General features: G+C 37.6%; 7 protein-coding genes across 12 annotated transcripts; 5 read left to right on the top strand and 2 right to left on the bottom strand.

The window, feature by feature from the left end:
- Positions 1-20910: 20910 nt before the first annotated feature.
- Positions 20911-35674, bottom strand: LOC108678050 (synaptic vesicle 2-related protein). Its single transcript, XM_018166384.2, has 13 exons — positions 35567-35674; positions 32928-33202; positions 32577-32629; positions 31753-31897; positions 31086-31269; positions 30157-30220; positions 28278-28403; positions 27456-27543; positions 26665-26785; positions 25429-25613; positions 24479-24590; positions 24048-24132; positions 20911-23353 (listed from the first exon to the last, which is right to left on the bottom strand). The coding sequence occupies exons 2-13, from the start codon at positions 33160-33162 to the stop codon at positions 23147-23149; spliced, it is 1605 nt and encodes a 534-aa protein (XP_018021873.1). The 5' UTR covers positions 33163-33202; positions 35567-35674; the 3' UTR covers positions 20911-23146.
- An 819-nt stretch (positions 35675-36493) lies between these two features.
- Positions 36494-56355, bottom strand: LOC108678040 (S-adenosylmethionine decarboxylase proenzyme-like). Its single transcript, XM_018166374.2, has 7 exons — positions 56268-56355; positions 45437-45563; positions 41195-41297; positions 40214-40440; positions 39615-39713; positions 38954-39109; positions 36494-38611 (listed from the first exon to the last, which is right to left on the bottom strand). The coding sequence occupies exons 1-7, from the start codon at positions 56333-56335 to the stop codon at positions 38474-38476; spliced, it is 918 nt and encodes a 305-aa protein (XP_018021863.2). The 5' UTR covers positions 56336-56355; the 3' UTR covers positions 36494-38473.
- Positions 56356-60949: 4594 nt separating this feature from the next.
- LOC108678048 (RAC-alpha serine/threonine-protein kinase) lies at positions 60950-76487 on the top strand. Its single transcript, XM_047882636.1, has 11 exons — positions 60950-61154; positions 62686-62893; positions 63282-63394; positions 63723-63933; positions 67505-67702; positions 68110-68301; positions 68525-68653; positions 69162-69299; positions 69782-69946; positions 70445-70588; positions 71237-76487. Exons 1-11 carry the CDS (start codon positions 61144-61146, stop codon positions 71306-71308), a joined length of 1581 nt encoding a protein of 526 aa, XP_047738592.1. The 5' UTR covers positions 60950-61143; the 3' UTR covers positions 71309-76487.
- A 1899-nt stretch (positions 76488-78386) lies between these two features.
- LOC108678052 (trafficking protein particle complex subunit 4) lies at positions 78387-92032 on the top strand. 2 transcript variants are annotated; one of them, XM_018166386.2, is made up of 5 exons: positions 78387-78423; positions 88843-89048; positions 89767-89924; positions 90442-90562; positions 91193-92032. In XM_018166386.2, exons 2-5 carry the CDS (start codon positions 88874-88876, stop codon positions 91393-91395), a joined length of 657 nt encoding a protein of 218 aa, XP_018021875.1. In that variant the 5' UTR covers positions 78387-78423; positions 88843-88873; the 3' UTR covers positions 91396-92032. The 2 variants fall into 2 exon arrangements, with proteins under 2 accessions (XP_018021875.1, XP_047738587.1); XM_047882631.1 differs by lacking the exon at positions 78387-78423 and having other exon boundaries at positions 88805-89048.
- Positions 78430-79800, top strand: LOC108678051. The gene is made up of 2 exons (XM_018166385.2): positions 78430-79237; positions 79546-79800. The coding sequence occupies exons 1-2, from the start codon at positions 78657-78659 to the stop codon at positions 79739-79741; spliced, it is 777 nt and encodes a 258-aa protein (XP_018021874.1). The 5' UTR covers positions 78430-78656; the 3' UTR covers positions 79742-79800.
- LOC108678053 (ADP-ribosylation factor-like protein 6-interacting protein 4) lies at positions 79989-84936 on the top strand. Of its 2 annotated transcripts, none has more exons than XM_018166389.2 (4): positions 79989-80105; positions 81621-81747; positions 82640-82829; positions 84387-84936. In XM_018166389.2, the coding sequence occupies exons 1-3, from the start codon at positions 80036-80038 to the stop codon at positions 82800-82802; spliced, it is 360 nt and encodes a 119-aa protein (XP_018021878.1). In that variant the 5' UTR covers positions 79989-80035; the 3' UTR covers positions 82803-82829; positions 84387-84936. The 2 variants fall into 2 exon arrangements, with proteins under 2 accessions (XP_018021878.1, XP_018021877.1); XM_018166388.2 differs by lacking the exon at positions 79989-80105 and adding an exon at positions 80989-81091.
- Positions 92033-96319: 4287 nt separating the features above from the next.
- On the top strand, positions 96320-117854 carry LOC108678044 (annulin). Of its 4 annotated transcripts, XM_047882633.1 has the most exons (18): positions 96320-96754; positions 100666-100680; positions 102580-102673; positions 104304-104413; positions 105511-105629; positions 106260-106386; positions 107884-108113; positions 108656-108931; positions 109467-109608; positions 110047-110212; positions 110728-110807; positions 111075-111219; positions 112084-112226; positions 112880-113040; positions 113557-113693; positions 114224-114353; positions 117095-117201; positions 117294-117854. In XM_047882633.1, exons 1-17 carry the CDS (start codon positions 96535-96537, stop codon positions 117173-117175), a joined length of 2376 nt encoding a protein of 791 aa, XP_047738589.1. In that variant the 5' UTR covers positions 96320-96534; the 3' UTR covers positions 117176-117201; positions 117294-117854. The 4 variants fall into 4 exon arrangements, with proteins under 4 accessions (XP_047738589.1, XP_047738590.1, XP_047738588.1 ...); XM_047882634.1 differs by having other exon boundaries at positions 104307-104413; positions 117095-117854; XM_047882632.1 differs by having other exon boundaries at positions 117095-117854.
- Positions 117855-125607: the final 7753 nt, after the last annotated feature.

The raw sequence follows: 125607 nt of genomic DNA, 5'->3' as shown, positions 1-125607 counted from the left end.
AGCCGCTTCTCAAAGCGGTCTCTTCGGCCATCACTGAATTGCTAGTAAAAAATTGTGACGAATTGAGAAGTCATGCAGCGGACGGGAATTTCGTGGTCCCCCTTTAATCAAACGCATCTTTTATCTTCATTTCATGTCCGTTAGCGAAGGATTGTACCGGCCAATTGAATAGGCCAAGTAAAAATAATGAATTCCGTGGGAATTACTGCATTTTTATTGAGATGATGAACAACTCGCGTGAATGTGAATAGTAACTATGAACAGCTTCCACTTCCCACAGTATTGTCGTTCTATAAAGACGCCCGTCAAACAGTCCATCAAGCTTTTATTTCAAACATTCTATCAACCGACAGCAACTTTCTTTCAATTACTGCAAAAGTGTAATGCAGTCCATCAAGCTATTCATCAGAAACGACCACCATGTGGACATAAAAACGTCCATTATGTTGTCCATCAAGACATCAATCAAGTTGTCCATCAAGACATCCATCAAGTTGTCTATCAAGACATCCATCAAGTCACCCATTAAGTTGTCCATCAAGACATCCATCAAGTTGTCCATCACGATGTCCATCAAGACATCCATCAAGTTGTCCATCAAGACGTCCATCAAGCCGTGATAATGCAGGAGCGCGTGATATGCGCGGTATGCAACATGCAGTGCGCATGCAAGGCCACGCGCATGACAGCATCATGCGTGCATGTCGAAGCATGATAATGCAGGAGCGCGTGATATGCGCGGTATGCAACATGCAGTGCGCATGCAAGGCCACGCGCATGACAGCATCATGCGTGCATGTCGAAGCATGACCATGCGTGACGTAACGGCCACGTCTAGCTGGTCTAACGCCTTTTGTAAGCATTATAATTTTTTCATATTTACAAGCCGTTTTTAATGGCGATGATGAAATTAAGTAAATATGTGTACATTTGTAGCAAATAGAGTTGAGCCATGAGACTGAAGTGATGCAGCAAGCGGTAACAAGATCAGATATTAATAATAAATTGATGGCATGATGAATCGCTTTGTATTTTGATGAATTAAATCTGTATTCGATGGGATAATCCTAATTGAATATCTTCGTTTCTAAAGTTACTATCATTAGCAGCCAAATGATACTAAATACCAATTCCTAACTGCACTAGTTATTTAAATAGTAATTAGAATAAAAAGTAATTGGAAAGCAATTAACGTAAACTGAATATAGATTTACTATAATCAGTTTAGGTCCATGATAAAAATTGGCGAGCCTGCTTTTCCGTTCATAAAGATTATAATAATTAACTGAAATAGCTAATGATAATTATGGTCTTCTCAAAGATTATTAATAATAATTAATAGCTAATTATCAACGTTACGGCAGTGAGACTAGAGATGATTTGGTATCATCGACATTCAAATTAATTTTTTTAAGTAATATTAGTGTGATTAATATCATTGGACATACAATGGTATAATTGTGAGGATAATTTTAATATTATTAGTTATATTAAAATGATGATACCATAAATATTAGTATGATGATTGCACATCAAACCCAATCACCACTATATTCATCATTACAACCGCACTCATGCACTGCCACTACCTTCATCACCACCACATAACACCAACATACATCATCACAACTCCGTTTCACCCAGACCTTATCTTCACCATAACACCCACAACCCTAACAGAATTTAGAGTTGTGCGCGGTCCTGCATTACGTATATGGGGCCGCCTAGGACTCGGGGAGCGAGCTAGTAAATCAGCTTCTCGGTCTATGTCCGCTTCGGCTAAGGGTTCGAAGGGCAGCCTCTGGGCAGCTTGCTAGCTCGGTATGACTCGGCTCGGCCAACCCTTGTCATACTCTCAGGCGGCTATAAAGCCGGATATGAGATTCTGACCAGAAACTGATATCGATCGGGTGGCCAAGCAGACCCAGAATAACTTTGCGCCGAGTGTAGTGATAATTTTGGCCGAAGCCATGGCAGTCCCCGAATTTTGTTAGGGAACCTTCACCATAACTACACTTTATCGCACCCACATCACTTCGAGCCTAATCCTTGTCACCACACTCACCATCTCAAGGAAGCGTTCAGCGGTTATCACTATTCCGTCTGAGCGCGTCGTCACGCACAGCCTGCCGCTTTCATGTCCTTTGATTGCAGCCTTAAAAACCGCTTTAAACAGCTTCAATAACAACTGTAATAACAGCTACAAAAACAGCCGTGATAACAGCAATAAACAGCTTCAATAACAGCTGTAATAACATCCGTAATAACAGCTATAATAACAACTCTAAAACAGCTATAATAACAGCCGTAATAACAGGCATTGTTTCGTCTAGCAGTTCACAATAACAAGTTTATTTCTGTGCCCCCGGAGCATGCGAGCGTCTGGCAGAACACTTATTAAGTCTAAATAAAGAACAAATTAAAGCAGTCTTGCGGCTGGCCTGCTATAATACGACTTTATTTTTCTAAGGGTAATTACTGGCAATCATGCACCCAGAAGTATGAGTTGATCATATTGCCCAAATTGTGATACACTTTCTTGCCTATAACTTGCGGAGTGCGGGCTTTGACTGATACGACCCTTTGCCTGGCCAAACTGGGTCATAATCACCCACACAGGGGCAAAAAGTGCATTGATACTTGGAAAAATCTCCCTTATTTCTCTGCGTGCTTCGGCTGCCGTCACAGGCTTAGTGTGAAGATATGACGTTCTTGAACGTGAGTGAGACCATCGCGAATTGCATTTATTTATAATATTATATATAGATTATATATTAAATATATTGTGAACATAATATGAATAAAAAATATATTATATTATAAAAATTAATTGTTAATCAGGGTAAGACATCAGTTGAGTAACATTTAATGATGAATCTACAGCGCTGAAAGTTATTCGACTATCACTGGATTCTGGATGAACGACGCTGTACGTCTTATAGGACGTAATGTTATTAAAGTATCAGACTCTCAAGATTAGAGCCACGCCAGCGTCCAGGGTTGCTCGTATCATCTCACTATGGTGGCCGCAATGCAGCTAATCTAAATACGTACACGTAGGAATAGCATAGTAGCGTGTGACCAATTGAATCTAAATACACGTAGGAATAGCATGGTAGCGTGTGACTAATTGAATCTAAATACACGTAGGAATAGCATGGTAGCATGTGACCAATTGAATCTGAATACACGTAGGAATAGCATGGTAGCGTGTGACTAATTGAATCTAAATACACGTAGGAATAGCATGGTAGCATGTGACCAATTGAATCTGAATACACGTAGGAATAGCATGGTAGCGTGTGACCAATTGAATCTCTCGGTCCCAAAGACTGGGAATCTTAAACTACTAGCATTATCTTGAAAGAGCTGCTCTACCTTAAACTATTTATTCTGTCTCCAACTATACTATGTTTATCTTAGAACGCACGTGTGAAGTACGTGTGGGATACGAAGCGCTTCAAATTAACGTCCTAATTAAGGACCGTTAAACAGATCCACTTACTGAACAGGATATTTTTAGCGGCAGTCTCCAGGTCACGGTCAGCATGACACCCTATCACCCTACGTTATGGTGAGGTATGACATGATGTTATGTCATGGTCAGGCATGACATGACGTTATGCCATGGTGTGGCATGACATGATGCTGTGTTATGGCGAGGCATGACATAACGTTATGTCATATTGTGGCATGACATGACATTATGCCATGGTGTGGCATGACATGACGTTATGCCATGGTGTGGCATGACATGACATTATGCCATGGTTTGGCATGACATGATGCTATGCCATGGTGTGGCATGACATAACGTTATGCCATGGTGTGGCACACCATCATGCCATGAATGCCACATGGAAGGTTCGCCATAATTTCCACAGGGCACAAGAAAGCGACGTATAGTGAGGTCGAATGACCGAGACGTGAGAGGTCACAAGTTAAATGTCACAAACTGGAGTAACGCAAGCAGCGTTACGAGTTGTAACGACCGACCGAAGCGATTCACTCTCGACCTAAGGCGAGGCTGGGTCGAGGCACAGAAATGTTATTTCCAAGACATCGAATTAAAATTTCTACCTAGCTCCTTTGTTGACGGGGCAGTTACTTATAAGAACTCTGACCGTTGTTCCCAATGCACTGCAATAAGTTTTGAGTTAAAGTAATTTAACGGCAATTATCTTCATCGAATCAGTAGCCGAAATGACGATATATTTGATATTACATAAGGATGGGTAACGTTAAATATCAAGATTAACAATAACAGACCTCAAGATGTTAATTGTAATCAGTAGCGAATGCTAAATGAAATCTCATATCGATCAGCAACGAAACATTTTCGAGCATCAAGTCAGACTATTATTCAGAAGAAAGAATACAACTTTGCATTGTTCATTTATAGATGGCCAGCAGAAAATAGCAGCGTCAGTTCTGACGCGTTTAGTTGTTGACAGTGAACTGTGCTGCTGAGATCACGAGTTTTAATAGTGAAAGCTGGTAACACTTCATGGCCAGAGATACATGATACTAATGTGTGACACTCATGGGTGGGCAGTGTGGTGCATGACACTCATGTGTGTAAATGACACTGATGGGTGTGAATGACACTGATGGGTGTGAATGACACTGATGGGTGTGAATGACACTCACGTGCGGCGCTGATAAGTGGAAGGCACTAATGCGTGATCTAATTAACATTATCTTCAATTATCATTGAAGATAATGTGCCCAATGAGACGAGAGAATCATTAACGTGCCCAATGAGTTGAGAGAATCATTATTAATGAGAATCATTAACGTGCCCAATGAGACTATTTCGCAACGATATACACTTACGCTACAAGTTTCAAATTCGCATCCAGCTCTGTTTTACTGGCTTAATTGCCCCCTATAATCACCCTGCAACCTAACCCTAATCACCACGCAACCTAACCCTAATGACAATGCAACCTAACTCTTTTTACTTTCCTCCTATTTAGTTGTTTATGATTCATTAATCACCCTGTAACCTAACCCTTATTACTCTCCTCCTGTTTAGTTGTTTATGATTAATTAATCACCCTGCAACCTAACAAGCATTTCTCACGTCGCCTGCGCTGAATGGCCACGCTCGTCTGCGGTTAACGCCGCCCGCCTGCAAAAGGACGCCTTTCCCGACGTCTCCTCCTTTTGTGCCCCGGACAAAGCAAGAGATATTGGCTGACGACCTGACCCGCCGACACGACTTACTGTGTCGGGTGATGGCGGCGCAGTTCATCCTCAGGTGTATCGTATCGCGAACCCTGCGCGATAAAAGATCCTAGGACGAATACTGTAATCTGCGATAAAAGATCCTAGGGCGAATACTGTAGTCTGCGATAAAAGATCCTAGGACGAATACTGTAATCTGCGATAAAAGATCCTAGGGCGAATACTGTAGTCTGCGATAAAAGATCCTAGGGCGAATACTGTAGTCTGCGATAAAAGATCCTATAGGGAGAACCGAGCGCGATAAACGATCTAAAGATCGTCTGCAGCGATTAACGATCCTAGGGTGACCCGTACGCGATAAAAGATTCTATAGGCAAACCCTGCGCGAAAAATAATCTTAGGAGAAACCGTACGCAATAAAAGATCCTATAGGATGAACCGTACGCGATAAAAGATCCTATAGGAAACCCTTGCAAGATAAATGATCTAAGGACGAAAACTTCAGTATAAAAAAAATCTTAACACGAACCGCATGCGATAACAGATTATACTGCAAGATCTGCCAGATGAAAGAACTTATTGAAAATATTGCGAGATGAAAGGATCATATTAAACTCCCTTAAATCCCCGATAGAATTTTACTTTCAATTTCAACTGATTACATCGGTTAACGCATCGTCATCTAGAACGTGATACGAGAGTGTGGATTTTTCAAGTATAAATTAACTGGTTTAATTGGATTACAAATGCATAGATTTATCTTTCAGGGTGAAATTTTCTACAACATTCTAAATTAGATTACAAGTAAAAATTAAATTACGTAAAACACACTATGTAATATATTTTTCATTTAATTGTTAATTTAATTTTTGAACTTTTAGTTTATGTAGAAATATCGTCTCCAAAGGCACGCTCTGCTGAAGAAATACATATAACGGTACAGGTCACGTAATTGACGTCAATCAACCGGAAAAAGATAGCTTTTTCAAAAAGCTTTTTCAAAAGCTAACTGGTTTTCCGAATAAACTTTGACCGTTCTTCAGCCAGGAAAAATTACTCAACATCCAGATATATTAGGTATTAAGCATTAAGGCATCTTCTCAGTTGAAAAAAATTCCATAAATACAAGTGACCAACATACATTTAATCAATGCAACAAACATACATCACGAACACAGACATCACAAGCACAATAAATACAAATATGTGTAGCAATACAAATATTTTTAAAGTAACAGGCACCGCCTAGAAGTTGATGAATGAAAAGACTCATACCATATGAATTCTGGTTAGGATCTTAACTGAATATAATTTCGGACTGTGATATCGTCAGATTCAAATCAAGTCGCCTGTTTTATTGTCGGTCTCCTTCGCCTCATCACAGCATCATCCTCGATCGCCTCATCACAGCAACATCCTCGATCGTCTCATCACAGCGACATCCTCGTCTCATCACATGGACATCCTCGTCTCATCACAGCGACATCCTCGTCTCATCACAGCGACATCCTCGTCTCATCACAGCACCACTTCAGAGATGAAATTTACAGTAGCAACGTCATCAAGACGCCCAAGACACATGGTTATATGATTAAAATAATAAACAAACAATATACGCATTCGCAGCAAAACTTCCAGTGGGTCTCAAATCTTTCGAGGAGTTAGAGGGCCTGGCTTCACGTATGCGTTTTGGGGTTAGGTTCGAAACGTCAGTGACTGTGAAGATCGGCTCATGGATTCTACTGTAGATTGGTTCATGGAGATTGGCACCTGGATTCTAGATTGGCCTATGGAGATTGGCTCATGGAGATTGGCGCATGGATTATCGATATAAGTTTCGTTTTTCCAGCGTATCCATAAGAAATTACATGTGATGTGTGGTTATGAAGCAGGAATACAGATCGTTTGCAGATTCACAACCACGTTAAGAGGATGAAGCTCACCGCAACTGGATGAAAATATCTGCTACTATTCTGAAAAATTGAGATATTATCCTTTAGAAAATATTTGTGAGATTCAGCAAGTTACACAATACTCAATGCATGGGTTGCACCTCGATTGTACATGTAAGTTTTTTGTGCATAGCAACTCATTCGGAATTAGAACTTTTTTTGTGTATTTCAACTCCTGAAAGATTGACGAATTCCAACTTTTAATAAATTTCAGCAAATTCAAAATGTAAGTTTCCTGATAAATTTCGCCTGGTTTGTAAGTTTCAAAACAGTTGCATGTTCCAGCTTGTAAGCGGTTTGCGACCAATTTCCAAATTAAAGTTCGTAAAAAGAATTTCTGAACCGTTGATAATTTAAACTTGCTCCCTAACTTACAAGTCTGTTTGCTCGTGAATCTTCACTATTGTCACCATCCAGATGTTCATCTCAAGACACGTAGAGAAAATCAGAACTTTCTATTGCTCTCTTCAAGAAACGTGCTTTCTTGAACGATAGATTTCATTCCCATGAACTGCCGTCGAAGCGGCAAACAATTATATTTATGAAACTAAAATTTCATTGAAAGATTCCGGAACAGTTTGGAAAATAGTTTTTAAATTATACTTTAAAAGTTTTGTAGGTAAAAAGAGATGTTCAATTTATACAAATTTGATTGACAATATAAAAAGATATGCTAATTATTGCGCAGCTATTCTGAGCATTTAAGTTGATCAAGGCTGAAAACGGGCATTAAAATAAAAAGCTCACCACCGATGCAATAATATAAATAATTGATACGCAGTACACATCAACGTATTACTCAAGCCCTCCTGTGTGCTCTTGAGAATAGCAATGGAATTGGATGCCATTCACCCTCAGTAGCAACGACTGACTCAATCATGTCACCATCAGTCGGTACAGTCGACTGACTAATCATGTCACCATCAGTCGGTACAGTCAATTGACTCAATCATGTCAACATCACAATCATGTCACCAACAGTCGGTACAGTCGATTGACTCAATCATGTCAACATCACAATCATGTCACCATCAGTCGGTACAGTCGATAGACTCAATCATGTCACCATCAGTCGGTACAATCGACTGACTCAATCATGTCACCATCAGTCGGCACAGTCAATTGACTCAATCATGTCAACATCACAATCATGTCACCAACAGTCGGTACAGTCGATTGACTCAATCATGCCAACATCACAATAATGTCATCATCAGTCGGCACAGTTGTTAAATGTTGAACGCCGAAAAAGATTTGAAATTTGAAAATAGTTTTTGGATTGGATTTTCGTCGTATAACGTCACTTTATTCAGAATGATTGTGTTTCATAATAGAAGTTAGCATTTCGATTAAATAAAAACCGCCGTATCGAACACCCACCATTATATAAATGTAGTATATAATCTTCCAACTTGTATAACAGTAAACTTGTGTAAATTTTAATCTTTCAGTACCACCGGGTGAGTCAATTATAATTTAAATCTACTGCGTATGGAATTTATCGCTAAAACTACAGGACTAGCAACCCAATGCACTACCACAATCACAGAACCAGAAAAACCAAATACGACTACCGTACCAGATTAGAGCCAGCAATCATAGTACGTGTTCTTTTTTAATAGACAGCTATGCGAGTCAGAGAGTGAGGCTAATTTTTTTAATGGAGATACACACGAGTAACGCGCATACTACATTTTTTAAATAGAGAACAAAACGAGTATAATATGTAGATAGTTTTTCCTTTAAATAGAGAGCCATGGGAGTACAGCTTATGACAATTTATGTTTATTTTGATATCCATGCGAGTACTGCGTGTAGCTAGCTTTAAAAGAAAAAAAAACAGAGATCCATGCGGGCACTCACCGCACTCAAGCGTCAGAAAGCGTCTGCGTAGCACCACCCGAGGGCACGACTAAGTTCGCCAACCGCCAAAAAAAGACGCTCCAACAAGTAGTTCGGCGCTTCAGACTCGTACTCCAGTCGGTTGTGAAATTGATCTTTTCTGTCACTGATATGCACTCCTAATCTACTTCTGAAAACCAATAAGGAAACCTTTAAAGCAAGGAAAATTTTATACAAATTAAATTCAAATCTTGAACCTAATTATATTTCATCCAGAATAAATTGGAGTACTAGAAATTTGCAACTACGTAAACCTAATCATCACAAAGACAGAACGTTGGCCAAAGTGCGCCTTTTCTATGTTTACGTTCCCATTTATACTCGTGACCTAGGCAACAGAACCACAAGAACTGTTCGCGTGAAGTTACTTATAACGTACGAGGGGTGGGAGGAGTTCACAGTACAATACTGGAGAATTTCAAAGATACAACCTCACCCAACGACTGCTGCTTAACTACTGACTTGAATGTGGCGCGCCACCCGGACGACCTTCGGGTACTGCTGCTCCTAACGACTGATGAGTTCACTCGTAACCTTAGAAGCTTCTTTGTTCAAGATATTTTACCAATTATTTTATTTCAATTCTATATCCAATACTTATTTTAGATGTCTTTATAATAGTATTCGAAATATTTTTGCTCATTTGCTTGTCCGCCTTGACCCCCACACAGTTAATAAAGTAAATAATATGCGTTTAAAAATTACTTTTCAAAGACAACACTTCTAAAGAGGCCAGTGTCTCTGGTGTTTCCACGTGTGCAATGAATTTCTTATTTATTTTCAAATATTTGAAAAAAATATATTTTTTTCAATCTTTGGAATACATAATTTTTTGTAATTATTTATTTTGTCAATTGATTCATGCATTTTCTCCGACTTAGTGCAGGTGTGCTGTGTTAAATTTTAGATAGATTGTATAGGTAGCAGTGTGTTAATTCGATTATAAGATTTGTAGTAGACAAACAAGAAGTGAAGTTGAAGAGAAGTGTTGTAAAATGAGTAAGATACAAAACAAATTTACGTTTTGCTACTATGAACAGCGTAAACCGTAAAGGATTACCCGGCGTTGGTCTGAATATGCAAGCCTTGAAATGTGAGAATTCCGCTATACCTACCTTGAAATCCGATATTTGTCATCCAGAATCCCTCCAAATCCGTTTTTCTTTAACCCAGTAAAGAAATATTAATACTAAAGTAAGGTAAGTAGTAGAAAATTGCCGTTTCATTACAATTTTAACAGCAGTAAATGGTGATAAATGAAAGAGACTCACTCGTGCTCTCGTATTCGAGGTCCGTGCTCTCGTATTCGAGGTCCGTGTTCTCGTATTCGAGGTCCGTGTTCTCGTATTCGAGGGAAGCGTAATTTCTTATTTGAGAATTAAGTAAACAGCACCGAATTACAGTTCAGTATTTAATCCAGCTTCTCTTCTCCAAGTTTCAATTCAACCTCACTATCATTATCAGTTCTCAAGAAGAATACAATGTCAGGTCCAGGTAATATGGCGATACGATAAGTGTCCTGCATACTAACAGCCCCTTTATATTCGAACACGACCTGGAACACGACTTTGCTTCGAACAAACAAATACATTAAAGAAAAATTTTTTAAAATAAACACCATATGAATTACTACGATCATGACATAGTTTAGCCGATGATGTTGAATAACGTGACTGATGTCCGAGATAATAATAATAATAATAATAATAATATTAAAATATAAATAATAATAGCGTTTCACCACTATATATCAATAGCGTTTCACCAATCTTGGTACTCTGAACTTTAACCACTGAGCCGCCCTGCCCTGGACTAATTACATCGAATGGACTAATTACATTGAATGTTCTGGGGTGTGCGAAATTACGATTGGCAATTTTGGACGAATAAATTCTTACCTAACCTCCTGAGCTCTAAATTATAAAACATACTTAAAATAGAATAGAATTGGAGTGTCTGCACTGATGAAATGGGCCCATGGCCTGTTGCCGATTCATGTACTTTTCGTGACCCAATTCCACAAGGGATCCGGCCTTTTGAACCCGATCTTTCCATAACTGACGATTGATTGAAAGTAACAGCTGCTGGACTTATTGCCTGGTCCGTAAGATGCTAGGCATTTTAAGACTGAACATATGCTCCTGCATTGCTTCGTCTGGACTTATTGCCTGGTCCGTAATTTGCTAGGCATTTTAAGACTGAACATATGCTCCTGCATAGCTTCGTCTAGTCCAGTGGTTCCCAAACTTTTTCAGGCTGGCGCCCCCTTTGGCTCATTAGTGAATTTCTAGCGCCCCTCACAGACATACGCCTCTTTCCTGAATTTTATTACGATGCAATTTTAAAAGATAAAGGTTAAACACAAATGTGTATTTCACAAATAGAACCCCATTTAGTGAACCAATATGTTTTTCAGCTGTTTTAACTGTTTCCGCACTAGAAACCTAAGACGTCGCGGGCGAATTTACGGCCGGACTCGTGGCCGGTCTCACGACCAATCTCCAAATTCAATTATCAAGTAATATCTCCAAAACCAATGCACGCAGCTCAATAAAACTTGGAAGACGTATTCATCAGAACCTAACGGTGATGTTTAGCTCGTAAATTTTTTTGAATTTCACCTTCATTTGTGAGTTACGCGTATGTTGCGAAATAGGCCGAAATTCGCAGTGATCAAAGAATTTCTTCCAAACTATTGAACAAATTTGAACGAAATTTTGGATATACATTCCTAACTATCAAACGGTGATTTTGTAGCTTATAATTTTTTTTTCGATTTTACCTTTGTTTGCGAGTTTTTTTTTCATTTTACCGTCATTCTTGATTACTTGATACTCTAAGAACTTTATGAGAGTTTGCATTTTTAGAAAAGTTCATAACAGATTGGTAAATTTTTCAATTCATGCATAATGTGTAGCTTCATGCTTAATAGTCATTTCAGATTCAGTTTATCAAAAATATTATTTTCAATGAAAAAAAATACGTGGAGTGCTCCAAAACTTTATAAGTAATATTTTTCAGTCCGTCCTCAAATTACACCGACATATTTTTTCTACTTTCAAATTGAATTCAGGGGGAAACTAATGTGAGAGGCATCAGACGAGACACCTGTTGAGTGTTGAGTGAAACTAGCCTCATTGGCAATTAAGCCAACGCTAATCCATGTCACATCATTTTGAAGCATTCGAATGAGGTATTCTTTAGTTCTCTTTCTCCTAAATAAGAGGTAAATATTTTATCATGCTTTCAGAGCAGTCATACTTTTTGCATACATAAGCAGTCACTTAACTATTAGGAGAAGAACAGAGAATGAAACTATGAATATTTTTATTTTATTTCCCATGACAATTTTAGTCTAATTTTTGTAACAATTTTAGTGAAATTGAAGTCACACTTCAAGTGAAATTTCAATCATAATCTCTTGATTGACATATATATTTTTTTTAATTTTCAATAAAATGCTGGTGGCGGTACAATAGAATCAGCGTCGCAACGGGCCGAGAGTGATTTCATTAGGTTAGGGCAACTCCCGGAGAGATTTCCCTCCTAATCTCTGGCCAAGGTGACCCAGATGCTAAGAAGTTCAGAAATCATATGTTGTAAGCATAGTCAATTTATAATGCAGTCCCCTTCTAGAGCATTAACTGAACAGTACAATATTGACCTTCAAATCGGTATTTAAGAGAACCTAAACGAAAACAGATTTCTGGCACTGTGATAATTTCAGTTTCTCGAATAATGCGACGCAAGCTCTCGGCTTCAGAAACTGACTCTGGAAGTCAAAATCTGTTAAGAATTGTTTGCAGGAAAATCATCCTAAGAAATACTTAAGCAACTTTGTAGACCTTTGCTCTCAACGGTCTTCAGAAGATGCGATGAAGAAAAATAACAGTATGGCAGCTTCCGCGTACAACGCTCGTACAGAGCTTTTGCTAGCTGGAAGTTCTCCACGGCAGACACAGCTTGCGAGGTCCGTGTATATGTGCTCTCATGAAACTCAATGTTCTTCGCAACGTTACTCGATTTCTTTCCAGGTCAGCTTTTATGCTCGATTCTCCCATACCGAAGACAGGATTGAGTAACTTGAGGTTTGTTGCAATGAAGATTGGCGCTGGGTCAAAGCTAGTTTCAAGATTTCACAGAGCGATGGGCATCTTCCAAGAACATTGTTGTAGGTATTAACCTCTCAAAAGTCTTTGGACAAGCCTAAATCGAACTTGATCTCTTCGTGGTTCGAAATGATTTCTAGTCGCAGCAAAGAGATGCATTCACACCTCCATTCTGGCGTCAAAAAATCACTCCCAATCACATCGCAAGAATTGCATAGTTTGCTCCTCCACCGATAGTTCGGCGCTGGCTCCATCCAAGGCGTTTGAAATTACATGGCAGCCTTTAGCACCTTTGCTGCTATATCCTTGCTCCAAGGAGGAGAAGTCCAGGCTTAAAAGGCCGTTAAATCTCGGTCTCGACTCCACGGTGCAGAGTAGAGCCAAGATCACGACCAGCAAGACGGCGAAGTAGGAGCGAAGAGCGGACATTTTTGCTATGGTTTTGGGAGCTACGGTGAGAATCTGTAAAAGAGAAGTCGGTTGGTTATTCAGCAACTTACTCTGATTGAAACCTATAACTTCGTGTCATATGAGTGTAAAGGATTCTGAGATAGTGGTGGATCATAATCAAATGACGTTATCTTATCGGCTCCACACATGTATTTAGTAGAAATAAAACACAAGATAATTAGTATTCTTTTACATGCACACAATAGGCGCAATTGTCATCGTATGCACAAAGTTGCAATGTAAAGCATAATTCGAGCTTTTAAAAAGCAGTTCGTCCTTCGGAAATAAAGATATCCGCATTGCGTTAGTCTCCATTTCATTTAAATGGCATATAATTGACCTTTCTTAAGCTTCATCTCATGTAAAATAAAATAATGAGTAATAAAATTGAGAGATTAAAAACTGAAACTGTGTTGTATTACAGACGCAAATAAAAATTGACAGTTATTAAAAAAAGAAATAGCATTCATGTTAAGGAGACAACTAATCAACAAACAGGGTTAGAATGAGATGAATGTAAATTTTAGGTATTCAATCATAAACAACATTTTAACTTCGTTGAAAACAAGTTCATTTTAAACACGCTTTATTATATATATATACTGTATTAAGTGCATGTTAATAGTAACTGAGAGAGTAATAGAGTGGCATAACCCACCAGAACAGATCGCAAGCTGGGAAGTTGTACGTCTTGTACAGCACGAGAGCAACTAATGGTGACGTCTGCTAAGCCGGGCCTTTATATATACGCGCGGCATGTCATGTGGATACGGAACTGATGCGCGAGTACTGGAGCTGTACAGAGTGTACACGCGGAAGTCAGTGCCTCTAAATACACGTAACTGGATGGTCGTTACAAATGTCTGCACTGAATATTTATGGCTCTTGCGATCGTGGACTCGTCTACAAAATATGGGCATTGAATATCCATAAATAGATTACGCAAGGCTTAACTGATTCGCTCTTTGGTTTATATCTCCAAATGATGCTTCTAGCGTTAAACAACGCGAAAATTTTTACTTAAATCTTTCAATCCTTTGGATGATTTGATTTTGGATAAGACTTTGATTTACACGGAACAAAGAGATGAGTTCAATATGCGTAGGCCATAAAGATTTTAAACTTTATTTGAGTTACACACGAGAAAATTCAAGAGTATATTCAATATTGACGCCAAAAAATTCGTTCCCGTGTGTTAAACTGAGATAAAATTTCAAAGCAAAACGAGATGAGCCAACGGATTTTTTCTCCTTCAATAATGACCTGCCTTATACTTTGGGAGGCTAAAGGAATCTATTAAACTGTTTGAAAACGAAATATTGTATGTTTATTCATTAAGGTAAAAAACTCTTCTATTGATTGGCCACTATATTGCTGAGTTTACAAATGAACAGCAGGAAGCGAAAGATTGCATTACTGTCGTCTTATAGGATCTGCGTTTGATAAGACGCAACGTGAACGCGTGGACAGCGTAGTGTGAACGCAACGACATCTGCAAACAGCGTACGCGCAGGTCAAGATTGCGGTCATGGTAGAAAGCTTAACCTTTCGAATATGATGCAATTTAAATGTTATTTTCTTGTAATTTAAGAAGAATTGTTACATTTAAGAGTAGCATAATGATGTACAACTACCATAATGTCCATAAAATTTTCGTATTCTTAAGCGACTAACGCGAGTATGTATTATTTAAGTCTTTTTCTGAAGAATTCTTATTAAATTTCAAAACAATAATAATTGTAATAAAATCTATATTGATAACTTTATTAAAAGTATAGTAGAAAAGTTTCGCTCGCCATTTACTAGCTATAACCTTTAACGGCGTACGCCTGCCTCACCGTTAACCGTTATGTTGCTTCAGATGTTTAATTTAAGACTTCGAGTAATCCATGACTTGAGTGCAAGGTTAAGATTAATAAGGTTAATTTAGATTGATATCTAAAATTACTAATAACAAGCATCAGGGATTGGATAAGAGAAAAGAAAATTGTCTCAAGTACGATCGACTTACGTAAAAGAAGAAAGCAAAATTCAATATTTTTCTAATTATTCTCTGTTATATGAACATTGAAATCTGAGGGGAAAATTAAAGATATGCATTAATTATTTTGAGATGCAATCACTCTTTATCAACTTTGAAATATAAAGTGAAAGCAAGACGGATGTAATTCACAGTAATATATTCATTATTTTGTCAGTTGCAAACGCTGAAAAAACGAAAAGTTCGCAAACCTGTCTCACCTGTGATGCTGGAGCCCCTCTTGTAATTTTTAATATAAAATTATTACCAACCTGGTGAACGTTAATTATTACGAAAAAATGTGTGCACACATTCAGCTTAATGTTAAGAGTTCAAGTATTTTAAAATTGAGATGAATTTTGTACTTCTAGATTTAGGCAAATTTTGAAACTTTTTCAAGTATTTCGAGGATGCGAAAACTTTCGAAAGTTTGCAAATATGCAAAAGTTTGTGGTTTTCAGGGCTGAAAACTATCCCGAAACTACCTGTGGGATTTTCCGGAAGCAATTCAACTTATAAACTATTCATATTTATGGGAGTGCAATGTCCGATAGCTGGAGAAACACTATCACAACTGCAATGTTTCTTAAAACTCCCTTCATTATATATACATCATGGCAGCTTCATAAACTACTGTTATTATCCAAGATAGAAAAACGGTAGTCGTTCATCAAAATCCTTGTGTAACGTCTGCCATAACAACGCTTGCGTAACAACGTTAACGAGGCTCCCTAACGTCGTAAAAGTTACGTCAGATGCCTAAACCGACGTAGGAAAAAAGGAGTGAGCTCTAAAATTAGGAGATGACGTCACACGAGAAGAATCGAGCTCAATATTTCTCCTGTTAATAGTTAGAATTAATCGAATTTGATGATCGTAGTAATTTTGTAGTTTTGGATTTGGAGTTTGCATTGCGATGGTAAATTAAATTTCGGCGACCGAACAGTTATTAATCGTTGCCTACTAATACGGTGCTCGCTCTTTTTTGGGGATTGCAATGATTAAGTGTGCCGCGACGTACACTATGACAATGAAGGATAGCGTCGCAAAAATATGCAAAGGACGCCATCACAAAAAAAAAATCTAAAAATGCGTCGGGATAAATCGATTAGAGTACACCGAACAATTATCACACATGCGTTCTCATCTCATATTTACTCTATTTTTATCTGTCGAATCTCACACCACTATCATCAAAATTCAACATAATTTTTGACAGTACCTAACAATGAACCATGACGTGTCGATTATATATATAAATCGTTCTTAATCTGAGCGTCTGTATCAGCTTGCAAAAATTCATATATGCATTTCCTAAATTCATTCGAAAAAAAAAAACAAAAATGCTCATCCTAAATTCATTCAAAAACTTTATACTGTGATTACGATTATTTCCTTTTCGATCTAAAAAAGTTGACACGAATTTTAATAAAGTAGTCACTCATATTTATTATTACTGATGTATATACGCTCAACAATCTAAGTCTGGAAATGCGGCAAGCTCGCCTTTTTCGGACACCAAAGTTTGAATGGGCGTCTCAAGGACAGCGCGGAAGGTTCGAGATCGAGAAATTCATCGAATCAACCGTGGCTAACGGAATGTTTTTACAGCTGTGTCTGTGTCTGGGCAGACGTTTACAGCTGTAAGAAACAGTACCTGGGCAGACGTTTGGTAATACAGTTAATATATATGCATACTTAAATCGGTCTGACCTTCACTGTAAATAGCGACTCTAGTACAAGGTAACGTTTGAGAGAGGTACAATTTTAGAAAATCTGTAAAAAATTGCAAAAAGTTAAACGTGCAGACTATATTTAAACAGATGTTGAGACATATACCTACATATATATGTCGACGGAATGTTTGAAACTGGGAGATTTATTGTTCGATATCCTTCAATAGGGTACGTTGCTGATAAAATACTTGGTCTATTTAACTGTATTATAAATATTTTATAATAAACTCTCTTAGTAAACAATATTTATTAATGACCAGAATAACAAAACCAAATCAGTATTGTCTCGATCTTTGCTTATAAATTTCAATAAAAATATTATAACGGAATTTACAATCATCCTATCTATTACGATTATTCAAGTATGCTATTTATTAAGTATTAAGTATTATTAAGTATATTAAGTATTATTCAATATTCAACTATGTTATGCTGCCCCAACTGTTAATGTCGCGAAACTTGGTGAAACTAACCTACGTACATGTACAACTTAAACGTGCATGTGGATGCATAAAACGTAAAACAGATATTCCTACGCGACACAAGAAGTGAATATTAATACTAGATCAATTCTAATTCATAAAGCGTTTTGGTGTACATGAAGAAATTGAAGTTGCGAGAAGACACAACTGTTCAGTCATGTTGTGTCGGCATTAACTTCTATTTTTTGTGGTGCCCGAGGGAGACGGAAGACAGCGTGGCACCAGTCAAGGTTCCTTCTGCCATCTAATTAATCTTTTACGCGAAAAATTACTGAATATTGCTAGGATAATTATGTAACGGAACATATCGACGAACAAAAATATTAAAAATTAGTGGAGAAAAATAGGAACAAAGAAAAAGAACGCCCCACTTCAAGTAGAATTCTTCTGCAGAACGTGGTTAAGGTTTGATCTGTACTTGAGGCTTCTCAAGAACTTGTATATGCAATATCGTGTTAATTTCTCATAGAATATAATTAAAATCATGGGCAATTAACTCAGTTCACAATCAAGTCAAAATGTACAGGAAACAGAAGTTAGATGTCACACGCAATATATATTTATTAAGTACTTAAAATAATGTCAGCTTCCGGAATGCGTACTTTCGAGTTAAATAGAAGATTAATTGAGTTTTTTTCCTGTTATTTGGTTGAGTACCCGTGTTTGATTACACTTGTTTCTTAAAAAAAATATTTGCAAGAATAAATACATGGGCAACGATTTGTACTTAATCTGCACGTAAATAAGGTAATATATTGTGATATGACAATGGGTATAAAGGAGGTAGGGGAAGAAGAAGGGTTAAAGAGGAGTAGGGGGGGAGGAGGTAGGGAAGAAGTTGGTAAAGAGGAGGTAGGGGAAAGAAAAAGGAGGTAAAGAGGAAAAGTTGGAAGAAGAAGAGGGTAAAGAGAAGGTAGGGGGAAGAAGAAGGGAGCAAAGAGGAGGAGGGGGAAGAAGAAGAGGGTAAAAAGAGGAGGTAAGGGAAGAAGATTGAGCAAGGAAGAGTTAGGGAGAAGAAGGAGAGGGTTAAGAAGTCGTACGTGGAAGAAGAAGGGAGCAAAGAGGAAGAGGGGGAAGAATAAGAGGGTAAAGGGGAGTTAGGGGAAGAAGAAGGGGATAAAGAGGAGGTAGGGGAGAAGAAGGGGGTAAAGAGGAGGAGGGGGAAATTGATGTGGGCAAGAGAACTATGAGGCGCTTCCTGGTGTTGGACAGCTAGGGTATAAAGAGGAGGAGGGGGAAATTGATGTGGGCAAGAGAACTATGAGGCGCTTCCTGGTGTTGGACAGCGCCGTAAAAATAGAAGAATAGCGGCGATTGCAGCTTCTTGTTCCTAAGTTGTGACTAGAATGTATGGGCGATGTTGAGAAACATGTAATTTACGAGTCCTCAAGCGTTCAACCATTTCGAACTCCCACCAGACTGCATTATTTTATAACGCTACCGTCGTACCAAATAAGTGTGGGTACAGTTGTACCTATACAGACCGACAAGGATTACTGACAACCTCGATGAAAGAATATGAGTTTATCCAAGGGTTCAACCATGTTTATTGGTAACATAAGCCAAAGAACATGAATTTTTGGAAATGTTTGAACGTGGGATGAACCTACGCTGGCAATCAAAGGAAGTTTACATATGTTATGGGTGAAAAACGAGAATGTATGGAATAACGTTCAAGTTTCAATGAGTATTTTGGGACAACTACCATAATTGACTATACGTAAAAATCAATCAAAATGCTAAGCGACCATGCGAGCTACCATAAGGCGCCTTACCATGAGCGTGTCACCGCCCCGCACGGACTCAAAAATCACTAACCGTGTAAAAAAAATCCCCTCCTGTAAAAAATCAACCCCTCGTCTTATGTTGACAAATATAATGTGAATATCACTCGGTTGTTTAATGAAAATTATACCAATTAACTGGTGTTGCCGAATCATTTTTCGATAACCTATTCGGTTGAATTTGATTTCAAGTTTCTGATTCTATTACCAAGACGGTTGACTTAGATTAACATTTGTTCACCTAAATTACCAGTTTCTGTTTCGATTACCTAGACCGTTACCCCACACAAGCAGCAATTCATCGAGGATGCTTCGCAGTAGCGCAACTATTGGACCATATTTAGGTATCGATCAAATTGTCGTTTTAATTGCTTCAAGTTATTTTATTTATAATTACTTCAAGTTGCTACCTTTATAATTACTTCAAGTTACCATCTTTATACTTACTTCAAGTTGATATTTTTATACTTATTTCAAGTTACTATTTTTATAATTACTTCAGGTTGCTATCTCTAAAATTATTTCAAGTTACCATCGTTAATTACTTCGTTATTATCTTTATAATTACTTCAGAATAATTTTTATAATTAGTTCGTTATTATCTTTATAATTACTACGAGTTATTATCCATTTGTTGCTTTAAGTTTTTTTTCGGAGTAGCTCTGATAATCCAGACGTTTTTACCAATCGACCTCGACCCAGACCCATTAGTCAAAATAAGGGTCGAGTAACGTGAAATTTAAAGTCGATGTTTGCGACCTTAAAAATAAAATCAGAATTATTCTAAATCTTCACAGAAACATGCGCAAAGTGGAGGTTCGACTAAGCCGTCGAGACCGCTGGTGAGCTCGCCGAAAAACCGATTAGGTTTATGAGGGCCGACAAATCAAATTAAAAAAAAACAGCATTTATTTATTCTTATATAGATGGTAGAAATCATGGTTTACATTACAGGATAAAGATTGGGGACTTTGGGGTTATATGAATCCGACATTTCCTTTGAAGCTTGCAGAACAAACGAGCGACTTCCTTTTCCTAACTTGAACCGCAAAGCATTAACAAAACATAACCCAGAACCGGCCATTTGTGTCGTACTCCACTCTGTACCTCTCATCAAACGACGCCATTTCAGTAGCAGTGGAGACATGAGCGCGCGATTGAGTATAACACGTTTATTAAAATGAAACGTCTTTGGAGTTCTGTTCGAGTCTGCAGTTATCTTTTAAGCCGTCGAGACCGCTGGTGAGCTCGCCGAAATACCAATGGGGCCGATAAATACAAATTAAAAAGAACAGCATGTATTTATTCTAATGTAGATGGTAGAAATCATGTTTTACAGTACAGGATAATACAGGGTCCTGCTGAGAAACATGGATGAAGTGAGCGGCACGCCACGAAAGGTGGGCAGATTTTTGGATAAAGATTGAGGTTATATGAATCCGACATTTCCCTTAAAGCGAAGGTTGCAGAACAAACGCACGCCTTCCCTCTTCCTAATTTGAACAGCAAAGCATTAACAAAACAATACCCAGAACCTGCCATTTGTGTCGTACGGTGCCCCTCCAAAAGACGCCATTTCAGTAGCAATGGAGACGTGCGTCTGAGTATAACACGTTTATTGAAACAAAACGTCTTCGATTCTTGCTAATAGAAAACTCTGTTTTCTCGAACCCTGAGGTTCATTTACCAACTGGTAAATAACCTGTAACAGAACGGCCAAACCAAACCAAAGGTTGATTTACCGACTGGGTAAATAACCTGAAACAGAACGGCCTATTCTCTTGAACACCAAGGTTCATTTACCAACTGGGTAAATAACCTGTAACATAAAGGCCTGTTCTCTTGAACCCTAAGGTTCATTTATCAACTGGGTAAATAACCTTAAACAGAACGGCATGTTTTCGTGAACCCCGAGGTTCTCTCACGTTGCATGCCGCTCTCATTATCTTCAATCCCCAACCGAACCTTGTACAAGGTTACCAGCACAAACACAGAGTCAAATTCAGTTACGCTGTCACACATATCACATTTATAGTTCAAAAAGATTTAATAATCAATTTGGACATAGTTGATAAAAATTGTACCTGAAAACAGCCTCCATCAGTCATGACAAAAGCAATGAAATTTGTCGAGACCTAAAACGATTGTTGACTTCCACATCTGACTTCAATTACCTCCCACACCAAGAAATGTCGTCGATTTTAAATGTTTAAATCAATTTCATATAGGTACCTTTACATAATGAACACAATTATATTTATTCAACAAATAAAATATTGCAAGACTTAGTCAATTACATTAACTAAGCTCAAGATTAAATAGAATGTTCCCTTTTTTAACATAATAAAATAAATACTAAGTCTATTAGATACAAATGTAATACAAAGTATAAAACTTTCAATAGAGTAACAATTCTAAAAGAATTAGAAAAAAATACATAGCGGAATAAATAGTCTCCTCGTTGGTTGACCACTAAATTAAATATTCGTTCCCTACATTGTATTACAATTGCTGAATCAAATTCATTACCGCTATACAAACACAATAAAGTATAACTACGTTTAAAACTTTAACATAAAACACCAGCAGATATATGAAAAAAATAAAGCCAAGAATTAATTAACAAAGGACGGATAATAAATGGCTTAGGTAGGAAAATTTGTGCGATTATTTACATTAAATTAGAAGAAAAAAAAGCAATTTAATTCACTTACTCTCTAAACCATGCAAGTGTGCCCTAAATTTATGGACAGATCTATCAAGTTATCAGAATTATAATAAAAAAAGTGACCTGGAAATGCCTATAAAATTCAGAACCTAATTAACATCTTTTAAAATTCAATTAAAAAACGTGGTAAAATAGACCAAGAGAGCTGTGAATGCTTCATGACTTTTTCATCGAATAAAAGAACTGTCCTCTGAATGTTTACTTTACCGTTAAAATTTATATCAATAGCATCTGGAAAATATTATGCAATTGATTTACTGAAAGCCGTAATTCAGCTAACAGCCCTTTTCTATCTTTGGGAATTCTAGGCTTTCACGTCATAACCATTTCTAAGCGGAAATTCATTGAAAACTCGAATATATTCAGTCCTCTAACGAACTAAAGTTCCAACGTATTTATTCTACGAGCAATCAACTGGACAAAGAGGAAATTCTAGACCCAGGTTTACACAACTTTTATAGACTTTAATTTATTGTATATTTTCTTCACACCACCGTCATGTCATGGATCATTTCGCTATGAAGTCCATATTCACATTAAATTCCCCAGGACTCGATGTAAATATTTTTCGTCTCGGCTAGCCAAAAATCCAATAAAATTCCGATCAATTTCTTTATATTTCCCTTTACAACACACCTTTGCTACCTTGTTAAATTCTATTTTCCAATAAATCGGTTTCCATATCACTAACATCGTTACGGTATCTTAACTTTTTGGAAATTTTCGTGGATTTTGTTTTCCTTATCACTAACTTCGTTATCTTAAATTTGGGGAAAAAAATCGTTGATTTAGTTCAAGTCATGGCCCTGCCCTTGGTCTCGATGGGCAAGAAGAGAGCGGCGACGGCGGCGAGGATGGCGACAATAGCGTAGATGGCCGTGGCGAAGTGTACAGAGGACCTGAGTAGCACCTGCGCTACAAGGGGCGTGAGCATCGCCCCCAGACGCGCCAGACCTGAACACGTGCCCACCCCCACCGCACGCAGCGAGGTGGGGTACACCTGCAGTAGTAAGTTCAATTTTAATAAATCATTTAAAAATGTTAAATAATTTAAATAATATATAGGTAGGCATTGACAGCCGGTAGGGTACACCTGTGGTAGTAAGTTTAATTTTATCAAATTATTTAGAAATATTAAATAAGTTCAATAATATATAGGCATTGACAGCCCGTAGGGTAAAACTGTAGCAGTACGGTTAATTTTAATAAATTATTTAGAAATATAAATAATTTAAATAATATATAGACATTTACAGCCAGGTATAGCCAGCCGAGTACAAATATCTTTCCCGATTTCCAAACAAGATAAATTAATTTTGAAGGACAAAATACTCCTGAGATCGGTTTTAGGTTGAAATTAATTTCAAAAGCGGTGCACTGCAACTGCGTGGGGCTATGCTAACCGAGACTTTAGAAATTTAGATAAAGTTTAAAATGTGTTTCAGACCCTGTGAAAACTTCATTATTACCATTTTTGATGGTGCTCTTTTTTCCGTCGAATATTCAAGCTTTGTTTCCAATTACGTTCTATTTATATATTATTAATTATCTCCCATTTATGTATTATTACCTCCTATTTATATATTATTGATTACCTCCTATTCATGTACTATTAATTACCTCCCATTTATGTACTATTAATTACCTCCATTTATGTATTATTAATTACCTCCCACTTATGTACTATTAATTACCTCCGGAGTGTAGACGTACGCCGCCTGGAACACGCCGGATATGACGCCACGGGCGATGAACAGAATAAATGTCAGCCATCCGCGCCTGCTCGCAGCGTATAATTAGTCGTAGTAATTATTGCAAAGGGTGGGAACGAGGAAAGCTTGATTAGACGAGTATTTATTAATACATTTAATCGGTTAAATCAAGATGAAACGGTACAAATTCAGGCTAGCATAAAAAATTGTTACATACTAAGAAAAAGTTACTTTAATATATAGTTCAAATATTGGCTTAATACGACAATATATAAATAATGTTTTAACTCACAAATTTCCATTGAGGCATAATATGCAATGGTAAAGAATAGCAATAGTTAGAGACATAAAGAAAAAATTTTCATGCAATCACTTCATTCCAAAGCATGTAGAAGGAGACAAGTCAATCTCACCCCGAGGCGCAGAAGAAGAGAAATACGATGGCAGCCGTGAAGATGATGAACTCTAAAGCCATGGTCTTCTTGCGACCTAAACGCTCGATGATGAAAATGGTGAGCAGTATCCCTGGAGGAAAATAGTACAAAAAATATGGTGAGAAGTATTCATGCAAGACAGTAGTGAAAAAACAATCAGAAAGACACTAGAGGTAAGCTGATATACTTATCATCAAAAAGACACTAGAGATATTTTCGTTTGAGGAACGAAAACAATCTAATTAGAGCTCGGAGTTAACAAAGTTAAATGCCGCGAAGAAGTCTCCGTGGGCATGCAGCCCTCCGACTTGGTATCAGATCCAGTGAAGGCCCCACTGATCGGGCCAGCCCTGTTCCCCAAGGACACCGTCGATGCAGTCCACGAAAAGCCAGACGGTCATTTTTCCGGACAAATTCCGTGATTTAGTTTTTCTCAATTGCGTTGGCAGGCTAAAATTTATGATATGGGTACTTCCTAATTATATTTTAAATACTACAAAGAGGAAATGAATGGAATTTTTATAGCCGAACCTACAAAAAAACTAGTATATATTGAGTTATCGGCCTTTTTTGTTCTCGGATTTGACCGATTTTAGGCAACCTGTTTTTCATATCCCTATTTCTTATCCCCCAGTTTTTCCATCACTAGTACGTGCTCCAGAGATCATTATTTCTTTGGGGGTTGAAAAATTATGCTGTCTGGCGAGGGTTGAAAAATAGCTGAATGTTTGAAGATTCGAAAATTTCACGTTTCGCAACATAGCCCTGGCTGGAGCCACCCTGCTATGCTCGCTTTACATTAATAGCTTAATTAATATTACAAAAATTTGTAATTAATATTACAAATATTAAAAAAAATGTAATATTACCTTGAAATATTACATATTAATTAATGATCATTAATTCTTCACGCTTCATAAAGCACTGACCAGGGAACTCAGCCAAGGTAGTCCAGAGCAGGTCGGTGTAGTCGGCCTGCGTGAGAGGCCTGCAGGCGGCGGTGCAGGAGGACGCGTCGTCCAGGCCCTCATAGGAGCCACAAAGATCACCACTCGCCTCCAGCAGCTCCGTCGTCAGCAGCACCACGCCGTAGTAACAGAACGTGCACGAACACCTGTAGTATTGTAATGAAGTCTTACTTAACTGCATCAATGAACTCTTACTTAACTGTGATAGTAACATAGAGAAGTAACTCTGTACTAACTGTTTATTGTAACTGTTTAGTAACACAGAGCCAAAATCTCACAACCAATGCCGAAAGAAAGTGTACTCATATTGAGATAACCTCAAAATACGACAAGGTTAAACAACTTTAATCATACGAGATTGCAGTGAAACATGTCGATAAATCATCGTGATGAACAACAGAAGCTATGGCTGAAGATCAGAATTCATCAGCCCGTATACATTACAAAATTATATGGTATTTATTTTGGTTCTTAGTATATTTTTAAAATGTAAGGTGAAAAATGTGGACTAGTCTGATGAACTACACGTTACCCGCCAGTTGAGCCAGGAGTCAGCACACCTGATGCTTATTCTACCAGCACATATGCCATGTTTTACCCATCAGATTATACATGCTTCACTCAACAAATGGATGAACCATGGTGCACCAGCCAAATGAACCACTGCGACCTGCGCCAGATGAACCATTGTGCACACACCAAATTAACCATAATGCACCAGCCAAATGAACCACTGTATAAACGCCAGTGAACCATAATGCACAACCAAATGAACCATAATGCACCAGGCAAAAGAACCACGTTGCACGCACCAGATGAACCAGAGTAGCAGAGTGGTCCAGCGCAGAGGAGGTAGTAGCAAGTCTCTGACGCTGCCTCTATATGCCATGTTTTACCCATCAAATTATCCATGCTTCTGTTGCTTCAATCAACAAAATACTCAAATAACTGAACCATTGTACACCAGCCAAATGAACCACTGTGCACCCACCAAATGAACCATAATGCACCAGCCAAATGAACCATTTTGACCTCGCCAGATGAACCATTCTGGACGCACCAAATTAACCATGATGCACCAGCCAAATGAACCACTGAATAAACGCCAATGAACCATTGTGCACCCACCAGATGAACCATAATGCACCAGCCAAATGAACCATAATGCACCAGGCAAAAGAACCATTGTGCACGCACCAGATGAACCAGAGCAGCAGGGTGGTCCAGCGAAGAGGAGGTAGGAGCAAGTCTCTGACGCTGCCTCGGCTTATCTGCGCCATGTCGTCCACGATGAGACGTCCGAGCAACATCGGCTGTCCTGTATAACGAGGATTATTATTTATTAGTTATATTCCTATAATCTAGCATGTTAGTATATTTATTATATGAGGTGTAATTATTTCTTGGAAAGGACGTACATTCACCTCTCTAGACCATGAAATGTCATACTAACATCCTTAAGGTGAACAAAAAAACATGCTAGTATCCATCTTGCGAATAAAGGAATTTTTATCGTACAACATACAGGTACTAAAATTTCAATGGGTTTGAGCTGTTATTATTATTGTTATTCTCCCTCTCTTGCACGAGACCTAAGAGCAACCTTATCAACCACACACAGAACTGATGTATCTATACAACGGTAATATCTTTGTTATCATCAATAAATATTATGTCGGTATCTATATTAAATTTACAAATTTTCGTCTTGCCTACAAATTCTAACACTTTATGGCTGACGCTGACTTTTACGTTTGACATGCTATCATATGAATACAAAGAACAATTATATTTATTTGCACTAATCATATAATTATTAGCACTATTTGATTGCATCAAGTCTTTCACTGTAGAAGTCAACAACGATTAAGACAGTGACCATAATAAATCAAAGATAATTAAATTAATCATCTATAAATCCAAGATAATAACAATAATAAATCAATGATAATGGAAATAACTATTTATAAATTAAATATAAAACTTGCCATTTTGCGTGGCGATGCTCTGCAGCGTAGCTAAAGCTTTCTCTGAATTCCCGGACGATGCATCGTAGCGGGCGCTCTCAGGGAGCCACTGGGGCAACAGAGATAAACTTTCAGAATTCATGAAACAAATCATGGAAAATAAAAAATTCAACTCAGCATTTAAAGTTATTACACCATTTTGTTGCTAAGATAACTCATTCCATTAAAAAACTCATTAACACGATAACTCATTAAAAAGTTTCAAAAGCAAGCGGTGGCCCATCATCCCAAATTTTTTCTTTTTAATGCTGTTAGGCTTAATTTTTAATTTTAAATTGAAATAAATAAATTAGAATGATAAAATTAATAGCATGACAAAAAATAAAAAATTATAAATGATACATTCACTAACTTCGAAAGGAATTCTAAATTTTGAACAGAAATATAAGAATTTATGACACAATTTGCAGATTATAAATAAATAACAACATCCATTTGATACATTTTCTAGCTTTTAACAGAAATAGCTTTTAGGATAGAAATAGCAACATTAAAATAATACATTCCACCAACATTTTATACGAATAACATTGATAAATTGTCTACCCTAACATTTTCTATAAATAACATTGATAAATTGTCTACCCTAACAATTTCTATAAATAACATTGATAAATTTTCTACCCTAACATTTTATATAAATAACATTGATACATTTTCTACCCTAATATTTTCTATAAATAACATTGATAAATATTCTACCCTAATATTTCTATAAATAACATTGATAAATATTCTACCTTAATATTTTCTATAAATAACACGTATAAATATTGCACGCACATGCCATGCGAGCACGAAGAGCAGAGAGGGCAGGGCGCTGAGGGCGAGCAGACCAGGCCAGCCGAAGGAGGGCATCACGAGCATAGCCAGCCCCACCTCCATGCACGCGCCTAGTGCCCAGAAACACTGTCAGAAAGTTCACAATTATTAGACTAATATTATGGTAATAAACATTGCAGTATTATTAAACTAATATTAATGTAATAATAAACTGTTCAGAATCATTATACTAATATTTTACTAATTAATGAAGTTTTTTATCATGCAATGTGATTGAGAGACAATAACTCTAACATGCAAGCGCCTAGTGCCCAGAAACACAGTAATAAACACGTCAGAATTATTTTACTAATATTATTGTAATAAACAGTTCAAAATTATTATACTAATATTGTAACTAATTAATGAAGTTTTTATCAAGCAATGTAATTACCAGGCAATAATTCTAACAAAATTAACAAGTTATTAATGGAGCTATTGAATAATTATGCAATATTTATTACAGGATAAAAACACTATTTATCAATCAATGTAATTATCATACCATAACACCAACAAAATTAGCAAGTTATTTATTGACATATTCAATCAATATGCAATAATTATAACAAAATCAAAATGTTATTTATCAAGCAACCTAATTATCATACAATAACACTGAGAAAATTAGCAGGTTATTAATTGAGCAATTCAATTATTATACAGAAATGAAAGAAATGAGCAAATTATTTCTCAAGCAATTAGACTCTATATGGCAATTCAAAACATTATTACGTCTTGAGCCTTTATCCTGTTTTGAGTTGCATCACCAAGACCAAATTTTCTTAACTTATGCTAAAATAACAAATACACTATCAATCACAATATATACCTATCTCATTTTTTAATTATCAAAATCATGCACGCGCCTAGTGCCCAGAAAAACTGTGATAAAGTTCAGAATTATTATACTAATATTATTGTAAGAAACACGTCAGAATTATTATACTAATATTAATGTAATAAACACGTCAGAATTATTATACTAATATTAGTGTAATAAACACGTTAGAATTTTTATACTGAAATTATTGTAATAAACAATTCAGAACTATTATGCTAATATAATAATAACATATTAGAGACGTGTTTTTTATCCAGCGATGTAATTACCATACAATAATTCTAACAAAATTAGCAAGTTATTTAATGATGTGAATTTCATTTATTTAAATTTAAATGTTATTAAATAAATGTTAAATGTATGTGTAAATATTATATGTATTAAAAAAAATATTATTTATCAAGCATCGTAATTATTATACAATAATGCTAACAAAATTATCAGGTTATTTATTGATCAATTCAATTATTATACAGTAATGAAAGAAAATGAGCAAGTTGTTTCTCAGGCAATTCGGTTCTATATCATAATTCAAAACATTTTTACGTCTAGAGCCTTCATCCTGTTTTGAGTTGCGTCACCAAGACCAAATTTCGTTAATCTGTACTAAAATGACAAATATCCAATCAATCACAATATATATCTCATATTTTAATTATAAAAACTTCTCTTAAATGAAAAACATCGTGAAAAGAAGATTGATAAGACTGACTTACTAAGACATTATTCCATTAGGAGGAGCAAGGATCAGGGAACAATATCAAGTTTGTTCATTGAGGTCATTTATCTTCAGAAATTCATTCATATGATTTTGAGTTATTTGTAATCATAATGGAAATTTAGAGAAAAGCCATCACAAGTGGTTAGTCTCATTGAGTTGTACAACATAAAAAAATCACGTTATTACAGCAGTATACTTGATCATCAACAGAAGTAAACATTTCAACAAGAAATAGATGAATAATAAAATCATGCAATAAAATGCACGTTACTCACATCCAACAAGACGACACATTTTCCTCGTTGTTTTGCAGGCAAAAACTCAGCATATAGGGTAACACTGAGTGAACAAATAGGGTAAACTCAGCATATAGGGCAACACTGAGTGAACAAATAGGGTAAACTGAGTGAACAAATAGGGTAAACTCAGCATATAGGGTAACACAGTGAGCAAAGCACGCCACATCAATAGAAAGCAAAACGTATAAAAATAAATAACAAATCTCATGATCACTAAGTGTAGGTAGTAAGTATTAAATACAATCTGTTCAATGCATTTTTACTCTGTTTCAAAGGCAAATAAAGCGGCGTAGTAAATGTTTTCAGTTTTAAAGCTCAGTGAATAATGCAAGAGTAAAACAATATTAGTTCCATAATCAAGCATGTAAAGAGGCAACATTTGCTAAATATTCATAAATAAAAATTAAATTTGTATAAATAAAAAATTCCACAAAGTAACTGCACAGCAGGCAAAAAAAACAACCACAGAGCTGCAAGATCAAAGCAATAATGCACACAATAAGCAAAGAGAATCGAAACAAATAATACCTATGGGTCACTCACATGACAAGCCTTTATTCGTAAAGCCAGCTTAAAGTGTTTTTTACAACACTTCTCTTTTTTTAATATTGTACTTTCAGCAACAACAAAAAGCTCATTTTTGTTTTGGCCTTAAATCAAAATTTAATCTAAGATCATGCAATTTGACGGAAAAGATGCAGCATAATATACCTATAACTGGTTGCTTACTATTAAGTTATGAAGAATAATAAGCAATACAAGTGGTTGCTCACTATTGTTATATGAAGAATAATAATCAATACAAGTTTATGATCACAATTGTGGCATGAAGAACAATAAGCAATACATGTGGTTGCTCACGATTGTGGCATGAAGAACAATAAGCAATACATGTGGTTGCTCACGATTGTGGTATGCAGCCAATAGCAAATCCAACAAGGGCCCTAAGGAGGAGCAGCCATCCGAAGGTGGGAGCGAAGGCACAGATGAGGCCCCAGTACGCCAGCAGGACGCTGGCGAGGCCGAGGGAGCGACGTCTGCCATATTTGTCTGACAGTGTGCCCCAAAATGATGAACTCAACATCATGCCTGTAGACAAGGGTAATATGAATGCATAATAGAGCAATATTAAAATGGACTTGTCTTCTAAAACAAGGTGCTAAGTTTTTGATTGATTTCATGTCACTTAACCGTGAATTCAAACTCGTGTCTTTGTAAATAGGTTAAATGAATGATATAAAAAAGTAATTTAATTATTTACTTTTTGTCTACTAACAGCAACTTTACTTACCAGACATTTATATACAAATTGCGATGATAATAAGCTATGTATTCTTAAAAAAATGATAATTATGATGCCAATTAGTTTCTTATTTTGATTTGCACCAAAACTTTTGCAAGATTTCGGTGACAACCTACGTAGGTATAGATATACTTCACCCTTCTCAAGTTGCATAGAGTATCTGTACCTACAATAGTTACAATTATTACTTAATAAAATTATGCAGTGATAAATGGTTAAGGAAAGAGCAGTTATAGGTAACTGATAAAAGTTCTGGACTGAAAAGTGACCTAGAAAGACAGCTGTAGTGAAGCCAGCCTGCTGCCACTCGGAGAGATGCCATGTGCAGCGTAGGGATGGCCCGAGTATGGCAAGTATCATCATCTCCATGCTGTCTGCCATCCAACATAGCCCAGTGATGAGAGAGAGCTTCACCTGCATCATTTGAACTCAACTATTAGTAAATCATTTTATATTACTGAGCAGGTGTAGTTTTCTGATGCGAAACTGATTGAAAACCAGAAATGCATTTTATTAATAATTGTTTTCATTTTTTTATATCATTCAATTTCTCAAAAGAGATTTCTCCTTGACATGTGCAAATTTAATAAAAAAATATGGGTTTATTATTGAAGAGAAACTATAATTTTAATTTACTGACATTGCAAATGAAAAATAACACGAGTGAACAGAAGCTTAGTTAGCAGAGTGGTTCATTGGGAGAGAGGCTAAATTTTCTTTTATCATTTGAGTCAACAGATATGTACATGGTCTAACTGTACAGTTCTTTTCATTTTGTCAGAGAACAATTTTGACACTTGTATTCCCAATTAAAAATTAATTTTCAATTTCATCTTGCAGCTTAACTACATTGACAGATTTTCCAAAGATATTGCTAGCTAAAAGAAATACTTGTAAAAATACTTCTTACATATTAACAAATGACTACAAATAGGTACGTTTCCTTTCTCGTTTCCTTTCTCGTCACTTTCTGAATATAGGTAGATGCTTCATATAAAAAAATTCAATATTACCGATAAAAAGCAATAAAAAATTCAATTCTATTCCATTAGACCAAATAGAGATAGCCAAGGATACCGTACTATTCACTTACCTGGAACTTCCCAAAACCCAGAGCATTGACAGCTTGGTCCACAGTGAATGTGTCTGAAAAATTAAGAGATATTCAAACTAGTTAAATGATCTCAATATATGTACAAATATATGTACAATGATACATGCTTAAAATATACATGTAGAGATCACTGATTGACATTCACACTCTCCATCACTGGGGCAAAGCTCAAAAAGTATGTGAAAAAATCAAGTACTCCAGCAACCTTGAAATAAAAGATGCTTAAATTTAACAAAATTTTCTCCTATTATTTAGTGTATCACAAAGTGAATACTACTTAGTGATTCTAAGTAAATGTGTGTCAAAATGATGAAACTTATGATGACTCACCATCAGGAATTACCCCAGCCACAGCAGCTGACAGTTCAATTTGAAGGCCAGGGTCAAGTGAAGCTGGCATTGAGCCAAAGGAAACAGGAGGACTGCTGCTACTGCTGCCACCATCATTGCTACTGGAGTGTCTCAACTGCCTGCGGCTCTGAGCAGAAGTTGCACCGTATCTCACACCATTAGCTTCATTTCTGTGTTGGCTTAAACTTTGCTCTGTTGGATCTTTGCTTGCCATCGCAAAGAGGTCCAGGCGCTCAATGACAGTTACGCACAATCTGAAAAAATAAGAGTTGTGAGTAAATAAATTTATTCTACATTCCCTTCTACTGAAAGTAAATAGCTATAGCTGGCTTTGTAGCAGTGTGCAGAGATTATTTCCAGTATTTTCATAGAAAGCACAGAACCCTTTAATAATTGGTTTAATATTTGTATATAAGTACACTACTCATTCAAAATAATATATCTCATTACTTAAGGGTCCAGGAGAAATTTTATTAATTGAAGATTGAATTGAATTAATTGAAGATTGAATATTGAATTGAAGATTGTATTGAATAAACTATTAGAAATAAATGCAATATAAACCAGAAGATTAGGCAGTTTAGCACTGCAGTCTGGTCTTTAAAATTCAGAACAAATTCTAGCTGATATTATTATTAATGACCATCAAGTTGAAGTCCAGGGTAACATTTGGAAAGCTACTGTACAAATAGCCTCACAGATGTCACAGTCATAGGACAGGGAAAATCCTACCATTTCTGAAATATTATGGCTGCAATATTGTATCATTTTATTCTGTGTATATGAAATCTTGCAGCTCAAAAAGGGGTTAAAGTCAGGTATTTTGGTTTGACCAGAAATATTGTGGCTTGCCAATATGTCATTGACACTCGCTCCATGAAATTTGATATTCGCGCAATTGCACTTCAGTAGCTTCACTAGCTTGCCATGCTTATTCTACCAAAACATCCTGCACAGTGATGCTGTGATGGCACAGTGGCACCTAAAATGTTTAATTGATAATCTCGACCTTGTATTTGCCAACTTATAGTCTGATTTCAGTGATTTGGATTAGGTTGGATCTACTTTCTAAAATTTTAACTTTCCAAGCCAGGAATAGAGGTTTGAAAACCCTTCCTGCTATTTTCATAGCTGCATGATTCTGGCTAAATGAATAGGTATGTCCTGACTACAATCTAACTCTCAATTAAATTACTAAAGTGCATAATCAATCTACTGAATTCCAAATTCAGCAAAAAAATTCCATTTTAGAATGGAACATCAGAATTTTACTACAAACAAATAAAGTATGAATTTTCTTTTCTTGCTCTCAGGGTAAAATTCAGGATGACTGGATTTTATGGTTTGATGGAAGACCAAAGAATTTGTTCTATTGGCAATTTTATCATTAGTTTTTTCAAAATATCAAACACTGTTTTTGTTTGCACTCCTAATTTCATAAATCAAAAACCAGTATACTAATAGTTTTATTTAGTAAACAATATATAAAAAGTATCAATCATTCTTTATTAATTTCCAACAGAGTAATTAATTTGTAAATTAATTTATGAGGGAAAGTAATTTACAAAGACAGCAGATGCATTGGCCATTGGCCATTGAAGCAATGAAATTTGGATCAACAGTCATCAACTCAATTACAAAATCATCAAGAATTATAGCACCAAAATTTTTGGTATTATTGCAGATTAACTACATCCAAAAAAAGGGTGTTTTTTTTTCACTGGGTAGCGTGCATCGTCTCTCTTTGGATCTCAATATTTTCCCACTAGATGGCCAAGACCTAGTGTTTTGGCATTAGTTTGACGCGCAAATGTATGACGTCACCATTTCAACCATCAACAAACGCATGGAACTAAAACAAAGCTTAATATAAATTATAAAGGAAAAACTAAAGAGGTGACGGAATTACCCACGATGTCGGAATATACCGCGTTTACCCTACTGAGTACAAAATCATCAAGAATTACAGCACCAAAATTTTTTGGTTCTTCAATTCTTGATCTTTATATTTTAGTGATTTGGCAATTATTTTGAACCAAATTGCTTTATGCAGATGCACTGTCATGGACATTTTCATTTCATTAACATTTTTGAATGCTACCTAGGCCTATCATTCATTATCAAGTTGACGGGTTAGCGCCGCTTAGCGGGGTTACCTACCTACTTACATGACGCATTGAGTGATGAAAATTTGATTAACAATTAACATAGGCCTAGCTAAGTAGGTACCTAGGTACTACCTAGGTTACTGCTAGTGCTAGGTAGGTACAAAATCATGTTAATAGGACACTACTTACAAAGTTACAACATTATCATAGGCTGCAGGCACATCCACATGCAAACTAAATAGCTGTTTTAATTGCATTAGAAAAATGTGGTTCGGTTTTGTTTATAGAATAGATCGATTGTTTTTGAGCCTGGCCTCAGCCCTCAGTCGACTAGGTACCTAGCTAAACTGCATTGGAAACTTTACCATCTATCAAGGCTATCGCCTCGGCATTGGCGCGGGGCGCCTGGCGGTAAATAGTATTAGTCTATCTTCGTGACATAAACATAACATTATCATACCTAAACATTTAGAGCACTTCAGTTAATTTTTAAAAGTAAAAGATACGCACCAAATCAATAGGCACTATCAGTGGTCCAAACTCCGAAGGTCAAAGTTCAATGAAACCAAACGACGTGCCATCTGCCAGAAAAAATCAGAGCGCTGGAGTGCATGAAGCCTGGAAGGCTGGAATCAGTGGAAATTCTGCTTGTCAGATGTGATCCGTAATTTTAATCTATCTAAATATTGCATTTTCTAAATGCAAAAAACGATGAATTAATCAAAGAAAACAATAAAAGTGAGCAGCTACACTTTCGAGGAATGGAAGAAATTTATGCGTTATAATCAGAGTGGCCAAGAGGTTATCGTAGTTCAGCATATCAGTATTTGAGCTGTGAATTGCGGGTTCGAAACTACCGCAAGCTATTACAATTCTGCATTGTAAAGAAACGGTGACACGCCATATTTGACCTATTCAACACTATCATCGCTACACATCTATGTTATCAAATGAGAGAAGAAAATTAGATAAATGCGATTTATGTGCAACATTAAATCTATAAGTGCAATTACGACTAATATTTAAATCGTAAAATAAAATTTCGCAGCCATTTTCTTATGCCATAATTTCCTTCGCTTCTAACAGTCACACGGAACTTACTTCGAATAAATATTTCGTCTCGATTTGATTTACATTCCTGCAAGATCTCATTTCAATACAGGCATGAATTATAAACCCTGCGATCATGAAGACGATGGCGAGATAAATCCCTTTAAAATCCTTCAATCTCTGTCTCTTGACTAACAAGCAGCAGTACCACATCTTGATGCTCCAGATAACCCGATATTTCATCATTCTGTATAAACACATATATTATATATGACTTAATAAAGCACGGCGAAAAAACCTGTAGCAGAAATCCCCGCACAGCTAGCACGGTTACTTCAAGGGACCAACTGAATCTCCCAGATACACCGGGTTATTAAAACACCCAAATAATTGAAACTTGTTATTTAAAAGTCGAAACGATTCAAACATTTAGAAGAAATCAAAGCAATTGGAGTTTTTTGCTTATAGTCTATACCTAAAAAATACCAGAAGTAGAGCAGATTACAAATATTAAAAACACAATGACAATATACCAACATAATTGTAATTTAGCAGAAATTATAAGGATACTAAAAACGAATTCTTTTCAACAAGTTACACTTGAGAAAACTCATAACTTCAAATGGCGCCGATTGAAGTCGTTTTGACGGATCAGCAACGCGAGCAAAGAAGCCCGAAATACTCGCAGGTTTTGTTGCATGGGCGCTAGGTCACAGCAGCCGTTGGCAGTCGCCTTGGTTTTCTCTGCCCGATGACGTGTAGCTGGCAGCAGGAGACTTGCATCTCCTAAGACGACTTGAGTCGCTAGTCGTCACGACTTTGAGTTAAGTCAAGTCTCGTATACGAGACATGACCATGCCAGTTATGGTATAAAATTGTCAGCGCAAGTAACACTAAGCCTTATCAGCTAATTGCATCCAACCACCAACGGAAGGAAATATTCTTCCAGAAGGGGCGAGATGGGCGAATGAATGCAGGCAGCCTCGAGTCTTCAACATCTGTCATGAAAAGACACTCCTTATAGAAGCGAGGAGTAAAGTCATTTTCAAAAGTTGAGAAGAACACACTCAAGCTCCTGCGTTGTTTACGCTTATTCTTTAAAGAAATGTTCCGAGAAAAGTCCGTAATATAAACACAGGTTGAAGCCAGGGAGGTAACCATACTGAAACAAGCTGTCAAGCTCAAGTCACAAAAAGACAAGCCTAGAATGAGCAAGAAGCTCATCGCGAGAAGCTCCGAAAAACTTATTGCTTTGTGTTCTGCTTTCCTAAGAACGCCCAAAACTCTACGAGGACGATTCTCAAAACACGGAGTTGCATTTTTGGGACAAGACACATCAACGCACAAAGAATCATTGCTTAGATCTTCGACATGGCCTACACACACGCGATTAATTTGTGTAGGCAGCGGCAGACTCGACACACACTCTCCGAGTTCCTCACCCACTTCTGCTCCATCATCTTGCTGCTCTGCTAAGGGAACGATCAAATTTTCAACTTCGACATTCAAGTTTTTGGTGATGCTTTGAGCCTTGAAGGCATCAGAAACGTCTAGCATTTCTTCGTTAGATAGCTCATGGAAAAAGTGACGCTTCTTCCGTCTGAGTTTACCGCGCGGTTTCTTTTGCTTCTTCTTTACAATTACACGTTTTCTGCGACTAAATTTCTTCCTAGTCTTCCTCTCCACTCTCTCTTTCATGAGCATCTCGAGGAGATAACTCTGTTTAGGCCTCGTTGAGGCTTGCTTGAGCACCGAACATCGCGTGGAGTCCGTCGACGTTGTTTTTGGGTCACTATAAGTTGGAGCTGAAGGTTCTGTTTGAATAAGAGATTCGTTCAAATTTGAGCCATCAGCCTCCTGAGACTCGCTGGCAGCCGAAAGAGCCAGACATTTATTGGAACTCATGAGACAAACAGATTCATTAAAGTTTGAGAGACCCAGTTGTTCAATGAAGTTTGATAGAACCAATGGTTCAATGAAGTCTGCGAGACCCAGTGATTTTTTGGAGATGGAGATCAACTGGAAGTCTTGCTGATCAGCAGGTGTCGGAGAAAGAATGTCGAGAGACTCGCACGCGATAGTTTGGCTCAGCTCGTACTGAGATATACAATCCAAAAGATGAGCAGAAGGAAGACGAAATTTTCTCAAACAAAAACTAATTTCTACGCAATCACTATCTGCAGGAATTTCCTCAATTTCTTGAGAATCTTCCATTGTAGGCGGAAGTTTCACAAGAATTCGAGTTCCTTTCAGGCAAAAACCGCGACCCTTGAAGATGAATTTAGCGACTAAACACGATAATGGCATTGGGCAGAGCAGCAAAATGATGGCGAGAGAGAGGGTCGGGTCTGCCGCGGGAACGAGTCCCTAACTGGGAGTCCTGTTGTAGAGCGCGTAGGTTAGGTCGTAGCCTGGCAGCTGACACACTTGTACATCTGACACATCGTAGTTGTGGCACAGGGGAACTTGGCACTTATCCTCTTCTCCCAGGCGGGTGCCAGTCTCCTGAAAAATTATGAATTTAGTGTTTCAACAAGCTAACATTAGTTTACATGGTTGAAAATCTTCATTGAGATAATGAGACATAACCATGGCGAATACACAAGATGATCGGACAAGTGATATGTACTGAGAATATTTGTTTTTAATACGTGCGTAAAAGTTCCTTTAAAAACCATTAAACTAATCACAAAACATCGAAGGGGTTTGCTTCCAGCACTAGCAAATATTATTTAGTGATAGAATTATTAGAAACTATATACTCGAGACATTTAGTATCCTGATTTCATATATTGATAGTAATTACATAACAGAAATATTCTGTCACATTTGAGGTAATTAACATACACTATTGCTGAAGAAGGTGACGACGAACTGCTTGGGGCCGAAGGTCTTGATCACGCGCAGGATGAGGTCCTTGTAGGACTTCTGTGGGATGTTTGTCTCGAAGGATACGTACGAGAACGCCGGCTCAGGCGTGATGTGGATGGTCATATATCCTCCCTGTACACAAAGATAGTTCTCATTAATCTTGTAGCTCTAAGATAGTTCTCATTAATCTATTTATTCTGGAAATAGTTCTCATTAATCTTTAATTCTTTATATTCATGACGCGGATCACTTAGAAGTAAATGAATACATGTAGCATCATACAATGGCATAGCAATGCGATACAAGTATGCCGATTATTATAAGATTCTAGTAGGGGAACTGCTGTAGAAAGAACCATATCTATTTGATGAAGTAATTTATCCTTCATCCAGGTTAAATAATCTAGATGAGAAGATGTTAAGAGATCAGTCCTAATAGGTGAACCGCACTCGGACGATGCAACTAGTGAAGAGTTGCAGGAAAAATCAGATATTTTCAGAATTTGCGAGAGGAAAAATTCAAAAATTTGCGCCAAAAGACAGGAGGATTGCTGAGGACGGTAAAGAAGCCAAAAGACGGGAGGATTTAAGCTGAGGACGGTAAAGAAGCTACAGAAGAAGGAGGGTAAACAACTGACAGGCACAGAGCGCATGACGCCGTTCATGGAGTAGCCGCAGGGCTCGAAGAGGTAGTCGTCGATCACGACCCCAGGGACCAGCTTGTCGATGCCAGACCGCTGCAAAAACGAGATAATGAAAACATTAACAGAAACACGAGTCAAATTGGTCTATCTAAGTACACAAAAAATTTCGACGAACTATCTCAAATTGGCCCAAGTACACAAAATTGTCAACGAGCTATCTTTATTTTAATTGTTTCCTTATCAAAACATATCCTTATGCACAAATTATGTGTCAACATGTAGAAAAAAGTGATTTCCTCTACCAATCAAAGATCCCAAATTGAACACAATTTTTCTTTTCAAATAAAATGGTTCAATAAATGGAAGGACATATATAATAAATGATGGATAAATAAACAAAAATGTTTGTATATTTTCCTCTAGCTTTCAAATATACCCGAATGAAGAGACCTTTTCTCTGAAAATAATATAATACAATATGAGGAAAAACCAAACACAAGCGCTGTCCCAGTACCCACGACCATCTGTAAATTTTTCCTAAATTGTAAAATTTTGTGCAACAATAAAACTCATTATATTCAGCGTCAGCGTACCCTGGTAGCCTCAGCAGCAGAGCCACAGTTCACTTGGAAGAAGTGTGCCATTTTATCCTTATCCAGATCCGTCATGAGGACCTCGAGTGTCTGGTCAGACTCCATGTGTTTCTTGGCGCGGTCGTTACGAAGGGCGAGGGGAGCGGCGGTGCCGTCAGAGAGGGAGGCTGTGTACAGGTACCAGCAGTCTGCTCTGTTCAGGCTGCCCATGCAGTATGCTCGCCCGTCTGCAAGTTTGTCTTCATTAAACCTAAATCTATAGCAAAAATGGAACATATCTTCTACCATTTCAAAAATAAGATGAATTTTCAGCATTGTGTCGTAACAGTACACCCCCTAATCAGGTTGTCCAGTACCCATGCAGTATGCTCAGCAATCGGGGAATTTTTCTTCAAGAAAGTTAAATTATTGCAGAAATAAAATATATATTTTGTCAGTGCAAAAATATATTTGCTATTTTATTTGTGCAGAAATTAAACAAATATTTTATTACTGCAGAAATAAAACGGATATTTCAGCGAATATATTATTTTGTAGCAGTTTACTCTGGTCAGGCATCCCTTGCAGTATCCACGGCCATCTGTAAATTTTTCTTTAAGTACTGTAAAATTTTGTGAAACTATAAAATTGATATATTTTGTGTCACGTACCCGCCGCATGTTTAACATTATTCAAAACATAGTGACGAAGCATGATATTTATATTTTTATGCGTGCATTTGGCAAAACAATATTCTCATCAGAGTAGCGTTCATTACGGGAAAATAAGTCATAAATGCATTTTAACGCATAATATACTTGATTTTCTCACGGTGCAAGACGCTAACAATCTGAGTGACATGATAGGCCATATCTCCCGCTAAAGAAAGCTACAGAACAATAGCATGCATAACAAAATCAACAAACGGATATGAGCTCGGAATAAATTCAATGAATACATTGTATATTCAGAAGGGGAAACTAAATGTATTCAAACACTAACTGGAGAAGAGAGCGTCTAAGATGGCGGCCTCCTCCTTGAAGCTGCGATGAGGAGACACTTGAAGTTCTGGCCGCTTGAAGTTCTTGCGTGAGTAGTACAGGTCCTGTGATATGGGTAAGTATTAGTAGGAGTAGTATTGTGACGAGAACAAGTATTAGTTCGAGTAGTATTGTGGCGAGGACAAAGTATTAGTTTGACTAGTATTGTGAAGAGGACAAAGTATTAGTTCGAGTAGTATTGTGGCGAGGACAAAGTATTAGTTTGACTAGTATTGTGAAGAGGACAAAGTATTAGTTCGAGTAGTATTGTGACGAGGACAGAGTATTAGTTCGAGTAGTATTGTGACGAGGACAAAGTATTAGTTCGAGTAGTATTGTGGCGAGGACAAAGTATTAGTTCGAGTAGTATTGTGACGAGGACAAAGTATTTTTCGAGTTTGCAAATCCTGCTACAGTTTCTGTTGTGCCTATGATGTTATTTTGCCCGATTGAATAAGACTCGTCAATTTGTAATGTAATCGCTTTTTATCTGATTTTGACAGCCGAGGGTCAAATTTATTAGGAAGTTTTGCTTTGGGTCGCTATATATAGACGCGCAGTTCTTGAACGCTCCATGCACGATAGCGTGTTTGGTGCCTCATTTGTTATTTGTAGCGTTGTAGACATTCGCTAACTTCGTTCAGCACTTTTCCAAAGTCAATAGATGTCCGATAAACTTTCGTGACGATCGGTTGTCTTCGTTTAGCATAAGTAACGTGTGTGCACAATCAGAATTCAATAAATATTTGAACTAGACGACTGTCCTTAGCTATGCCGATGTTTAGTCGATAAATGTTGTTATCAAATGTAGGTGTGGGCGATTCAGAAGAACAAAGGCAGAGAAAATCGAATAGAATATTTCTTGGATTGGTGAAGGTGGCAAGGCCTTATGAGAAAAATAGGCTTAGTCTCTATCTGTCAACTTTTTACAGTTAAAATACTGGTAAACAGAAAATAAACGTGCCACAAGAATGTCCCAGAGCTGTCAGAGGGTTCAATGTAGAAATAGAATAGTTCTTTTTTAAACATACATTTTGAAAACTAAAATGAATAAAAGTGCGTTAATATGAATCGGAGATATAATAAATTGAAAAGTCGGGGCCATTTTTTTGGACACTTTACAGTGACATCCAGTGTAGCCGTGAGACCAGGAGAAGGGAAACCTGAAGAATATAAAAGAAGTTGCTTCTATATTCCAGAGGTAATATTTTCTTTAGGAACATATGTATGGTTTTATAATATCGTCCTTTGGTTTTCTGATAGATGGAAGCATTATTCAACTTACGATATTGTTTTTCTTAGTGGATTGCTACTTGGGGATTTCTAGCATTTATTTACCTCAAGATTCTAAGCGCAACGATTTCCGTGTTACGAAACCCAGATACCAGTAATATTTTTTATATTTTCTGACAATACTTCTTGTCATTCCATAGACAAGGAGACCCGAATGAACAGAAGAAAGTAATAAATTGCTCATTATAGCTAAGTCCAAGGTTTGTTTACAAAAAAACTTTGATTATTGGGAGCTATTATCTAGGCTATCTCACTATAAATGTTGAAACTTTCCTACATAATAACCAACTCCGCATCAAACTAACATATTTTAATTTAATTTCAGTTTTTACAGTGAATGTCTATCACAAAAATTTATCCTACATACATGTATTAAACCCTCTGACAGGTCAGGGACATTTTTGTGGGAAAATATGTTTACTAGGGATCCATGCAGAAGTATAGAAACCTTAGAAATAAGTACTAAGCATGATTATTCGCATGAGGCCTTGACACATACAAAAATTAAAAGAAAACTATTCTAGTTAATTTTTTTCGCCTTTGTTGTGTAAATCACCAATCTGTACTCCTGATAAAAAATATTTATTGAGTAAACAATAGCGTAGCCTTGGGCCACTGTTTCCAATATTTACCGAATTCTGCAAATGCAGACTCGAAAATCGCTTGTTATTATAAATACGCGGACCAAATCTGCACACACGCCGACATCTTTGCCATTGTTCAAAACGAGAAACGCATGACGGAACTGCAAGAGGTTCTAGAATATGATTTCATGAATTTTATATATGAATTCTGATGGACTCGCACGTTACCTTATTAGATAAACTATTGTAAATTGAGGGTAATTCGTTCATCACAAAAGTTATCCGGCAAAATACTATCGTTGGAAAGGTGCTTATAGCGAATGACCACAGCACCACAAAACGACCACCATGACCCAGAGATATGAGTGACACTTTGTCAAGCAGATAAGTACTTCGTGTCCTTTTCTGGGTCATCTTAACCCATTGAATGTCTTAACAATGGGGGACATCATTTATCAAACATAATTTTCAAAACCAAGTAAAGTGTACTAAGTGATATAAAATGGCATCAAATAAGCTATTCACAAATAAAATTACTTGTTCTGTATGTATCGTATGAGTTTCGCAAAAGCCTATTGAAATCAGATACTGTTTTTGAAGGACCCTGTATAAGCATGATTATTCGCAAAAGCCTTTGACACAAACGCCAACAAAAAAACGATTCTGGTTGATCCTTTTTCCTTTATTCGCTTTTATTGTGTGAATCACCATTCTGTACTCCCGATAAAAATATTTATTGACTAAACACTAGCGTTGCCATGGGCCACTGTGATTCAATATTGGCCGAATTCTGCAAATGCAAACTCGAAAACCGCTTGTCATTATAAATACGCGGACCAAAACTGCAAATACATCGACGACATCTTTGCCGTAGTTCAAAACGAGAAACGCATGACCTAAACAGCAACGAGTTTCTAGAATAGGATTAATTCTTGAATTTCATATATGAATTCTTATGGAATCGCACGATACCTTACTAAATAAACTATTGTAAATTGAGGGTATATAATTCGTTCATCACTAAAGTTAACCGGCAAAATACTGACGTAGGAGTGGTGCTTAGCGAATGTCCACAGCACCAAAAAACGAGCACCGTGACCCAGAGATATGAGTGATACTTTGTTAAGTAGGAAAACACTCTGTGTCATTTGACCCAGAGATATGACCAAGCAGAGATATGAGTGACCCAGAGATATGAGTGACACTTTGTCAAGCAGATAAGTACTTCGTGTCATTGTCTGGGTCATCTTAACCCAGTTTCGCCGGTGCTGGCAAGACCTCATTACAAAAAAGCTAATGCAGAGGCTAGCAAGGTTGCTATATGATCTAGGGGTTTGTAAAGACTCCTTTCATAGGTTGCAAGCAACTCAAACGTGCTAATTATAATCAGCACGATCGATTAGTGAGGCAGCACGATCGATTAGTGAAGTAGATGATTAGTAAGGCAGCTGATTCGTAACGCAGCTCTATGTCAATACGCGCTTCTGATAGAAAAATAGAAAAGCTTCTATTTTTCTTCGTGTCCAAAATGCGAACAAGCTATTAACCCACATATTTTTCTTCGTGTCCAGAATGCGAACAAGCTATGAACCCACATATTTTTCTTCGTGTCCAGAATGCGAACAAGCTATTAACTCACAATCATAAAAATCAAAGTCAGAAAAATGAGAAAAATATTCACAATCAATTTTAGATTTATATAAGGTCTTAGATCTTTACCTGCATTTGTGTGATCTTTTAATATTGAAATCAATGCATCGATACATATACCGTAGCTATTAAATTTTTACTAACGGTTATAAACAAGTTTAGGATTATTATCTAAATCAATACATCGATACATATATCTAATAAATTTCTACTAACGGTTTTAAACAAGTTTAGGATTAAACTGCAAATTGGAGTCACATTTCGCAAGCAACTTGCACGACCATAATCAGGTCGAGCTTAAAAACCTGATTATAGCGTGTACGTGATTGGACATCTTGAAACAGGGCGAGTTTCAAATAACATCAAAGAATTATCTTTATCGTAGGTATTTTCGCTACCACATTTCAAGTTCTGCACAATTATTCAATATAAACAATTACGATGCACGAAGAAAATAATAAAGAAATATTCTACTGTATAATTTAGGAAGCATTGCGTTCGTCCGTCGCTTCCGTTAGACATCGTAAAATACCTGACGTCCTGCCTTACTTGCAGACGTCCTGCTTGTCCCGTGAACTGACCTGCACGACGTCCGTATAACTGACCTGCACGGCGTCCGTATAACTGACCTGCACGGCGTCCGTATAACTGACCTGCACGGCGTCCGTGTAACTGACCTGCACGGCGTCGTGTCCCGAGGACTGGAAGGCAAAGGACACGAGGAGAGGGAGGCAGGCGAGAGGTGTGGTCGTACCGCAAGTCTTCAGGATGAAGCGACGCGGCGACACGAACATGCTTGACTCGCTGCACAGATACCGTCGGTTATTTAATCAATTTAATGACTTTTAATTAATTTAATGACTTTTAATTAATTTAATGACTTTTAATCAATTTAATGATGTTTTATCAATTTAATGGCTTTTAATCAATTTAATGACTTTTAATCAATTCAATGACTTTATCCAAATATTATTGCATTTCTTGCCCTTGTGAGGGCCATCTAATAGTTTTGCCCAGCTAAAGGACGCATCAGCGCTAGGTGCAGGTAGTGTATCATTATTTGGACAATATGACCAATTCATTTTCTGAGTAAAAGGCAAACACTTCAATACACTTCAATTAAATATTGTCATGGCAATATTTAAATATATATTTACCTCGACTAGAATATTTACCTCGGCTAAATGCAATATTGCCTCCATGGCAATATTGCATTTAAATACATAGAAATGAATTTAGAAGCTAAGAAACGAGAAAAGAATTTTGCTGCGAAGCGAATTATGTACTTTATTAATTTATAATCTTTTACTTTATTCAATTCACTTGGCGTTTTTTATGCTCTTAAACTCAGGATGAACTTTTGAGTTTACCACAAATTATGGTAAGTACCCTGGTGGTATTACTGCATTTACGGACACCGAAATTTATGGAACGAGACTACATTAAAAATAAATTATTAATATAGTTTAACTTAAAATTAATATTTAAAATCATAAAAACCACACTTCACACAAAAAAATACATAGTAATATTATACAAACACCCGCTTGTATTTGTAGGCATTTTCATGACCTCATTTCAAGTTCCGCAGAGTTCTCCCAAAAGAAAGAATGCACCGCACATCGAAAATAATAAAGAAGAATCCCCGGTTATAATTTAGAAGTGCACCCATTCTAGCGGTCCCGAAACAATTTTTAAATTTTTAAACAATCTATCAGACTTTTAAAATATAAATCTTTATTTCTATGAGACTAAGTTACTCAAAAATGCAAAGGAAACTCTCTCCTAGCAAATGCTCCATAACTACGCGTTTTCGAAGCATTCAAGTTCTTGGTGAGCTTGCAATAGAAGCAGGCTAATGATATATTATCTATTTTTCATTTTTTATTGAAGAAAAGTGGTTACCCCGATAGCACGAGAAAAAGCTTCACATTGAAAAAAATTTTTATATACATATTCGACTTTTCATTTATTGTGGTAGGAAATTAATGCAGGAAAGTAATTCGACGGTGCCACATTAAAGAGTAAAATAGCAAAAATAAAAACGTTGTAAAGGTTGATAAGCTCCCTTACAGTCTTCGCATAGAACAATGGCAGAGCTTTATTGTTAACTTCAGAGAAATATATGGGTCATAGTGTCGAAATAGTGGCACACTTGAGGCGTGTTGCACTGATTACATCCTTTTTCCGGGCCAAACTGGGTCAAGATGACCCACATTAAAGCTAAAGTGTATCGCTATTTGGATAAAACTCGCTAATTTTGATGAGTGATATGAATTTAATTTGATGACAAATTGTGTGTAGCCTAAAGCCCTAAATTACAGTGCACTTTTGTCCTTATGTGGGTCATCCTTACTCAGGTTTGGTATGTCAGTGCGGAAAGTTTGTCACTTTTTTGTTATATGACCCATTAGTTTTTCTGTGTGTACCAAGACGTTGTGAAAACCTCTAAATCTTGTGGAAAATAAGATATATTTATGTGTTCAACCGTTCGCGTATGCTTATTAATTATGATTTATACAGCATCCGTAGCAACGATCCAGCCTCATGCGCCTACAGTGTAGCAACGAAGCAGATTGCCTATACTGAGAGATTGCGTACACTGAGAGATTGCGTACACTGAGAGATTGCGTACACTGAGAGATTGCCTACACTGAGAGATTGCCTACACTGAGAGATTGCGTACACTGAGAGATTGCCTACACTGAGAGATTGCGTACACTGAGAGATTGCGTACACTGAGAGATTGCGTACACTGAGAGATTGCGTACACTGAGAGATTGCGTACACTGAGAGATTGCGTACACTGAGAGATTGCCTACACTGATTGTGAAAGTGGCGGGCACAAGCAGTCGAACACACGACGCGTGTCAAGTCAACGACACGACGTGTATCAATTAAGTATCTACGACACGATAACAGACGTTTATATCGCCTAAGACACGATACACGACGTGTTTCACGTATACACAATTTCATGAACATTGGACACGGGGATTTATAACTATAGGATGGGGATTTACTACCATAGAATTTGGATTTATCACCATAGGATTTGAATTTATCACCATAGGATTTGAATTTATCACCATAGGATGGGGATTTGTTACCATAGGATGGAGATTTATCACCATAGGATGGGGATTTATCACCATAGGATGGGGATTAATCACCATAGGATGGGGATTTATCACCATAGGATGGGGATTTATTACCATATGATGGGGATTAATCACCATAGGACGGGAATTTATTACCATATAATGGGGATTAATCACCATAGGACGGGGATTTATCACCGTAGGATGGGGATTTTTCACCATAGCGCCGGGAAGACACGACGATCAATCAGAAGCTCACTATAGTCGCTTCAGGAAGACCAAGGTTGAAGGCTGCAGACAGAACTTGGCAGACATTGTCTAGCCCTTACGAGCGTCTCGTCAGTGTGAGCGTGGCTTGGGATAATGTGGCAAAAATCACACTCAGTGTGAGTGTGGCAAAAACTACACTCAGTGTGAGTGAGGCAAAAACTACACTCAGTGTGAGTGAGGCAAAAACTACACTCAGTGTGAGTGAGGCAAAAACTACACTCAGTGTGAGTGAGGCAAAAACTACACTCAGTGTGAGCGCGGCAAAAACTACACTCAGTGTGAGTGTGGCAAAAACTACACTCAGTGTGAGTGAGGCAAAAACTACACTCAGTGTGAGCGCGGCATGGGCGTGTGGCAAAAAACCACACTCAATGTGAGTGTGGCATAGCGTAGCATGTGAGTGTGGCATCGTTTCATGTAAATGTGGCAGAGCGAGAAAAACAATTGTTTTAATGGCAAGATATATCGGTCACATACTCACATTTCTTGCAATTCATTTTCTAGTTAAAAATCGCGTTTAGTGAATAGGTTGCATGTAAGGGATGCTGACTATATATAATGCAATAGGTATGCAGGCGGGATGAGAGTCTGTAGTATAGGAACTCGAGTCTGCAATAATCCTTCAGGGTTGTTCATCGCGATTTACTCTTAAAGAGTTAATGAATGACAAAAACCTTTTGAATGACGAAGACTCGTGAATGACGAAGACTCGTGAATGAAGCAGACTCGTGAATGACGGAGACTCGTGAGTGTCAAAGACTCGTGAATGACAAAGCCTCGTGAATGACGGCGCCTCATACACGGGATGATCGGTGCAATGCGGCACATGGCACAGCATCGATCTTGTTGGGTGAGGGGGGGGGGTTGGTGGTTGAGAGGGATGACGAAAGGGGAAGGTGGGGGGATAAGACGCTGGGTGGGGGATCTCACATATCCGTTACTCAATGGTCGTTCATTCACAATAGGAAACAATAAAAATTTTAAATGCACCGAACAGTTAATTATTTGGTATTTCCTAGAAAAATGTAATTTTTCAATGCAAGGTAATTACAGAAAAACCAGTCAAGTGCGGTTTTGGAAAATCTTTTCGTGCGATCGCAAGTGCAGCGCATGACTCGAAGGAAGACGTGACACGAGCACTCGGAAAAATGACCGGGTCGCATTGTCCCGATAATGACACGCTTTCTTACCTACAGTACAAGTAGCACCGTTACGACCTTTTGCAGAACCGAACTGGGTCAGGATGAAGCACGCAAGTGCAAAAAAGCCTCGCCATTAGGGCAATGACCCTATTATTTCTTTGAGTGCGTCATTCATACAAAAATGACTATAGATACAGGCGCAATGAATGAAAATGACTATAAATACAGGCGCAATGAATGAAAATGACTATGAATACAGGCGCAATGAATACAACACAGTGACTATGAGGGGATATTCCATCGTTGAAATTCAGCTAACCGCTTTATGGCATTTGCGGGATTTTCATTTAATTTTGTACAGTCTTACAGGACATATTTCAGCGCGAGTTCCGGTATGAGGAGACGCGAGCAGCTTAACTGTATTGCCGCATTTTCCAACAATCAAATTCCGACCATCAACGCAGACTCGTGAGGTACAATGCAATTCAAGTCACACAACGTCACGCAACAAGTAATACATAGAGTAATACATCAGTCACATATCAAGTCACGCAACAAGACACGCATGAAGTCAATCATCAGGTCACACAGCAAGTCACGCATCAAATCACACATCAAGTCACACNAGAGTCTCATGCAATGCAGAGTTCAAAACCTCTTCGTAAATTGCTATTCATTAAGTAACCACCTGAAGTGAAATCTACGATACCTTATGTAATTCAACACGACATTATTCAATTTTTTAGAAAATCATTTGGATATTATAGGAAAAGTACATTCATACTAATTCATTAGAGTTTATGCATATATGTTTCCTTGCCTGTGGGTTCACCAGAATATTGATAGGGAAGAGAATTCAATCAAATTTCCCATGAGAAAAAAGGCGATTGAAAGTGTAATTGCAGCTAAAGATACACATTGATAACGAGTAACAAGGCGAGTATAATTCACATACGAACGGGAAGTATACAGATTTAATATAAGTATACGTAGACCTTGAATATGAGCCGGGTTTTCATATAGGCTGCGGAGGCTAAATCTTGATGACTTCTACTTCTTCCCGTCCACTAAATATTCCAATTACCATTCATACTAAATTCACATCCTCAATTGTTTACATATCCATTAGATAGTAAGTAGAATTACACACAAATACAAAAGGGTCGCCAGTAGACTCAAATAATAGACCTACACCCACGTTAATACCACTCAACATGAGTGACCTCATTTTCCCTTGCGAAATGATGACATAGGAAAAATACACAGGGAAATGTTTTCTAAAGAAAGCTATTGCGATGCTCGTCGCATTTCTCGACCCCGTATATTTTAATGACAACCAATGCGGCTTTCACAACAAAACTCGTGGTGGTAACGACATCTTGCAAGATTGCACAAGCTTTTTGCAGAGCAGAGTTTGAAAATATACAACATGTAATTTTTTTGCAACATCTTGAAAGACTGCACAAGCCTGTTGCAAAGTACACTTTGAAAATATGAAATAACATGAAATTTTTAGTAACAAGGTCTTGGAACTTTGGAAGATTGCAGAAGCCTGTCGAAGAGCACAGTTTGAAAATATACAATAACATGTGATTTTAGCAACAATGTCTTGGAAGATTGCGCAAGCATGTTATAGTGCTTGTGCAATAACATGTGATTTATTAGCAACAATGCCAGATGATCAGGTGACGAGAAAGGTATTATTTATATATTTCATAAATAGAAAAGCCTATAGCCATTCTGATGTGATCAGAAATTACTTACTATATAAGGATGCATAACCTCTATGAAAAGCATCGCCAAACTCATGACGAACGTAATAGTTTCCAAGAATAAATAAATTAACCTCGGTGAATTGACGTGTAAAGAAGACACGATCAGCTCAAAAAAATTCTAAGTCGCGATGAAGAGCTCATAAATATTTTCGTAGGAGAACTTTCGTCTGGAATTTTCAGGTTAGAAGTGTGATAGCTTCGGAGAAGAAACACTAAGAGAAATGATTAAAATTTTGTCCAAAGAGTGATGCACTTTTTGCCCTTGTGTGAGTCATCGTGAACCAGTTTAGACCGGAAAAAAGAGCTTATCAGTGTCCGCTCTTCTACTTGCGCTGACGGTAAGAAAGTGTCACTATTTTGACAATATGACCCATTCCTTTTTCTGAGTGAACGACGAGCGTCAGAATTTAGGTGACGTAGGCCGCCTGCATTTCACAACGATGACACAAACGACGGAACCGGAAATGCGCCGCGCGTTTTACTGCGGACCAAGGAAGGTAGCCAGCTAGTAGTTGGAGAAAACGGCCAAAGCAGCTTACAAAAAATGACAAAAAAAAAAACAGACATAATTCAATGTTTATCGGGAACTTTGCAATTTGTTTTGCAACTATTCAATTTTAATCTTGAAATTGCACGAAAATCTTGAAAATTGCTTGAAATTTAAGGCCAACATGCGTTATAGCCAGCCAATTCAAATAGAAAAAGGCAGAAATCTGCGAATTTGGCCGAAAAAAGGCACACCTGGCAACCTTGGTCCGGACAGCGGAGCACCACGACCGACTAGGACGAGGCCACACCTATTCGTCTTTGCGTCGACGCCATTTCCGGGAAACGCGATGCAGAAAGTTTTCCAAGAAATCTAAACTGAAAGGATCTTGTACTTAAATGGAAACTATGATTATGGTCATATTTCCAAAACATTCGATGATGACAAATTTCCGAGAAATAGAAATTGAAGAGATCTATCGTATACTACTAAAATGGATGCTATGTTTCTGGTCATATTTCCAAGACATGCGATGTCCACAGATGTTCCGAGAAATCGGAATTTAGAAGATTTTAAATGGATATTGGCGCAATGGCAAGATTTCCTAAACATGAATGCGGCCAGCCGCGAGCGTTCCGAAAGAAATGAAGCCAATAGAAATCGAAATTAGTCAAGTAGGTATAGAAAATTACCGGGGTTATTTTTCAACGAACTTTTGTACTGACAACGAAGTTTATGTTGTGAATAAAATTAAGCCTGACGACCACCGTTCCTCCAACAAGTTTACACGTGGCTGTTATTTACGAGTTTGATGTAAGACTTAATAGCGTTCATGATTCAACAACTACCTATGGATTATAACTGGTCGGACATTTACATGATGGATATTTACCAGCAAACTTCCACCACACTAGTAGGATCTAAGTGCTAGGCATTATCGTGTTTTATATCGAGCCTCTGAAGGGCTCCCACAGAGTTTGCTAACGACAGCCATAGATTACATCTCGCCACCAATTCTTCTTGCTCAAGACTTGGACGCATGAAGAATATGGGTGTCAAAAAAAAATAATAACCTGTGTTCAGGACTTTATACTTCAGAATGTCGTCTCAAGAAAAATAAATACGAAATTGATGACTCATAACTCCGGCATGCACTATTATCAAAATTCAGGTCTCAGTGAAGCAAGAAGAGACATGTTCGTTCAGCATGCTGTTCGCATCGACCGCTCGCACAATCAATTTCCACACTGGTACGCTAAGATGATATACAGGCAACACTAGATGAGACTGGATTCTATGATACGGTGAGTATCATCCCATCGTAGGTGCAGTTGAACTGTTGAAGGTAGTTAGCTTTTTTAAAATAAAGTTAAATAAAAATGAAAATGCGTGCTTTATATATAAGTTTAGTCTTGAAATGCCTCGTATCATACGGAACAACTGAAATCTAGAAACGATTTTAAACCTACCGTCCGTTGAAAAGATTTGATCAAAAGGCCAGTCTAGTCAAGAAAAATACTAGAATCGGCGACAGGCCTATCTAGGCCTATTCTTCAATGCCGAAGATAATATACTATACTATACGTGCGGCTAAGTTTCAAACAATATTGCCACAACAGCTTGAGTGCGGCCAGCGGCTGGCGTGTTGAGTAACAAATCTGTCTGTAATGCGATTGGATCGATGGTTTGGCTTGAAACGTTATCAGGTATTGGCTCCCGGCTTACCACTTCGTGATTTTTTCGATAATCCGAACCGTGGATAATTAGGCGAAGCTTTTAGCACCTCGCATTGCCTTGCCGGTCAGTGTCACCCACGTACAGCACGCAAGTTGGTAACCACTGCACGCGTTAGGTGGTCGCACCATCACCAAAACCGTCGTGTCCTTGACACAGCTGAAGCTTACACAAGTACTTATTGTTCATCTTTGGAAAACTTTCCTACAGATTCCTGCGCCTTTGATTACTTATTCAAATTTATGCTAAAAGCCGCATGAAAAAGCTTCCGAATCAAGCAATGTCAGCAGAGCTTCTTTTATTTTTTTTTCGACAGCTTGTATACTATAGTGAATTTATAGTGTAATGGCAGTAGAATTTGATTGTTAAAAACAAACATAAAAATATGGGAAGAATGAAGAAAGTAATGATCACTCATTAATTGACAGAACTTTTAAAGTCTTAAACTTAAAAATTTAATTAAAGAACCTCATAAATTTTAATGCTCATAAATCACAATTAAACAATAGAGCCTAAAACTTGAGCATAAGAATCAAGTTAAAATATATTGAATAAAAACAATGAGATAAAAGTCTTATATAAAACAATATCAACCCCAAATTCTTTACATAGAAAATTTTTAATAAACTAAACCGACAATTTTTCAGAAAAAAATATCAGCCCAGAATTCGATACACTTGAGATTTATCACCAAGTGGAGGCAGGCGCCAGAGCCCAGACAGACGTTGCCTTCTGCCGGCTTCCTATTCCTCTGATTAGAGGCAGACAGGCGAATGGCAACATCCAACAAGATACAGAAATGAAATTGCCATGGCTCAGCCACGTGTTTGCTTGGTCCAATCGAGGCCGAAAAAATATTATTAGATGAATATAGATTAAACTCTTAAATCCATCAATGTAAATATCTCACAATCAGTCCATAAATCGTGTAGAGAGAATAAAAAGTAACATGATCCAAGAAAAAAACCGGTGTAGGCAGTCGCATCACACGAGCATGAGGCATGAGCTCAGGCCAGGGTAAGCCGGGAGCGGTGAAGTAAAATTGCTTCAACAAAAGAATTTAGCTTGTTAGTATATCTTACCTTGAAATTCTACGTAGATCACAATTCGAAGTTTTGCCATCTTTACGCACGAACCAAACCTCCAAAAGTTTTTCGACACCTTCAAAGAAATCATTTTCTGAATTGACCATCTCGGCTAAGCTCTTGGACATATCACTAAGATCACTTCTATAACCACCGTCAGCGACCGCCAGCGCTCAACTGAGTTCGAGACTTCGAGCCTTGAGGCCGGAACGAGACAGCAGGTGCTGCCGCAGCTGTCGCTGCAGCTGGTAATAGTTGCCAGACACATGTATGTAAACGTTCCTAACGTTCTATCTTTTCGAACATTTTATAACAATAATCTGTTTTGCCCTCTGGCTCCCCAATCCAATGTAGAAACTAAACAATGATTTTCATCTAGATTTGTGACATAGGGCAAAAAGAATTTTAATCAAAGTATCTATGTTCATAGATACAATTGAACGACATATTCACCTTTCTACTGACATAACCATGTTTCATTCTCTAACAGCTACTTTAAATAAAAATACGAGTTTCTTTCAAAGGCTTTAGATGACAGNAATATAGGAACTCGAGTCTGCAATAATTCAGCGGGGTCTTCTTCGTGATTTAATATAAGAGTTCATGAATGACGAACACTCGTGAATGACAAAGCCTCATGAATGACAGCACCTCATACACGGGATGATCGGTGCAATGCGGCACATGGCACAGCATTGATCTTGCTGGGAGAGTGGGAGGGTGTGGTGGAGGTGGAGGGGGATGAGTAGGGGGAGAACGAAAGGTGGAGGTGGTGGATAAGACGCTGGGTGGGGGATCACACATATCCGTTACTCAATGGTCGTTCATTCACAATAGGAAAGAATAAAAATTTAAAATGCACTGAACTATTCGGTATTTCCTAGAAAAAATGCAATTTTTCAACGCAAGGTAGCTACAGAAAAATCATGCATGTGCAGTTTTGGAAAATCTTTTCGTGCGATCGCAAGTGCAGCACACGACTCGAAGGAAGCACTCGGAAAAATGACCGGTTCGCATTGTCCCGATGACACGCTTTCTTAGCTACAAGTACGAGTAGCACCTTCGAGTGCGTCATTCATACAAAATTGACTATAAATACAGGCGCAATGAATGAAAATGACTATAAATACAGACGCGATGAATACAGCACAGCGACCATGCGGGGATATTCCATCGTTGAACTTTAGGAACAGCTAACCGCTTTACATTATTTGCGCGATTTTCCTGTAATTTTCGTACATCTTTATAGGACATATTTCAGCGCGAGTTCCGGTATGAGGAGACGCGAGCAGCTTTACTGTATTGCCGCATTTTCCAACAATCAAATTCCGACCATCAACGCAGACTCGTGAGGTACAATGCAATTCAAGTCACACAACGTCACGCAACAAGTAATACATAGAGTAATACATCAGTCACATATCAAGTCACGCAACAAGACACGCATGAAGTCAATCATCAGGTCACACAGCAAGTCACGCATCAAATCACACATCAAGTCACACATCAAGTCACACATCAAGTCACACATCAAGTCACACAACAAGACACGCAACAAGACACGCAACAAGACACGCATCAAGTCACACAGCAAGCCGCACATCAAGTCACACAACAAGTCACGCAACAAGTCACGCAACAAGTCACACAACAAGTCACACAACAAGTCACGCAACAAGTCACACAAGTCACACATCAAGTCACGCAACAAACCACGCATCAAGTCACACAACAAATCACAAAACAAGTCACGCATCAAGTCACACACCAAGTCACACATCAAGTCACACATCAAGTCACACATCAAGTCACACATCAAGTCACACTGACACATCGTCAAGTTACACATCAAGTCACACATCAAGTCACACTGACACATCGTCAAGTCCCACATCAAGTCACACATCAAGTCACCTGAGCACGTAGGCGTCCATGTCGTCCGACGATGTTTTAGAGATGATCTCGCACTTGACAACATCCATCAGCTGCTGCAGTTGGTCCCTGAAAAATTATTTTACAAATTATTAACTGTAAGTATGAATTATTAACATAATATTATACAATGTATACTGCAGTTTACCAATAAACTTTATTATCATAATTAAGGTTGCCTAAAATCGGCCGAATCCGAGAACTAAAAAGGCCGATAACTCAATATATACTAGTTTATTTGTAGGTTCCGCTATAAAAATTCCATTTAGTTTCTTTTGGCAGTATTTAAAATTCAATTAGGAAGTACCCTTATCGTAAATTTTAGCCGGCCAACGCAATTGAGAAGAACTAAATCACGGAATTTGTCCGGAAAAATTACCGTCTGGCAACCCTGTTTAAAAACAGTACAAAAAATGAAATAATAGTACAAGATGAAGTAATCGTAGTCAACGTGTTGAGTTGCATGACGAATGTAACTGGAGATTTAACTATTTTTAGCGCATTTTCTCATTTATGAAAAAAATGCACTATTGTGCTCGCCATGTCCGTCTGTCCGTCCGTCCGTGACTTCATGTTTTCGTCGACGATAAAATGCGCTCTCTGTCACTCACAGCAGTGAGTACTGACTTATATTTTTTGTGTTGAAGTTGCGTGACGATTGTAAGTGGCAAAACTACGCTTCCATATTTAAGTTGTGGTATGAATACAAGCGGCAATATAACGCTTCTGTGTTTGAGTTGCGTGACGAATATAACTGGCGATATAACGATTTTGTGTGCGTGACGAATATAACTGGCGATATAACGCTTCTGTGTTTGAGTTGCGTGACGAATATAACTGGCGATATAGCGCTTTTGTAATTAAGTTGTGTGAGGAATATAACTGGTGACACAACTCTTATGTTATACAGGCGCGTTTCCCACGCACGATATCAGCAGACGCGCGCGACATGCTACGAGGACCCCAACACAAGCCCCTGCCGCTCCAAGCACCACAGGTGGGCCAAAACCAGACCCCGTAAGGCAACTAAGATCATCCATGTGGAACAGACAAAACAGAAGTTAGAAAACAAACAAACAAACAAAAAAATAATAATAATAATAAATAAAAAAAAATATATATATAGCAAGACAAAAAATAAATAAAGTAGAAGAGCAAGAAAAGAAAAAATAAATAAACAAAATAAAAATAAAATAAAGAAAAAATAAAAATAACAAGGCGGACCGGCAAACCTCTGAGGGAGAAAGCCAGTCGGGTTTAAGTTAATGAGTAAACAAATCAAATAATTAAGGTTTTGAATACTTATAACTTATAAGAAACTTTGAGTCACAAATTTACCGGTTACTTTAGACGTTTAGAGATCGCAATTCACACACGTGCTACCACGGCAAACGCAACTGACTTTCTCCTGAGGCCGGAACGAGACAGCAGGTGCTGCCGCAGCTGTCGCTGCAGCTGGTAATAGTTGCCAGACACATGTATGTAAACGTTCATAACGTTCTATCTTTTCGAACATTTTATAACAATAATCTGTTTTGCCCTCTGGCCCCCCAATCCAATGTAGAAACTAAACAATGATTTTCATTTAGATTTGTGACATAGGGCAAAAAGAATTTTAATCAAAGTATCTATGTTCATAGATACAATTGAACGACATATTCACCTTTCTACTGACATAACCATGTTTCATTCTCTAACAGCTACTTTAAATAAAAATACGAGTTTCTTTCAAAGGCTTTAGATGACAGATCAAATGATACGATCAAAATGACAGATCAAAAGATCCAATCAAATGATACGAGTTTAGATCTATGAACAAGGCACGAAAAGGAAAAGAATCGGCGACAGGCCACATCAGGCCTACATTTCAGCGCCGACATCATTATGTTATGTTATGTTATGACTTTCTGTTTTTATCACACACAGTGAACCATGGTTGAACATCCCAAACATTCCTCAGCAAACTGAAGTTTACGTGCCAAAATTTTGCTTCGGTAGATCAACAGCAATGGTTGCACCGTATTTTACCCGCACATGTCTACTTCGTTATGTTCATGGTTGAACTCGCACTGTATTAGTTCTAACATGGCTACGTTAACCCTGAAGGCATCTCTGATGTGACGTAATGTCCATAATATATATTTTTTAAATTACATATATCATATATGACGATGGTGCCCATTTACGCTTCTGCCGGGTAACTACGTCTCGGACAAATTTACGGCCGATCTCGCGGCCGGACTCCAGATTAATATGTGTACCAAGTTTCATCGGGCTACGTTCAGTACTTTGGGAGATATTCCAGGTACACTGAATCTGGAGTCCGGCCGCGAGACTGGCCGCGGATCCGGCCGTAAATTTGTCCGAGACGTCTGGTAACTTTGTTATAACATTTATCCACTGTGTTGTAGAGTTACTGGACTTAACGGTTTTGCCGATAACTTTGTACAATTTGGAAAACTTGGTAATGATTTCGAAGGTGTATTCCTCACTAAGCTATAAACAAAAAAGTTTTCGTTTAATATTTATCAAATTTTGTATTAAGTTATTATAAATCTTTCAATTCTTTCACAGTAAATGAAATTTACATGAATATTAATTTAGTTTAATGTCATATATTTAGCGAGACACACTCGCGCGCCGATATAGATTATCAAATTATAATAATTACAAGAATCCATGAAATACCAGTTAAACGACAATTTCGCGTTAAATAATAATGGACCGTGATCACCAATTTTATATCAATTGCTATTACTAATGTTATAGGTAACATGACGGTGGATTGTTTGTTGTTTTAAAATAAATCGTGATGAGGTTAATAAAATTGTCGTACTGGTGCAAAGATACAAGTTTGATTAATGGTTTCTAAGATTTTTTATTTATAGCAGAATCACAAACTGTATTGTCTATTTTAACTTGAAAATTGATTCTCTGTGAATTTATGTGAAAATATTCCACACATATCATCTCTGGTCCTAACAAACTAATTTCATATGGTTCATGAATTTTCCTATCCAGTCGTCTTCAGATACATTGTTTTCATGGACTTAGACTAGGCCTACTAGTCGAATTTCAAGTTATCTATTATCGTGTAAACAATGGGAGTAAATAGCTTCAACTGGGAAGCCCATGGCAGTCTTAAAAACACAACGGCCGTGTGTACAGAGTTACCGATAACAATTTGTTTCGAATCACGTGGTTATTTATTAGGAAATATTATCTCTCATACGTATAAATATGTTATCCACGATTGTAGCTAAAATTACTTTGAAATGCTTAATTCAGTTTATGTTTCCTTTAAAAAACTTGCTTCTTGTGAAGTTGAAATTAGATTTCAACTTCAACTTTAGCCTGAGTTGAAGGAGTTAACTTATGGGTGATACTCTTATTTGCGAATTATTTAAGGTAATTTGCTTCAGTGGTTTATGGTGGGAGAATTATAATTAATTGATATACTCAGTTAAACAATGTGAGCTCCTCTTTACAAAGAATTTAAACGATTCACATGTATACGAATAATACGAATAACAAAAAAACTTCATGTATAATACAAGTAAGTGTAGATTGCCCCATAACACAAATAATTATAATTTTTCGTAAAACACAGATAATTGTAAGTTAACATAAAACACAAGTTAGAATAAGTTTATGCATAACGCAAATAAATACTTGCAAGTGATTGTAAGTTTACGTTTACCAAGGTAGCACCGTAGCACGTGCAAAGTGGAGGGTTCTGTACAACAAAAGTAGAGACAATTTTATGCATAATCTAAGAAACTGCAAGTCTACACATAAGACATGTATATGAAAGTTTAAGGAGATCGAAACTACGTATTAGTTTGGTGGCAAGTGTAAGGTTACGTGTAATAAAATTGGTCGTAAGGTTGTGTTGAACACGGAAAGTGCAAGTATATGTATAACGCAAGTATATTTTAGTTTGGGGTGAACACGATTAAGTGCAAATTACTTTAAACAAGTTGCTTATGTTAGTTCATATAACACAAGTATGAGTAGGTTTATGTATAAAACAAGTAAATTTTACGTAAAACCAAAGTAACCATTGCCAGCAATAGCCTGAATTAAAGTTCTCATTCATGTTGGTTTTAGATTAAACCTAATTCGATTGAGGCATATTGTAACTATTTTGCACAAAAATTTCCTGAGTTAGCATCGTAATCAACATTTCAATTTTTGTAATATATAGGTATCGAATCCAATCTATGTCCATGTTCCAATATTGTCGACTGTTATCAATCTAACATTTCAATGATAATTAAACATACAAGACAATGAAAGGAGAATGTTTTTCCGAATTAATATTTACTTTTTAAAATTTTTGTGTTTTCTTTGTTAAGTAAATTATTGCACCGGGTTAGAGGAGTTTTCTAAAACGCTTTGTACACTAAACGTAATCCGCGCGCCTGCAGCCAATGATCAATTGTTGTTCTTAGTGATTTGTGATATTGTCATAAGATTATAGGAACCTAAGTTAAAGCGGTAGTTAAAGTTTATTCACTGATTTACAGTGCGTTTTATCATATTTGTTTTCCTTGACGTTCTGGCGGACCTGGTGGTTGTGGCTGAACACTTTAGACGTCTACTCTGAGGTTAGTTTTATACAACTAAGTTATGGGCTTTAAATAGTTAGGCCTAATGACTTCGTTCTAGAACTGTGCATGCTCTCGTACAAGCTTGAGCCTGTTCCTCGTTTTCTTTCATTTTTGTTATTTTTTCACCGAGACCGAAAGACCTAATTAATAACATCTGGATTACCTAAGCGTAAGCGGCCAAGCCTGCTGAAGTTGAAATTATTTTTTCACCTTTCATAGTTTTAACGCCCAATTAATGTTTAATTATGCTGTTTCGGTAAGAAGTAGTTTTCCTAGGCTTGTTTTTAATATGCTGTTTCGATAAGAAGTAGTCAGGCTACCTATATTGTTTTATAAATTGAGAATACAATATACCTATCTTACCACATTACATTACAGTAGGTTCCTTAGATTTGCCTTCAGTTTTGTCTTTAGAATTTGCTGTTTGGCCATGAGATGAAATTTCAATGGGAATCATGTTACTCATGTAATTTTACTCATGAAAAACAAGATTGAAGCTAAAAAAATTTAATTCAATGAACTATGAAGTATGAACATGAACATAATTTAAGAAGAAAAGCAATGCATCATGCATTAATCAATTTAATGATCTTGATTTCTTCATGTCTGCTTTGTCTCAAAAATTGCCTCATTTGTCTGTTATCTTAATTCAGGAGTGGACTGTGGAATATAATATATTATAATATTGCCTTCACTATGATTATGTGCAGTGGCTACCTACTGTTTATTAACTAACCAAATGGCAACTCAGTAAGTCACTGCATTTACTTTCGTCACAACTATGATTAGTACTTTGGTAGGTTTCCCATTAGGCTATTTGGCAGAAGCTATTTGAGAATGAGACAAAAATGCCAGTGCTTCTTGTCAATTTTGCTATTTACTGTTGAATTTTTTCTTAGAAGTAGGCTGGTCTTCACACTTATGAAATTATTGTAATTTAATTATTTAATTTGTTGAAAGGTAATAATTTTCTGATTTGCAATAAATATTTTTTCTGTCATTGAATTTGAAGCAAGAACCAACACCATGGACCATGGCTATAAACTAAAAAACCTGCGTTGTAACACATCCATGCAATAACATTTCTTTTTGCCTCCCTGATAGCATCATTGATGCTCCGAGTATGAAAACCTTCAAGAACAAACTAGATGAAGCTATGCAGGAGCATATGTTCAGTCTTAAAATGCCTTGCAAGTTACTGACCAGGAAATAAGTGCAGCAGCTATCTCAATCAATTGTCAGATGGAAAGATCAGGTTCCAAAGGCCGGACCTTTGTGAATCAAGTCATGAAAAGTTCAAGAAGTGGCTTTTGTCAATGCCAACACTTCTATTCTATTCTAATTGATAATAATTTACTTGTGTTAGCTTTGATTAGGCAATCTTGGCCTGTTGCTAAATCTCAACAAGCCATGACCCATCCATCCTTGGGCATCTTGAGTGGTTAATTGAGCAGAAGCCACCCATGAATCAGACAAAAATGTAATTAATCTGGTCAATTTCCTGTTTCAATGGTCTTTTTCCAAATTCATTAGTAAAAAATGAGAAAAGTAGTTATAATTGCCCAGTTGTTTTGAAAATCCCGCATGAAGTGCTTGTTTTTAAACAATATTATTGAAAACTACCCAATATTTCAAATTTGCCATGCACCTTGCCATTTTGGCCAAAAGTTTCACAACTAGCTGCCAGTTTCAAATGTCTGACATGCTATTTTAATTTTGCTGCTCCTACCCACTTGGCCACTCTGACTCATTGAGCATGCAGCAAAATTATGTTTCCATATTTTCAGGAAGCAAACAAGTATGGCTGAGGGTCGTCCTAGATTATCTCTCCTTCCTGACCAGCACATAGTGAAGCAAGGCTGGCTCTCCAAACAAGGGGAGTACATCAGGAACTGGCGGCAGCGCTACTTTTACCTCCTTGACGATGGCATGCTTCTAGGATTCAAGACAATTCCTCAAGATCTAACTGACCCTTTGAATACTTTCACAGTTAAGGCAAGAACATGCATTAAATTTGTTATGATTTATTGCAATTTTGCAAGCAATAATGCAGTAAAACCAGTCTTATTTCCTTCAATAATTTAGGCTTTTTTCATTATTAGCAATTGTGATTTTGAGAGCTTGTGCTCCAGCAATTTATTTCCATGTTAAAGATACCAATAATTTGGATGTTTACTATATTTCCTTAATAATAGAATTTTTATTGGAGCTATTGGAACAAATTTGCAGATTGAGGCTTGATGATGTTCTATATTAATTAATAACTGCCCAGGGTGTGGTAGTTGTGTCATCAATATGGAAATTAAGGGAAAAAATTCTTTGCAAGGGAAATTACTGCCATAGTGATGTGCTGCAGTATGCTAATGTAACTCTGTTGTTGCAGAGATGCCAGACATTAACTACGGACATCCCTAAAGCCAACACATTCATTATTCGAGGGCTGCGCTGGACTTCTGTTATTGAACGTAAATTTAATGCCGAAAGCAAAGATGAAAGGTTAGCACTCAAATGCCTTCACAGCTTCAAATGTGCTTCTGGATTTTTATTTTTTCTTTGTTTGAAAGGATTTTGTGTGCCTAAATAATTGCCTATCAGTTATATTTTTGGAAATTTATTAACTCAGGAATGCTTCGGCATTGACGGGGAAAAAGTATCCGCATGTAATGCTGATTTTTAAAAATTATTGTTTGCCTTCTCTGTCTCTAATGCTTCAGTGTGGAAAGTGCCTCCTAAATTATATCTATCAAGAGTCTTTACATTAATTAACATTTTTCCAAGTCTGTTCAGTCAAATGACATGAGTAACTATAGTTCTGATCATGCAGAAATGGATGGGTGGAGGCCATAGAGAGAGTGAAGGAGAGTTTAATGGAGGACGGTGATGGCGGCCTAGCACTTGGTGGAGTTCGTTCTACTGAGGAGGGGGACAGGGAGAACGATGACTCGGGTGACCCTGATGCCAACAGCGGAGTGGAGTACCTGCCTGCGCCTCAGGGTACCACTGCCATGGGGCCTTACAAGAAGAAGAAGAAATTGGCAAGTATCTTTATCTTTAGGAAAGTTTGGCATGCATTAGAAAGGAATTCAAAAGGGGTAATATATGAAACAATTTAAGTATATTGGATCAAAAAGCCAGACATTAGATTTATCTTTTATGTTTATGTAATATTTTGGAACTGGTCAAGTAACTAGGCTAGATTGAAATGGAATGTATTAAGTGCCGTCACTAGAATTCCTCCCTGGATTGCGGAGGATATCTTGAAGTCTTGGTGGCAAACATATCTTTTAATGGATGTTTTTTTTCTTTTGGGAACGGTACAAAATTGAATTCTGCCTTCATTTTAGACAAGAATGTTATCCAAAATTGGTGGCTGAAATATTAGCATTAAATTGATTCAAATTAAATAATATCCTATGTCAACTCGTTGTCTAATGATACTTTATATACCTGTTATCAATGTTATTCATATCTACTTGCTTGGCGACCAAAATTAACATGTTTAAGTAGAACAAGGTTTGACGCTATTTATCTTGTGGTTAGAATGTCAGAAATTATTATTCTGGGAAGTTGTTAAATTATAATTACAGAATTATTAAATTAGAATTTACATTCTATATACCTTCCTTGTCTATTATATTAGTTATACATCTTTCCTAGCTTCATGAATTTTGTAAATATAAACTAAAATTGTTTCTATAATATTAAGTGAAAAATTTTTAACATTGCTTTGTTACAGTCCCTTGACAGCTTTGAACTACTCAGTGGTTTGGGTCAAGGAACGTTCGGTCAGGTTGTTCTAGCCAGAGAAAAATCTTCAGGTAACATTTATGCCATCAAGATGCTGCGTAAAGATGTCATCCTCGAGAAGGATGAAGTGGAGCACACACTCACCGAGAACCGCGTCCTTCAGCGCATTGATCATCCTTTCCTCATGGTCAGTGAGAACTCCATTTCCTTCCTTCATGATCAGTAAGATCTTTTCCTTTCCTCATGGTCAGTGAGAACTCCATTTCCTTAGTACATTCTGAACGCCTGGGTTATAAATCATAACTTAGCTGAGAATAAATTCTAAAGGTGCTGGAGGAGAACGACTACGGTCGTACGGTCGACTGGTGGGGGTATGGCGTGTGTCTCTACGAAATGATGGTTGGAAGGCTGCCTTTCTTTGACAAGGATCACGAGAAGCTCTTCCAGCAAATCGTATATGAGGAGGTACGCACTCGTGCTACAAATGTTAACAATATTAGTGTACATTTGCTGGAAGTCTCAATGTTCACAAATATGTTGCTGTTAGTTGCACAAGTATCCATTATGAATATAACTACAATGTATTTAACTGGTTTCCTAACGCTTATGTGTTCGAGTTGCGCGACAAATATAACTGGTGATCTAATGCTTTGGTGTTTAACATGTTGACTCCGAAGTGGTACATATGCGTACCAGGAAATATATTTCTCCAGGACGTAGTGGTACATAATTCAGGTTGCCTAAAATCGGCTGAATCCGACAACAAAAAAGGCCAATAACTCAATATATACTAGTTTATTTGTAGGTTCCGCTATAAAAATTCCATTTATTTTCTTTTCGCAGCATTTAAAATTCAATTAGGAAGTACCCTTATCGTAAATTTTAGCCGGCCAACGCAAAAACAGCACAAAAAATGAAATAATAGTACAAGATGAAGCAATCGTAGTTAACGTGTTGAGTTGCATGACGAATGTAACTGGAGATTTAACTCTTTTTAGCGCATTTTCTCATTTATGAAAAAAATACACTATTGTGCTCGCCATTTCCATCTGTTCGTCCGTCTGTCTGTCCGTCCGTGACTTCATGTTTTCGTTGACGATAAAATGCGCTCTCTGTCACTCACAGCAGTGAGTACTGACTTATATTTTTTGTGTTGAAGTTGCGTGACGATTATAACTGGCAAAACTATGCTTTCATATTTAAGTTGTGGTATGAATATAAGCGGCAATATAACGATTTTGTGTTTAAGTTGCGTGACGAATATAACTGGCGATATAACGCTTTTGTAATTAAGTTGTGTGAGGAATATAACTGGTGACATAACTCTTATGTTATACAGGCGCGTTTCCCACGCACGATATCAGCAGACGCGCGCGACATGCTTAAAAGTTTGCTGGTGAAGAACCCGCAGCAGAGACTTGGAGGAGGCGTGCGCGACGCTCTCGAGGTGCAGGAGCATCCCTTCTACAACAACATCAACTGGGATCATGTGCTCAATAAGAAGGTGATGATCAAGTAATGTAATGAAAAAACTCGGTGTCAATAGAGAGGCGCTACAAAGGAAAATAGTGAGTGTCAGTAAGAAATCATCACCACTGAAAATACTCGCTGTGTTAATGAAAAATACCACAATCGAAAATACAAATGTCTCTCAATGAAATTACTAAAATTATGGTAAAACTTTGAATTTTGAATCTAAAACGAACCGTGTTTGGTATTGTTTTGTCTCGACCTTTCCTTGTAGCTCTTCTAGTTCCAGTTGAAGAGATCCCACCTGAATCTGAGTCACTAAAAACTGCTTTAAATTCTGCAGCAGAGTTTATATTTCATATTACTGACCTAATGACTCAGATATGCATTTAAATCATTCTTCAATGATGATGGTTTCCATCGAGTATTTCACCTGCAAATTACTGGACCACTGACTGAGACTCTCATTTAAATCTTTCGCCAATGACAGTGGTTTTCATAGCGTATTTCTCTTGCAGATACCTCCACCCTTTGTGCCTGAAGTGCGGAGTGCTACTGACACCGGTAACTATGACCCCGAGTTCACAACCCCCGTACACATCTCACCACTCGGGTCCCAGAGCAGCCTTATTGTCATCCATGAACAGGAGGAGCCATTCACGGTGAGCAGTTATTGGCAGTGTGCAATGCTTGGAATAGTGGTTCAAGGTCCAAATTGCCTGGATAAAATTCAAGATTGAAACTACCTGATAACTTAATCAGTTTCAAAATATCAGCTAAGTAAAAATGGTGAATGTCGTATCAGATTTTGAGATGTAAAATAATATGTGCAGTTTTAATGTATTACCTCTCTGAATTTCACTCTGGTCATTAGCTTGTTGTGTGGCGAATTTGGTTCATGGTGAGCTGTGATTGGCTTATTGGCTTGCTGTTGTGTGGCGGCACTGGTTCATTATCTTTTGGGAACGGTACAAAATTGAATTCTGCCTTCATTTTAGACAAGAATGTTATCCAAAATTGGTGGCTGATATATTAGCATTAATTTGATTAAAATTAAATAATATCCTATGTCAACTCGTTGTCTAATGATACTTTATATACCTGTTATCAATGTTATTCATATCTACTTGCTTGGCAACAAAAATTAACATGTTTAAGTAGAACAAGGTTTGACGCTATTTATCTTGTGGTTAGAATGTCAGAAATGATTATTCTGGGAAGTTGTTAAATTATAATTACAGAATTATGAAATTAGAATTTACATTCTATAAACCTTCCTTATCTATTCTATTAGTTATACATCTTTCCTAGCTTCATGAATTTTGTAAATATAAACTAAAATTGTTTCTATAATATTAAGTGAAAATTTTTTACATTGTTTTGTTACAGTCCCTAGACAGCTTTGAACTACTCAGTGGTTTGGGTAAAGGAACATTCGGTCAGGTTGTTCTAGCCAGAGAAAAATCTTCGGGTAACATTTATGCCATCAAGATGCTGCGTAAAGATGTCATCCTCGAGAAGGATGAAGTGGAGCACACACTCACCGAGAACCGCGTCCTTCAGCGCATTGATCATCCTTTCCTCATGGTCAGTGAGAACTCCATTTCCTTCCTTCATGATCAGTAAGATCTTTTCCTTTCCTCATGGTCAGTGAGAACTCCATTTCCTTCCTTCATGATCAGTAAGATCTTTTCCTTTCCTTATGGTCAGTGAGATCTTTTCCTTTCCTTATGGTCAGTGAGATCTTTTTCCTTTCCTCATGGAGAGTGAGAACTGTCTGTTGACAGAGTTGGAACTCTGTCCATGCAGTTCAAAAGCCAAGTGTAAATTTAATCTACATATTTGAAATAAAATTTGTTTCCACACAACAAAACAGAACAACTTCTAAGATTATAATAATTGTTCAAATTTAAAAATTTGGAAATTAATTTTTTTCGTCTTCAAATAGAAGTATGATTTATGTGCAATTGGTAACCATGCCCTTTGCTGTGCAGTACCTAAAGTATTCATTCACAACCAAAGACCGGCTCTGCTTTGTGCTGGAATATGTCACTGGAGGTGAACTCTTCCATCACCTTACCCGAGAAAAAATATTCTCTGAAGAACGAACAAAGTTTTATGGTGCTGAGATATGCCTTGCTCTAGGCTACTTACATCGCTGCAATATCATCTACAGGGATCTCAAGGTAAAATCCATTTTTTGGCTAAAAGTATTTAATTTCATTTTATTTCCAAGTGCAGTCAAGGAAACCTCTTGTATGCCATTTACACTGATCATCTAAGTTTTGTATAAATGATCGTGCAAATAACCTTAATATCTGAGCATCCATGCATTTTTCCTGCTGTTATTTGCCTGTAAACTTGTAAATTCTTCAGCTTCCCCATTAATTTTGTTGTGTTTACTTTCAGTTGGAGAATTTATTATTGGATGATGAAGGTCACATAAAAGTTGCTGATTTTGGCTTGTGTAAGGAGAACATGCCGTACGGTAACACAACACGCACCTTCTGCGGCACTCCGGAGTATCTGGCTCCTGAGGTGGGATTCCTATTTGCTCAGGCTGTCTATTTTCCGTAAAATGAGACTCAACCTCTTGTTTACGATTACATTAGTCTTTATATATGGTTATGATATGCGTTCCTTATAATTTACAAACTTGAAGACAAAACGGTAAAAAAAAACTATTTCTGTTGCCCTGGTTACCACTACAGGTAGCATCCATGTTAGTCTGAAAATGTCCTGCAAATGGGGGTGGTGATGCAGATTAAACTTACTGGTTTATTGACAAGATTCCAGTTTTCTCTTGTTGATTTATTTTGGAAATTAGATTATTTTACCCATTTAAAGTGTTTTTTTTTTTTAATTTTCTGAAACTTTCATTTACTTTCATTGATTAGTGTGCAAGTAAAATCAATTATCGTTATGTCTGCAGGAATTTAGGTGCTACCGTATTCAAGCAACTAGATTCACCGTACATTCTGAACTCCTGGGTTATATATTATAACTTAGGTGAAAATTTATTTTAAACAATATTTACTGCTGGCAGGTGCTGGAGGAGAACGACTACGATCGTACGGTCGACTGGTGGGGGTATGGCGTGTGTCTCTACGAAATGATGGTTGGAAGGCTGCCTTTCTTTGATAAGGATCACGAGAAGCTCTTCCAGCAAATTGTATATGAGGAGGTACTCAGTCGTACTACTAATGTTAACAATATTGCACCTACTGTACATTTGCTGGAAGTCTCAATGTTTACAAATATGTTGGTGTTAGTTGCACTGGTATTCATTATGAATAGAACTGCAATGAATTTAACTGTTTTCCTAACGCTTATGTGTTTAAGTTGCATGACGAATATAACTGGCGATATACCGGTAACTCTTTTTTTTTTGTATTGAAGTTGCGTGACAAATATAACTGGCAAAACTTTGCTTTTGTATTTAACTTGTGTAACGAATACAAGTAGCGATATCACGCTTTTGTGTTTGGGTTGTGTGACGAATATAACAGCGATATAACGCTTTTGTATTTAAGTTCTGTGAGGAATATAACTGGCGATATCACGCTTTTGTGTTTAAGTTGCGTGACGAATGTAACTGGCAATATAACGCTTTTGTATTTAAGTTCTGTAAGGAATATAACTGGTGACATAACTTATGTTATACAGGCGCGTTTCCCACGCACGATATCAGCAGACGCGCGGGACATGCTCAAAAGTTTGTTGGTGAAGAACCCGCAGCAGAGACTTGGAGGAGGCGTGCGCGACGCCCTCGAGGTGCAGGAGCATCCCTTCTACAACAACATCAACTGGGACCATGTGCTTAATAAGAAGGTAATGACCAAGTAATGTAATGAAAAAACTCGGTGTCAATAGAGAGGCACCATTAAGGACAATAGTGAGTGTCAATTTAAAATTACCAGCAATGAAAATACTTGCTGTGTTAATGAAAAATAAAAATACTCGAAAATACAAATGTCTCTCATTGAAATTAGTAAACCATGACATAAATTTGAATTTTAAATCTAAATATGAATCGTGTATGGTATTATTTTGTCTCGACCTTTCCTTATAATTTCTATTTCTAGTTGAAGAGATCCTACCGCTGACACCACATGTGATTTTGAATAATTAACAACTGCTTTACAATTCTGCAGCAGAGTTTATCCTTCATATTACTGACCTAATGACTCAGATATGCATTTAAAACATTCTTCAATGATGATGGTTTCCATAGAGTATTTCACTTGCATATTACTGGACCACTGTTTGAGAAACTCATTTAAATCTTTCGCCAATGACAATGGTTTTTATAGTGTATTTATCTCACAGATACCTCCACCCTTTGTGCCTGAAGTGCGGAGCGCTACTGACACCGGTAACTATGACCCTGAGTTTACAACTCCCGTACACATCTCACCACTCGGGTCCCAAAGCAGCCTTATCGTCATCCATGAGCAGGAGGAACCATTCACGGTGAGCAGTTTATTCTTTATTCACAGAGGAGCACACAAAAATATACATAACAAGTGACTATCGAAAATTTAAAGAAAAAAAATACAAAATGCTTCCTTGTGAATGCCTATATATGCTAAAAAGCTTCACAGTTATTGGCAGTGTGCAATGCTAGGAATGGGGGTTGGTTAAAGGTCCAAATTGCCTGTATGAAATTCAACATTAGGACTGCCTGATAACTTAATATGTTCAAAAATATCAGCTAAGTGTAAATGGTGAATATCGTATCAGATTTTGAGATCCAGAATAATAAGTGCAATTTTAATATATTACCTCCCTGAATTATACCCTAGTCATTGGCAAATTCTTGTGTGGCGGCACTGGTTCATAGTGAGCCTTGATTGGCTTGCTGTGTGGCGGCACTAGTTCATAGTGAGCAGTGATTGGCTTATTGGCTTGCTGTTGTGTGGCGGCACTGGTTCATTATGAGGAGGGATTGGCTAGATGTTGTTCAACGGGACTTAATTATTCTGCGCTCTGATTGCCGTGCCATTGAGTGGCGGAGATAGCTTTACTGTTAGCAAAGATTGGCTGGCGTATTTATTTTCTAATGGAAACTGTGCCTGGAAGGTTCCGACACTCGGCGTTAAAACTCCTCCTAATTCACAGGAATTTGACCAGTTCTCGTATCAAGGAGACTCCTCGACCGTGGGCAGCTCCCTGACCTCCAGTTTCAACTAGCTGGAGGCTGCCAAAGAGTCCAGCTAGAGGACCTCCGTGCTATCACGCCCCCTCGTCTTGCCTCCTCCCCCCCCCCCCGGCATCCTTTTCTGCCTCCCCTGCATCTTTTTTTTTTTTGCCTCCCCCTGCATCCTTTTTTGCCTCCATCTGCATCCTTTTCTCCCTTCGAACCAACGCTTTGTGAAGTCGGTCGGTTGTTGAATAATAATTTGCTATAGATTGAAATTATTTGAACTTAACTTAAATTTACTGCTGTGTATTCAATTAATAGCAAAACGCAAACAAAATCCAAGTACTACCAATACCACAAGACTTCTGGTGCCAGTTCCCTCTTCCCCCACTGATCGTACATTTCAAGGCAAAAATGCGTGTAATGCTTATAACAACAGCAACTGTACTGCCAAAACTTGATTCTATCTCAGTCTAGGTCGCTATAAATTGATCTATTCTTTACTTGAATACGCAACCTGTTCTGTATTTGTTATTTGTACTTTCTGGTCTGTTTCTGTAGATTTTTGGCTTATTGCTTCCAGGCTTGTATCTTCTTGGCTGCGTTTGTCTATAATCTGGATGATACATCGCATGATACTCCAGCATTTGGCTTTTTTCCATCAGTCTCGTCAAAACTCAACGTAATTTAAGCTTTTTGTTGCTCTAATATTAATATGTCTTGCGAGGAGGCAGAGTTTGGCATCGAACGCCTGTTTACTCCAATGCTGGTCAACGAGTCCATTTGGTTATCGCGATTCAGTTTTTGTGTGTAATTAGGAGCAATATATGGCGTTTATTCTAGGTACAACTATAATAATAAATTTATCCCATTAATCTTCCATAAGTCAAATCAATTTTAAATGCGATTTAGTCCATTTAATGCAAAATAATTGTAACTATGTTTATTACGTTTAAATTTTTGTTAGTATTTTTTGGTTATGGTTAGTCGAAGTAAATTTTTGGTTATGATTAGTCAAAGTATTTTTTTGGTTATGATTAGTCAATAATTTGACATGACGTTTCCTTGATCGAAAGTTCCAGTATTTGGCTAATTTAGTAAGGGAAGATGATAGGAGGTTAGTTCTAGCTTCGGCCGCGCTGCTCTTAAACTTTACTCTTGCCAATTGTTTTAAAATATTGGTAGCTTCCTAAGATTAAACACGAGTTCGTTCCTTAGTTATAGAATTAGCTGCTGTAAGGCCGTTACTGATACAATAGGAAGGTTTGAAACAACCGTGCTGCGGTGACTCCTTCCCAGCCATCTCCCTGTTAGCTCTACTAGTACATGGAGCTCCTGAGTACGAATTGCTTATGCTGAACATAGAATATTTGTACGCATAGAGAACGAAGTATTGTTTATACGCCTGCATCGTGAACCTAATGTGGCAAACGAGGTCATTATTGATACGTCAAATATTTTACAAGAAATCCGTTCCCTCTGAACTTTACTCCTTAGAGGGAAACTACTGTCAATTGAATTGTTAGTTTATACAATGGGCTACACGAATAAATGAGTACACCAATAATAAGCTGATGGATCTATGGAGTAAAGCCAGTATCGATCGTTCTATTTTTGTTAAGTTTAGTATGCTGGTTGCATGTACGTTTCATTTTTGCTATCAATGATAAGCTTCATAAGTAGCATTTCGTATCATTTAGTTTCATTTTATCAACTTTACCAATTTTGGGAAACTGGAAGCAAAGGCGTTCTTCGTAAATTAGCGATATTAGAAATGAAATTATACAATACATGGTCTCAAAACATGGCGCTACGATGTCATCATTATGAGGAACATTGAAGATCTCATCGACCTTGAAGATGTCAATCTTGAAGTTACACTCAATTTATTTGGTGCAATAGCGGCTCGCGCAAGCAACAGCAACTGTGCGTTTAGTGCTGTCGTATTATTGGTGCTGTAATATTCACTGTGTGGCATCAGTTGCAAACAGCGCTCTTGATAATTTTGTCCATTCTTATGTTCTTTTTTTAGCTTACATGTGCGTATATCTTTGTGGATCAGTACAGCTTTGTCATTCAGTACATTTTTGTTGCGCAGTATAGCCGTCACTCGGTACATTTTTGCCCCTGAGAACAGTTTATTCGCTTAGTACATTTTTTTACAGCTTTGTCGTTGTGTACAGCTTTACCATTCTCTACTTTAGTACTGTAAGTTATAAATGAACATGGCATGCAGTTTAATTTTTTCTAGGCAGTGCGCTTTCTTTCAGGCACAAGCTTTCTCAGGACCCGTGCTGAACACCTGCTACCAATTCAGTTATCGCACTCTTGTATTTTAAATGCACTTAAAATCCAGTTCTCAGCCCACACTTATTTCACTACAAATGATATACATTGTACTGTAATTTCTACATACTTGCAGTCTTCAACCAATTGAACTAACCTTCCCTAGCATAAACAGACCGTCGCAACCATGTCAGTCCATTGTGAATAACTTAAGATTATGTTTTCCGATGCGTGTAAATATGTAGCATTCTTTTGTGCGTTCCTAGATTTTGATTTTGCTTTGCTGCGTCTGCTCCCAAACGGCTGCTGATCCTGAAGGTTTTTCTGCCTGAACGTTAAAATGAATATTGCTTTCCCTTTCGTAACTGTGATACTGGAAGATGAATTTATGTTTAAGATGAAGTTTTGTTGCAGTGAATGCACCAGCTTTTGCCTCAACTCTATGTTGTAACACTATTACTTCGCAATACAAGAACTTATGCCTATGTATCGCAGTTGTACGTAGCAGTAATCCAACAGTTTATCTTACTAAGTCTTTCAATGTAAACTACAACATCATCTGAGCAACGTTAACAGCCTTCAATTGTCGTAAGGAATTATAATCATAGAGTTCTCTGAACTGACTTCATAATGTCATCAAGATATTATTAGTTTAATAACATTTTCTAGCAGTGGATTTTTGCTTGAATTTACTTTCCTGGCTTAACAATACAATATTATGTGTGATTTTGTAGCGATATGGAACCCTAGACTACGCTATGTATTCAATTTTAATCCTAATCATAAAAATGTCATCTATTTGGAAACTATTAGTACAATATATTGGGATTATACTGTTGGTTTATACATGTACAATTTTCGCGAGTTATTAAGTCTAATTGTCAGCGGGGCTATTGAATTGTGTGGTCATATTCTGTGTAGGTCTACTGAAATTGTGGCTCAAATACTGAGAGAATCTATTGAATTGAGAGCTTAGATGCTCAGTATGCTCTATTGAATTAGAATCAATGCTCAGGATATTCTGTAGTCTTTGAGACTTGTTTCTTAATTTGCTTGTTCAAGTTTCATTGACCAACCCCAGTTTATGCTCGGAGTATAAAAAATTTACCTAATACGCAGCCAGTAATTCTAAGATCACGGTACTTTACGTTAACTCAGCGTTGTAAATTGCACTGAAAAGTCGACAAGAAAATCAATTTTAGAGATCCCTTGTAACGCATTATAATTAAGGTATTGAAGGAAGCTCGCAGTTAGTCATACATTGTTGTTATCGTCGCGCCTTAAGTCGAATGTTCTTGGAGTTTAATGTTCCTAGTCTATAAGAACGAGGTTGACAACCTTAAATTTTGGCCAAAATGCGTGTTGATTAATGTCAAATTATCTGGCACAGAGCCGGAGAAGTTTCGTTATTGTATGAAGCTATTTGAGTGAGAAGGCTATTGTCTTTCTTTAATAGTGTGTAAATAATAATTGTACTACTTATTGCTACTATTAGTAATGTTGCTACAACTCTTGCTACCACTGTTCGACGCGGCAAAAGTTGTGCAGGTCTGGTTTAGTAGTAGCAACAAACTTGCGCTATAAATGATGCCTATAAGCTCGAGATACTCACCATGTCTAAGTTGTAAAGTTGTGGGTGATGGTGACGCTGGTAATTTAACTGTAATCCTGTCGCAGTTTACGATTGATTTAAAATTTCTACTGGTTATTTCTGATCCGCCTTTTCTGGCTATAATTTGATTGATAAAACGCTCATAAGGCTTACCCTAAAACTCACGCAACCGAGATAAGGTTAACCCTAAAGCTCACGCAACAATTTCAGTTATGTAGGGTTAAGCGAAGATGCTAGTGATTGTACCTTACAATTATACCCAATCCTAACACCCTTGTACGAAAGTGAGATACAATGCAGCAGGTGCTCGTTATATCTAATTTTGCTTTGAATCCTTCCTTGTTTATTTTTTGCCATGTTATCATGTACAAACCTGTGCCCAGTGATAGTTGTAAGTTGTGCCACCGAGTGCTAGTATTCGTGCGAATTACCTGATAATTACCTCGAAACCACGGCCTGTACTTTTCTATTTGCCAGCTGTCCCTACAGGCGTGGGCACCCGCCACGTAGAGGCCTATCCAGGACGACATTTCTATTTCAGGTTTCACGTCCGCGCCGCGCCGCGACACAAATGTGCTGGGACGTCATATTTACCAAGAACTGGAGTACATATTTCTGCCGTGACTTCATATTTACCAAGAACTGGAGTATAGTACGTATTTCTACCGTGACGTCATATTTACCAACAACTGGAGTATAGTACGTATTTCTGCCGTGACTTCATATTTACCAAGAACTGAAGTATAGTACGTATTTCTACCGTGACGTCATATTTACCAAGAACTGGAGTACGTATTTCTACCGTTACGTCATATTTACCAAGAACTGGAGTACGTATTTCTACCGTTACGTCATATTTAGCAAGAACTGGAGTACGTATTTCTACCGTTACGTCATATTTAGCAAGAACTAAAGACTCGGCATCGCTACCGTGGCCGCTCTGAGGAAGCTGCAAGTGCTACCTGGTCAAGGTATAGGCACGGTAGCTGAGTATACATTACAGAATTCTATTTACTAGTTAGAAAATTGATATTTGTTTGCCTGAATAAGTCAAAAATACGGATTTTTTCTAAGATAAGTTAAATACGAGGAGAACATACGCCTTACTGCGATAGGGTGTTGAAATCCAGCCCAGTGTTACGTCGGTGTTGCAGGGCTACACTCGGTGTTGCAGGGCTACACTCGGTGTTGCAGGGCTACACTCGGTGTTGCAGGGCTACACTCGGTGTAGCAGGGCTACTACGTTTTGTACGTCTACGTTAAGAGCGTACTCAAATGATCGTTTTGTTAATTTTTCTCGTTTGGTTCAGAATATAAATTACGACGTCTGACCCGCGTTCTCATTTTATCCATCCATTCAAATCAGTTCTAATAACTTATAGGTGTCGACTGATTTCCTTTAATATATCTCTCTAGAATGTTCAAATTATTTTTGAAAAAATTGTAACAAAGGTTTATGTGGATATTGTTTTGCAATATATTTATTTCCGCATGATTTATCTCGTGAAGAGATGCTTTCGAGTGAGCAGAATATCAGCGTTTCGTGAACATTAAATTGCGGCTGTTGCGAATTTTCCGTCTCTGTAGCGCGTCATCTGCAGGAATGCACCGGTATTGTGAATATTCCTCTTTGATAGTGAATACTGACATTATATCAGAGAAATACGTGAAACTTTGTCCCAATACCGATGTACTATTACCCTTTTGTGGGTCATCCTGACCCAATTTGTCCCGATATATGTGCTACCTCCGCTTTATTATCGTGTTGTGGGTAAGATAGTGTGTCACTATTTGGACATTATGATCCATTAATTTTTTCTGAGTGTAGCTTCCTGATCGCGTGTAAAAAGTTGACCGCCGCACACCAAAATTTTTTTGCACAGGCACGCCCCAGCTTCCTCTAAGCTGGGGCGTGTAGGGGAACTAGCGCCGCCCCTCACACCTGTTGCGCTAGTGCTGCTCAACTAGTGAATAGAATAGAAGTGTCGGCGTTGAAGACATAGGCCCATGGCCTGTTGCCGATTCTTGAACTTTTCGTGACTTGATTCACAAGGGATCCGGCCTTTGGAACCCGATCTTTCCATAGCTGACGATTGATTGAGATAGCTGCTGGACTTATGCCTGGTCCGTAATTTGCTAGGCATTTTAAGACTGAACATATATGCTCCTGCATTGCTTCGTCTGGACTTATTGCCTGGTCCGTAATTTGCTAGGCATTTTAAGACTGAACATATGCTCCTGCATAGCCTCGTCTAGTCTGTTCCTGAAGGCGTTCATACTCGGAGCGTCAACGATGCTATCAATGAATAACTGAACACTTCACTAGTTATTTGGGTGAATGCAAGTTGAAAAACTTGTGTTGATTTGATGGTAGTACTCAGGCTGCTGAATGATTTAAAGCAAGTCTTCCCGCAATTATCCAAATGTGATAAAATGTAATGTCTAAACTTCATATTACGCGTATCTAAATATTTCATTATTAGATTAAAAGTTATTTGGATATTTAAAATATTGTAATGATATTTTTGTCGCCATGTATAATTTATTTCATCATCAACACGTCAGATGACGTGTTGGCAACATGGTCCAAAAAAACTTAGGGTACGTTAGAAATGCTCTTCACTTTTAATATCGTAAAAAATTAACGGCAAATTTCGTAGAGGCCTATTTCAAGGGGAGCTGAAGACCCCTAAAATAGGCTGATTGATGCCACTTGGGATTTTTATGCAACTTATTTGATTTGTCTTCGAACATTATTGACGAACACGCCGTTAGCCATTTAATTCATATTCTCCTCTAATATAATAATTTCACTGAATAAATTGTAAGTTAGCCAAAAATTTAAGAGTGATGAAAGCACACAGAAACATACTTCAAAGTTACGTATCTTTGTTGCAGTTCTAATGTAGGCTAGGCTCTCTAATCATTTAGAATTAACAGCTCGGACAATTCTTGCTTATTTCTGCCGACGATGGAATTAACCGACGCTCCTCGGTCGAGAAGCTCTTCAATTGCCTGCCGAAGTAACAAGAAAACTAAGAAAAGAAGTCGCTCTTCTTCTTCATCTTCATCGAGCTCTTCGTCTTCATCATCGTCATCGAGCTCTTCATCTTCATCATCTTCATCGGGACGTGAAAAAACAGCAAAACGTAAATCCAAAAGTAAAAAACATAAGAAGATAAAAAAGAAACTCAGGAAGAAGAGGAAGAAGGAAATAAAGAAACTAAAGAAAGCCAATTTTCACTGTTCCCTTTACCACGTTTTACTGTATTAAATTACAGTATTAATTAGGTTACAATTTTTTGATCATCTTCTTCTGAGGAAATGATTTGCAAGAGTAGGATTAAAAAGTGTATTTTTAGCGCGTATCAGCTAGTACTGTTGATTCGTATTGAACAAGTTCAAAATCATATGTTGCAATGAGTAAAACTTCAATTATGAATTCAATCCTGAAATTGATTCAAATTTGATCAGAAGTGACTTCAAATAATAAGGCAATCATGGCAGCAATTATCTCTGGGGAGTTCCTTCCAAACAACGCACAGTGGGCGGTAACGGGAGAGGATGAGGCTCAGACAGCCCTCAAGACCCTAGAAAATACCAACAACAAACCCCGAGGCTGGGTAATAGTGCGGTCCACTGCCACCACACCCGTGTTGTGTTTGTCTCAACTGCTGATCAAGCTGGCCGAGGCGAGCTGTGACATTGACTTGCGCCTCCTGGACTCCTTCTGGTCACATTATCCTCCACCTCCTGACATTTCCCACAACAGAATGGGAAGCTTCCTGCGATCAGGCCATGGATGCAAGTTACGGCTGTTCTATGGGCACCTCGAGGCCGCGGCGCTGCAGTCTATGCCGGCGCTGAAGTACATAGGCCTGCGCCTGGAGTCCGCAACGGACGTGGAGGTTGTCAACTCTGCCAAGTGCCGCTACCGAGCCGCCGCCGTAAGCAGGAACCTGAAACCGGAGGACATCACGCAGCGCCTCACGTCGGGTGCAAACCTACATTGCGTGGACCTGGAGGACGGCGAGGTGCCGTGGCTGCTGGCCGTGGCCGAGAAGCTACTTACCACTGATGGGTTTGTTATTTATTAAACTTACTTCAGTGACGCCAGGTTGTAAATATTTCAAAATATATCTATATATATTTTTCAATATTTTAAAATAACCGTAAATATTTTTGACGTATATCACTCTTACATGCATGAAGTCGGGTTCTCGCAAGGCTCTAAACTGCGGACATGTTTAGATGAAAGTTTATTTACCGTCCCACTTCATTAACAGATGCATGAGAATTATTAACTTTGCGTTCCATTGAAATAATTTTTTGTCGTTTCCAATTTACTGCGGGTACAAACACGTCACACATTATGCGTTCTGTGCACAGACGGGGCCACCTCTACCTGCCAGTGTGCCGCCTCACCTCGGCAGGCGTGAGGCAGCTGATCAAGTCTGTCAACACTGGCATCTTGGGCGTGTATTTGCAGTCTAGTTCACTGACACCAACACACAGGGAGCAGCTCGAGGTTCTTGCCAGGGAGAAGAACAAGCGTCTGCACTGGGAACTGCGGGGTTGGTTCTAATTCAGGCCGGCAGCTGCGTGCTACAGGTGGCCCAGTGGTTACAGTTCAGAGTACCGACATTGGCGCAGAGAGGTGCGGATTCGATCCCAGCTCTGTGCGCCAGTTTCTGGTCAGAATCGGCAAGGAAGCCGGGCGATTAAGCACTGCAGAATTGTAGCAGTGAGTATCTAGTTCATGACCGCAAAATGCTGAAAATGTTCTGCGATGTTAAGAAACGGCGACAGGCCTACGGCCTAATAAACGCTGAAACCGCTATTATTATTATATTATTATAACAAGGCAATTAAAAAACTAATGAAGAATAATATGAAGAACGGGAGCAATGAGCCTGTCGACAACGTCACTGAAGACGTCGATGACGTCGGTGATTGCAAGTTGAAAAACTTCTGTTGATTTGAAGGTAGTACTCAGGCTGCTGAATGATTTAAAGCAAGTCTTCCCGCAATTATCCAAATGTGATAAAATGTAATGTCTAAACTTCATATTACGCGTATCTAAATATTTCATTATTAGATTAAAAGTTATTTGGATTTTTTAAAATATTGTAATGATATTTTTGTCGCCATGTATAATTTATTTCATCATCAACACGTCAGATGACGTGTTGGCGACATGGTCCTAAAAACTTAGGGTACGTTAGAAATGCTCTTCACTTTAAATATCGTAAAAAATTAACGGCAAATTTCGTAGAGGCCTATTTCAAGGGGAGCTGAAGACCCCTAAAATAGGCTGAATGATGCCACTTGGGATTTTTATGCAACTTATTTGATTTGTTTTCGAACATTATCGACGAACACGCCGTTAGCCATTTAATTCATATTGTCCTTTAGTATAATAATTTCATTGAATAAATTGTAAGTTAGCCAAAAATTTAAGAGTGATGAAAGTACACAGAAACGTACTTCAAAGTTACGATCTTTGTTGCAGTTCTAATGTAGGCTCTCTAATCATTTAGAATTAATAGCTCGGACAATTCTTGCTTATTTCTGCCGACGATGGAATTGGCAGAGGCTCCTCGGTCGAGAAGCTCTTCAATTGCCTCCCGAAGTAACAAGAAAACTAAGAAACGAAGTCGCTCTTCTTCTTCTTCATCATCGTCATCGAGCTCTTCTACTTCATCATCGTCATCGAGCTCTTCATTTTCTTCATCGGGACGTGAAAAAACAGCAAAACGTAAATCCAAAAGTAAAAAATATAAGAAGATAAAAAAGAAACTCAGGAAGAAGAGGAAGAAGGAAATAAAGAAACTAAAAAAAGCCAACAAAGCAATTAAAAAACTAATGAAGAATAATATGAAAAACGGGAGCAATGAGCCTGTCGACAACGTCACTGAAGACGTCGATGACGTCGGTGAGCTATACCCTCGTTAATAACTTTATTACCTCAATTATTAATTTATTATAGTATACGTTTGATAATTTATTATCTTCCGTCACCTCATTTATTATCTTCGTTACCTCAGTTCTTATCCTCGTTACCTCTGTTCTTATCCTCGTTACCTACGGACATTTTGAGGGACAGAGTCTAATTATAACTTTACTGCGAGTATTCTTGATGTTACGATCTTCAAATATTTTTCTGCCTTCCCGATCATTGGGGGCGAGTAATGAATCGTGTTTGGCGCGAGTCTTGAGTGATCGTACATGTAATTGTGATGAATGCTTATGCTGTGATGAATGCTATGGCATTAAGCTGTTGAATGCTCAGTAGTGTAACTGTGATGAATGCGGTGGCATTAAGCTGTTGAATGCTCAGTAGTGTAACTGTGATGAATGCGGTGGCATTAAACTGTTGAATGCAAGTGTAACTGTGATGAAAGCGTTGTCATCAAGCTGTTGAATGCTCAGAAGTGTAACTCTGTTGATACTATCGCGTTGAGTTGCTGGTCCGGACACGGCTGAGCTGCTGGCGGCGAGCAAGAGTCGCGCGCCGCTGACGAAGGCGCAGTGGGAGGAACAGCAGAACAAACTGTGCCGCGTGCTGGACCCTGACACTGGCAGGATGAGGTACCCTACTATTTTAGGGGGAGACTTGCTTATTATGGTCATAATAATTATTGATGTTTTTGAATTTTCTACTTCCCTGTGACTGAAATTATTATAGGGTACGGTACCCTACTATTTTAGGGGGAGACTTGCTTATTATGGTCATTATAATTATTGATGTTTTTGAATTGTCAACTTTCCTTTGATTGGAATTATTATAGCCTTATAGGGTACCCTACTATTTTAGGGGGAGACTTGAATATTCTGGTCATATTAACTATTAAAGTTTTTTAATTTTTAACTTTTGTGGTATTGATTGAAATTACTATAGATTTGTTTGTATCGTAATGTAATTCTTATTTTTCGCTGCTGTGAAAAGAGACTCATTAATTTCAGGAATTAAATAACGATGAGAATTTATGGGAATAATTCAAACAAAATTTTGCGAGTGAGATAACCTAAATTATATCTGCTCGTAATGAAAAGGAGGTCGTCAGTCAATGCGATGTGTGGGCGTATTATTTGAACCTTGCCTCACTGATGAGGTAGGCAACGCTGTTCTCCACTGTCTCTGTTCTGCTGTAGTTCTGTATTTCTCTGCGAGACAGGAACTAACTAGCTAGCTGATTAGCGACCTCTGCTCTTATTAACGATCTCTGCAACTGAGTATCTCTGCTGTCATAAACGATCTCTGTTCTAATAAACGACCCCTGCTCTCATAAACGATTTCTGCTCTCATAAACGGTCTCTACTCTTATTAACGATCCCTGCTCCTCAGTATCTCAGCTGTAATGAATGATATCTGCTCTTAATCATTTGTGCTCTCATAAACAATCTCTGCTCTCATAATGATAAACGATCTCTGCTCTCATAAACGACATCTGCTCGTAATTATCTGCACCTATTTGCCGAGGCTGATCCGCGGCACCGGGGAGGTGGTGGAGGAGTGTGTGTCGAGGCGTCGCGCCGTGGCCATCAACAAGCAGGCGACGCGAGGCGACGGCGACGCCTTCCAGCAAGGCGTCGCCGCCAAGCTTGCGTCCGGTCCTCAGGAACGGCAAGATAATCAGCAATAATAGATCTGCGTCGCCTGGAACAAGCAGGCGACGGTGGGCGACGGCGACGCCTTCCAGCAGGGCGTCGCCGCCAAGCTTGCGTCCGGTCCTCAGGAACGGCAAGATAATCAGCAATAATAGATCTGCGTCGCNCGCGTGGCAACGGCCACGCATTCCTGCAGGCGACTCGTGGCTACGGCCACGCATTCCTGCAGACGACGCGCGGCAACGGCCACGCATTCCTGCAGGCGACGCGTGGCTTCGGCCTCGCATTCCTGCAGGCGACGTGCGGCTACGGCCACGCATTCCTGCAGGCGATACGTGGCAACGGCCACGCATTCCTGCCACGTATACTGTCATTCCCACGCACAGATATATACTGTCAGTTATACTCGCAGAAATTTAATGACTTTGTCCAAATATTATTGCATTTCTTGCCCTTGTGAGGGCCACCCCACAGTTTTGCCCGGCTAAAGGACGCATCAGCACTACGTGCAGGTAGTGTGTCATTATTTGGAGAATAGGACTAATTTATTTTCTGAGTGAAAGGCAAACACTTCAATACGTTCTAATATATCAGTCTTAAATCAGAGCCCAGCGGAATAATGGTTTGCAAGACTCAATGGAAATAATACATTAAAATACATTGATAAGAATTTACAAGCTAAGAAAACGCGAAGTGAATTTAGCTGCGAAGTGACTTACTTTATTACTTTGTTATTCGTTTACTTTATTTAATTCACTTGGCGTTTTCTATGCTCTCAAATTAAGGGTGAACTTTTGATTTTTCGACATCTGATAGAAATACCAATTGAAATTATTACTGCATTTATGGACACCGCCATTAATAGATTGAGACTACATTAGAAATAAATTATTAGCATTATAATATACATGGCATTACCGGCCAGTGCACATATCTAGTGCACTGAACTACATTACATACCTGTCTCTTATACACATCTAGATGTGTATAAGAGACAGGTGCTGGACCCTGACACTGGCAGGATGAGGTACTCTGCTATTTTAGGGGGAGACTTGCTTATTCTGGTCATTATAATTATTGATGTTATTGAATTTTCAACTTTCCTTTGATTGAAATTATTATAGGGTACCTTACTATTTTAGGGGGAGACTTGCTTATTGTGGTCATTATAATTATTGATGTTTTTGAATTTCAACTTTCCTTCGATTGAAATTATTATAGCCTTATAGGGTACCCTACTATTTTAGAGGGAGACTTGCTTATTATGGTCATAATAATTAATAAAGTTGTCCTGGACCCTGACACTGGCAGGATGAGGTACCCTACTATTTTAGGGGGAGACTTGCTTATTGTGGTCATAATAATTATTATAGTTATTGAATTTTCAACTTTCTTTTGTGGTATGGATTGAAATTATTATAGATTTATTTATATCGTAATATGATTTTTATTTATCGCTGCTGTGAAAAGACTCATTAATTATGATTTTTATTTATCGCTGCTGTGAAAAGATCGACGGCGACGCCTTCCAGCAGGGCGTCGCCGCCAAGCTTGCGTCCGGTCCTCAGGAACGGCAAGATAATCAGCAATAATAGATCTGCGTCGCCTGGAACAAGCAGGCGACGGTGATCCATTCCTGCAGGCGACGGCGATCCATTCCTGCAGGCGACTCGTGGCAACGGCGACGACTAAGTCAACTGCCAGGTTCTCGAAAAAGAATTCTCTAACATCAACGATGAGTTATTTGTTTAAGTTTGAATTAACAGCAGCGTGGTATTATTATATTTGTCAACACAAAATAGGTGACCCGAGTTAACCGTTACTGTTAGCGATCTTCGAGTTCGTCTGGGGCGCTGACACGCTCATGATATGGTCGCTTATTACCAAGTTATATATTATGTACTACTAATATGGTAGTTTCCATAAATCCTTATGATGTTTATATTGAAGGTTAAACATTATTCCATATATTCTCGTATTTACCTATAGCCCATGATGACTTAGAACCGTTTGTTATAACTTTTTTTTGTATCATAAACTTTCTTTATGATCGACGAGAAAGCAGAAGCAGTTCCATGCCCTGTGGGTTACATTTAGTGATAGTGATGTTTACCTTCGTATTAACATTCCGTTCGTATGTTGATGATCTTTGGGACTACCTTGCACTCAGCCTTGATTTTTTTAATTGCCCTAAGCACAATTTTGAACGTATTCTTAGTTTACCGATCAGACTTTACTTCTGTAAAGGTTTGTATGGTGAAACCTAGTCAGACTTGACCCTAACTGGTGCGGTCGCAAACGTGCAGCTGGCAACTAGCGCTGTGTCAGTCGTGCATCTGGCAACGAATGTTTTTCCATCCCTCTCAGTCATCGCAAGAAAATCCTAAATTGAAATAATTATATTTCTAGTATTTTTCATATTATACAGTTCATTTTTCTACTAAAAAAAGAAAGCGGATGAGAGACATAACAATTAGCCGCATGGTATGTATAGGAACCCGGTTCTGTTTGTTCATTTTGGGATATGCCTAGTGTACAGGGCAGGGTGTCCCGTGGTTAAAGTTTAGAGTACCAGGACGGCAGGACCGTAGCAGAGCGGCGCAGGTTCGATCCAGGCTCTGTGCGATAGTTTCTGGTCAGAATCGGCAAGGAGGCCGGGCGGTTAAGCACAGCTGAATTGGAGCAGTGAGTTGCGAGTTCGAGACCGCAAAATGCTGGGAATGTTCTGCGATGTTGAGAATCGGCTACAGGCCTACGGCCTAATAAACGTGGGAACCGCTATTATTATTATATTATATTATAAGTCTTATGCTGATATTTTCCTGTATGCACGTGATTTCTTTTATTTCAATTACTGACTTGCATTGTTTGAATTCAGTTGTGAATTAGCTCTTCGTTTTATTTGAGGCTCCTTCATGAACTATCTCTACATCATTCATCTTTTTTCTGATGATGTAGCTACAGAAAGCCAGAAAAGTACGCTGCTCCAAGTAAATTCCGGAATTCGTATAAAAGCCGTTAAGGCCCCGGAATTCGGGCTATTGTCGAGAACAGATGGTTTTCACACGAATCACACCAGACTACCGTCTGACTACGGAGTAGGGTGAAGGTAAAAGTTTGTGTCAACTCACTGACAACTTGACAAGGCCTCAAGGGTGATGGGAGTAAACGTTTAAGCGCCAAATGCACTAAAGTATGTTCCTTTGTGCTAACTTGGAACATACTGATGGCACTGTTCCCCCAACTCAGCCAGTCANCGAGTCATTGTCACTGACTGGCTGAGTAGGCTGACTGCACATCAGTCAAAACTCGTGTTGCTAGGCTGCTGGCATTAATCAATAGAATTAGATAATGGAAACTATCTATATTTGAAACAAAATTTACCTGGTTCCCTAAAAATTTGTGGAATTTGAGTAGACTCTGCATTAAAAATTCTTGTAGAATAGGAGGCTCAGGAGTCAGGAGCTGTGCTCCATTTGGACTCTGCCACTCTGGACTTCACAATCACGTTCAGTTGTTCACTCAACGTCTCAACTTCACTGCCCTCTCAGGGGGGACTTCTGAGTTCTGACGTGTGTCTGTACTCGTCAGAAGTCCTATGGGATTTCGCGTTCCTAGGGGGATTGTTCCTAAGCGCCCCACTGCTGAGCTTGCGGTGTCTGACTGCAGATCTCAGTTGTGGGGTTAAGTTATTATGTAGGTAGGATTCCTTACATTTCCCTTCTCTGTCTCTCTCGTGCAGGCGGCCGACGTCCCGTGTAACTGTGTAAGCAACCTCTTGTTTGAGTGTCTTCGTTTCTGTTGCTTTTCACCTATCCCTCCTTGTCACTTTGTCTCTGAGATGCTAACACTGCTTCTTTCGTGCTAGCTTCAGCGGGCTGGACATCTAAGACCTTCCGCCCCTTGTGGCGTTGTGGGTGATGAATAATTGAGACCTTCCACGGTCCACCTCTATGGTGACATTCATCTTGACTTTCGGTGCCAGATAGGCCTAGCTAAATAGCTGAAGTGCCAGCAAACATTTGGCCACTAAACTAACTAACTAACTCAACTTCACTGTAGTGACTCTTCAGGGCTCAAACCTCAAACTTGGAATCACGGCTTCAAGCCTTCAAATCCATTAAATCACGGCTCAAAAAACCTGGTTAGGCGGTTGCAGTTCAGAGAGTAGATGTTTTCCTCACTAGTCACTATTCACTTGGCTGCAAAGAAAAGCAATGCAAAAGCCAACAATACTGCAGTCTGCACAGTGCACTCAATGTCTATGGCCTATGCTATTATGCTCTAAAGAGGGGTGCTTGGCAATCACAGAGCTCCAGGGGGAGGGGCATGTGATGAACGTTGTTACAAAAATACAGAGGCACGTAATGTTGAGTCACAGGGGGCACATAATGAATGTTGTATGTTGTTAGTTTTTACAGAGGTGCTGGCAGGGTGAAAACTAGGATTTTAGGAACATACTTGAGTATTTATTTCTACTGCCCAAGTTGATGACTTGGTGCAATAAGTTGGCAAACAAATTCCTTGCCAACTTCATGCCTATCAATCTCAAAATCATTAAAATGAAAGGCAGAATTACCAACAATCCAACATTAAAGGTAAACTGGAAAAAGTGGAACAAGGGGAATTTACACCAGGGAATACCTAGAATAAAAGCAACAGTAGAGACTGACTAGAGCTGCCAGGCAAACCTCTGTCCATGATCCATCAGCTCCTCATACTTGCCCACTTTCCTCCTGTGCCCATCTGTGAAGGTGTTTCTCTCTCTCACCTCTGCTCACAGTACCTTGCCAGCACCCTACAACCATACCATCCCAGCCACTCTATTGTCACCCAGGCATTGGGCTCATCCCGTGAAGCACACACTTCAGACCCACTTCCTTTGGTCTCTCACCTGCTGGAGAAGGGGTACCTCCCCCTGACTCCTACTCCACTGCCTTCAGCACCCTGCACAGTTCTGCCATCTACCTGGCCTCAGCAGCTCCTAACAAGGTGTTGCTGACCCCTGTCCCGGGACCCCCTCTATTTCGTCCAATGAGCTATCCCTCCCCAGGGCAGCCAGAAGCACCCTTCCCCAGCTCTGCTCTGACTACTCAACTTGGCTCAACTCATACCTTGCCCACATTGGTGCAGCAAATAGACCTCTCTGCCCTGAGTGCGGTGTAATTGACTATGCCACCCATCACCTCTTCAGCTATCCATTGCACCCCACTTTGCTAACCCTACTGGACCTCTGGTCTAACTCTGGACCAACTGCACCATTCCTCTCATCAGCCATTGCTCCCATCCTTCTCTGACATCCTTGGAGTGGATCCTCCACTCCCCTTTCCTCCCCTGGAGCCGCTGTTTTTTCAGGGGCACCTACAAGCATCAGTTCCAGGCAACTAACAACAACAACTAGAGAGGATCACCAAACCCGTGGCAGAGGCCATTTTGAAGAGAATTGATAGATTAGAGAGCAGCAGATTCACCAATGACATGACTGAAGCAGCAAAGATTGTACTTTATACAGCCCCTAGAAGTGAATCAGTTGAGATTCAGAGCATTGCTGATCAACAGGCAAAAAAATACAAATAACTGAGATGGAAGAGAAAAACAAATGTAAAACTAACCTTCAGATCTTCAGCATTGAGGAGGCAAGGATACAAAAGGCACAGCCAAAGAACAAAAAGCAAGAGACGGAGTGAGTGGAGCAAATACTAGGCAGTGTCAGGGCTCGGGGGTCCACATCAGCCAAATCTACTGAGAAGGATAGGTACGTCACCACAGAAAGAAGATTAGAGGTGACCAGGACATTTACCAGGTTGAGATTAGAGGTGCTCAGTAAAAATAGAAAATCAATTACTGGTAGTTGTTGCAGCAATAGTCAGCATGTGGCTACAAATCCATGCCTATCTTTTGATTTAGTTAATGGTATTGAATTGTTTACATTAGTGTTCTTGGCAGTGAACTCGTATTCCACAATGGACATTAGTTGATAATAATCCTTTGTCATTTTTTATTGTAACTGAGGTTTGTATATACATATTATTTTTCAGAGTCTCCCTAAATTGACAAAGTTGTGAATTTCCCTCAGATTGTTGTGTTAGGTATCATAAAATCCACTATGACTATTTATTGTGTATTTATACTGAGTAAATCAGGAAGTTTGATCTATCAGTTGGATCACAATATGCCCACTATCGAGCATGAAAAAACATTCAGTTATCCATTAGAGTTGAAGCTTGAAGTTCAGAACAGAAACGTCACTGTTGTGTATGGACAAAGAGATGGAATTAAAGGTAAGTAGAAACTTTTAATAATGCAGAGTTTCCACATGATTTCATATTTGTTTACAAACTTAACCAGCCCATTTTGTGTAACCTTTATTGTCAAGCAGGCTTGTTTTTTATTTTTATTTACAATGACACTATGTGGTACTAGGTATATCCTGCTGGCAACTCTTAATCATCTAGGTATATAAATCAATCAACTACTTGACTGCCTTGAATTGCAGTTGTCAATTAATTCCAGGTTCATTTCAATTACTATGCATTAAACACTGTTAGTCTTGATATTAAATTGTTTTTTAATGGGAAATTTTATTTATTTACACCAGTCAGCTCTGACAGTACCTTGGCTCTCAACTGAAAGCGAAATTATAAACCTTCATTCAATTTTAACATGTATCAAATTTTATTTGGTAGCAGAATTGAAATTTTCTTCTCGTATCATACTACACTTAAAAGTCCATGGTTTGTTGTCATAGTGGAAATATCATGGACACAGTTTCTTCATTATTTGCCATACTATGCTCACTCATTTTTTTTAATTACTAACTTGCCTATGCAATGTTAAGTATTACATTTATTTAATGGAATTCTTGATTGATAGGATTCAATGCAAGGTAAGAATATATATTTTTTCAAAGTTGCATTTATGTCTTTAAATCAAAGTGTTACATTGAAAATCATAAGTTATATAAAAATGTCTAATTAATGAACATGTTGCATTTTTCAGTTGGCCACATCCTGACAGCAGTTAATGGTATCAAAGTTACCAACACACAGCTTGATGATCAGAGAGATGCTATGCAAGTTCTCTCTGACCCTACCAATTTCCCCATCAGCCTAAAATTTACAAGACCTCGCTTGACCACAAATGAAAAAATTTTCCAGGTACAGTTCAAACAATTGGATTCGTTTTTCTTATCTGAAGGTGCAATTTTAATGGTCATTATTCCATGTAAACCTAATATAAATATTTAATTTTTATTTTGTTGAATGTTTATATTTTGAAATATTTCTATGAAGAATGTCATTTAGTTTAGGTTATCACCGAGGTGAATGAATTTTCACCTTTAAATCTGATCATACCATTATAATTATATATATGTTACTGATAGATTTTGTTATACATGTAGCCTTATAAAGTAGAAGCAAATGTTTCTTCAGTTGTATATGCAGAAGAGTTTGCTACTCCAATTCTCATTTTGAATGAGTTTATATATAGTTTTTGTGGAGAGGCTATTTATAGTTTTTTTAAAGAGATTATATATAGTTTGTTGTGAAGAGGTTATATATTTTTTTTTGTGAAATACCAGAGTTTGAAGTAAGGTGAAATAGAAACAGATTAATAGCTAGAAGTTCTTGATTTGTTTAATCCAAGATTAGTTAACTTATTTTTTATTTTCAGGCCTCCATGTTTTATCCGCTGTACATGATGGCTTGTCAGTTAAGTCCTGAGCCACGCAGCTCTGGCATTGAGGTTCTCACAGCAGACACCTTCAGAATGCAGTGTCTTCAAACACTCACTGGTCTGTAGTGTCTGCTTGTGGGTGGACTGTATTCTCCTCTTTAAATAGTCTGTTATGCAGTGTCTTCAAAGTTCAAACACTCACTGGTCTGTAGTTTGTGCTTGTGGGTGGAACGTATTCTCCTCTTTAAATAGTCTATTATGCAGTGTCTTCAAACACTCACAGGTCTGTAGTTTGTGCTTGTAGGTCGAACGTATTCTCCTCTTTAAATAGTCTATTATGCAGTGTCTTCAAACACTCACTGGTCTGTAGTTTGTGCTTGTGGGTGAACCACATTCTCCTCATTAAATACCTTATGCAATATCTTCAAGCAGTCACTGACCTGTGCTTAGCATATAAGTCATGGATTCTAGTAATCAATAGTCAATTATTTAGTTTCTTCAATTGTTCCCAATTTTTTCTGTTTTATGTGTCCCCCTATTTTTTCCATTTATATGGGATCATTCAATTGCAGCCTGCCTTCGGGCATTGCTTCCTGTGTCCTGTATATATCCCTCTTATTTAATATTTAATTAGAAATTCATGAAACAATTTTGGTGTAATTATTATCTTGTAGATTTCAATTATACCAAATTTTTAACTTTAATTTCAATATTATTTTGTATCCCTATTTCATAATTTTTCCCACAGGTATCAAGTTCATGGTCGTGGCTGACCACCAACAAGGCCCTCTGAATGCCCTGCTCCATAGAATATACGAAATTTATGCTGATTATGCCCTCAAGAATCCCTTCTACAGCCTCGAGATGCCCATACGCTGCGAGCTCTTTGATGAACACCTCAAGTCAACTCTAGACGCTGCTGGCAAAAGCAGTGGCTTAAATACTGCATAGTAGCAAATACCTTTTTAAGTTTGTTGATGATCTGCATTATGATGTTTAGTTTCTCAATTCTATTTTTATAGTTGCGCTGTCAAGGCTCAAACATCTGAAGCCAGGAACTAAGGAATGAAAAAACAGCAGCGTTTCCAAATTTTGTGAGACCTTGAAAGTTTTTTACTTTTATTGTACTAAGTGTTACCATAACATCATTAGTATCCAGTCTAAGGCATTCGTATCGAATAATTTTTCTGCGTTAAAGGCTCTTTCATCTAATATTTGCTGACAGCATTTCATTACAACTCAATCCGCGACAATGATGATGTCAGGCTTCCAGTTAAACGACAGTTGTCTATGAGAATTTATGAGTCCTGGCTAGGAGGAATGAACAGGGTTCTTTTTTTCTTGTACACTGCATCATTTACCCTAACCTGAACAAATATAATTACAACCTGTCTTATTGTCACTACAGTCCTTAACTTTAGTAATAATTTTATTCGTTTGCCAGAAAAGGAATTCATATTCTTGTACACTTGTTAAATAATTTATATCATAAATAGTTTTATCATTTGATGTATCATGCGTTAGTACGGTATTCTCATTGCATATTTATTATTATGTTACCTTTTTATTATATGATTAATTATGAACTCGGCCAGTTTTATTCATCCTTTTGACGATGTGAACTCCGCGTGATTCAGGTTGGAAAATCGATGTTGTTGGTCAGCTAAACTGTTAGAAATTTCCGTATTTCTTGAATCGTCCAAGTTGACGATCTTTTTTCTTAGTCTTAGATAGGAAGGGACCTGTTAACAGTTGAGATTCGGACGTGAAGCTGTTACGACCACTTAATTGTTGCTCCGGCAGGAGTTCATGAATTTATAAGTCATTCCTTGCTAATATATCATTTTTCGTTTGAGTGATCACTCTTAGTTTTCGTTGTTTATTTTTTGCATTTAACTGCATGTTCGAAACTTCTTTGTCTAGACTCTAGAACTAGAAGGCAAGACTCCGAACGCGCTTGGGCTTGGCCTTCATCTTAAATTAGTCTATTGGCCTGTGGCTTTTGAATTTCATTTAACGATTAAACTATTTAATAGATATTCCTTAACTGAGAGGAAGGACGAAGTTCTTCCTTAATCTTTACTGTAATTGCGTCGGAGTCTGCCTTTCTCCTACTAATTAATTTCCCTTTATATGGCCACTTAAAATGCCTCTTAGAATTTCAGCTTGAAGCCAAAGATTTTAAGGTGGGTTTAGGGATTGCGATTAATATTATATTGAGAAATAATTGAGCTTAAATTATACAATTCCATATTTACTGGATTTAAAGCGGTAGCATTCTATTTTTAGAATAACTGCAACTCCGGACTTGATCGACAATTCTACGGACTCGCCAGCGGACTCGCGCAACTGGGCCGCTCATAATTCCTTCAATACTTAACGGATCTGCATGAATTTTGGAATATGAGTATTAATTATCGATACGCTGCCGCAGGAATTATTACAGATTTTGCATGAATTATTTCCTAACCTAACCCAATAATAAGTCATGTAAAAATCTGTAATAATTCCTGCGGCAGCGTATCGATAATTAATACTCATATTCCAAAATTCATGCAGATCCGTTAAGTATTGAAGGAATTATGAGCGGCCCAGTTGCGCGAGTCCGCAGGCGGGTCCGTAAAATTGTCGATTGAGTTAGCTCAAGCTGTTATTTTCCATGAGAATGTTGTCTGTGGCAGGCGACAAACTGCTTCGAGCGGCGACGATTTCGAAATAAAATCGTTCGTGTTAATTGCCTTTGGTATTAAGCCTAACAAAACCAAAAAAGTTAAGCTCTTAGTAATATTATAGATCTTTAATCACAGCGAGTATTCCTTCTACATTAATGCTTCAACCCGTCCGAATAAGGTTTGATGTGTACTCGGTACAATGGCTACTTAAAAGCACACAACCAATTCAATTGTTATTATTAAATTATTAGGTTATATCCCGCATAACCCGCAAGTTCTGAGCCCCTGACCATCTCTGGCAGCCATTATGGTCTGCTAATATGTAGGAGGTTAGTACACTACCCACACGAGATTGGGGAGGTCACTGCCTTGCAAGGCGTCTTCTATCTGCCGCGGGTGCCCGCTGGCCAAATTTTTAGGAGTCGCGCAGTGTTCATTCAGTCTCAGACTCTCAGTCTCAGCCTCTCAGTGTGCTTTGGCACTTGAGCTGCAAAGGAGTGTGTGTTGGTGGCGTTCTCGCTGTCAATTGAATCAACAGTATTTCTTGCTCAGTGGATGTACTCATATAGCATTTTGCTAATTTATAGTTTTATTTTGCTACAAGAATGGGCTGTACCTATCGATTTTAAATTTATTCAAATTGGTTTTCGTAATTCAAGTTCAATGTGTACTAGACAGAAATTAAATGATTTAAGAACAACGATGCCACTTTTTGGCATTTATTTCCCTGCCCACTTGCATTTGCTGTTGCCTAACTCTATAATCGATCTATTATATGATTTTTGTAATTCTATGATTGATGTAATTCTCGCCTGATGAATTGAGAAAACCTTGTTTAAAGAAAGGCGTTCGTTGCACCATTTGATATTCCCGAGGTTTATTACTTATTTTTATGCTGTACTCAATATATTTCTGTTAAATTAAAATGATGACACAATCGCACCAGCGGGAATCAAGTTGTAAATTTCCGTTTTGATTTCAGCTTCTATGTACGAGGAAGATATTTGATGCGTAAAAGCGTCAGTTCTCACGTGGTGCTATAGAATTTCCCATTTCCTAATAACACACATCTTTCCTTTGCATTTAAGAAGCCTGCGAGCCTGTCGATGAGCTTGCTGTTATACTTTTATGCTACATTTTTTACAAAATATTTTATGATCAAGGAACATTTAGTGGCCTCATAAATGTTAGCTTCAGTATAGAATGAATGATATACCGGTATTCGGTATGCTGCAATACTGATAAGTCAAGTAGAAACAGCCCGGTACAAATGGCAGCTCTTACAGGGCCGCGCTAGGAGTGATACCGGCGTAATTTTAGCCCCTGTCCATCACAGGCTTCGAGTGCCGTGGCGCGCTCTCTGATTTTCAAGCTCCAGCCTCGAAAATTGTATTTATGTTCCATGTTTCACTCATATAATGATCACTAGCACATTAGTGATTAGTGTATGTAAATAAGCATATAAATAACTAGTTAAGAATAATTTCTAGTTAATAATAACATAAAACTGAACTTGTTAGTAATGTTTCGATTGCTACGCAACTGAATTAGTGACTGATGCTTACTAGCTAATTAGACTCATTAACTAGTGATTAGTATATATAAATAACTAGTGAAAAATAATTCTATAAAACTGAACTTGTTGGTAATGTTTCTATTACTACGCAACTGAATTAGTGACTGATGCTCACTGGCTAATTAAACTCATTAACTAAACAAATAAATAATAACTGAACAATACTGCTATTATTCGGCAGAACTCATAAATGCCTTTGCAATATTGTTCTAACGATCCTTCCCTAACCCATTACGTACTAATGAGCGTCGAAAAATCATCAAACCATTTTTTCAATTTCCTGTAAAAATTTTCAAGTGTAGGAATTCAATACTAGAATTCGAGGAAGGAACCATCGGAATTTGCACTCGTCGCTGGGTAGAGTTGAGCGAGGACGGTAGAGCGCGAAAAAAAGATATGTTGAAGAATAGAACCGGGATTGCAAGGTACGCCGCGTAGAACCTGTTTCAACGGAGAGCTTGTTGCTAGATGGCAGCATGGGCCAGCACGAGCAATGTAACCTCTTGTTGTACCGCCTGAGTGGTCCTATATTGGTTCACTTTTTAAAGTGTTATTTAAAGCCGAATTGTGGATAATGTGGTGTAGAGACTCGGGCTCTCTCAGTTGAATGCGTTATAATGAACGATTCGCCGGCAATTTTTATTATTATAATTTTTACGCTTAGATTAAGTACTACTTACTATTAATTTCATTATTCGGACTAGAAAATATAATCGAATCAAATTCATGTGATAAAATCCGTCCCCTTGAACGAGACCAATACGTAGTTGACTTCTTTCCGAATTTTAGTATTTTTGGTCATTTCCAAAGAACCTCGTATTTGAGTAAGTACCCTGCCCAACCGAAATGAATTGGACAGAGTTTTTCTAATTGTACGATTGCATTTCTTTCTATAGCTTGTACGATGTATGCCTTGTACATGAAGGGTTTAGTTAATGCATGGATTGAAGAGACAAGTGAGTGAAGAGCGTGGATCTTTCCCCTTCCTCAATAATTTGCCTTGCAATTTGGCCGTATGCTTCAGGACAGACGATTTTATTGTCAATAGCAAATATTTACTTCTCAAGCAATGTTTACTAATTTACATATGTATTTTTATGCGGATTTTTATATCCACGCGTCCTAACTTTTTATTCCAGTAATGCATTCAGACAATATAAAAAGAAATTTATCTCACCAGACACCGTGCAAACTAAAGCGGACGGTTCATGGTAAGAGCCAAAAATTCTAACATATTTGTTAAGTGTTCGACACGGTAACTATCACCGATACCTATTGTCCGGAAATTTAGCGAATCTTTGAATTTTATCAACATCATCGACATCGCACCTGCATCAAAATTTTAGGTCATCGGTTGATCTTGACGATAAAATTGTGCTTCTAAACAATTGATTTATAATGTTAATGGCAATCAACCTTGAAGACTAATGTGGGCCGTAAGAAAGCACTAATCCTTTCTCTTTCTTCACTTACAGGCTTCATATCTCAGTAATATGAATAACTAAAATTTCATATCTCAATAATATGAATAACTAAAACTTATCGCAACTGATCCATTTGTATACACACTAGATTGGAGCTCACACACGATTTATAAAGAACTTTGTGGTAACTTCTTGTGCGCTTCTGAACATTTTATAGCTTAACAGCCCTAATTTTTGAAACCTCAAATCCTTCATGTCATTATTGTCAGCCCATCTTATAATTGATTCACTAAAAGACAAATTAACTAGCAAATTTCTCTCCGTGCGTCGGATTTTTGTATTCTGTCGGGGATTTGGGTCTTTTGAGCATCGGACCTAATTTATTTGGAATAAAAAAGTTAATGCATTATAACACACAATGGGTAACAATTGCTCAGCGTGTTGTTCTCCCCCTGGAAGCCAGTCGTGTTGTGACACCTGTGAACAAATTTGTTGCGTGTGCCCGTGTTGCTGTGTGTCATTCCAAAGCTGTTGGAGTAGGATGTTTGGTCGGCGTCCTCCCGAACTCCATCTTCCGACAAAACCGGATCCGGATGAGAGACCAAAGCCATCCGCACTTCAGGACCTCAGAGACACAAGTGAGTTACGTCGTGTTTTTTTCGATGTAAAAAGTTTTTACAGGTAATATATGAATACAAATTGAATTAATGCATCTGAGATTTTGGAAAAAATGTTGATGCTTCTTTGGGATTTTTGATATTTGGCTCTGGCCATGGTCACGCTGGTGCGGCGCATTCAGAATATTTTTCATTGAGTATTAATAATTGTACAAAGTCGGCATTGGTAATCTATCTATATATCTGGGAGCAAAGACTCCAAAGAACTCTATTGCATCCGCTCGTAGCGCTGCTACATGCGTGATGCGTGCAACTGAGGAAATGCTAATGCTCTGCAAGAAGCAATATTTATAGAACTGATGAAATTGCTACTTTTTAAAGTTATCACACGAAAGGAGTCCGTATGATTATATTGTGCTCTTTTTACGCATATTCTGCTGAGATTATACACATGCACAAAGGATTCTACTCGTACGTGGGTCACGAATCAAGGACTGGCATGTAGGCACCACAGTACCTAAATTGTGTCAATCGGCGTCTATTCAGGGCAGGTTTAGCCCATTTACGAAATTTATTCATGCCATCTGTGTTGCTTTCTTGTATGTCTCAGCCATCCTGTCAATCTGTCTGCATTTAACCAGAAACCGTACAACCGCTTGCGTTTTTTATCCGATTCTAACTTTCCTCCATAAATTGTGCCTTCGATATAGTCTTTGTATTCTATAAAGAAAATCGCTCTTATGTGTAGCATTGAAACACCCGGCTTGACACTACAGTGAGCGATCTATTCATTATCAAGTTATCAAGTGCATTCAAATTTATCAAGTGCATTCAAATGCTCTTATAGGTGATAATTTACTAAAAATTTAACTTTACCTATCTACACACAATGAAAATGTTCCGTTAATGATCGGGTAATGGCTTTCAATTAAAATTACTTTGAATGATGTCTGATTATAATAACACGAGGGGACTTCCAATGGACTCATTTTTTCGGAATTTTTAACTAAATAATTCATCATTCATAATAATAATTATGATGAATTAATAATTATAATAATAATTATTAATAATAATTCATCATTCATAATAAGCAATTCATCTACATCCTGCTTCGTGCTTCCGCTCGTTAAATAAACATGTAATTGCATTTATTACCGTACGACTGGTAAAGTTATCTCGCACTCCTCTGCAATCTGTGCTAAAATAAACACGCTATTCACCTGTGCTAAAATGAACACGCTATTCACCTGTGATACAATGAACACGTTATTCACCTTTGATAAAATGAACACGCTATACACCTGTGATAAAATGATCGTTATTCACCAGTGCTAAAATGAACACGTTATTCACCAGTGCTACAATGAACACGTTATTCACCTGTGATAAAATGAATACATTATTCGCCAGTGCTAAAATTATAACATGTTATTCAGCTTTATATCGAACGTTTGGGCAAGCACCGGAATACCTGAAATGAAGTTAATATCTGAAATGGAAAATAACTTATTTCGTTTAAATATTCCTTTAATTATTACCCGTTATTATTGAATTAAAGAATCCTGATAACATATGATCTTCAATTTGATTTGACCAGTAATAAAATGAACATGTTATTTAGCCGCACATATTGATCGCTCTGGCAAGCACTTCACCCCTCGCTACCCTCAGATGCGTGGAGCTTCTAACGGTTAATTTCCTTCCTGTTTTTAGCCTTGTGTTGATTTTGGCAATGCTTGTGCGTATACTTCAGTGTTAATTAGCTCGGTTGGGTGCGGGTTAATTAGCTCAGCAGCCTCAACGTAGTTAATTAATTGCGTGGAACTTCTATATCGCCACGTATCAATCATCATTCAACGTAAAGCGTCTGAAATTTCCCCGCTGGCCGGAAACTGCAATACGATCATGCAGGCTATTTTCGCCTAACAATTTCAGATACAATCATAAAAACTAGCAATTAGAGACATAAATTAGCTTAATTGAGTAAAGTATATATATATAGTATATATATAGTATGACGTGCGGGGGCTGACGTTATAGACGAGCAGGCGCTGACGCTGCGTATCATCGATACGTACGTCAAGTCATTCTTAATCAAGTCATTAGATAAATGTGTAGATTTGATTTTTAGTCCGATTTGAATTGTGTAGCAACGGACTAAAAAGGAGAAAATAAAATACTTAAAAAAACTTAAAAAAACACGTTTTTCTTGTGGACTAAATAGTAGAAAATAAATTATGGTTTGCCCCAAAAAACGTGGGTCGGGCTGTACGTTCACCATCAAATTTCCAAAATTTTTGTGTTGTGTGCTTTTCGCTTTAATCATAAATCTGCCCGACACACGTTTTTTGGGGCGAGCCATAATTTATTCCTCAATATTGTAATAGTGCAATAGATGAAATTTAAAATTCGTCATTTTCGCGAATAAGTTGAAATGTTTCTTTGATATTTACGAAAGCTTGTATTGTGAGCTGAACTCATTCTTGGCTATATCCATAATGCAGCAATAAATACTGTTCGAAGTCTATGTTATTCTAAGTATAAATTTTTAAATAAGCACGAATATAATACTTCATAAATTTGTCTTTACTATTTATAAATACATAAATACTGAATGTTGTTACATGACCTGTAAACATAATTTCACAAGCCCTTAAACAATTCTTGAAGTGTTCTGGGTCTCCGGCAAGTTCATTGGTGCATGTTTAGTAAACATTCTTAAGCGATGTTGACTGTAGGTGTGTGAACATGTTGGTAAATGTCAACAACGCAGAGGCGATATCAGCAATACATGCTTCACACTTCATTTCAGCCTTATGCACATTTACTTTGAATCAACATTTGAAAGAGTGAGCTGCAGGAAGATTGCACATTTTGGCACAAATTACTCCCTATATTGAGACTTTATTAGTTTCTATAAATATTTACACAACTTACGAAACAAAAACAATATGTATGTATTACCCTTAAATTACTGCATACGTATTTTCCTGCCAACCTTACACGGAACAAATAAGATACAAGTTGATTTCTTACTTTTTACGTATATTTTTGCCAATACCTTACAAGTAACATTCAGTATGCTATACGATAATTACGTGAATGATTGTTAGAAATTACTGCCAATCCCGAACATAAAAAAGCAGAGACATGTTGATTACGTACATGCTGTACGCAAATTATTACCTGTCCCGTATGAAACACTTAAGATAAATAAATAATAATTCCGTGCATGCCAGACACACTCGTATGTGCGCGCAACACTTGAATGAATAATTAGTACGTTAACTAATAACTTATAATAATAACTAACAATTCCGAACGTTAACTAATAACAAACGTGCGTCCAAATTACGTACCCGTACATTATGACGTCATTGCCGCAGTTCGTTGGAACAGGATGACTGAAGTGGGAGCGCAATATCCTGTATGGATGTTATCTATTGCATCATAGCAGCACACAAGTACATCATGAACATGTGGGTGCACTTGTCATGAACACGTGGGTGCACTTGTCATGAGCATGTGAGTGCACTTGTTATGAACACGAGGATGCACTTGTTAAGTTCAAATTTATTTTATATTCAGATTGATTGAGTTTATTATAAATTAATTCTGTTTATCATTTGACATTTGTTGATAAGATAAACTGATTTTAACTAAACACATTTCAAAGATTCATCAATCATCAAAGATGGCAAAAAACAACTCGTACTTTTACTGGACCCAAATCATTATAATAAACTAATACCAACTCATCCTTATTTATTGTCTATTTTGGGATACTTGGTTTCTTTGTACACGAAATAACACAAGAATTTTCACTCCTGCACTTGGGTTTCTTCGGTGGCGCGTAACTCACATGGCTGCATGACTGCATTACTCGCCTCTTCTTCACCGCGCACTTCCTTCTCCGCCGCATGCCTCAGATGTCGCTGCAAAAGGTAAAATACTGTATTTTTAACAATTACGCGTTAATTAACAAGTTTAAATTATAAACAATATTATTTAGTAAATTGTTTGTTATGAATACTTTAAACGATTACTACGTGTCTTAAAAAATTTGAAGGAAAGACATTCTGAAACAAATTTTAGCCATGGTAATACGCGGAAAATGCTCCAGAAAGAGAATGTGTTTTTAATAAATCCGGATTATTTTTTGAGAAGTGCTGAGGTCACTAGAGGAGTGAAGTGATGAGGTCAGTAGAGAAGTGAAGCGCTGAGGTCAGTAGAGAAGTGAAAGTCTGAGGTCAGTAGAGGAGTGAAATCCTGAGGTCAGTAGAGGAGTGAAGAGCTGAGGTCAGTAGAGGAGTGAAGTGCTGAGGTCAGTAGAGGAGTGAAGTACTGAGGTCAGTAGAGGAGTGAAGTGCTGAGGTCAGTAGAGGAGTGAAGTGCTGAGGTCAGTAGAGGAGTGAAGTACTGAGGTCAGTAGAGGAGTGAAGTACTGAGGTCAGTTAAGAGGAGTGAAGTGCCGAGATCAGCAAAGAGTGAAGTGCTGTGGTCAGTAGCTAAGAGAAGTGCTGAGGTCAGCAGTGCCTGCCCTCGGGCAGTTCGAAAACATCATCAAGTTTGTTTGAGCCCCACGAGCATAAACACCATCAGCGACATGCCCAAACGTCAGCTCTTATCGCGCTGACTCAGCCTAGCTGGCCGTGTTCCCTTAGGATAGTTGACATATCGCGTTGTGACTTGTAACCTGAGCTGTACGTTTTCCTGTTGATTTTTTTTACTTCGAGACTGTCTTGCAACGTATTCAGTATCTTTTCTTATTTATTTTTATGCTTTGAGAATATTTTGCTACGTATGCAGAAGGTTTTTCTGTTTATTTTTAAAACTTTGGGACTATTTTTTTTCCAAGGTATGCAGTTTGTTTTGTTGAAGAGTCTTTCAATTGACATGTTCTCATGAATATTTTCATCATTCTAAGTCTTCGACGTTCTTCAGCAGATTANTACAAATCTACCTAATAACTTTACAAATTTCTCCTTCTGGAATATTCATTTAAAAACCTTTCTAATATCACCTCAATATTTGTCATAAAAAAAATCTTTCTTCTACTGTTCCTAATTCCGCCACCTCCAGATCAACTCCCCCGATGACAGCGGTGTGCTAGTGGGCAACTGGTCAGGCAAATACGAAGGGGGAACTGCCCCCACCGAGTGGAATGGTTCTGTAAACATCCTCACCCAGTTCTACCAAACCAAAACCCCCGTCAAGTTCGGCCAGTGTTGGGTCTTTTCCGGCGTCCTTACGACAGCTTGTAGGACCATCGGACTGCCATGCAGACCCGTGACAAATTTCTCTTCGGCCCACGACACCCACAACTCCCTCACCATCGACTACTTCTTTGATGATAAGGTGAGTAGAGCGTGGACAATGCATACTAACTTCAATATTACTGCCCTGAGCAAAGGCTTGCAGTTGAAAGTTGGTAGTTAGAGTGGTCAGTAAAGTTGAACATTTATAGGACCTGGCAGATGCAGGGTATGCGATTGTTATCTAGTGGGCACGATAAAGATATTAATTAGCCATATCTGTTACGAAATGAGCTGGTCTTATTTCGGATAATTCTAACCAGAATGTTGTCAGGTGACAAAGGTAGATGTGTATAAGAGACAGGTATTTATGTACTAAAGTTGTTGGATAACGTGTAATTGAGTTAAATTATTTGCAAGGTAAGAAATAAATGTCCACTAATGGATTGTTTGGTGCAGAATAAGTACCAGTGACGACTAGTTTTGGCCTATTCGACTCTGATAAAATTATTACTATAACTACAACCATTACCATAACTACTGCTATTACTTTTATTATTACCATTATTAATGGAATGTCTGGTGCAGAATACCTGGCGGTGACAGGCTGGGACTGGCAGAGGAGCGAGAACGGCGCCGCCCATCGTACGGCAGACTATCATCTCATGGATGCCAAGGACAGGTAAACAATGCAATAATATCATACAAATAAGACACTCATTAATTGTTATTATTATAAAAATAAACTTTAAAAATGTTATTATATGTACTGAATCGTATTAAAATAACATCGAAATGTTATTATAGGTGCTGAATCGTATTAAGTATTTCTGTGGCCGTCGTGTTTAGACTGCACGGTTATCTTTAAAGCGGCCGTATTCTATAGCTTCGATTAATTGATGATATAATATTCTCGATAATGTTGCTACTTTGTGTAATTAGAGTAATTTTTGGGGGAGAGGAATAATGCCGAACCTCCAAACTAAATAATTTTTTATATCATCAATAATGATGATTTAAATTAAGTTATTTTTATTAAGTATTAAAGGATATATGTTAATGCTGCTATACGTCATAAGTTTAAAAAACTATGCACGCTATCAAATGATAATGAATTCCATTTGACATGATATGTTCTACTCTCCTTGATTTCTTTAGAAAATTTAGACCTATTAATAATTTACCCGAAATTCGAACAAAAACTGACCTGTGAATTACTTTAGAGCGTGATGAAATTTAAATTTGATGGAATTAGGTATTTTTTGATTGCGTAAGACATGCAAAAAATATCGACAAATTTTTTACATTAGAAGTTAAGTAAATTTCTATCCATCATTTGTTTGTTATTTGGTCCTTTTACTCGAGTAATTTTCTCTATGTTTTCATTTAACCCCAGTTCTTTTGATTTACCTGCCTTTAAAACATAGACTCTTTTTAAATCAATGATTTTGTAGCAGATATTGCTAGAATTTAGTCTGTTCTTCAATTGCATGCAGTTAATACCTGAAAATTAAAAGCCTAATATTTGGTTGCAATATTTCTTCAAATATAAATTAATATTTCATTGGAGAATCTAGAAATGAAATGATTGGCGACTGGATGGAAAATTGAAACAGAATCGCTAATCGTGAATTAACCAACACGACTTCCCGATCGTGAGTTCAAGCTTCCTAACCAACACATTTATAAATTTATTATTTTTTACTAATAAGTTTACTGTAGATTTTTAACTGTAACGAGAGTCTAAAGTAGATTTTTAACTGTAACGAGAGTTTACAGTAGATTTTTAACTGTATTTACTAACGAGTTTGTTTTTGTTCTTTTCATTCTTCCCTTATTTTCTTCTTTTCCAATTTCCGTCATTACTCATCTCTCTCCTCCCGGCCATTCACTTGTTCTCTTCTCCCTCCGATGCTTTAATTCATTTCATACGTTATTATCTAATGAATTTTGCTTTTGCAATTCACTACTACGATTGTAACTCCCTGCTTCACTTCACACATTACTTGTACCTGAACTCAAACGATTCGCGTGTGCGCAATTTTGATTTGCATTTAATCGTTTTCTAATTAATTTTCCGAGATGTATATATTATATACGTATATTATATATTAACCACGCTATACGGTGATTATAATCACTCCTTCATGGAACAAATTTTTTCTTAAAAATCGCATTTTAATGCATCACGGCCTGCCTTAATTACATCGTTTTCGGGGTCTTTTAATTCTGCCTTATGCTCCTTTCACGCCGCCTTTTTCTTCTTCATGGGCACCCTTCGCTCCTTTCCCCTTCTCCCTCTTGACCCCCAGCAGCGGCGGTGCAGTGGTGCGCAGAGGGCAGCCCTTCAGCCTGCGGCTCACCACCAACAGGCGCTACGACGCCAACAGGGACAAAATCGGCTTCGTCTTCACCGTTTCCGGTGCGAATATGCAAATTTAAATAGAATTTAATAAAAATGTAATTAGATGTAATACGACTTTTATTATATGAAACAAAAATTCAATGAAATGAAGTACAAATTTAAATAAATGAAATACGAATTTATTGAAATGAAATACAAATTTAATTGAATAAAGTAAAAATTTAATTATATGAAATAAAAATTCAATTAAATGAAGTATAAATTTAATTATTTGAAACAAAAATCTAATGAAATGAAATACAATTTTAATTAAATGGAATAGAAATTTAATTGAAAGATATACAAATTTAATTGACTGAAATACAAATATAATTAAATGAAATGCAAAATTTAATGAAATGAAATGATATTTAATTGTATGAAACAAAAATTTAATTATATAAAGCAAAATTTTAATAATTGAAATACCAATACATTATAATTAAATGAAGTAAAAATTTAATTATGTGAAATAAAAACTAATTATATGAACCCAAAATATAATAAAACAAAAAACAAATTTCATTAAATGAAATACAAATTTTATTAAATTAAATAAAATTGTAATTAAATTTAAAGTTAGAAAATAAAATTTAGATACAATTTTATGAAGCTTTGTTTGATTTCGAAGTAATTTGAATGATGGATGATGCCTGAGTTCGAATTTTGCTTGTTATGCAAGATTTTTTTTTTTCGCGATGGTTGTTAAAAGAGTCTGATCGTGACGATCGTTTCTGATCGTCACAATTATTCTTTGACTTCACTAGGGGAATTTTGACTGAACTTTAAAGTAAATCTTCCTAAGAAAACTATTCTGCTTTTGAGTGTTAAGAATATTGGGGTAAAGAGCAGACAATTGTTTAATGGGAATTATAATATGTGGAAATATTTCTTATTTAAATCTTCAAAAAAAAAATTTCAATCTTCAATCCCTTTTCAACTTGTGCACCATCTAACATTCACAATTTTAGCTATTATTCTCAAAAATTCATCAAATTTGAACAATTGAGATGAAATTTTTCACATTATGTTTATATTTTTATTTTCAGATTATTATAAAATTTTGAACAATTTAGATGAAAATTTTTACATTATTCTTATATTTTTATTTTCAGATTGCAAGAACCCTAACTTTGGCAACGGCACCCAAGAGGGGGTGTCGGTGGGTGGGGAGATGCTGGGGGGATGGTCTGCTAAGATCCACAGCGTCACAGACTCGAGCATCTCTCTTGAGGTTGGGGAGAATTACAGACGTCTTATAGGTGGCCAACTCCTAATCACCCTTCCCCCTTGTGTAGTTTAATTTTGGTATAAGGATAATTGAAAAGCACGCCGGAAAATTTGCATTCATGGACCTGAAAAATAATTTTACGTTCAAAATCAGTGTAGGGCATTACATGAAACATCGTTATTTTTTACAATTTATCCATTGTATTTCTTCGCGCATTCAGAGAAATGAGTGACATTTTGTCCAAATAGCGATGCACGTTTTGATCGTGTGCGAGTCATTGTAATCCAGTTTAGCCCGGCATAAGGGTTTAACAGAGCTACGTGCAAAACGTATATAATTATTTGGACAGTACAACCCTTGCATTTTGTATCGGGGGCTCATTAAATATAAACATTTTAACATTTTTCAAATATTATTGGTTGAAATATCAATTTGTTAGCCCTTCACGTACCCGTAGCCGTCTAATCCACTAACTTCCCCCCCCCCCAAATTGAACCCAGGCGCTCACCCGTAGCCGTTTAAGCTCACCCGTAGCCATTTAATCCACTAACTTCGCCCCCAAAATTGAACCCTATCACGTACCCGTACCCGTAATCCAGTAACTTTACCCCAACGTAAGTGTCGTGCCCACAGCTGAGCAGCCCCCCAACCAGCATCATCGGGGCATGGAGGGTGGAGGTAGACATCAGCAGCGACGATGCTACCCACAACTTCACGTGCCCGTACCCTCTGTACATCGTGTTCAACCCCTGGTGCCCCGGTGAGTGCGTCGTCTTCATATTTATTGGATTCGATTTACGGTATTGATTATTTGCTGTGCAGCGAAAAATAAGCACATGGAGAAGTTAGTCTATGGTGGTGTCTATCTTTTACCTTTGTGAACGATGGATATCAATAACTATTATCAATTAATTTATTCATTTATATTCGTTTTTATTTTAGTATATATACCGATTACCGAGAGAGTAATTGCACAGCCACGTCTTGGGTACCGTAGCCGCCTTGGTAACATTAGAGTCCGGCCTTACTGCAGTAGCAGTGACGTAGTGCGAGGTTAGGTATGGCGACTTAATTAATGGCGTATGGGTGAGTTGGTAACCGGTGACTCAGTGAGTCGGACTGTCGGCATCGGGATTCGGGGCGACGGCAACTTGGAGAGTTGGAGTTAGTCGTGTTCTGCCAGCCGTTTAGTAAGGTGCTATCTGGGCTCACTCCACTCTACTAACTCTCGGTGATTCGTGCTCTAGCGGTAGATCTTGTGGTTGTACCTTGAAGGCTTTATTGAGATTCTTAAAAAGTTTTTCTATCACGTTGGAACTATGTAAAGTGTGCTTCTATTAACTGGTGATTCTTCTGAAATTAAATCTACTTTTTTTCGTGCAAAATGACGTTTTAATGAACATCGTAAAATTGTACTACAAACCCCATTGCTTAAACTGTGATAGAAGACTTACTAAGATTGGTCTTTTAACAAGACAGTTACCGGCGTTTAGTTTAACTGCAGAGCTCGAACCTTCTGACAATACCGCGGCGATGAGGTGCAGCGAACTTTCGGTGACATCTTCGTAATTGCAACCCTGACGAGAAGTATAGGTGCTCCACAGTTCACGAAGAAGATTAAACATCGTGATGTTTTTGTCTTACGAAATTATTAAAGCCTTCCCTTCCACTACAGTTACTTGCATTTCAGTAGACTACAAGCACACAATTTTACCACATGAACTATGCAAACGGAACTGCCAACACCATTGAGACCAAAGCAAAAATTCACCACGAAACAGGATTTTTAACGTGTTTACTTTGAATTCCTATTTCTTCCCATTTGCGTGTTATCTTACAAAATACAGGTATTGGAATTTCACTACCAACGGTGGACAACACATTACTGACTGCCAGCAGGAAATTTCGGACTCTGAAATCTCTCAAATTAATCTCAGTACAACAAGCAGTTTTATATTTGTCGGTGGCCTTCGTGATTTAGAGGATCGGCTTGAATTACCGACGTTAAAAGAGTTGTTATCTTGAAAATACCACTCGAAATTTCTTTACTTTACTTCTTCGGTAAACCTAATACTTTACTATCGGACTCACCCTCCCCATCTCCCATATGACACCTCATTTCTCGAGCTCGATATGGGGAGTTCGGGCCACTCGCTCAATCGGTTGTCATGATTCTATTTTCAAGAAGAACTTTGGTAACCGTTACCGAGCCCCTTCTAGGCTTCTCCTCCTCACATTCTCTCTTTACGTGGTCCAGAGGACGCGACGTTCATCGAAGGCGAAGAGGAGCGCAAAGAATACGTCTTGCAGCAGACCGGTCTTATCTGGCGTGGCACGCACAACCGCCTGCGCCCGTGTGCATGGCACTACGCGCAGTTCCACGAACACGTGCTGCAGTGCGTGCTTATGATGCTCACCGAAGTGTGCCGCATGTCTACACCTAACCGGGCTGACCCTGCAAAGGTCGCCCGTGCTATTTCCGCTGGGGTTAGTACAATGTTCTTATCGAACAATATCTTAGATAAAAGATTTTTGTTCATGTTAATCAAGATAAGTTAGTAAATCTTGTCTTCGTTTATTACTCATCCTGCTCATGTTTTTGATTGTCATGTTTTTTATTATTAATTTTTTTTCATTTTTTAACACGTTTTTATTGCGTTCAGAGTTATGGTAGCTAGTTCATCCTGACAATGAAAGAAAATGTTGTCAGCTTTTTCCTGAAGATTTTCATCAACTTTCTGTCACAATTTAATCTAGCAACCACTTCACACGTTTTTTTACTGTAACCATCGCACGATCATACCAGCAAAAGCTCACATTCTAATATCTTACTTTCTGCCTCTGGCATCGAAACACCAATATGAAATGTTCATTGATCGAATTATTCTCCTAATAGCTTTACAAATCTACCTAATAACTTTACAAATTTCTCCTTCTGGAATATTCATTTAAAAACCTTTCTAATATCACCTCAATATTTGTCATAAAAAAAATCTTTCTTCTACTGTTCCTAATTCCGCCACCTCCAGATCAACTCCCCCGATGACAGCGGTGTGCTAGTGGGCAACTGGTCAGGCAAATACGAAGGGGGAACTGCCCCCACCGAGTGGAATGGTTCTGTAAACATCCTCACCCAGTTCTACCAAACCAAAACCCCCGTCAAGTTCGGCCAGTGTTGGGTCTTTTCCGGCGTCCTTACGACAGCTTGTAGGACCATCGGACTGCCATGCAGACCCGTGACAAATTTCTCTTCGGCCCACGACACCCACAACTCCCTCACCATCGACTACTTTTTTGATGATAAGGTGAGTAAAGCGTGGATAATGCATACTAAAATCAATATTACTGCACTGAGCAAAGACATGCAGTTGAACGTTGAGAAGGTTGTAGTTAGAGTGGTTATGTGAGGTTGAGCATTTATAGGAACTTGCAGATGCACGGTATGCGATTGTTATCTAGTGGACACGATAAAGATATTAGCTAATTAGCCATATCGGTTACGAAATGAGCCGGTCTTATCTCGGATAATGCTAACCAGAATGTTGTCAGGTGACAAAGGTAAGTGCAACAATTATATAGATGATTACATCCTTGTTTAGGATTCCAACGGAACGATGTCAACTTTGGAACTAACATGAAAGTTCTATTCCAAAAAATTTTGCGCTAGAAATTTTTCCCGGTTATGACGGGTTCCAACTTTTGTGGTGTATTTCTAAAGGTAAACCTGATTCAATTTCAACTCTTCTCAAATATTATGCTGTCATTTCCTCAAAAGTGCTTAGCTGCTATATAGGCCCTACTAAAAGAAATTATACAGATATTAGCGGACTCTATTCACAGGGAGAAACCATCGAGAGACTAAACTCGGACTCCATCTGGAACTTCCACGTGTGGAACGAAGTGTGGATGAAGAGGCCGGACTTGGGCGAAGAATATGGCGGATGGCAGATAGTGGATGCCACTCCACAGGAGGAAAGCGATGGTGAGAAATCTTTGTATTTTTTGTTCATTTCAATGCACTAATAAGTTGGCTATCTTTAACAAGTATTAGTTTTATTTATGTTTTTCGATATGAATCAGTTTTCGTTGTTGTAGCAGCCATTTTGATATAAAAAAATTTGCATGTTCCGGTTCAATCTTCTAAAACGTTGAGAACTTGTTCCTTTGCAGTGTTTTTTTGCTAATTATTGAGAAATGTCATAAATTTTTAGATAGATTAATAAAAATTTCATAATTTTTCTACATTTTGATTTCTCGTTTATGAGAATATGCCAGGAGGTTCACATAAGCCAGCAATTTAAAATTTAAGGACGGACTGAAGAAGTAGTATAACAATTACAATGCACGGAAGAGTAATCACTTATACAGAGTTAGTTAAATCGGTGAAGATAATCAGTACTGTAATAAAATGTGTTCTCAGGTCAGTATAGATGCGGGCCGACGTCACAAGTGGCAGTCAAGAGGGGTGAAATTCACTTGCCATTTGACACGCCCTTCGTCTACGCCGAAGTGAACGCGGACAAGCTCTTCTGGAAATACAGGGGCGCCAGCCAACCCATGAAGCTCCTCGGCCGCAAAACAGGAGGGTAAGAACAAAGTGCTTCTCTTGTTTTTCCTGTTTTTTCCCTGTTTCCGCAAAACAGGTGGGGTGAAATAATCACTATCCAAAATTTGAATTGCGAAAACGATACTTTTTCTCGCACAAGCGGTTACAGTTTAGTGTCCCAAGATTGGAACTGTGAGTTGTGGGTTCGAGGCAGGCAACAAGCTGTGAAACTCCTGTGATGTTCCGAAACAGCGACAGGCCTAATGGCCTAATCAACACTGACACCGCTATAATTATAATTATTTTTTATTTCTACCGTTTTGGTAGAGATTCAGCCATTCTGGCTAGAGCAGAAATGAGGTAAAAATGAATTTGATATTCTGATCGATTCCACTTGTTCACTTAGAAATATTCGAGGGGAATATTATGATTACCTTATATGAATACGATATTTTCTAGCTTTTTCCATACGCAAGCCACAAATCTTACCAGAAAAAAATTCATATTGACATTTGTAAATGAACGCTTCTTACTTTTGTTGTTTTTTCCTGACAGAGTCGGACTGAACCTGAGTACCAAAGCCGTGGGTCGCTACGTAAGAGAAGATATCACAGACCAATACAAACATAATGAAGGTATGTCATAGAATAAAATAATGAATTTTGGATGCTTTACGCTCCGTTGTCTTATCAACTGTGCCTCACTGCAGCAAATTTTGATCTTTATTGTATAATGCTCACTTTCTGAAATTTTTTGCATGTCTTGGCCAAAAGATTAAAAATGATTGTCTATATTACCAGTGTACTTCTACACCTCGTCTAAATTGGCCTGGCTTTCATTAAGTTATCTGATACATTATTATTTCTTTTATTTTGAATCTCGTTTACGTTTGCGTTAAACAGACTCGACCGAGGAACGCAACGTGATGCGTGACGCTCTACGCCGATGTGAGAACGTCTTCGCTCGCTATTACCTCAATGAAGAAATTGAGGACATTGAATTTGATTTACTGCTGCTCGACGATATCGTTATCGGGCAGCCCTTCACGTAAGTCGAAGCTCGTTGCACTTTCTGATCCATTTTAAATAAATAGAAATATTATATCCGCAAGTACAAAATAGGTTAAAAAAAGGCGACAGAGGAAAATTGATTTCTATAGTCCTCCAGCAACGTAAATCTTGCGGTGCAATTTACTTATATTAATAAAGGCGATCTTCTCAATGAGAAAATCACCGGAGGAAACAAAACTTGTTTCGAAATGGCCTCATGTAAACTCTAATTACAAAGAAATTTTGATTGATCTAATAATATTTGCTATTTCTATATTAACACAATAATTTTATTGCTATAACCGTTTTAGTGCAGGATAGGGGAATTACGTACTGTCTAGCATACCATTCATTGCATGTACCTACCTCTGAAATTGATATTTTTGAAATACAATGCAGAATTATTTAAATAATAACACATAAAGTTTCTGTTTGATAGTGCTGAGGAAAGTCTGAAAATTGCATGTACGATTCCGGAATGACGTACGTAGCTTTTTCTAGAAGTACAGTTCCTTTAATGACACTAACAATCCGTTATTTCATTTTCTCTCATATAGAATCAAATGCGAATAATGACTTCAAACTGACTTTATTAGCACAATACGATTTATTTATTACTACAGGTTAGCAATGCATTGCTCCTGAGGCTATATGTTGTATATAGCATGTATACACACGATGTATTACCAATGCTAGTTCATGGAGTAACCAGAGGGTGGAAATAAAGAACAATCTCTTAAGTGTGTCTATCTTCTGAAAGTGTACTGCATTAATGGTCATATATATGTGTCCATCTTCCATAAGTGTACTGCATTAATAGTTATACTTATGCAAATAACATATTTTGTTTCTTAAATATCAGAATATCCGTGGTGATTATGAACAAGTCTGATAAAGACCACGATGTATCGGTGGTGCTGAGAGCGGACTCTACACTGTACACAGGAGCCGTAAAGGAGCTCGTCAAGAAAGAAGAATTCAAGAGAACAATCAAGGCAAAATCTGGTGAGATTTACTGGCTTTCTTTCATGTTTTACTTTTAAATGTAAAGCATAAATGATTGTCCTCTCTTCACTTGGTCATTTTCTGAATTGATATTTACTTGGTCATTTTCTGAATTGACATTTGAATGATATAAACGGAAGAGCCAATCACCGCTAATTCTAATATTGCTGTCCGTGTCATTGTTGAATAAAATTGCTTAACTATAGCTCTTCGCAATATTTTATGTTGACTGTAACCGTTTACGTTATTATAGACCGTTCCATATTTTTTAAGCATGGCTATATATGCCGAGTCTGCCACTATTCGAGTTACCTCCAGGTATTGCAGCTGGAGGTAAATATACCAGCCTTCAGTTTCGGTTTGACAACTGAAACGCTCATTGAAGCTAGTGAAGTCCATTTTAAATGATAACGATGAAATAATAATTTGGGTTGTTTAGAAATATTTAAATGATATTTTGAGTGACGACAAGTGTTGAAGGAATTGTAGTGAGGTATTTATCGGCAGAGATTTATCGGCAGAGGAGACGAAAATTGAAGAAATCACGCTAGAGTAATCGCTCATAATCATTTAAACTGCGTCATACATGTATATAATAAACTGGAGCACCCATCATTATTCAACTGAGTTCAAATAATAACCCCTTCCGACAGAGGAGAAGGTGATCACGGAGGTCACGTTTGAAGAGTACTATAACAAGCTGGTGGATCAATGCGCCCTGAACGTCGCCTGCCTCGCGAAAGTCGACACTACGGACTTTGAATATTTCGCTCAGGACGACTTCAGGATGCGAAAACCTGATATCAAAATTACGGTGAATAATGCGAATTTGTTTTTGTTGTTCAGGCAGAACGATATTTATTGTTCACCAAAGTGTGTTTTTAAATATTTAGGGCTCCGCTTATGAAGTAAAATTAAGGTCGATGTCTCAATATAATGTAGGTGTATTCATTATGTTGGAGTTACGTAGGTACTTGTTTCTTTCTTAAACAAATGATACAGTACAATTATGCCTGCCTTCTCAACATACATTTTCAACATACATACATACATTTTTTACATATATTACATACATATAATGAAATTTTTTTCGAGGGAGACGTGTTATTAAAAAAACATTCAACCGTCGTGATGTAGGTTTCACGTAGTGAGCACAGCAGCTACACTCGATTTGGCATCTGAAACCTCATTCTAATCTAATCTCATGTTTTTTTTCAGGTTCTTTTCTAGTGTCTTGTAAAAATAAATTAAATTTTCAAACAATGTTTTTTTTATCTTAGTTTTTACTATTTTCATGTTATAAATATTAATGCAGTCATTTTTTTCGCAGCCGAAAACGCCATTCATGGTAGGTCAGCCGACGACATGCAAGCTGTCCTTCACCAACCCTCTTCCTATGGCCCTCACTAAGGCTGTCTTCTACGTCATCGCAACGAAGTGCGAGTCTCAGTTCATCAAAGTTAAAGAGTGAGTCTCTGGACCTTGAGAGTCTGAATAAAAATAATTGAGGTGGAATACCTCGTAACTAGGAGGAAAAGATTATATCATTTCAATAAAGTCAACTAATTTCAATTATCTCTGACTATTTTGCATGAAAGCTGATTTGCACCTAGTATCTCGCCAAAGTTTTCATATTCCTGTTTTGAAAAGTAGTTTAAGAATGTGTACTGTGAACTAGTTGTGCTACCCAAGTATCTCGTACTAAATACACTGTGAATTAGTAGTGGTACCCAAGTATCTCGCACTATGTACACTGTGAACTGCTACCCAAGTATCTCGCACTATGTACACTGTGAACTGGTGCCCAAGTATCTCGCACTATGTACACTGTGAACTGCCCAAGTATCTCGTACTAAGTACACTGTGAATTAGTAGTGGTACCCAAGTATCTCGCACTATGTGTACTGTGAACTGGTACACAAATATCTCGAACTAAGTACACTGTGAACTAGTAGTGGTACCCAAGTATCTGGCACTAAGTACTGATGTGCACCCAGGGACATCCCAGCGGGGGGCGAGGCCCAGTGTGAGGCGACACTGACCCCCAGCAACGCTGGAGAGATCACCGTCACCGCGAGCTTCCTCTCTAAACAACTCGAGGATGTGGACGGCTACCTCGCAGCTCAGGTACACATTCCTTTATATGCAGAGCTAAATTGTTCATCATTATTTATAACATAGTGATGTCGGCGCTGAAGTGTAGGCCCGATGAGGCCTGTCGCCGATTTGTGATTATTATTAGGCACAAAATAATATTCATCTAACGATAACGATTCAATTTCCTTATGAATCAGTTTATCTTCATCCTAACTACTTCAAAATTTTAGTATTTTCACTCGTTAGTCCAGTTTCGTATGAACTATGAACCTTCTATTTTGTCAATCAGTCTCCATGTTAAATAATTACAGTTACTGCTAGAAAACGTATTTTACATCATTTTCTGTTAAAATGAAGAAAACTTCTTGTTTAATGTATAACTATTTTATTTGTAAATTCTATGCTAAACTCTCGCATATTGTTGACCAATTTGTTATACTCGTGCCGTCCGATGTACGTGATTCAAGGCTTGGCGCTCAGAAATATGTATACTCGATCTATTGATCGACACTTCGAACTCACCCGCGAACGCGTTAGCGGATCCAAAAGCAAAACTTTAGGATATACGAAGCTCATTGGTCCCTAAATTCAGAACGGATCTTCCTGAAATTCAGACCATAACTAATTATCAGCAATGCGCGGCGGGAGGAATTACTACAGATTTTCACATCATTTTGTTTTCGATCAAATGAAATTTTATTTTACATAACTGTAGAGCTCATAAACCCTATAAAATGAAATTTTAAACATCGCTAATTGATAACAAGAAACTGCGGAAGGAATCGCTTCAAATTTGTACATATTTTTTCAGATTTGAATGAAATTTTCGAAAAATTCTGTTAGTTTAGATCAGTGGTTCCCAAACTTTTTTCAGGCTGGCGCCCCCTTTGGCTCCCTAGTGAATTTCTAGCGCCCCCCACAGACGTACGCCTCTTTCTTGAAATTTAGTACGCTGTAATTTTAAAAGAGAAAGGTTAAACACAAATGTGCATTTCACAAATAGAACCCCATTTAGTGAACCAATATGTTTTTCAGCTGTTTTAACTGTTTCAGCACTAGAAACCTAGGACGTCTCGGGCGAATTTACGGCCGGACTCGTGGCCGGTCTCACGACCAATCTCCAAATTCAATTATCAAGTAATATCTCCCAAACTAATGAACGCAGCTCTATGAAACTTGGAACATGTATTCATCAGAACCTAACGGTGATGTTTAGCTCGTAATTTTTTTTATTTTACCTTCATTCGTGAGTTACGCGTATATTGCGAAACGGGCCAAAATTCGCAGTGATCAAAGAATTTCTTCCAAACTATTGAACAGCTGATTTGAACGAATTTTTGATTATTCATTTTTAACTACCAAACGGTGATTTTTTATCTTATAACATTTTTTCGATTTTACCTTCGTTTGCGATTTTTTTCTTCATTTCACCGTCATCCTTGATTTCACACTTCCTTATATTCGGCCCGTATCGCTGGGTAATTTGTCACTTATATTCGCGGCGATCAAGAAATTTCTTCTAAACTACAGAACAAATTTCAACGAATCTTTCTATATAATTACCTAACGTTTCAACGGTGATGTTTAGCTCCTGACAATTTTTATTATTTTGCTTTCGTTTGCGAGTTCTGCAGATATAGGAGGAACGACCGGCTTTTCTACCGGCCGGTTTAACCAAGATACGTATACTTATAGCCGGATACTTATAGCCGTATAACTCGCAAACGAAGGCAAAACGAAAAAAATTGTAACGAAGCTAAACATCACTGTTGCTTAGGTTCGGTATTTTAATACTAAGTTACATTCAAATCTGTTCAGCAGTTTGGAAAAAAATTCTTGATTACTTTGAATTTAAATATTGCTGTTTAAATCACGAATGAAGGTAAAATAAAAAAAAAAAACTCGCGAACGAAGGCAAAATCGAAAAAATTTTCTCGAGCTAAACATTACCGTTCGGTAGTTAGGACTGCAATTTCAAAATTTCGTTCGAATCTGTTCAGTAGTTTGGAAGAAATTATACTTGATCACTGTGAATTTCGGCCCGTATTGCCAGATAACTATTTCAAAAACAAACGATGGCAAAATTCAAACAATTTTCACGAGCTAAACATTATTGTTAGGTCCTAATGAATACGTGTACTAAGTTTCATCGAGTTAAGTTCATTAGTTTGAGAGATATTCCTTGATCATTGAATTTGGAAATTGGCCGTGAGACCGGCCGCGAGTCCGGCCGTTAATTTGTCCGAGACGTAAAGCCAGGAGAGGTTAAAAAAAACAGATCTGGGTGACAAAACCATCGCTGGGAGTCATGATGTGCTGCACGTGTTGTTTACAAATCGTCAAACAAACGTTAGAACTTCTGACATCGACTTCGGACGACCGGCCCCCCCCTATCGCCCCCCTACCGCCCTCTTCTTCCTTACCGCCCCCAAAAATCTTTCCACCGCCCCTGAAGGGGCGATATCGCCCACTTTGGGAAAGGCTTCGTTTAATCGTAAATGCAGCACCGTAAAAGTTTGCAACGATCCCTAACGCAGATTCTTGCTATTAATTAGTTATATTTGAAACTGTGAGTTTGAGTCCGCTGAAGAGTTCGGAGAAGTGTCGACAAACTCCGAAATAATAGCTAGTGGTTTTGAGTTAATAATTGCGGTTTTATGAGTGCATATAACCGATACCTTCCACTGTTTAGGTTGATTTATTATTGTGTTTGTCATGGAAGGTGCACCGTGTCCCGAAGTTCGCACGTATTTCAGATCGTTTTTTTGCAGGTGTTGGATGAAAACGGCAAACCTGTAGCTGAGGAAAACGATGTAGAAGAGGACAAGAACGAGGCTGAAGATGCAGTTTAACGCATGATTCGGCAACAAGGTTTGAGTTCTACTTGTTCATGTGTGTTTGCTAAGGAAATACTGAATTCCGGCATATAAGGAATACAAGGAACTGGAATAATTCGGAATATAAGTAATTATATAAGTGCTGCGCTAGTTCAGGAATTGTCTTAAAGTAGACACATTCTAATATTTAGAATTAAAGTGAGAAAAATTGAACATGGACGCAATAATTCAAAAGAAGCGCATGGTGTTCTCACATTGGGTACGTTAGTTAGTGTTTGCATAGTCCCAAGCTGCGATAGGTCCTGAAAAATTGTGTATGTTGTTGATGCGGAATCTTTAGCTCCTCATTCAAAATCAAAGCTCGACTACCACCCGCCACTTAAGTGTTCTCTCTATGCAATATATTTCGCAAGTCGTTCCCTTCCCCCTTTGAAAATGGACGCGCCTGTGTCGGCACGACGTATTCGTGATTTTTACAATTTACGTTGATTAGCTTAACACAAGACTCACAGGGTCAGTGGTACTGGTATATTTATCAATACGTTTTCGAGAAAAAGTCGAAAAGAGTAACTGTTTGTTACTACAGTGTGACTGACACCGCTGAAGCAAGCATAAATGCTACACCACGTTTAACGATTTTGACACACGACTCATAACATAACATATAGTGATGTCGGCGCTGGAGTGTAGGCCTGATGTGGCCTGTCGCCGATTCTTTTCCTTTTCGTGCCTTGTTCACAGAAGATCTAATATCGTGTTATTTGCCCGGATCTTTTCATGACTGGTGCATTAAACCGCAGCTGCCACGTATCATCGTATCATATCTCTTACCGTCGGAACAAGACACCGCGACCGCGTTATATTCCAATAATATGTCGAAATTTAGAACTGTTAAGTAAGATGATTAATTATCTGATCAATCAATCTAAGTAACATGATTACTGATTGAATCAATCAGAATCCTGTACGCTTTAGTACACATTTTATACACCTTCGAACATTCATGTTGGAATTTAAGTACACAATAGCGATTAACAATAAATAGCGAAACTATTGCAAATACAATTAAAGAATTTGTACAGCTCCGTAAAATCACTTACATTAATACAATCATTCTAAATTTCGTACAATTGATTTTGTAATAAAATGTGCTGTTGCATTGCTATCAGTAACAATTAATATTTTTATTGTTCTTAATGCAATCAGACTAGCTAAGTCTTCACGTATGTTAAAGTTTTCAGTAACAACGTTTTATATTTTCGTAATCAGTTCTTAAATTTTAGATGATTATACATATTTTAATAAAATTTAGAACTTTAGCACGTATTATATTATTCGCTCAATCTGATTCAAGTTTGGAAAGAACACTTGTTCGATCAAGTCGGACTTGAGTTAAGCCCCGTCCACACGCTCAAACTTATCGTCAGTCTTGCATGTCATGCCAGGTTTGACGACAAGACAGAGCGTGTGGACGCTCAAAGTTTGAAGTCTTGCATGATGGGTGGGCGGAGTTTGAGGTTTGACAAACCTGGAGAAGACGGACGGGCGAGACCTTTGGGTTCATGCAAGACTGACGATAAGTTTGAGCGTGTGGACGGGCAACCAACTAATTGGTCAAACTTTTATCTCAGTCTATACTGGTGTTGAAGGCTGTGACATTGTTCTTCGATAGCTCTAGTTTTTCATATCTCAAGATATCCGACAGCACGTTGGTTTCATGATTTTTTTTGGTGAGCTTATCGAATTATATCGTAGTTCCTCTTGTTTGTGGTAAATTCAATCAAAAAGCTACAGTGAGAAGAACAAGAGAGCAAATTAATTGCCAAGTGCAAAGAAGTTGATCCTACAGCAAACAAAGACTTTGTAACGAAGAGAATAATCTCTTTATCGATAAGGAAGTGCCCAAATAAAGTCGTCAATGCTGTCTGGTGCAGATTGGGATGCTGTCTATCAACCCTCATTGTGGTATTTTTTAGAACCATGTTCGGGACCACCGAGTGCGTTTTTATCGCCATACCCTAATTATGGTGGCACAAACTGCGATCACTGCAGCGAGCAGCACTAGCTCCTCCATTGCCGAGAGCGCACAAGACTGAAGGAAAGTTTGAACGTGTGGTCGCTCGTCAGTCTTCTGTCTTGTCGGTCAAATTTTGGCCTGACATGCAAGACTTACGATGAGTTTGAGCGTGTGGACTGGGCTTTAACCAAGAAACTTGGCGTAAGCAAACTATATTGGAGATATTGATTAACAGGAAATGCTAATGTGTTAACACAGCATTAAGCGATCATAGAAAAAAAAATCAAGACATTCTCACGGCCGTGTTATGCACGGATCACGAGGGCATTACTGTCATTTTAAGATTGAATTTGCTGACACAACCGTTTTTCATCAACAAAAAAGAGGATTTATTCCTATTTGATTTCTGAAATGGGACGGCGGAAGCTTGCTTTAAGAAACAATTAAGTCATTCTCATTGACCATGAAAAAAAAAAATTCTAACCTCATCGCTGATGTTTATCATCAATTAGAAATTGAGTTTAGAAACCATTATGATATTATGATCTAACGAAGGTCGAAAGATCATCTAGTTTAATACGTTAGAATTTACCGATTTTACAACGTTTTAATATTCCATTACTATGTTTGTTTAACCTTACTGTTTAACATGAAAATGGTTGATATGAAATTGATAACATGAAATGGTCAATTCGATGATATATGCCAACTGAAAGTTGAAAGCTCATTTAAGCGCAACGCGAAAGCAGTACGATTTTTTTGTCGCAAGATCATGAATTAGTTTTGGTAAAGATTTTATAACTTACATAATTTTGCGTCAGCAAGCAAAATATGCAAAAAAGATTTCAACAAAGCGACAATGTAAATTCACAATCGTGCATAAAATTTAACTCGATTTACTCGCTTTCTATTGTATGAGAAAAGTTGCATTCCAACTTTTTGAATAGATACTCTGATTATTATAATGGCCCATGTAAAGGGTCATGACGTATTTTTGTCGCATATCGTTATTTGGCTATTAACAACAAATATTCCACGAACTTATATATTGAATCGAACTTGTTTTTTACTCGAACTTATCGATTATCGCGATTCATTATTTGAAAAAACGAGAGCTTTTCACTCATGAGTTGCATCGTGAGTTGGACTATGAGTCGCTTACTCAGGCTATGCATGGAAGTTAAACACACTTATAATTGAATTTCCTCGATCGTCGTAAGCACGTATGCTATAACATAGATTTTTCATTTAACATTTCGTCAACCACGCATCCGGATTTATCAATTAATCGGATTTATCATTGAATAATCGTTTTACGACGTTTCTTAAATAACATAGTCAATTTTACATTGATCATAGAATGCCATAGTTTGACTATTTAATTTATACAACATTCATTTTATGCTCTATTCTATATGTTGTAATTTTCTGAGCATCGAAATTTTTGTTGTAAATTTATAACGATGATAATTCATCTGAATAACAGTCTTCTGACATCTCATTGTCTGCATGCGTAATTGCGTGCAGTAGTCAAGCTATTATTTAATTACATCTTGTAATATTCTCTTAAAAGAATTATTAGTTTACAGTCTTTCATCATGAAACATCGTTACACTTTGTTACATTCAATACAATGATTGAATACGTGCAATCTTTGGTAGCGTAATAATAGCGTTCAACGTGATAGAGAGGTTCAGAGACTTTATTGCCCATTTTACTCTCTTTAAGAAAAATAATCACAGCACACATTAATATGTTTGTATCAATGGAATTCATATTTAAGGGATTTTATCCTGAATTCTATGACATTAAATGCAATAACGTGACTACGTTCCTTGAGAACGGTATTATTACCCTCGTGCAAGTAAGCANCTTAAGGTTGCTAGACCTTTTATAGGCTTCGCTTCCGCCCACTACTAAGGTCTTGATCGCGTGATCTATCACGTGTCTTCCAGATGTTGATTCGTCATCAATCTCTATCAGGTCAAGTGAATATTACGTCTCAATTACATACAATAATAATGATTATAATGAGACGCCAGATTTACACCGGACACCTCCCCTCTTCCCTGAAAGATCGTCCCGATCGTATGGAGACAAAATCAAAAATATCTTGTTCAAAATCTCCGATCAGATCGTATCTCAAACCTTAAGTATACAGGAATGAAGGTTGTATTGTAATTGATTAATATATAAGGATACAGTTCCTTCACAGTATGAAAAACCGGAGTATGGCCTTTTTGAAAGGAAAGAACAAGTCCACCTCCAACACAATTTGGAAGAAATCCCAACTGGGAAACTTGGAAATACCTCGTTGTATTTAATGCTACGTTCTCCCGTTCATCGGGTTCTTGTCCTTGTGACACATGAGCTGATTAATCTGTCTACTCAGCGCCTAAGGCAAGCTCTCAGTGACACCGTGGACTCATAGCTAACTAGGTCTACTTTGTTAGCAAAGTTATGATTATTAAATTCATACGCCATCAATGCGGTTGAAGGTTAGTTATAGTTCAGATTCCTCTCTATATATGACCTATCTTGATCATTCATTCCCTCTCCCTCTAGAGAAAATTGTTCCTTCAATTTCCATTGTAAAAAGTACACACTGGATACATCAGGTTACGGGAATACTATTAGAATCCACATCTTCGAATATAAAAATAATGAAAGCATCATAAATCTTGAATTAAGATTATAACGCAAAATAATAAGGATTACAGCGTTAACAGAGTAATGGAAACGATATAAATCATCGAATCTTCACCTTTAGAGAAACATTTTAAATTGACAATGAATAATTAGATCCACATACAAGGATTGATTCATTCGCTAACACCGAGCTACTTTAATTAGATAAATTAACTTGGTATGTAACATATTTAGAACACATTTATTATCGGCTAGCTTTCATCAAATCGCAGAGAAAATTGTTGGTACAAAAATTCTGCATGTTTCTCAAAATCAAATTTTTTATTATATGAACGTATCGTAAAAATCTATATTAGCATCGGTCTCTTTCATTGATTTTGTTACATAGCAAATGCAGATGCTAGCAAAACAAGACATTTTAACTCGAAGATTGCCAATATAATCGGGATGCTTGTTGATTTAGAAGTTAATAGCGATTAATCATCACTTTTGGATTGAAATGCACCTCACATTTCGAAGTGCAACAAACATCAATCTTCGTTTAGCGTGTAAGCGTTGCAAAATCCGCATTTACAGACAAATACGGTAATATGAGACTTTAAGAAAAATAAAGCATTCTGCGTCAACATGTTAATTTCAAACGTTTGAATGTTACATTTGAATGGTAAACACAGTAATTGTATCAAACCATTTGTCATTCGCAGCGCTGAATTCAAATACAATATAATATTTGAACAAACAAAATCTCATTAATATTAAACATCGTTCGAAAAGTGGCAAAATGAATATATGAGCAATTTAACAGTAAAGTTATTAAATTTTAACTTCGAATTTCTTTGAACGTTTAACTCATTGAGATGCAAATGAACTGCCAGTCTTCGACGGCTTTATCTACTCATGACTGTGCAATAAGCAATTGGTACAGTTTTATCTACTTTTAAAGATTAAATCTACCGTTTGAAATCGCATGAATATCTCAATACATCAATTCATTATACCTACTTTTAAAGTTAATGTAATTGAGTAGATAATATACATTATCTTTATTGATAAAATGGTAGAAATATATAGAGTAGAAACATGAAATATTGCATTCAGGAAATCTCAAAAGACATTTATAAATCAACGTTGCTTAGTTGAACATATTGTGGCGAAAGAAACATAGGCGGAAATTAATTAACTAAAAATATTTCACTGCCCAAATCAATGTTCGTTGCATTTAATGTGGCATCAATTTTATCGGTACGTATACCCGCGCAATACTGCTCACAATTATTTGCTGTTTTAATTTATAATTAAGCTTTACTTCATCATTATTATAGATTCAAGAGAATTATATTTATACATAGGGCATTTAAGCGAGTCTTAGATACTCGATCTCTGAATTCTTTAAATTAAAATATTTTAGCCAATTTTATCTCGTATTGAATGTTTAAAGGTTTAACGGTTGGAGGACAGCAATTATTCATAATCGTGACGAAATGACATATTACTCGTATCTCAAACGAATATGACAACAGGAAATCATTATGCAAGATGAATCGCTTTTAGACGTTGAATGTATAATAGATTCTACTCGTATTAAAGAATTGATGTCACTTGTTTGCTTAAATCGCAAATTAACTAAGAATTTAAAAGCAAAGAAAAGTCCACATAAATTCTTTGTGGACTTTTGATTAAACCATTCCTTGATTACGTAAACTTGCAGTATAATTCTATCAAATTTACTATGGAGCTTGAATCTGACAATAGTTTGTCCTTCCTCGATTGCAATGTTACCAAATCTAATGGCCGTTTTCTGACTTCTGTGTACCGAAAACCGACTTTCACTGGCCTAAGTATCAGTTTCTTTAGTTTTTGTTCATTCCGATTCAAGTTGAATGGGCTTCAAACATTATTACATAGAAGTTTTCGCATTTGATCTACATACAATGCTATGCACGTTGAATTTGAATTTTTACGCAATATTTTTTCGCTTAATGGATTTCCGGCAAGTTTGGTGATAACCCAAATCAAGAAATTCATGTCGAAGCGATACAGTGAGGTTGCTCCTGAGCGTGATAGTAGGATAGTTATTTATTGTTCTTTTCCATACTTCGGCCCTGCGTCCGAAGCTATGTCAAGAGAATTAAAAGTCTTGTTTAATAGATACTTACCAAATGTCAATCTTCATATTGTGCTGGTAAACAATTTCACAATCGGTTCTTTCTTTAGATATAAAGATATGTTCTTGAAACTCGTTTATGTTCACAGCACATTGTAAACTTATAAATTTGTTTAAGTAACCTCATAAGAGTTATATCATTACATGACATGGTAAAAATATACAGAATGTCGCGAATATATGGTACATCCACCATAATCAATTCGATAACTGCTATTGTGGTCATCTGGCAAAATGTAGAATTTCTCTACTTACGAATCCCTGATTTTGCTTGGATTTTTTAAGCTATCCAAACTTCGTAAATCAACTGAAGATGCCTTTACGTGGCTCGAGGATTTTTCAGTCGCTGTATGCGACTTCCGCTGACTTATTTACTGAGTAAAAATGAATTTATATCAAAACTGCGTAAGGATGAAATCGCATTAACAATTCACTTGTGACATAACAACAAAATGAACATTTGCAACGTTCATTGAAAGCTTTGGTAATGAGCAAAGATGAGCGCAATTAAATGAACCCTTAGTTCAGAAGCTTAAGTCACTTCTACTTTATGCGATCTCGTAGCCCAATTCAGAAACTCGCCTAGACTTCAATTCAAAATCAGTCCGTTCGTTAATTCTAACCAACGTTTTTAAACCATGCTAACTTCAAAAAACATCAAAGCTCATCTCTAAAACGTCAGTGGGTACTGATCATGCTCACTAAGGAAATATGCGCTTCCTGTCGTTATAATAACATTACCTATGATGAAGAACTTTAAGGTTCTAAAGCAAAAAGGCCATTGAATCATTGTAGCATGAGCCTAAAATTAAATCATGTGAGGTCATAAATTATAAATCCTAACTTTAACGCCGTTCTCAAAACTTAAATTCCAACTAATGAATAAATGGCTGTAATTACAAGAGATTATAAAAATCCTGTAAATTTAAATACTGTTGTCTCCCATTTGGGTCATAAGTTCGCTGATTTATGTCTATTGAACGACAATTTGTCTTCAAAATTACTTTAAATGGCCATTTGTTAATTAAATATGCGGGAAATGTTCCTAATCTCCCGTGACTCACATAATATTGCGGATCATAGATATTTTATCCTGCAGATTAACAAACAATGATGGTTAACGGCACTATGGTGAGGCACACTGCAGTTACCGGAGTCAGCTTAACGTAGATGCTTATACGCGGTTTAGAGCAAGGTGCTGGTCGGGTTCGCTCTAGCTATCGACTGACTCAAGGTCTACTCTGAGCCTCTGAGGAGCTTATATACGCGAAGACCCGCGAATAGTGACATCACAGAAGGTGACGTCCGAGACTAATGACATCATTGGAATACAACCTGACACCACCCCCTACCCCTTTATGAAGCGTCCTCGCTTCATTAAATATAGAGCACAGCTAATACATAGGGTTATCTACGAATTTCTTTAACCATTACCAAATTGGTTAATCTCAATGAGTCTGAACGTTAAACATCAGTGATTAGATTAGGCAAATCAATTCTAGAGCAATACGACAGAGCAGGTAAACATTGCTTATCGTTTTAGCACTTTAGTGTCTACCAATTAACGCTTCAGAGTCAACACATTATATAGTAAAAGAGGTTATGCTCATTCTACAA

This window comes from Hyalella azteca, unplaced genomic scaffold (genome assembly GCF_000764305.2).
Source record: "Hyalella azteca isolate HAZT.00-mixed unplaced genomic scaffold, Hazt_2.0.2 contig10942, whole genome shotgun sequence".
NCBI classification, from domain to species: Eukaryota; Metazoa; Arthropoda; class Malacostraca; order Amphipoda; family Hyalellidae; genus Hyalella; species Hyalella azteca.
The sequence above is the reverse complement of the archived record's forward strand: the minus strand, read 5'-3'. Positions and strand labels throughout refer to the sequence as shown.

Coding starts and splice junctions, on each gene's coding strand:
- LOC108678051 (XM_018166385.2), top strand. CDS start 78,657: ATGGCAGCAATTATCTCTGGGGAGTTCCTTCCAAACAACGCACAGTGG. Junction 79,238..79,545: donor AAGCTACTTACCACTGATGG/GTTTGTTATTTA, acceptor TTCTGTGCACAG/ACGGGGCCACCTCTACCTGC.
- LOC108678052 (XM_018166386.2), top strand. CDS start 88,874: ATGACTATTTATTGTGTATTTATACTGAGTAAATCAGGAAGTTTGATC. Junction 89,049..89,766: donor ACAAAGAGATGGAATTAAAG/GTAAGTAGAAAC, acceptor TGCATTTTTCAG/TTGGCCACATCCTGACAGCA. Junction 89,925..90,441: donor CAAATGAAAAAATTTTCCAG/GTACAGTTCAAA, acceptor TTTTATTTTCAG/GCCTCCATGTTTTATCCGCT.
- LOC108678048 (XM_047882636.1), top strand. Junction 68,302..68,524: donor TCATCTACAGGGATCTCAAG/GTAAAATCCATT, acceptor GTTTACTTTCAG/TTGGAGAATTTATTATTGGA. Junction 68,654..69,161: donor CGGAGTATCTGGCTCCTGAG/GTGGGATTCCTA, acceptor TACTGCTGGCAG/GTGCTGGAGGAGAACGACTA.
- LOC108678044 (XM_047882633.1), top strand. CDS start 96,535: ATGGGTAACAATTGCTCAGCGTGTTGTTCTCCCCCTGGAAGCCAGTCG. Junction 108,114..108,655: donor CCCGTGCTATTTCCGCTGGG/GTTAGTACAATG, acceptor CGCCACCTCCAG/ATCAACTCCCCCGATGACAG. Junction 110,808..111,074: donor CCAATACAAACATAATGAAG/GTATGTCATAGA, acceptor TGCGTTAAACAG/ACTCGACCGAGGAACGCAAC.
- LOC108678050 (XM_018166384.2), bottom strand. CDS start 33,162: ATGGCAAGCAAAGATCCAACAGAGCAAAGTTTAAGCCAACACAGAAAT. Junction 30,221..31,085: donor ATTGGCTGCATACCACAATC/GTGAGCAACCAC, acceptor TTGTTCACTCAG/TGTTACCCTATATGCTGAGT. Junction 28,404..30,156: donor AATGTGTCGTCTTGTTGGAT/GTGAGTAACGTG, acceptor ACTTTCTGACAG/TGTTTCTGGGCACTAGGCGC.
- LOC108678040 (XM_018166374.2), bottom strand. CDS start 56,335: ATGGATGTTGTCAAGTGCGAGATCATCTCTAAAACATCGTCGGACGAC. Junction 41,298..45,436: donor CGGGACACGACGCCGTGCAG/GTCAGTTACACG, acceptor CCCATATCACAG/GACCTGTACTACTCACGCAA. Junction 38,612..38,953: donor TCACCTTCTTCAGCAATAGT/GTATGTTAATTA, acceptor ATAATTTTTCAG/GAGACTGGCACCCGCCTGGG.
- LOC108678053 (XM_018166389.2), top strand. CDS start 80,036: ATGAAGAATAATATGAAGAACGGGAGCAATGAGCCTGTCGACAACGTC. Junction 80,106..81,620: donor TGAAGACGTCGATGACGTCG/GTGATTGCAAGT, acceptor TATCGCGTTGAG/TTGCTGGTCCGGACACGGCT. Junction 81,748..82,639: donor CCTGACACTGGCAGGATGAG/GTACCCTACTAT, acceptor CTATTTGCCGAG/GCTGATCCGCGGCACCGGGG.